The sequence below is a fragment of the Oppia nitens genome, unplaced genomic scaffold (genome assembly GCF_028296485.1).
Source record: "Oppia nitens isolate AA-2021 unplaced genomic scaffold, nextdenovo-longstitch-racon4-pilon3 scaffold34_pilon_pilon_pilon, whole genome shotgun sequence".
NCBI classification, from domain to species: Eukaryota; Metazoa; Arthropoda; class Arachnida; order Sarcoptiformes; family Oppiidae; genus Oppia; species Oppia nitens.
This window is the reverse complement of record NW_026533215.1, coordinates 334,468-449,761: the sequence shown is the minus strand read 5'-3', so window position 1 is coordinate 449,761 and position 115,294 is coordinate 334,468. Positions and strand designations below refer to the sequence as shown.

Genomic DNA, 115,294 nt, shown 5'->3' with positions numbered 1-115,294 from the left:
AACATGTTTGTAATAAAATGTATGACCAATATTTGTATACATTGATTCAATTAGCATTGATATACAGTAGCAAGTATATTTTAATATTTAAATATTTATTTTTCTTATTAATAATAGTAAACCATGTTTTTAAAATAAATATAATTTTTAATATTAATTTAATATAAATTTAATTTTATAGAATTTATATTTTTTTTATAGTTTTACATTATTCTTTTTGTTATTTAAAATCAACAATTAATATAACAATAATTAATTTTTAAAACAATTATATTTTTGCTAAATATATTTTTAAAATAAAATTTTCTAAATATTTGTAAATATTAGTTATAAAAATTATACAGTCAAAATTTAAAAGTTTGTATTTTTCCAACCCTGGTATATATATATATACACTGTACATAGTATACATGTACATACATATAAGTACTTTATATAAGTTGCTATAAATAATATATAAAATAATATTGAAAAAAATTAAATACTTACTGAATATTAAATAAATTAATACTTAATAAATCTAGCCATAGTTACTAATTTATTAAATAGGTTAAATATAACCTAAATAAAAAAATTAAGTAAAATTTATTTTGAATAAAATTTTAATATAACTATTATATTATATCAATATATAATAAAAATATTTAATCAATTAATTTGTTTGTTTGTTTATTTATATAGGTAATAACTATAAAATAAATTATATAAAAACATATGTTTTTATAATAATAATAATAAAATTTATTACTTATAGAATATTCTGTATATTGTTTCTAACCAAATAATTATCAAGTGTTTAAATGATTTAAATTTTGTAAATTGATTGCACAATACATTTTGTATTACATTATTAAATACTATAATAATACAGTAGTAATAACTATGATATACACTGTGTGGCTATCATCCCATGAGATGTGAATACAGTATATATTAAAAAAATATTTTTATATATAATATTGTGTAATAACTATATACAAACATTGTCTATAAAGTGTGTATATTTAAAATTATTATTCATATTAATGTCAAAATCTGTATTAAAAATGTGTAATAATACTAATACTATATTATTATTATTAGATAACAATTTAAATGATCAATCAATAAAATTTTTTAGTAGTAATATTATAATGTATGATAAAACTAGTGTATTATAAAGAATTTTTATGGATATAAGCCATCAAATAAATACTATTTTTTATATATTACTTTAAACAACAAATATATTTATATATTTTTAATTAATTACTTTTTTTGAAATGAAAAATAAAATGATTTTTAGTTTTTTTTCTATACAAACAATTTAATAAATGTAACAAAAAATATTCTGTAAATACTTATAATAATAATAAAAGAATATAAAAAATTCATGAATAGTTGATAAAACACATTATATTCAAAAAAAACATTTTTTTGGTATTAAAAATCATTTATATGAACAGAAAAAAAATATTTATAAATACTAGCTATGGTTAAGTTAGTTTTTTCAATATTATTATTATTATATTTAGTATTTAATAGCAATATGGGATTTAAATAATTTATATAGTAATAGATATTATATATATATATTATATTAAACTCATAAACCGTTTTGTGTGCTGGCCATACATGGCTGAGTTTTTTCATATATATATATATATATATATACAGTATATGATATATATCTATACGCGACTCATAATGATTGTGATCAGTGATATTAATTTTTATGAAACATTTTTGTGGTCATAATTATTTTATACATATAATAGCACACACATAGACACACACACACACACACACACACACACACACACACACACACACACACACACACACACACACACACACACACACACTTATATATATATTGTATAAACATTAATGAATAAAATTATACATAACTATTGTGTAATATACTGTATATATATATATACTGTATATCAGTGCTGAATATTATTCATTGCAAAAACACATATCACTCCCATGTCTTTCTCATATCGTATGTGTTTCATAACTCATCTATAAAATACCAAATATTATTATTATTATTATAAAAATTTTTGTATATGATATAAAAGAGTTGTGACAAATTTTTTTTTGTCACATTTTATTTGCTAAATGTAGTGATTATTATATATATAAATATATATATATTTGTATAATATTTATTAGTAGTCAACAATTCATGTATATATATATACTGTATATAATTCATACCGTATATGATATCCACAAAAAAAACATTTCAAAGTAAAAATTTTTACCTAAAATTTTTCAACCTATCTCTCTGTGTTTAGTCGTATTTAAAATAAATTTTTTACTTAAAATAAATTATTTACTAAGAAACTATTTTCAAAATAAATGAAAATATTCAATCATCAATTGAAGTTTAAGTTTCCAATTAAGTTTATTAATAAAAGTTATAAATTTATTAAATTAATCAACTTTTATATTCAACATAAAAAGTAGTTTACCTAATAATAATAATAATATATGATCAAAAAATTTTGTTAATTAAATATATTTAAAAACTAACATTTCCTAAAAATTTAAAGTACAATAGACACTAAAAATTTAATTTTCCCATAATATATTAAATAACAATAATTTAATTTGTTATTAACATTATATAATATATTATAATACTAATCATAATAATAGACTGTAATAATAATAATAATAATAATAATAATAAAATACTGTACAATACAGTTAGTCCACAAAAAGATAATAATAATAATAAATATTTATAATTAATTTTGTTGTTACAACTCTTATAATCACTAGAATAATAATAATAATATATTTTTCAAGACAGCAAAAAAAATATTTATTAAAATAACTAAAACTTTTAATTGAATTTTTTAAAAACATAAAAATCAATTATGAAATGACTAACTTCTTATTGATAGACAATTCAAACAACAAATATGTCATTTTATTATCTATTGATACTATCGATTGGCATACAATTGCTTAATATAGTAGTTTCAGTGGTCGTCAATGAAAAAAATCAAATCACTATTGAATCGGATGAAAACAAGTGTAACTTAGATACTGGTTGTCAGCACCTGGAGGGTACAGTATGTGATCCAACATTGAAGCGATGTGTCTGCCGACCGGATCGTCCCGTACGGCTCAGTAACGGTGCGTGTCTGGAGTCCCGGGCGCCCAACGAACCCTGTATTACGTCGGCCCAGTGTCTGGTCAAACATAGCGCCTGCTATGCCACCGACGATGCACTCAAGCACTGGGTATGTCAGTGCCGTCCGGACTACTATTCAGTGACGACAACGACCAATTTGACTACCGGTGGCGCCGTCGGTATTGTCGATACACCGGTACAACAACACCGGTGTGAGCCGCGTGTCGACTACGGTCACCGATGTCAGCAAAGCAACCAATGTCGCAATCGGATGCAGTGTTTGACCAGTGATGGTGGACAACAACAACAGTGTGTCTGTGCAGACAAACATGAATACGACAAAGCCGTGGGCGACTGTAGGCCAGTTGGCGCCAAACTGTGTGCTACAGATGTCGACGGCGATCAAGAGTGGAGTACAGCCCACGGCAAATGTATGCCGAAAATCTATTACAGTCATCGAGGGTCGAGTGGCGGCGGTTCGGGTTCGCGGGCCGGTGCCGGCGGAAGGGATAGCGGTTCGAAGGGTTGGTTTGGCAACAATCCGGCCACAAGAGTCCGGTGCTATGCAAACACCTATTTCTCTATAAGTGCACTCATTATTATATTAACAATTTAATATAATATTATTATAACAAAAAATAATTTAAAAAATACATTGAATAGTACCATAAAAATAGTACATTATTTAAATCTAATATTTTTTTTCTTAATAATCAAATAATAATTGATATTTACTTTATTTATTTATTAATTTTTATTATAAGTGTAAATCAATCAGTTAGACTAAAATACTAAACTAAACTAAAAAAACTAAATCAGTTGTAATCCCTCTCCACCCCCTCATCACAAAAAATACATAATAATAATATTTCACTAATTGATATGCAATTTAAATGGTATAAATTATTTTTAAAAATTGTTATTAAAAATAATTTTTTTATAACTAATAATTAATTTAACTAAAAATTTAATATTTATTAATGTAGTATAAATACTGTAATTTCTATATAAAAAACTAATAACAATAACATATCAGATAATAAAAAAATAGTATCACTGATTAGATAAATAAATTTATATAAAAAAATATTATTGTAATATTAAACTACATTTTCTTTTATCATTATATATATATATATAATTAATTTGCAAATTACATTTTAATTTTACAACAAAAAAATTATAAATATTATTATTAATTTCGCTAAGTATCGCATTACATATTAGTAAAACATATAAAAATATAAAACAAAATAACAAAAATTACTAATTTAAATATTCAAAAACAAAAAATATATAGCTATAATATACACATAAATTTTTAATTTACATTGTTATAGTTAATATATTAATAATGTAAATATTATTATTATGGAAACATATTATTAAAATCAATAATCAATTATTATTATCGTTAGTAATACACCATAAAAATAAATATTTACAAGTTTTAAATGTTAAAAATTTTTACAAAAAATAAAATATCATATCATAATCAAGTAAAATACTTACAAATATTACAAACAAAAATAAAAAGCCTTATAATTACTAATGAAAAAATTCCTACATTTTAAATAAATAAATAAATATATTTAATTTATAATGTTTAAATCATAATAAAAAATTGGTCCTAAATAAAAAAAACCCACTAAATTTATTATATTTATTATTATTATATAAAAATAATTCATTAGAAATTGTAAATGTTTTTTTCTAATTAAATTTACTAATATATATACTGTATATCTATAATCAAACTATATATCATTGTACTTAAATAGTGTTAAAATTAATTGATATTTATTTATAAAAAAAAATATAAAATCACTAATGTACATTTAAAATTATTATTATTATTAGTATTATTAAAATGTTCATGATCAAAACAAAACAAAATGTATTTAAAATTGTTGTATAAAATAGTTTTATAATATTATAATATATAGTATTATAAAATATTCTTATCTTTTAATCAATTATATTATATTTATATATTCAATATATAGAGTATATATTGTATGTAATATTTAATAAAATAATTGAAATAAAAATAAATTTTAAAAGTTTAGTAGTTTATTGTTTACTAAATATTGTTTTGTAGAAAAATTGATTATATATTGTTAGCAAAGTATATATAAGTTATTACAAACCATCTAATATTTACTATATTTAAATATATACTATTATTTAGTATTGAATTGTACATTAGTATCATTATATGTAAAATTTATGTGTGAATATTTAATCCCCATATATTTTAATAAAATATTTATTAAATACACAAAATGCATATTTATATATCATTATTATCATTATTATTATTATTTTGACTACAAATATATACATATATATATATATACTTTATGTAATAAAAATTATTTATATATATAAAACAATGGGATAACCGTAATTAAAAAACAAATGAATATTAAACGGCAAGAAATTACATTTTTTTATTGTTAATTACTATTTTGCAAATTGCATATACAGTAATATAGTAAAGTGAAAACATAATAATTTTGATCCGTATATTGTATTAATAATATTGTAATTTTTTTGGGTGACTATACTATGTATGTACAGTATATATCTAAATGTTTTTATCATTTAATGATAGCCACGTGTAATATAAATATATATCTATTGTATATTATATGTATGTATATATATATATAAATAATATGTCTACAAATATCATTGTCTGTATATCGAAATACTATTTTATTTTTGATAATAATAATAATAGTAATAATATTTATATTAGAAATTATTGTATATTATATAATGTGTTTACAAAAATATTATATTATTTTCACTATTATTTTTTTCGGATTAGAAATATATTGTATATATAAATATTAATACTGTATATATATACTGTATTTAGCTAGATTTGATGCAAAATAAAAATCACAGTAAATATTTTATTTATAACACACACACACACACACACACACACACACACACACTAACACTATATAAAAAATGTTGCTTTTATTTTAATTAATTGAGTTTTAAAAAAAACTGTTTGCACGACAATAACTGAATACTAAATATTGACATTTTTCATTAAACAATACTAATAATAATAAAAACTTTTTTTTGTTTTGTTTTTGAAATCATTAGTATAATATTATAATAATAATAATAATAAAAAGTTATTATATAAATAATTAATATGTAATTAATATACTGTATTAGTAGTTTGAAAATTATAAATATTATTATGTTTATTTATTATTATATTATTATGTTATTTGAATTATACATTAATAATTATTAACAGTTTAAAGAAAATAATTATCAGCTTAAATATTTTAACATAATATTTATTAAATAGTAAAATTAATTTTTTACATATACTAAATAAACTAAACAACTATATTTAACTTAATGAAATTTTTTTTACTTGAATTAAATATAAAATATTATAATATTTTATTAAAATGTGTAATATTTTTGTAACTACTATTTTTGTAAATATATATATATAAATATCATATGATAAAATATTTATATAATAAAATACGTATATATTATAGTATATATAATATTGCTACAACAAAAATATCATTTTAGTGATAATAAAAATAATAATAATTGCACACTTATTTTTAGTGCAATATATATATTATTAACAGTATTTTATTATATACTATATATAAAAATTGTCAATTTTAATATAAATTTAGCCCAATTTATTAAATGACATTTTATAACATTAAAAAAGACATTTGGGAACAGTTTTAGATGATATACAATATAAATAGTAGTTTTAATTAAAATCATTTTTATTGTAATAACAGATAAACTCTCTCTCTCTCTCTCTCTTCTCTCTCTCTGTATAGTATACAGTGTATACATATATACAGTATATACTAAATATGCTAATTATAGTTTCAAAATTACTATCAAGTAATTAACAAAAATTTTGTTGTAATTTTAAAGTTTGAATACTAATAATAAAATAGTAACAAGTATATATATATATATATATCTATTAATATATATATATATAATATATTGTTATTATTTATGTTAATTAAAAGTATAATATTCTACTAAATATTAGTTAATAATATAGTTGTATAATATATGATACACTATTGATATTACAAATTGAATAAAAAAAATATTATATACTTTAAAAAATTGTATGTTATTTAACTATTTACTTATAAAAAATGTTACATAAAACTTATTTTCGTATATTATTATTATTATTATTACCGTTATATAGAAAAAAAAGTAAAAGTCAAAAAAATTTTATTTTTATCAATAAAAATGTCAAAATATAATTTAATAAACTTTTCAAATTTACTCAAAGCGAAAAAAATAAATATATATTTATACATAAATAGACACACATTTTAGCTAAATATAATAATAATAATAAATATTCAATTGATACGATAACTAAAAATAGTTTATAAAACTTTCAATTTAATGATTTATTGCTTTATTGTTGCAATAAATATAACAATATTTTATTTATATATATTTTTGAAAACCTATTTTTTTTATTATTATTGATAATATTAATGGCATAAATTGATAGATTTATATAAAAAAAATATTTATCAATACTAAACTCATTACTATTTATAAATAATATTAGTTATGTTTAATACAAACATTTAATTTATATATATATATATATATATATATATATTTAATAAAATTTTAATGATTCAAACATGATAATATTTATTATAAACTACAGTATTTGGTATTATTATTATTATTATTATTATTATTATTATTATTATTATTATTATTATTATTATTAATATTTAAAATTTTTATAATAATAAAAATTGTTATCATATTTATGTAATTGATTTTTTTTTAAAAAGTAACTTTTAAAAAGCACTTTTTTATAACTTTTAATAAAAGATAATAATATTTATTCACTTATAAAAATTTAAACCCTATTTATATGGAAAAAAAATAATAAATTATATTTTCCTAAACGTATTTATCAACTCACCAACAAAATAAAATATAAATACTTTTTAATATCACATTATATTTAATGGATAAAATAGTTTCTGGCATTTGATTCATCTAAAATTAGAGATGGGCAAAAAAAAGGAAAGTTTCTAGAAAATTTCTCAGGAATAAATTTCTATAAATATTTAAATTTATTGTTATTATATGGGATCTCTATATCTAAAGCTATTGTAATACTATATTAATGAGACCATACAATACATATAATATTATACAATACAAAATACTATACCTATATATAAAATAATTATAATTATTTAATAATAATTTAGTTTTGTAAAATTTCACCAATAATTTTATTATATATATCATAGTTTAATATAATTAAATAAATTAATTATTTACTTTAATTAATAACAATAAAAAATAATAATAAATAAAATAAATATATAGAGAACAAAATTAACATGGTGATCACATAAATAAAAAAATCTCGTTTAGAAACTTTCTATAAATTTCTCTATTATTTTATAAATTTCTTTTTTTTTGCCAACACTATATATAATTTAAATTATTAGAAATATTAGAATTTATTTTTAGCCTTCAGATGATATTTATTTAGTTAAAAGGGTATAAAGAAATAAATAAAAATAATTTTTTTATTTATTTATATCTAAATAGTTTGTAATTTGTTAATACTAACTATAAAAGTTTAATGTAAATCTAATGTTAAAAAATATGTTTAATAAATTAACATTAATATTACAAATAAAATTAATAAAAATATTTAACACAACATAGAAACATAATTATATTATTTATAAATACATAATTTAATATTTTTTTATTATTATTTAATATAGTAATTTATAATAAAGAATCCTAATTATTATTTAATTTCCTAAAAATAACAAATAAAGATTATTATTATTTTATAATAAATTATAGTTTATTTTTAAAAAATAGTAAACTCATTAAAATATACATAAATATTAAATATATAATATATATCTATATAATATTATATAATTTAGTATTTATCTAAAGTTATTAGTATTATTATAAAAATGATAATGATTTAGTATAAACAAAAAATATCATATTATAATATTAAAGTATTTATAGCAAACAAAACAATTATACAATATATAATAATATTATAGTAAAATTACTATGGTTACAAAAATATTAAAAATTTAATACTGTTTATGCTTTTAAGATAATTGTAAATATATATTATATTATATAATTATATATATTAAAATACAAAAATATACACTATATAGTATTTACAATAGATATTTTAAAAACTAATATTTATTATTATTATAAATATAAAATACGCACACAATTTTAATAAAGATATTAAAATTTATTGATTTATAAATTTTTAGTAAAAATAACATATTTATTTATAATTTAAAAAATAAAATAGGTTAATAATAGATATTGATATTTTTATTATTATTATTACAATAATAATATAATATTAATATTTTATGATATTTTCAATAAAAAAATAATACTATATTAATACATTATGCAAATATATTTAGACATTAAATATACAAATATTAATACATTATATCTCAATATAAATAATATTTTAATTTTGTGCATTTAAATAGATATTATAATATATTGCGAATTAATATAGAATATATATAATAGAATATATATATATATATATATATAATATTTAGTAGAAATATATATAAGAAAATAGTTTCTAAATAAAATACATACTAGTAATCAATCAATTTTGATTGCAATACCCAAATAAAAGACTACTTTATTATATATATAAATTTTTATATATAATATCATAGTTTATGAGTAAATCAATAAATAATAATAATAATATAATAAATATGTATTAATATGATATTCATTGATCATCGTCTATATCTGTGTATAATATAATATATTTTTTTTGATGACAATATCATCATAACTTAAAGTTTAAGGTCGCTTCCTAAGGGGGGACAGTTATATCACTAATACATAAATATATATATATATATATATATATATATATACATACACACACATACATAAATACATAGATACAAACATCAGTGAAATGTGATGTCTAGTAAATTACACATACATTTAGCTAACGGCGCAACATGTTATCTACAGTATTGTATAATAATTTTTTTTTCTCTCTCTCTATTTTAATAAATTGCCAATTTGGGTGCAAATATAATATAACTTATATTATATTATATTATATAAGCTAAATATAAATATATATATATTAAATAAATGTAGAATTTAAATTGATATTTTGCTATTTTTAGACACTTTCGTAATAAACAAATCTATCGATTGATTTACAGTAGAAAACTTTAATATATTTTTTAGTATACAGTATACATATATTTATATATTTTTATATTATACTAAATGCGGTATATAATTTTTTAAAAATAATAATGTAAATAACAACATAGTAACAACTAAATTGAAAATATATTGATTAAAAAAATTATATACACTACTATATAATGTATATCTTATATAATATAATGCAAACCATATTTATATGATATCATATAAAAAAATTAGAAAATTTATAATAAAAGTACAAATTATGTGTAGTTATATTTGATAAAAATATAAAGTAATTTTTTTAAAAAATAAAAATGTTAACCAAATTAAATTTCAATAGAATTGATTAAATAATATATAATTTTTGTACGCCTACTAAATATTTTCATTTTTTTTAAATGAAAACATTTTATTTATTGCTAAGTAAACAAATTTATTAAACACATAATATAACCATTTTTGAGTTCAATTTGATTTTTTTATATATTTTTATAGATAGATTTATAAAATTAATTAATTAATTTTTAGTAAAATGTCACCAAATTTTTTGTTTGTTTTGTTTTTATTTGTAACACCTATTGTTATGCATAAAATAACAAAGTTCAATTACAATATATAACTTTATATATATAATATATGTGTGTGTATTATATTTAGTTAATTTTTTAACAAAAATAAATTTAAATATACTGTACAGTATAAATATATATTATAATAATATGCTAATATATATATATATATACTGTATATACAGAATATTCTGTATATATTTACATACATATATACAGTATATGCCTTAAAGAGATTTATTTGAATTACATGTATTTACACAACTAATATCAATTGCATTAATTTTATATAACAATACAAATCTAGTCTAACAACTAAACCATACATCTCTCTCTCTCTCTCTCTCTCTCTCTCTCTCTCTCTCTCTCTCTCTCTCTTTCTCTTTGTCTTATAATATTTAATTTTGTATATAAAATGAGCAATAATACAATTATCTATTTTTAGTCATACTTTTGCACACTTTATCTTGCACAGTGTATTGAATATATTTATACGCATATTAAACACTAACATTACTATACAGTCCAATAGAGTTGTAGAGTATTGAACTAGCATTTGATTGCTTAAAACATACCGTTACTGACACACACACATAACTGGCTTTCCCTATGACACTGAAATAAAATCTTATATTAAAATAGAAACGTTAGCATTGAAAATAATAATATTTAATAATAAAAAAAATTTCATATATAAATCAAGTACATCAAAAAATAAATAGATGATATTGTGTGTGTGTGAGTGTGTGTGAGTGAGTGTGTGTATGTATGTGTGTGTATGAATTGTTAGGATATCTTGTTTTTACGTCAATTCCTAAGACACACACACGCTATGGACATATAATTTTTTCATTATTATTATTATTGTGAAATGCCTACCGATTCTCTATTACTATTATTATTATTATTACTACTACTACTACTACTACTGGGAAATTTTGATGTCATATAAATATATTAGATATAACATAGTATTCTGTATGGATATTATTATATAATACATGTAGAATATTCTGTATGCAATCAAATGCATTGACTGTCTATATCTAAGTACATCATAACTAACGAGTATAATAGTGTGTGTGTGTGTATTGTATAAGCGCTTCTGTCAATTGCATACTCTCTCTCTCTCTCTCTCTCTCTCTCTCTCTCTCTCTCTCTCTCTCTCTCTCTCTCTCTCTCTCTCTCTCTCTGTATGTGTGGGTGAAATGACTCAAGTAGTATACATTGAGACACGGATGCTGTGCTCATATATATATGTGTTGGCACAGCTCATGTATGTATTTATGAAGTGTCTGTATGTGTGTGTGTGTGTGTGTGTGTGCTCTATGTCTGCAAACTTACGCAATATGTGGTATGACTGGTCTTTTTCACAATCAGACACAATGCACACGTAATCTATAAGATTATCTCAATTATGAAATACTATGATATATATATATATACTAATACTGTATATAAGAGTCTAATAAAATTAAAAATGTTTTTTTTAAATAAAAAATTTAATAATAAATTTTAAATATGTGTTTAAGTTTTTAAATATATAATACATTGAATATATTTTGAATACTAAAATAAACAATAAGTAATTCAATGTTTCAATAATAAATTTTTTGTTATAAAATTATATTATAAATAATTTTAATATTAATCAATATATTATAAAATCCATATTATATGCTAAGTAAATATAAAATTATTATATAAATAATACAATATATTAGATATATATATTTATAGCTTGTAAACAATTATTAATATCTAAAAATATAAAAACAAATAATTTTTATAAATATATTTATAAAAATTAAAAAAACTACTTAAAAAATTATTGAATTTAATATTACTACTAATAATAACTTAACAAATAATAATAATAATAATACTATTTTATTTGTAATCCTCAAGACTGGGTGTGTTTGTATTGTATATAAAGTATATATATACTGTATATAATATACAATATAAATAAATTTTTATCTATTTGTTATAAATGTTTTTAAACATTAATTTCGATGTAATAATAATAAATGTATTATTTTTTGTGTGTGTTTTATTAGACACTATAACAACTTAAACTTTTACACAACTATTAATAATATCATTAATAATAATAATAACAATAATAGTGCCATTTATTATTGTTTGTCAAAATATAATATATGTTTTACTTATTATTATTTTTTTGTATCATTAGTTTTGTTGTTGTTGTTGTTGGTTTTGTAACCATGATTTTGTGAACAATTATACTATATATTATTTTTGTATTATAATAATTTATTATAGATAACAAAAAAATATATTAATCAATCAATAATAGAAATCAATATTATTTTTTAAAAAATATCAAATTTTTTAAAATGTAAGACAACTATTATTCTAATGTATACTAATGTATAATATTTATATATAAATATAAAAAAAAACTTATAATATATTAATAAATTACTACTGTATTATTGCTGACAATTTAAAATAATAATTATAATAACATTTCTACTATAAATATAGATTATAATTATACAGTAATAATATAAATTATTTTTTTTATTATTAAGAGTAATATTATAATATTTATAATTAAAATGTTTATTAATGTTTTTTTTAGGAAATGTTTTGTTGATGAATGTGATAAATTAAAAATATGTTTACAACAAATTATGATATATAGTATAAAAATAAATATATTTATATTTATATCAATGAAAAAGTAATAATCTTTTATTTAATTGGTGTATTATTGAAAATTATTATTATTATTATTATTATTGTTATTATTATTATTATATATAGAAGATATATAAATGAAATTATTTTCTCAACTCTAATAATTTATAATATATATATAAATATATTATCTCTACGGTACTAATACTTTATAAGCAATTAATAAATAATTAAATAGTTTATTAGTTAGTAATAATAGAAATTTAATTGTAAAACAATTACATGAAAATATTATAAATATTTAATATAATAGTTTTTAAAGATATATATATATATATATATTTAAATATCATTAAAAATAATATTACAATTAATAATAATAATAATAATAATAATAATAATTCAATTATTATAAAAACAACAAAAATAAAAGCTATATATATATATAACTCAGTTCAATTTCTATTAATATTTAAAATTATGATAGTTATTTATAAAGTAGTTTTAATATAAATATAACTATTTATAATAATAATAATAATAATATATTATTATTATTCGTGTTGTCGTTTTTATGGCTACTATTTAAATCACTTAATGACGTCTATAATATACGTATGTTATTAAATAATTTTTTAATTATTAGTAATATATAGTAAATTTATTGCAATTTATATGTTTATCAATTTATCATCGTATATATATATATATATATATATATATATATATTGCAAGTTAATGTCTATTGAATTTCCTATTGAATTAAATCATTGCCTTATTGGAAATATCTATTAAAAATCTTGTTTTATTTGTGGATATATACTGTATATCATATACTATTAATTGATTTGTTTTAATACAATACAACAAAACCATATAAAGACATCCATTATAAGCCGGTAAATAAATATATTATTAATAAATATATTTTTATTTATTTTATATATATAAAAATATTTTATATCAACAATATTAATAAAATAAAAACAATTTACTTTCTCTCTCTCTCTCTCTCTCTCTCTCTCTCTCTCTAAATATTATTAACTAAAACACACAGAATATTCTCTAATTTCATGTGTTTTTTTAATAAATACCAAATGTCAACAAATTTGTTGTGTAATTATTATTATTATCTGTGATTTAATAATACAGTATTTTTATTACAGTATATACAGTATATACGGTATATATAGTTTATTTATCTACAGTATACGTAGAAAGTTACTGTAGGCTAAAATGTCAACATTTTTTTATATTGTGGACTAACTGTCCAAACAGATTTTTTTCATTGCTAGCTATTATTAATGCATTTAATATTATTATATATAAAAAAATATTTAATACATTTAATAGCGACATTTCGTGCATTTAGCTATATATATATATACTGTATATATATACGATATAAGTGACTGACCTTAACATTTACAGTATTATATGTCAGCAGTTTATTGCTAAAACTAACAATTAATTATAATAAAAAAATACTAATAATTAATTAATTATACTATAATAATAATAATAATAATAATAACATTTTAATCACACAGTGTAGCACAAAAACAATCATATATATATATTTATTTAATAGTTATTATTTTGTGTGCAACAAAAATTTTAATTTTAAATTATTTAAAAAAAATACAGTATATTTATACTTATATATAGAATAATTAACAAATTAATGTGTTATATATAATGACATTATAATACAGTTTTATATTTTTAAAAATAAATAAATACAGTATTACTATAAATACATATAGATTATATTTATATATATAGCATTTAATGGGTGTACTATTATTGTGTGATTCTGTAATCAAAACATAAAATAAAAATCTAATATAAAATTGATGTTTTATTGTAGCAAATCATGCGATTCATGCAATTACTTATTAGTGATTTTTTTTTCTCTCTCTCTCTCTTTCACTTATTTATTTACTCACCCACTCACTAGCCATATATATATATATAATATGCCAACTAATTGGTGACATTGAATGTATATAATAGTAATAAAACAAAAATTTATCCAATTTCTAGACAAATATATATATATACAGTATATACTAATATTATCATCAAATTCGGACAAAACAACAATAAATTGACATTTATATTAAATAGAAATTATATATTAATATATATATATATATATTATTAATAATATACCCACATATAAAAAATAATAAATATTTAATCATTAAATGTTATGAAAGTTATGAGAGTAAAGATTCATATATATATATATATATATATATATATATAATTGACATAAAATAAAAATTATTAAATTATAGATATAAATTAAAAGTAAAATATAAATACTAATATAATACAGTATATAATAATTACATGTCATTTTCAAATAATTATATTTTATAACAGTAACAACAAAAATAATAAATAAATAACTTAATATAAATATTATATATATATATATACAGTATATAAACTATAAATACAGTTTTTACTGTATGTTACATTGATGTCCATGCATTTTTTTTGATCATTACTATAATACTAAAAAAAGCATTAATCTTTTTTTTATCTCCCAGTGCTAAGAGAGAGAGAGAGAGAGAGAGAGAGAGAGAGAGAGAGAGAGAGACTTACAAATAAAAAGCATACACACCTATGCTTATCTATTTTGAAATTTATTTTAACTGAAATATATATATATATACATACAGTATATATAGAATATTCTGTTAGATATGTAATAATAATGAGAAAAAACTTAACATTAATTTTTTACATAAATTATTTTATTTTCTCTTGTTATGATATTGACCATCAAATATTGATTATCCTTGAAAATTATATATACTATATATATATACATACACACAGTTGCAAATACACACAAATATGTATATATATTGGTGAATATGTAAATTAACATTTTTTTTGCTAGATGCTAATCATAAATTTAAAAAAAATATATTTGTATTATTATTATTTTCCTATAGGGTGTGTCACGCATCACACATATAAAATTTTTTTAAATATTTATATGCATTAATATATCTATATATTAATATATACCGTATATATAATAGTTAGTACATAATATATATATATATTAAAATATATTTATCTTTTTTTCAATATGTATTATATTGTACAGTATGTATATAAAATATTCACGGCAAATGTCAAGGCTTATTGTATTTTATTTTTATTTTGTTGTACATTACTATACTTTTTTATGATATGATGTGCTTTTAAGCTAACGGTGCTATCAGTGTTTATGAAGTTCATACACACACAGACACACACACACACACACACACACACACACACACACACAATACACACATACATATACACACACACACATACAGTACATACACACAAACACACTTGTGCAATGGTATATAACTTAAATTAACAGTATATAAGTGCTGTATGTATGTGTTTGTGTGTATGTATGTGTGTGTGTATGTGTTGATCATTATGATGATGAAACAGACACCCAACACACTGATGGCTATTATCCAAACTTGAATGTCTATCTATGTGTGTGTTTGTGTGTGTCTGTCTGTAAAGTATATGTGCTATAAAACTAAATAATAACTGTTTTTTTGTTTTGTTTTTGTTTTTTAGTAAATGCCAATACAATACTTTTTAAAAAATCCAATACAACAAAACTGCTTAAAACAATGGGAGAGACATAATAATAATAATAATAATAGTCAACGAGATTTTTTTTGGTGGCTATTTAGTAGCTGTATATGCAATGTGTGAACACAACGAAAAGTTTTAAAGGCCAGGGCGGCGTGTTATCAACTAAGATTCGTAACTTGCGTGCACTTAACTCCTCACTTAAGTGAAATCCTGTGTTATAAAACATTTTAGCAAGTTAGGTTTACGGGTAAGTTAGGAGAGGACTTAAGTATACAAAACTGGTTTTTAGGTGAAAAGTGTGTTAAGAAAACAAGTTAGTGCTAGAGTTAGGTGTAAAGTTAGGATAGCTTTAACCCAACTTTAGCTATACTTTAACATTGATAGTAATGTTTATTTTATAGTTTAAACTATTTATACTTATAAATTTAATAAAACACTGTATTATTATCACTACAAAAAGAGTTACGTTTGCGTAAAACAAAATATTTTGTAGTAACGCTACTCTATACTTAACTTAAGGAAATCGCAAACGTAAACCTAAGTGTATTCCTTATGATAACACTCACCCCAGACACATACAAACAGTATAGACAGACACACATACACACCAAATAAACTACCAGTGCTTGATATATGTAATAATAATAATAATAATAATAATAATAAAAACTACACTACACTTATATGTTTACAGAATATTGATGTGTGAATAAATAAATAAATAAATAACTAAATAATAAAAATGAATAAAAGGACTAAATTGGACTAAAATTTTTATCAAAAAAAAATATGTGCTTAAAATAATAATAATAATAATAATAACGATATTAATAAATTTTATGTAAAAATCAACTTTAAAAGTGAAATTAAACAACTATTTTATTTTATAGTAATGTTGTTTTTTTAAAAAAAAATAATAATATTGTGAATAATTATTAGTATCATAGTATTAAACAGTATCTAACTAATTATTAATTATTTAATACAATGTATATTATTGCTGCATATTAATAAATAAATAATTGTTTTAAATATCAACAATAATAATAATAATCAGAAAATGTATAATTTAAAAAATTCGTAAAAATATTAATTAATTATAAATTAAATTATAAAATGTATTCATATAAGTGAAGCTCATTTTTCAAACTAAAAAATTTAATACAAAATTTATATATATATAATTAATATTTAATTAACTTAATAAATGATAACCAACTGTCCACTGGTAGAGCTAATGGACTATATTCAGCGTTTATGTGCCTGCAATTGGCTGACCAATGGCCTACTGTGCGATAATAGCCGTCGCATCGATGGTGGTAGTGGTCATGGCCGGAATAGCCGCCATCGACGGCATCACCGAAAACACAGTACACTAACTACTAGTTCCAGTGTTTCTAGTATTGTTAGCACCGGGATCATCGGGAACAGTAGCAGCAGCAGTAGCCGTGAAGAGGCCACCAATAGTCGTGGACTTTGTCGGTCGCCGTCAAACTACTGTCGGGTGGCCACCTGTGAACTGTTTCACATACACGACACTACCCCTAAGTGTCTGGAAACATATGCACCGTCGTCGACCTACAGTTCCTGTCAATATTGCGATCGCCTGCACATCGGACCCAATCATTCCCAGGTGATGGCCGTAGCGGCGGCAACACAATTAGCCAACAATGCCTGGCTATCGACTGGCGGCGGTATTGGCGGTTATTTTGCTGCTCCTGCGGCTGCTAGCGGTAGTACCAGTAGAGCCGGCAGTGGTCAGTCGTATCGTTATCATAGCGTCAGTTCAGGTCGTTGTAGTACCGGTGCCGATGATGTCGATGATAATAATGAACATCAAGTTAATAATAATAATAAAAAGGATAACGATAGTATAGGTGCCAATCATAGTAGTCATAGTAGTATTATTAGTGATATGGATTTAGTGCCTGACTATTGTCCACAACAGTCACCTATTAATACATATAGATTTGATTTCTAGATTTTTCAACAACAATAATAAAAAATGTACTAGTTAAAATAGCAAATATATTAAAAAATATTTTAAAAGATACTAATTATAATTATATATTAACTTTATAGATTATGGATAAAAGTTATTTTTTAAATTTTCAATTATAAAAAACAAATAGAAATAATATATAAATAAATATATATATATTTGTTTGTTAATAATGCTTATTTTTAAATACAGTGATTAAGCTAGATTATTAATTAAATTAATTAATTAAAAAATTAAATGAAAGTTTACTTCAAACGAAAGTAATTAATATAAAACTAGTAATTAAACTAATGTTTTAATTTAATTTATTTTTATAAAAAAAATTAAATTAATATTATAAGTATTATTATTAGTAGTACTGTATAAACAAGAAACCATTTACGAGCTTTTATTAATAAATAAAAAATATATCGTATACTACTATATTAAAAACATATAAATATTAATAAATAACTTTATTTATAAGTTATATATATATAAATAAAATTATATATTTATTAATAAATATAACTACAATACATTAATATTTATTTTTATGTATAATATATTGTATAAAAAATAAAATAAATGTAAATATAATTTATTTACTTAGATATTATTACTGAATACTACTGTATTTTATTAAAAATAAAATAATGATAACAAAACAATAATACTATTTTATTGAATTATTTATATAATAATGATATTATTAATAATTTTAAATATTAACTATAAAGTTATTATAAAAACTATATATTTTTGTTATTAACCTAATAAATATTTTATATAAAATTGTATTATATATTGATTAATCAATTTTATATTTAAATTTATTAGAGAGTAATAAATTATTAATTGAATTGAGAAATAATATCTAATTTTTTTTGTTATTAATCTATAGTTTATATCGATTAATTATACGGTCAATTTAATGCAATTATTTATATATATATACATATTTAATTATATTGTATAAAATTGATACTAAAAATAATTCAACTATAATAATGATAATTATATCTATTTAAAAAATAATATAACAATTTATTAGATAAAACAATTTATTATTAGTTTATTAAACATATAAAAACAAACAAAATGTTTACAAATAAAATAAATAATTATAAATATTAATAATAATAATTATTATTATTGTAAAAAATATTATTCAATAAACATTTTAAGTAAATTATATATATATTTAATTAAAATGTTTATTGGAAGAATATTTTACACAAAAAAACAATAATTATAAATATCAATAATAATAATAATTTTTATAGAAAAATATTATTCTCATAAACATTTCAATTAAAATAAATAATTAAAATATTAAAATATTAAATTATTTAGTTAATTTTTTTTTTGTTTTTAGTTATTAATAGGCCAGTAATGGCAAATGTAAATTATATATATATATTAATAAAATCATAATTTTTTGCACACATCAATGAAAACCTCCCGGCGCTATCAAATTCGGGGAATTCATATATCATACATATATTCAATCTAATAATCCAGTGGTTTATTCATTGTTTTTCAGCCATTGGTTCTGGCATTCAGTGAACCGGTAATCGGGTGTCAATTCAATATATAAATTATTATTAGTATTACAATTAGTATTATATAAATTTATTATTAAAAAAAATTATTAATTAATAATTGTAATATATAATAATAATAAATTATTAAAAAGAGTATAGATTTTTTACTTATTAAATATTTTTTTAAAAATTTGTATTATAATCAATAATTATATATTTTTAAATAATAGTAAATTTACATTAAACACTTGTAAAGATTTTTAAAAAATAAATTATTGTAAAAATTATAAAATATTGTATTGTAAATAATAGAAACTATAATTTATTTTATTGATATATTTATAAATTGTTAAACTTAAAATTAATTATAAATTAATTAAAAATACAAATAACTAAACTAGTTGAAATTTGAATATTTTATTTAATAAAAATTGATATTTATAAAATTATCAATGATATTTTTTATTGTTTTGTATCTAATATTAAAAAAATTATCTCTATAATGAATCTAATTTTTAAAGGTTTTTATTTTTATAATTAATATATATATATATATATAATATTATTTTAACTTTAAAAAAAAATAAAAATAAATAAATTTTTTTTATATTAATTAATAATTTTTTAAAAATTTTCTATTACTATTAATAATACTGTATTAATAAAGTTATCAATGTAGTTTTTTGAAAAAATTAATTTGAATATTTGAAGCGTCATTTATTGTATATATTATATTTGGGTTTATATAAAATAATATTATAATAATAGTCAATGACATCATCGATACCCGGCTTATCGTAATGTACTGTAAAGAGAGAGAGAGCGCTGGTATTTATTTCACATCTACTGGTGCTCTCTATAGACACAAACGTTTAGCACAACTAAGAGCACAACACCCGCCCATCGCGTGGTTTGGGTTATAAAGCGCTATCAATGCTATACAGTGTATGCATGTATAGTATACACTGTGTTATGCTTATTGAATGTCATGTCATGTATAGAGAGAAAGAGAGAGAAAGAGAGAGAGAGAGAGGGATGAGTTGTCATCTAATACTAGAGTATGTAAACTACAGTACAATATTTTATTAGAACCAAACCGTAATATAGTAAAAAACGATTAGTATTGTAGGAAAATAAAGTAAAATCAGATAATTAAAACATTTTTTTTTTTAAAATTCAAACCCAAATCATTACAATAACCACAAAATTATAATTTATTTAATGTTTTTTATATATTATTATTTTTTTTTGTCTAAAAAACAAACTAAAAATGTAACAAAATTACAACAAATTATGTGTAAATTATCCGTAAAACACAATTTTTCCTATTTTACAGTATATACTATCGGTATATATATATATATTGGTATTACCCGTCAAACCGCCAAAGAAACTGCTGCTTAAACTAGTCGTACAGCACTAGTATCTCCTCCTCTAATCTCTACTAAACATTGTACCTAAAGTATCTGTGTGTGTGTAAAGCACAGGGAGGGTATGCAAGTGTGTGAGAGAGAGAGAGAGAGAGAGAGCACATTGCTATTTATCCATACAAAACACATACACAAGTGTTTAAATAGCGCACACAATAAACGCATAGACAGACAGATAGACAGTCAGTCCTATTTAATCGGTTAAACGCATACATAAAAACAGTCGTCTATTTAAACGGTTCGGTATTTTTTGTTAAATTTAATATTAATAGTAGAGTTGGAAGTGTTGTCCAAATCAATCAATCAATCGGTTTGTAAAAAAAAAAAAACTTTTTTATAAAATTTTTTGTTTGATTGAAAATAATTTTTCATAAATAATAATTTTGATTTTTGTTTATTTGTTGGATCATCCGTTCCCTGTTGAATACCCCACCCACCCCGACCTCCACCTACAGGTGCCCAAACCACAATTACCGCCAACAAACAAATCGCAAGAAAATGACCGACTTTACCGGCAAATTCAAACTGACCTCAAGCGACAATTTCGATGAGTTTCTCAAAGAGTTAGGTATGTGTTTGTGTCATACAGGAGGGGGGGTATCAATATCTAACCTACACCTAAATTAACAACAATAACCCCCCCCCCCCCTATACACCCTCTTATTAAAATTTTTGTGGCATTTAACTAACACACACACACACACTGTATGTATGTTAGCCCACACTCTAGTATACAAATGTGTGCGAAAACTTATGGGTGTAATGAAAATTAATTTTATTGACCACATAATTCAAATGTATAATATTTAACCTCCTCTACCCCCTCCCCCCATAACCTAACTATTACCCAGACCAATTAATTTTTTTTAAAAATGTTAAAAAACAATTTTATTATTTGTTAATATTATTAACATATTTGTTATTATAGTTAACACATCAATACTATTTTTTTAAAAAAATATGATATATTATGATATGCTGTATATATATATAAAACACATGTTTAAGTTATTACAAAAATATTATAAATTATTATTATTAGTAGTAATAGTAGTAATAATAATAGTCTATTACTAGAGAGAGTGAAATAATAATTTTCAAAAGTTTTTTCATAACATTTAATATTTTATTATTTTTTTTTTGGTTAAATTATTTCATTTGTCATTCAATTTGTAAATTTTTTATTAGTTGTATTTAATTTGTATTTTGATTGATGATGACTTACATCCGTACCCCCTCTCCCCTCACAAAATTTTTTTTTTATTATTAATAATCATAATCATAGTAATCATTATTGGGGCTTAAATTTTATATTATTAATAATAATCTTGTATTTACTTTTAATTTTTTATAGACAATATTATTACCAAATTAAACACAAAGTTATTATATGTTTAAATATAGTTTGCTTTAATAATATTAGTAGTAATTTATAATTATATCGTATACATAATGAGAAAATTATTTGCACACAATAAATATCATACATTTGATTGATTTGATAATACTTACCAAAAAAAATATCAAATTTCAGATATTATTTTATCAAAAAAAAATATTAATTTTCACAAACCTTGAATTATTGTTTATGTGTGTAATATTTGATGATTTTTTTTTTGTTATTTATTTATTAAATATTCATATATTTTATCAAATGTTTTTTTAATATTTCTAAGAAAATATTTAATACATTATTAATAATTTATTTAATAATTTATTTAAATAAATATCATATTATTTATACAGATATACAGTAAAAAAAATTTTTGAAATATCTGTTTGAATCATACATAGTGTGTGATAAGTGTGACATGTGTTTAATAATACACATAAAAAATAATTTTAATTATTTAAAATAAATATATTATTATAACTAGAAATAGAAATTACCGGTAAAATGTTTTGTGAATTTTTAAAAAAAAAACTACTAATTGAAAATTACACATTTATTGAAATTAATTAATTAATTTCAATACATGTTTTACCAATTGGTATACTACTACTACTACTACTAATTGGCAATATATATATATATATATATATATAGTAATTGTATTGTATTTGTTTAAATAGATTCAAATTAAAAAATTATTTTGTTGGAGTATTTCAAATAATAGTTATTTTCAAAATTTAGTATTTAGTTTGTTTTGCATTTAAATTATAATTTAATAAGATAATAATAATAAACTATCATGTTTTAATTTTGATAGGTTAATTTTAATTCACCTAAAATAAATATCATTAAAAATTTACATTAAAACAAATAATTAGTAGAAATTAAATAAAAAAATATATTTCAATATATTCTCTCTTTTTCTTTGAAACAATATTTTTATTTTCTATGCTAAATGATATGCAAATATTTTAATGGGTTTAAACAAAACATATATATACAGTATATATCATATTTAAAACATACACACATTATATTTTCATCATAATTATAAATGAATCATCTAGCAGAAAATACATCATGTATGAAAATATAACTAACAATAATGATGTTAATGTTTATTATTATTATTATTATTTGCTTGATAATTAACTTTTGTTGTTATATAATAATAATATTTATATTGAGGAAATAGATAAATAGATATATATATATATATATAGACTTTAGACCGGTTTCTCATAGCTTTTTAAATACAGTACACAACAAATCCCATTATAAAAATAAATTATATTATATATATATATAATGAAACTTTGGATTCAATATAACTATAATATTTTTAGTGGTAGTAGTTGTTAGTTGACATTGAAATAAAAATTTTGAGTACATTTTTTTGAGTATTATTATTTCCATGTACTTTAAAACATGTATTATTATTATTATTATTATTATTATTATTATTATTAGTAGTAGTAGTAGTAGTCCCCAAACATATCGCGGACCACAACTAGTATTTGCTATTATTATTATATCAGACCATTAAATACTGTATATAAAAACTGGTTGGGACTACACTGGGTGTATTTTATGGCACCGGTATTTCAATTTCATAGACTAAAAAAAATTTAGTAGTAATAGAGATTATAAACAAATAAGTTTTATTTTCTCAGCATTTTTTGTTAAGTCAAAATGATAGATAAATAAAAATTTACATCAAATTTTATTAATTTTCTATTATAAATAAATATATATATATATATGTGTGTGTGTGTGTGTGTGTGTGTGTGTGTGTGTGTGTGTGTTATGTAATACATAATATGTAAACTAAAAGATACAATATACAATGATTTATTTGTAATATAACAGTATATTTATTATTTTAATGTAATTTAAATTATCAATTGATTACATAATCAATTGGGTGTTTTTTATCTTTAAGGTTAATAACTGTTTGTTTTAGTACTGATGATAATAATACAGTATATTACTGTAAATTATGATAATTTTTTATATATTGTATATTATATTAATGTTGGACTTTGAAAACATAATTATCTCATTTTTTCTATAGATATAACATTGAATTTGTACTGTAGTTTATAATTGGTGGGTAGGGGTGGGTGTGAATTTGTTTGTTTGTTGAGCTACCAGTGCTGTACTTTGTATATATATACTGTATATTTTTTTAGGACATAACGTACTAATTGCTAATTAGAAATATGTACTAATAGTTTAGGAAAAAATTATATATCAATATAATATTAATAATATTATAGTCATTTTAATATCAAATAATAGAAAAATAATTTATCGGTATTTACAATAATTTTAATTGTTTTTCTAATATTTATATATATTTAATAAACGTTCAAAAACATCTATAAAGTGTCTAAAAAAATAATTTTTAATTTTATTTTTTGATAATAATATAATTATTAATCAAAAAATAAAATACTATATCTTTTCATAGACTATAAACTATGAACTTTGAATAAGAAAAATATATTAAAAATTTTATAAATGATTTTAATTATTAGTAGTTTTATTTTTGATTTATTAGCCAAAAAAAATAATAATAAATTGATTACAAATACAGTTGAAAACTTTATGCACACATATAATACAGTATTTGATTAATAATAAATTATATTTATTGATAATAATAATAATAATAAGTACATTAAAATCCGTTAAATTAGTTTTAGTTTATCGTATCTTTTTTTATTTTTAATTTATTTATTAATTTACGGTTTTTTTTACTAAACTACTAGACAGTGATATCTATGACTGAGGGATAAAATTTATCATCAAATAATAAAAAAATAAATTACAATTATAATCTATGCTTAGTTTTAATTTATATAGCGATATAAAGTAATATTTGATACTTTAATAGTTATTGAATAGTTATTATAATTAATACTTATTTTTTAAATTGAAATTAATTTTAATTTACATATTCAGTTGATAATTATATTATAAAAAAAAATATTTAATTTTTATGGGTTTATTACTATTAAAGAATAGTTACTATAATATTGTAATAACAGTAATAAAATAAAATTTTATTGCATTCACCAAAAAAACATACATAAATAAAAATAAGAAAATAACCAAAAAAAAATAATATTCATTAATACAAAAAAAATACAATATTATTGCCGGTAGTATTAAACATATTTTGTTTGTTTTATTTTTTATTTTCCTAAATCAATTACACAAAAATAGGTGTGAATTTTGTATTGAGAAATCTGGCAAAAACATCGACACCGGTCGTCGAGATTAGCAAAGATGGCGATACCTATTCGCTGAAGACATTGACGGCCATCAAGAACTCGGAGATCAAGTTTGAATTGGGAAAGGAGTTTGAAGAGGCCCGTATGGATGGCAAAAATATCAAGGTTTGTAGGCCTACCTGGGAGTGGATGGGTAGGGTTGGGTTGGGTTGGGTTACAACACCTAGAGGCTTAGATAGATGTATACTATTTCAATGAGAAATAGACTGATAGATAGATAGATAGATACCGATAAATATAAATTAAAAAATAATTTAGGAATTGATTGAATAAAACAAAAATTAAATTAAAAAATTTTAGGGATAAAAAACATTATTTATCGGTAATAACCTTATAATTAGTTTATTTAAATATATAAAAAAAATAAATGAAAATTATGTAAATTATTATTGATATTATTAAGATAACTAATCTATTATTTATTGTCACAATTATATATATATATATATATAGACTGTAGTGGTGGCCGACGGCAACAAACTGATCCAAACCCAGTACGGCGACAAAGAGGTTAAGATTGTCCGCGAGTTTACTGGACCCGAACTGGTGGTTACGGCTACCGTCGGCAGTGTGTCATCTGTCCGTAAATACGCCCGACAATAGACATGTGGTTGTGGTGGGGGTGATGGTAGCGGACGCGCGCAAACACACACACAAACATATATATGAATGGCGTCTCAATATATTATTATTATTATATTTTTTTTTTGATTGATTAGTTATCTATTTTTATTATTATATAAATCTACAATTAATTAAAAAATTTGATATAAAAATTATTGTTTTTTTCTCAATTATAATTGTTTGATTACCTAATTGATTGATTCATTGAAATCTGATTTACTATCATATAAATTGTTTTTAATTTCATTATTATTATTTGTTTTTTTTGTGCCACTCCTCCCATAGATTGATATTATTATTATTACAGTAATAACAATATCTGATTAATAGTTAGTTTTTTTCTGAAAACAATACCAAAAAAATACTAAATCTAAACTATTGTCTCCTATTTATATATATTAATATAAACAGTAATATTGATTGAATGATTGATTAAAGTATACGTTAAAGTATATAACAATTTCCATATAAAAATGTTTTTTGATATATATTTATATATAATTTTTTTATTGTGTGTTTTCTTTCATTTTTAAGAATTTTTTTGGTGACATAAATAAATAAAAAATTAATTTTTAAATTTTAACAAGATTATTTTTTATGATATTTTTTTTAATTAATTGACATTTTTTTGTTAACTAAATCTAAAAATTTACCATAATTACAGTATCATATATATTGAATATATATATTTTTAAAAATAATTTTTTTTTAAATTTATATTATTTTTTCTCATTTGAGTTAATTTGTCTAATTTTGTAAAATTAAACTTAATTAGTTAAAAAATAATTTTACAATTAGTAAAGTACTTATAATAATTTAAGTTTATTATTATTACTGATACTTATAAATAAATATATTTAATTAATTAATTATTAAATTATTATATACATTATAATCATTATACATTATTATTATTAATTAAATTTACTATTACCGGTACATTTATTTTTTTTGTGAATCAATTTACTTATAAAATTATAATACAACTAACTTTTAATACTATTTATATGCTATAAATATTTTTTATTATTAATTTATTTTTTAAGAAAATAGATAAAGTAATTTTAATTTATATAAAAAATTTGAAACTATTATTTTAAATAAATAACATTTTTGCAATTATTTAAAAACATTAATCTAAACTACCGTTAATATATTATTTATAAAATAGTATTAGATAGTATTTCAAATTATATAATTTAAAAAAAATATTTTTACAATATATTTGTCATTGTTTATTAATTTTGATTAACTAGAAATGTGCAGGGGTATAAAATGTTTGTAATTATTAATACTATGATAATGGTTTTTTTGCACATTATATTGAAATAATACCGGTAATAACAATAGTATAGATAATACAGTAATAATAATACTAATAATAGTAATAGTAGTAGTGATTTCTTATTAAAAATGTAAATGTAGTTAACTATAAATTATAATAATAGATAAAAAAAATTGCAAACATTTTAGAAATAAAATTATTTAAAATTATTTATTTAAATAAATCAATCAATCAATGTTTAAAACAATTATAATAATAGTTATAATTTGAGTATTTTTGCTTTTTAAAAATATTTTATTCTATTAATATTTTGTATGAATTTAATTGTTTTTTTATTTTTATTATTGAGACAAAAAATTATTATTATTTAATCAATATAACGGTTAATTATTTATAGTAATATGAATAATTTTTTTTTTATATTAATCAATAAATATTCAATATTTATATCTGTGTTTCATATAATATAAGTGTATATATATTAAATATACCGGTATTATTACAGTAATATACATGTATATTATTATGCAGTAAATCTATAGTATGAATATTATATTTTTATCTATGATAACTTATATACTATAGTTGATATAATTGTAATTATTATTTTTTGTCACATTTTATTATCATTTGTAAAGATCATAGTTTACTAAATGTCTAATTTTATTTTTGTCATATAATTATAAAATACAACGTTTCAAGTTTATCAAAATTTTAATTATCAATTATAAAACCGTTTTTTGTACTCTTAAAAAAAATTAATAGATATCTAATAATTTTATAACTACTTGTTATATACTATAAACAGTATATATTAATTAAATAAAAACAAATTTCAATTGAAACAAATTACTTGACCTATAATCTCATTAAATATATATATGTATAAACATTGGCGCCAATGCTTATGCAATAATATTAATAATAATAAAAAATAAAGTTAATTTAACTAATTATTTAAAATAAAAAATACTTTATATAAATATTTAAAAAATATATAATTTTTACTGAATTTTAAATATAATAAAATAAAAAAATAAAAAATAAAAGCTTTTCTATTGATATAATACACCTGTATATAAATAGTTTTATTAAAAAAAAATATTTTACTATAATATAAATGATAAATGTATGTATATATGTAATAATAAATCTGAAATATCTAGAAAACAATTAACATAGATTTGCAAATAACTGTTGCAATAGACTTATAAAATCAATAAATGCATTAAACAGTATACATGTATGGGTAAAAAAAACTACCGGTGCAATATACATAATAATAATAGGAATAATAATAATAATAATGACAAAACTATTAGCATAGCATAGCAAAAAAAACAAAAAAAAATGTTTATTATATTACTATATAATGTACTAGTTTGTACTATACTATACAACCATGAATCAATTATACTGTACTATAGTGTAGTAGTGTATAAATTTTATTACTTGTATTTAATCAATATACAGTACCAATTCATTATATTATACAAGTTATATTGTATAATCATATATACAGTACAATTCAATATATTATTTGTTTTTTTGTTTTACCCGATAAATACAGTACTTGTATTGTAGTCTAGATATATACAGTTATATACTATATATATATATATATATAACTGTATTAGTCATACATAATATTTGCGGTATATATATAATATTATATCAGGAGTCTAGTCATCATATAATATAAAGTACTGTTAGAAAAATAGTTTTTTTTAATAATAATAATAATAATTTTAATTATATACCGGTAATAGTTATTGTATTATCAGTATAGTAGTAGTTGTAGTACTAGTTGTAATAGTTTTAGTATTATTATTATTATTACAAATTTTTATGACAGTATATAAGTCACGGCATAAATATACAACTGTTTAAATAATTTGTACGTTTAATACAAAAAAAAAATAAAATAAACGAAAAGTTTATTCAGTTGTTATAACAATAATTTTGTTTTAACTATTGTGTTAACACATATACTCAATATATATATATATATATAATATTTATACAACTATTTAAAAAGTAATTATATTAGTAATAGATTGTCTATAAAATTTTTTATTAGTATTATATTTTTGCAATTTGTTGTTTGAGTTGCATAGATATAAAATTATAATAAAGTTTTTTTTTTAAAAATCAATTAATTAATTAATTTTGTTGTTTAAATTTTTTTTCGCTAGCTTAATTTATTTAATTAATTCATCATGTCTGATTTTACTGGTAAATATAAACTACAATCGGCCACCAATACCGAGGCATTTTTGAAGGAGCTTGGTAAGTTATTAATTATTAATTATATATCATAAATTAGATAAAAATATTATTTAATTTTCTATTAATATATTATTTAATACTAATAATAAAACTATGATAATATAAAAATATATAGATAATTATTTAATTTTAATATTTTTATGGGCGGTTGTAAAATAATTTTTAAAAATATTAGATATATTGTGATAATAATATATGATAACAATGACTATACAATATATCATATCTTTCATACAATTAAAACAGTTTGATATGATTTTGAATTAATAATTTAAACAATTTAAAAGTTTACAACAAACTTACTAAATAGTATTAATACAGTATTATTTAATCAATTAAATAATAAATAGTAATAATTATCATTATTTATATAATAAAAAAAAATATAATCTTTAGTTAGTCATAATTTATACTATAGTAATTTGAATATCATTAATTAATTTTTTAAAAATTAATTGAATCAATACTATTACAGTAAATGATAAATAGATTTATTTAAATAAACTTAATATTTATTTATTCAATAATTTAAAGATTTGATAAAAAAAACTTAGAATAAAATAAAACAATCAATAAATCATTAAACAAAATAAATATTTCTAATTTTTTATTAGATTTATAATGATTTTAATTAATTAATTTATATGAAAGGCTTGCCCGACGAGTTTGTCGCTAAGGCCAAGGATGTTAAGCCGGAACTGGAGATTAGCCTAACCGGTGACGAGTATACCATCAAAACTGTGACACCTAACCGAACCCATGAAATCAAGTTCAAATTGGGCGAAGAGTTTGATGACCAGTTGCCCGACGGACGCAAGTTTAAGGTATAGTTACTGATACATACCGGTGCTATCAGTTGATAGTTGTTATATATAGATATGTTTGTTTATATACTGTTTATATTTATATATAGACTACAGTGACCATCGAGGGTAACAAGTTGACCCAGGTCAATCGTGGCGATACCAAAACGGTTACATTTGTACGGGAGCTCAATGGCGATGAACTCAATGTTACCGGAACGGTAGGTTCGGTTACCACTGTTGGTGTCTATGCCAGACAATAGACAACCATTTTTTTGGGATATATACACATAGTATATACCTATATACTATATATATATACTAAATATATATATAGCGGTATATACAGTATATATTAATCAATAATAATATTATTTGAAAATAAAACCATAATATAAAAACACAATTTTGATTTGAAATAATTTAATTAAAATAAAACACATTTGAAATTTTGATTTGATTTTTTTAATTAATTTTTTTAATAAGTTATTAAGTTTGTATTAAGTTTATGAATACAGTGACACTAATACTAAAATTAATTAATACATAATCACACAATCTTAACTCAACAAGATAAATTTTAGTTAATTATTATTATTATTGTTGTTTTTTTAATTATTGCAATGATATAACTTTAACTGTAATTAACTTTATTAAACACTTATTATTAATAATAAAAAATAATGATATTTAAAAATAAATGTTTATTAATTTATTTTATCCTATTAATATATACGGGATCAAATTAATATTTAATATATATATAATGTTTTTACTTAATAAGTTATAACTTATTAAAAACAGTGTCATCAAATATTTTAAAAACTAAAAATAAACTAATTGTAATACAGTATTTTGATTTATCATATATTAATTAGTTTATAGTTTTACATAACATTATAAAACAACTAAAAATAACATATTATTAATTATTTTGAAATCTAAATTATTTGATTAATACAACAACAAAAAATAGTAAATTTAATTAATATATATTAAAGTTTTTTATTTCCATTAATTTATTTTTTTATATAGTAAATCAACAATTATAGTTGATAAATTATTTTTTTTAGTTATATAGATATATATATTGGTTTACCGGACATATCAATAGATAGTTGTAGAAACATATTTCTACATAAAATTAATTATTTAAATGTTTATCAAAATTCAATATTTTTAATATGAATTTTAAAATATATTTATATTGTTTATAGATATCTAATATTAATTGTTAATGATTTCCTGTAAATGATTTCATATAATATGTATTTTTAGATTAATTACATTTCTAGAAATATCTAATAGTTTTTACACTCATATATAAACTGTAACTTTAATTTAATTATTATGGTTGTGTTGTCTATAATAATGTGATCACTTGTCCCATAGTTTTTAAATAAATGTTTTTTAACAGTAAATTTAAATTTTTTATTTTTTATCCCTTCATAGTAATGGATCCAAAAAAAAGTGTAATTATTAATATAAAAAAATAAAATTGTAGACAATGATACCGGAACTCAAATTTTTTTTGTTGTTAATTACTTATATGACTAAAATATGATTTATAATTATTAGACAATTATATACTTTAAATATGATATAAAAAATGCATTTTTGCTCTGAAAAAATCATAAGTATAATTTATTTTGGTTATCTATTATTATGTTAATTAAATTGATTGTGTTGATGAAGTATTTTTTTTTATCAATTTATAGTAATTTTAATAAAATCTAATATTTATAATAAAAATAAAATTTTATTACTAGTTTATAAATAAATTAAATAATATTATTAATTATTAAATTCAAAATAAATTAACAAACTAATAAACTAACAGTTTATGAATATTTATTTTTAAAAAATAATTATTAAAAAATGGCATTTTTTTAATTTTTTTATTGTTATTATTATTTATTGTTAAATAATAATTTAAAAATTGTTATATATTATTATAATTAATAATATAATACTTTAACAATTATGTGTGATGTTAGACAATAATAATACACAAATATATTAGTATATTATATCTCAATTCAAAAAAAAAATATTGTATAATATAAAGATATATTTAAAGTATGACACATACCAGTGCCTTATATCATATATACAGTAACTAATTATAACATATCAAATATATGGCTAAACTCATAGTTTTGTTGGGGTACACCCGAACATTTATCGGACGGTGCATTTGTCTGGGACTCACTGCCGTGACACTGGTGATCCCGATTGACTGACCAGAACCCGATATGACCCAATCCTTTTTGTTTGGCCCATTGCAACAATTGGCGGGCGTGATCGGTAGTAAACTTGGCATTACAACAATCGTTTTCACCGATCATCGGTGTTACACCCAATCGTGAGTACAGTTCCGCGTCCGACTTGCCCGGCCATAGTTCTTGTTTCATTTGTCGGTGAACGGCCTCAACGCACCCGATAACCGAATCACCCCATGTCCTGTATTTCGATGACTTGTTGTAGTCCATGGCCATCGGGTTGACAATGTCGACGTCGACACCGTGTTTGATGGCCGCCCGGACAACGTTCATCTGTGTGCCTCCCAGTCCATTTTCATCGGCCTATACGGGTGCGGGCATATATAGTTTGATAATAGTTAATAGACTTATTTTTTGTTGTTGTTGTTGTGGATTAATGTTTATGATTAGATTTTTTTATATGTATGTACAGTATTTATGTTTGTATGTGTGAGTATGTATATGTATATGTTTGTATGTGTGAGTATGTATGTGTGATTATGTATGTGTGATTATGTATGTGTGAGTATGTATGTGTGAGTATGTATGTGTGAGTATGTGTGTGTGTGAGTATGTGTATGTGAGTATGTGTGTGTGTGTGTGAGTATGTATGTGTGTGTGTTTGAGTATGTATGTGTGATTATGTATGTGTGATTATGTATGTGTGATTATGTATGTGTGAGTATGTATGTGTGAGTATGTGTGTGTGTGAGTATGTATGTGTGTGTGTGTTTGAGTATGTTTGACAAACAAAAATACCAATTGTTTTATACACTTACCCCAAGTGTTAGACTAACGGTAACACCGGTTTGCTGTTGGACAATCTTGACGGCAGCCATAACCATATCCAAATTGACAGTTTCCTCAAAGTCCAAATCCAAGCCGACAGCTCCGGTAACTTCGATAACACGTTTGTAGGCCGCGGCCAATCGATTGCTGTCACCGCCGCACGAATTTTCAATATACTTGCCGTCGGCACCGCCCGATGATACGATGATCTGACCGCCGGCCTGTTTGAATGCGTGAAACTGTTTGACCAGATCTTTGTCGTCGATTGAACCGGCATCCCAGTGCGGTACACAATTACTACCACCCAGGGCAAATGCTAATGATATACCAGTTAGGTGGGCATCGTTTTTTAGTTTAACAAAATCGATGCCATGCTCCAGGTATATGTAGGGCGCAAATTTTACCTCTATAAAAATTGGGGGGGGGGTGGGAGATAGAGGCGTTAAAGTAAAATAATAATAGTAATAATATTATTAATAATAAGTTGATAATAATAATAATAATATATTCTTTGATTTCTATAGTAATATTTACATTTTTAATTAATTTATAAAATTAATTAATTATAATTTTTAAAAAACAATAATTTAAAATTAATCTACCTCGTTTAGATTCAATTAATGCCACCAGGCACAATATTGTCGATACTAATATAAACTTGTTCATTTAAAAAAATTTTTTTTAACAATATACTGTATATAATGTGTATCTGGGTAAAAATAATATATATTTTTTTAAAAAATCAGTTTCACTTTTGCTATTTATAGTAAATTTCAACATAGAAACAATAATAATACTATATAAATATTAATAACAATAAGATAAATTACTTAATGGCTTATCAAATTAGTAATTATCAAATATTATATTTTTTTAAATATATATATATAATACAACATGTACAATTAAATCAATAGTTTATTATATTGATAGTATTTTTCACAATAATTTTGAGCGATAATTAATTAAACAGGACACATTTATTTTGTTGTTGTTGTTGTTGATAATCAAATATAGATATTTGCTCAAGCACATAAAAAATATTGAAAAACAACTATATAATAATAATAATAATTATTATTATTTTTTAACGATATGATTATTTCTGCGTACAATTAGCATCAAGTACAGTTGCTATTTTAACAATTTGATTAATTTATCTAGCACACATTTGTGATGATAATAATAATTAATAAACAATATAACTGTTAAATTAAAAATATTTTTACAAAAATAAAGTTCTAATTTATCAATAGTACTTTTAAGCTAGACATTTTTTTTGGGTTTAAAATGTAAAAAATTTATTTAAATATATTTTATTTAATAATAATATTTATATTATTCTTGTATAATTTATCTAGCATAATTATAAATTGTTTTTTTCAAATTATTTATTTACTTATTAGAAAAATAATAATATATTGATAATATAATATTTATTTCTATTGCAGTGGCGATAAACAAATAAACTAGTTTATTTACTATAAATTGATAGTAGATTTTTTTAAATAATTATATATATACATATTTGTTATTACAATAGTATTTCATGTATAAAAACAATGTTTAATTGAATTATAAATTTTGTCAATAATATTATTGACACATTTCATATACATTACTATTTATATATAGATATTAAATTTAGACAATTTTATTTTTTACAGTATATTTCTATTAATAGCATATTAGTATAGATATATAAAGTTATTTAATAAAAATAACTATTTATTTATTAAAAAATAATAAAAATATTTAAAATATTCTAATTAAGTAATTATTAATATTGCAAATGATAAAAAATAATTTATTTATAGACGAAACAATATAATTTAATCACAAAAACAACAACAATAATAAAAACTGAAACAATTGATTAGTAATAAATTAATTATATGAAAAAATTGTTTTCATAAAATAAATAGTAATTACATTATATTACTATTATTGATATTATTTACTGTAACTACTATTTGACAAACTCGTAGGCGAACTATTGAATACCTGAACAGTTAAAAGCCAATTGATTGCTATATTTGTATTTATTTAAACTGTCCTAAAATTTTGGCAAATTCATAGTTTGATTGTTGGATACCGGAACAGGTAGGCGACAATTGTCGACTACCGCCCGGACACTGTTTGTCGCGATTCAGGCTCCATAAGCTTAGGCGACCTATACGATTAGTGCGGGCATATTGTAGCAGTAGTTGGCTATCGTTGAGTGTGAACAGTGCACCGTCGCAGCAATCGTTGACACCGATCATTGGTGTAACGCCTAACATGCCATACAATTGACCGGAAGATTTCTGTGGCCAATATTGTTGAAGTTGATGTTTGACTGATTCGGCACAATTGACAACTGCTTGGCCATAGGTCGGAGTCAGCGGCGATTTCGGGAAATCCATGGCCATCGTATTGACCAGATCGATTGTAGTACCTGAACGCTGTGCTGCTTGTATGACCAGTTTGGCTCGGGCTCCCAGGCCATTTTCATTAGACTATATAATAATAATATTATTAATAATTATTATTTGAGCACAAGTACAGTATGTCCTGTATATACAGTATACTGTATATGTATTTATGTTTAGTATTTAAGTATATATATATGTGTGTGTGTTGATAATTGTTAGACCTGTATAAAGCTGTATATAAATGTATAGAAATATATAGTTTATGATAAAGTTATTTATAATTAAATATATATTTTGATTAGCAGGTATGTTAGGTTAGTTAAAAAGTATAGGTAGTCTATATATATATATATATATATATATATATATATATATATATATATATATATATATATATATATATATATATATATAAAACTTACGGCAACAGTGATGCTGACGGTAAGACCAATTAGCTGTTGTTGAACCATTTTTACCGCTTGCATCACCATATCGTAGGGTATGTCCTGTTCGATATCGAGATCCAGACCAACAGCACCGGTAGCCTGAATAGCCTTGATGTAGGCATCGGCCAAATTGTCTGAATTACTGCAAACGTTGTCCAAATAGGTACCGATAGCTCCGCCAGTTGACAGTATGATCTGACCGTTTGAGTTACGAAAATTGTTGAATTGTTGGACAAGCACTGGACTATCAACTGGAACCGTATTAAAGCTGGGGGTACACGAGCCGCCTACCTGTGCCAATGCAAAGGCCACTGTCAGGGCCTGTATGCCAGTCTGTTGCTTAATGTTAAGCAAATCGATGCCAGTTTGCACATAAAAATATGATACAAATTTTACATCTAAGTCAAAAAACAAAACAAGGGACAGGTAGGTTTAATTTTTGGGAAGGAAAGGGATGATGAAAGTCATATACAGGGTATAATAATAATAATAATAAATATATACAAACCAACTTTATTGCATTCAATTAGGTTAACTGCAAACAATGTCGAACTAATTGATAGAAATGTCAACATTTGGTTTAGTTTTTATTAAATATAAATAAAATAAATATTTAATTATTAGTTGTATACATAAATAAATTTGTACTTGGTAAGTTTGTAGACTAAATTATCTAAATTATGTGTGTGTGTGTGTAAATTTAATTATTGTATATTATTTTTTATATTTTGATAACTAAATATGATTTTATTTTATTTTATTAAAACTTCAATCATCACGTAGACATATAACTTATACATATACAATATACGATATATATATATATAAATTTTATACATTGAATTAATATAAGTTTGTTTTATGGAAATTTTTAAAAGTATTTTATTTCTATATTTAAATTAAAAAAAAGGTTTTAAAATAGCTATAAATTTAGCAATAGCAATTCAATTTGTTTAGTAATTAATTATAATAAGTTAATTAATTTATAATTAATAATTATGTTATTTAGTTAGTTAATTAATTTTTTTTTAATACAGTATAATAATATTATATTACATTTTAATTTATAACAACTAGTATTATTGATATATCATTATTTTCTAATAATATAATTAGTTTAACAAACAATAATATTTTTATTTATTTATTTAAACTGCGCTAAAGTTTTGGCAAATTGATAGCTAGATTGTTGTACACCGGAACAGGTAGCCGATAATTGTTGACTACCGCCCGGACACTGTTGGTCACGATTCAGGCTCCAGAAGCCTATACGACCAATACGATTGGTACGGGCATACTGTAGCAGTTGTTGGGCATCGTTGAGTGTGAACAGTGCACCGCAACAATCATTGACACCGATCATTGGTGTAACGCCTAACATGCCATACAATTGGGCCGACGATTTCTGGGGCCAATATTGTTGAAGTTGACGTTTGACTGCTTCGGCACAGTTGACCACTGCCTGGCCATAGGTCGGAGAGTTTGGCGATTTCGGGAAATCCATGGCCATCGGGTTGACCAGATCGATAGTAGTGCCGGCACGTTTTGCTGCCTCTATGGCCAATTTGGCTCGGGCTCCCAGACCATTTTCATCGGACTATATAATAATATTATTATTAATAATACTTAATATTTATTATATTTGCTGAGCACAAGTATGTGAGTGAGTGAGTGAGTGAGTGAGTGAGTGAGTGAGTGAGTGAGTGAGTGAGTGAGTGAGTGAGTGAGTGAGTGAGTGAGTGAGTGAGTGAGTGAGTGAGTGAGTGAGTGAGTGAGTGAGTGAGTGAGTGAGTGAGTGAGTGAGTGAGTGAGTGAGTGAGTGAGTGAGTGAGAGAGAGAGTGAGTGAGTGAGTGAGTGAGTGTGTATGTATGTGTGTGTTACTGTTATATTACAAGTACAGTTATTCAAAAATGTTAGAATATTAATATAGTTAAAAGTATTAGAAACAATAGCTTATATTTACTATTAATTAATTAAAAATATATTTTTTATGGACAGGTATGTTAATAGCTAATGAAAATGGTATAGTAGTCTACATAATGTATATATACAGTAAACTTACGGCAACAGTGATGCTGACGGTAACGCCGGTCTGTTGTTGAACTTTTTTTACCGCTTGCATCACTATATCGTAGGGTATGTCCTCTTCAATATCGAGATCCAGACCAACGGCACCGGTCGACTTGATAGCCTTGATGTAGGCATTGGCCAAATTATCGGCATTACCGCACACATTGTCCAAATAGGTACCGGCAGCTCCTCCGGTGGACAGTATAATCTGACCGCCTGAGTTGCGAAAATTGTTGAACTGTTGGACTAGGGCCGGGCTGTCAACTGGACCGGCATCAAAGCTTGGGGTACATGAGCCCCACTGTGCCAATGCAAAGGCCAGTGTCAGGCCCTGTATGCCTGTCTGTTGTTTAACATTAGCCAAATCGATGCCATTTTGTACGTAGAAATAGGGTGCAAATTTTACATCTAATTATATATAATGGGACAGTTAGGTTTTTTTTAAAAAAAATAATTTGATTAGATAAGGGTGAGTGAGTTGGTGGGGACAGTCATATTAAAAAATAATAATAAAAAATTAAATAATTTTATACATACCAACTTTGCATTCAATAATGCTAACTGTTAGCAATGCAATTGCAATTGATACAAATTTGGACATGTTAATTAATTTAAAGTGATTTTTAATTTTTAAAAAAATTTTTACAAAGTTAATTTAATACCAACTTGATTAGTTTATGTGAAAAAAATCTAACTGGGTTTATATATATAGACACACACAGTGTACAATATAACCCCCTTTAGATAATTAATAACCCTTCAATTTGTACAAATGTACAGTATATGTAGTAAAATATTTATAAAGTTTATTAATTTGTTTTTTTATGTTTGTTTTTTACAATATTTATTGTGTATGTGATGTCAGCAAAAATAATAATAATAATAAAAAATGTTATTTTTCGGGCAAAAATATTTTAGTTAACTTTTGTTGTTGTTGAGATAATTAATTATTAGTTGACATTAAAACTGTTAAATAAATATGGTTTAATTGACATTTGAATGTTATAATGATTTACTTAATTAATTGATGTGTGTAAAAATATATAAAAAAGTTTTTTTTTAAATTTATTTATTTAAGTTAACAATTCAGTTTTATCTATTTCATATATTTTATTTATTTAAGTTAAAATTTAATTGTATACAGGTAATATTTTTTTAATTTTTATCTTATTTATAAAGTATTGAAAATTATTAACCCATAATAACCTTAAATAATAATAATAATAAATTGAATGTATAAAAAAATAATTATTACAGTACTATGACATTAAAATATAATTTTATTGACACTTTGATGACATCATAATAATAATCTAATAAATACTGTAATTAAAAAAAATAAAATCATAGTCTTCTAATTTATTTAATTATATTATATTTATTAATAATAAATTACAATGACACAAATAATTAAAAAAAATTGATTTATTTGTTATTCATCTAAAAAAATTTCACTGTAAACTAAAATATAAATTATTTGATAAACCATTAGTTTAAAAAATATGTGTTTGATTATCAATAGATTAATGGTATTGTTATTGTATTTTATACACATTTATGTATATCACATTTATTTTCACAAATAATCATATCATGTATAATCAAATAACATATAGGTAAATATTTAGCATTGATTTATAAAAAATAATAATAATAAACATTTGTTGACGATATTATGTATTTATATCATTTATATTAAGAGATCTATCGTATATATCTTATATTAAAAACTATGCAAATCATTTAAAACTAATATTAAAAAAATAATTTTGGGTATAATAATAACATCAAACTTTAAAATATATTTTTTTTATTTTTATTTATTTATATTTTATCTATATATTACTAATTATTTCTAATTAGTAATATATATTATACAGTATTATATGTATTATTTTGAAAGATGTCCCTGTATAATTTAGTAATTAACAAACTAATTAATATATATATATAATAACATTTAACATTATAACTTTAGTTTGTAAATTTGGTAACTTGTTTGTAAGTTTAAAAAAAAAACTATTAATATTGAAAAATTAACTACTCTACTAAATTAACTATCAAATTATTTTTAATAAAATATAAAAAATTAATTTAAACATTTAGTTTATTAAAAAAATAGTTAACAAAAGTTAAAACATATATAATAAATAATTTGTTTGAATAATAATAATAATTGAAACAATGGACAGTATGGTTGGCTGAGCTAACAATTATTTGTTTACTATCTGTACCATCAATATCATGGACACCGATATACGAATTGATACCAAAAGAGCCCAAATATTCACCAGTGATTGGCATAACTATCTGGTAGTCGTCAACTACTTGTGCCGTCTGATTGATGGTTGCATTGAACAGTGCGGCCACTAGTCGGGCACTCAGTGACCGTAATCCCCGAAACATGGGTCCATTGGCTCTGATAAATAGTTTTGCGGTGTACGGCAATTGCATGTTTTCAATAGTTTCGACATAAGCCATCACCCGAACAGATGTCCGGCCTCTAACATGTATGGACTGTTCAAAACTATAGGTTTCCTCACGTGTTTGGCTAACCGTTTCAGTTATATAACTACCCCATCGATACTCGTATTCACTGTCGACACCTAAACTTGCCATGAATTGTGTTTTAGTAGCCAAGGGTATGCCTGCCTGTGCTTTGAACTCCAGTTTCATTCGTACCTGTAATCCGGCTAAATGTTGCCAATGGTTGGCCATTGATATCTGACTTTTATAAACTTTTTTCACCGACTGTTCAAACGATTGGGTGATTTCAGCATTGCTTGGATTTTCAATTGTCATTGATTTTACTGTATTTACATGTTTTAGTGTCGTATTGTTGCCTAAAATATCCTAAATATTATAATACAGTAAAATTTATTTATATATAATTAAAATAATTTAATTAATAAAAAAAATTTTTCGATTACATGTAATGATTGTTTGAATTGAATATCTTTGACAACAAAATTCACATCAAATTTATCAATTGGTATCATATCTTCAATAGTTTGAGCTTTGGTTTTGTTTATTAACAAAAAAAATAAATAAAAATATAATTAATTACAAAATATAATTAATTTTTTTAAATAATTATACTTACTATATGAACTGCTATTTATTTTATATCTATAAATATTTTCAATAGGTATTATCAAATTATAGGACAGTTGGTCATCATAGCTAATCAAGTAATGACTTGAATTAAATTTGTTTAAATAAAATATTTTTTCCAAACTTAGTGGAAAATGTTTTAGCTTTAATTGACCATGATAATATCTATATTCAAATAAGCCAGTTGGTTTTCCATGTTTATCAAGTATTGATAGTGATGATGATGATGATAATGATTGACAATTACCCGATAATATTAACGGGTATTTACTGAATGTAGATAATAATAATAATAAATATAACATTAACAACTTAATCTATAGCATAGTTTAGTTTAATATTTAATTTTGATTAAAAAATATTTCAAACAAATTATAAAATATTTTTCACAAAATTATTAGTAAATTATTAAAACAAATAAATTATATAATATTAATAATGAAAAATATAAATTGATTTAATATAATTTACTATAAATTATCTTATATGTAGTTTACTCTATGTTAAATACTATTTTAAGCATTAATTATTATTAATTATTAATATAAAAATTATTGAATTATTTAATTTAAATTTCAATCATTTATAAAAATTTTTATTATTGATATTACAACATTTTTAATTGATAATTAAACAATGTTACTTATTATGTAACTATAAAAATAATGTAAATTAATTTTGCATAATTAACATATAATACTATATCATATAAATAAAAGATAGCTATATTTGGTATATATCTGTGTATTTAAAAAATAAAATTTAATTAAAAACCTGTTTTTTCATTATCTATTAGATTGGTAGAAAAGAAATTAGCCTCGGTAGCTTAAGACAATTTTATTCAAATTTTTTTCAAATATTATTTAAATATAGTCTCCGTTAGCCCTTATGACACGTTTCATACGGTCGACCCACTTCTCATAGACCCCGCGCCAGTCGGCTGGACTTAGGTCTCCCAAAAATGACTCAATAGCGATGTCAATCTCAATTTCGCTATTAAATACCGTTCCTCTCAGGTGTTTCTTGAGGTTTTTGAAAAGCCAAAAATCAGCCGGAGCCAGATCAGGACTGTACGGTGGGTGTGCCAGAAGTCGAATACCATTGTCTTTGAGATACTTGGTTGTTACCAATGCTTTGTGAGGACGGGCATTATCGTGATGCAAAAAAATACCAGTTAGTCCCGACTTCGGGCGGTCCTCACAAACAGATTCAAAGACTTGAGGCAAACATTTCTTCACATACCAGTCGGCGGTAACCTTCTCTCCCTTTCCTAACTTAACGATTTTCACAATACCGGTTGAGCGAAAAAAATGGCGTACATTATCTTTTTTACATGCACTTCACGTTTGGCTAACTTCGGGATCTCTTCATCTTCTATGACCCATAACTTTGCTTCTTTACTGTTTAAATTGTCATAAAAGTACACATATGTTTCATCACCAGTCACTAATCGATAAATAAAGTGATCTCCGCCATCCGAAAATATCTTTAGGTTTTCCCGGCAGATCTTAACACGAGTGGCCATTTGGTCGGCTGACAGCACGTGGGGTACCCATTTGACACAAACATGTCTTGCATTAAGATAATTGTGTAGAATATGATGGACTCTCTCGGTTGAAATATTCAATGTATATGCCATCTGTATTAGTGTCATTCGTGGATCTACTTGAAGTAGTTCCCGAATTCTGGCCACATTTTCATCGGTGGTCACTTCCCGAGGTCGACCTGACTTCGGCATGTCCTCAAGTGATGTACGACCAAATTTGAACTCTCGATACCAATGCGTTACTGTAGAGTAAATAACAGTATTTGATCCCAATGTGTCATTAATTTCATCTGTCGCCTCCTGTGCCGTCAGCGCGCGCCGATAACAATAGGCAATTATTGCCCGAAAATCACGAGAAGCAAAATTTATGGTTTTTTCAGACATTGAACACTTTAAGAAGTCACCAAAACTGAACCAAATGAGCAAATGTTGTGAAAATTTGTATTTATGACTAAAAATAAGTGTACTTTTGTTTAATAATAAAAGTTTTGTCATAATTTACAGTTTTGATGCTTATACTAATTATATATCTACTGTCCTAATATAATTTATATTTTAAACAAAATCTAACTTAATTGAAATAAAAATTGTTTTTATATGTTTGAAAAGTGTTATATTAATTTATATTATTATAATGCTATTTATTATATTATATATGCAATATAATTGATAAATTATTGTATATTAAGTTAAACTAATATAATATAGTAGTAGTTACGACATAAGGGTGACTGTGGGGGAAAGCAATGTGCTTTCCCCTGTTATACATTACTGTGATATGGCAGGGTTTTAAAAATGGCAGGCATAAACAATAGATGTCAATTTTGCCAAATGCCTGCCCTGCCTCTGCCATGCCCTGGGCATCTATTTTCAGGTGGTGACACCTATTATTTTAATTTTATATTATTAATTTATTTATAAAACATTGTTTTTATAATATATTTGCTTGTATTTTTGTTTTGATACCTTTATTGAAAGGTAATATATTGGAAATAAGTAAATTAATTGTATAAATAATATGGATGGATTTGCCATGAATCCATTTCCAAAAAATCTTCCATATTTTCAACCCCTTTTGCATCTATTTTACCTCCATCTCTAATCCATTTCTATGGAGTCCACGGTATTCCCGACGGTATTATTACTTCGGGTGGTATACAATGTGGTAATTGACGCCATTTCCAAACCACAGTACTTGTATCCATTAAATACTCGTTATTATCTTCTTCTTGAAATAGTCCTCTTCTTAAGGATCCTAAATATAAAATAAAAATCACAGAAATTGATTAAACGAGAAAAAGAAACACAAAACACAAGAAAAAGATGAAAAAGATGTTGAACATAAAAGATGATTACTACAAAACTCCGTAAGTGATCGACAATCATATAGTAGAAGAGTCAGTAGTCAACAATCCTGAAACCGATAACAATTTCCCCGATCGGTACTATGTTTGCTTCGACAACATGAAGACTCCAGAAGAGCCAGTTATAAGACCGCTTCCTGCAGTTGCAATGTTATTCTTCATTATCTATCTCTGGTTACAATGTTTAATCGATCGGAGTACGCCTGTACCGACCGATGTACAGTATGCAAACGTTTCAATGTCAATGGATTATTGTCTTCTTACATCTTAAGTCTTGGATATCACGTGTTTTCCCAGTTTTTGATAAATCAATATAAAAATAAAAACAATTACTTACTTTTAGTTGACTCCATATTAAGTTTACTTAATTATATAGAACTATAAGTAATGAACTATTTATATTAAACAAAGTATAGTAAACCACTTGAATGTACAAAAATATTCTTATAACTAATAAACTAGTAAACACATATACATATACATATACATATACATATACATATACATATACATATACATATACATATACATATACATATACATATACATATACATATACATATACATATACATATACATATACATATACATATACATATACATATACATATACATATACATATACATATACATATACATATACATATACATATACATATACATATACATATACATATACATATACATATACATATACATATACATATACATATACATATACATATACATATACATATACATATACATATACATATACATATACATATACATATACATATACATATACATATACATATACATATACATATACATATACATATACATATACATATACATATACATATACATATACATATACATATACATATATGAAATGTTAAAACATTTCAATCATTTAATCATTTTTTTTAATTATTTAACCATTGATTATAATATAACTTTTTGTTTATAAGTTTAAAAACTATTTTGTACTCTAATATTCAATATTATAACTTTATGTTAATCATTAATGTTTTTGATATTTTTGTATTGTTTTAGTGTTTAGTTTTTGTATTATTTTATGTTCAGTCTTGTGTTACACTCGAGAGAGGAAAGTCGTGTTTTTAGACGGCCTTCAATTAACACATGTTTTTGGTGTAATTTTAAGTCCCACTCTTAGGGCATTTAATTATTATATGTTTTGTCTTAATTGATTTAATAATTTAATTAACTATTTAGTTAATCAATAATAATATACTTAATGATCTCAATTATAATTCAWTTATAAGTTTAATTAATAAATAATAATAAAGTTTTGTATTTAAAGTTATWTAAGTAATACATATTTTGTTGGTATACACAGTATATGTCTATAAGCCGAGTATTGGCTTAGAGTTTATGTTATATAGTGTTATTGATATTCTGACGGTAATTGTGGTTCGATTCTGTTCGACGTTAGTTAAAGTTATTGCCGTTCGAACAGTGGCTTCCGGTTCCGTTCGGATTGATGTGAATACGAACACGTATTTATTAGTTGACTATTAGTTTGTACTGTTTACCCCCCGTGTGTTTATAACCCCCGTTGTATCGTTTATCACCCCCGTGTTATCGTGTYCAGTAAATATATTTGTGAGCTACACCTAGCCATAGTAACGGAGCGCTTACCCATTTGGTCTATTGGTTGATCTACGGGTGCAATCCCCTCTCCGTTGCATAACTGGTGGAGGTTGCGTTTCGGTTCCCCTTTGTTTAGCCCCACTGCAGTTGCATAACTGGTGGATGGTTGCGTTTCGGTTCCCCTGTGTTAAGCCCCACAGCAGTTACATAACTGGTGGAGGTTGCGTTTCGGTTCCCCTGTGTTAAGTTCCCACTGCTGTTACTTAAGTGGCGGATAATTTAAACTTAATTAACTGTAAAACAAGTCATTGATTAGTTCAATGAGTAGAGACAATGAAAGTATTAAAAGATTATTCACAGACCGAGAATTGAGATACAAAAACCGTAATATTATTAAAGCTACAGTTTCTACACCTGATCTAAACAAACACATAGACAAGGATCAGATAACTTTTACACCAATCAAGGAGATCAAAGATAAACTATCACTCAATATGGATGAGAAGTTAAAACAAGATTTTAAGGAATTGAGCGAAAAGTTCGCTAAAATACAGTTAGAGTTGTCAGAAGCGTTGAAAGACAAAGAGTTAGCGATTCTTGATCTCAAAGACGTTGAGGAGAATGCAAATAATCAGAGGACAACTCTTGAAAAACAAAACACATTACTTCAACAACAGTTACTTCAAGAGAAAAGTAATAAACTAAAAGAAATTGAAAATTTGAAGATTCAGTTACAAATGAATACTAACAGTGATTCAGAAAGACCAAAGTTGCCAAATGTAGTAACAATTAATGACAATACAGAAGTAGATCCTCATATAATGGCCTTACAAGAAGTCATGTTAACAATGTTTGACGAATTCAAGACAATGAAAACAAAGATGACAAACCTTGAGTCCGGTAGAGATAGTCGTCATACCGTTGGTGACAGACTTATAGGACAGACAAACAATTATTCAACAGATTTGTTGTCTAATTCAAGGTCTGATTCAAACATATTTGCAGAAGTAATCGACAGAAATACAAATGTCTTCGAGTCGTTGAAGAAAACTAAATTAGATATGAAGAATATTACGAAGTTTTCTGGAGATGATGTGGTAGCACAACAATGGTTAGCACACTATAACACTATTACAGATAGTCGTGGTTTGGATGAAGCGTCAAAACTCAGAGGTGTTGCCGAATGTTTTAAAGGATCAGCTTTTGACTGGTTTCACGCCAATATTTATGGCAATGTATGGATCAACTCTTGGGATAGTTTTGAAAGAGCTTTCCGAAAGAGATACGATTTAGGAGAAGCTAACGATATAACAGCGTTGACAGACGCTTATCGACGACCAGATGAAAGACCATCAAGTTTTGCGCAAAGAGTTCAAAGTTTGGGCAAAATTGTTGGAAATGTATCTCAAGGATCAATGGTTGGCATAATCAAGAAGAATATGAATGATATTAGCTTTGTTTTAGCTATCGAAAACATGAATACCGTCGAGGAATGCATCAGTGCATTACAAAGACGTGAAAAGACAATCAATTGGCGACCGAATACATCGCAAAATTACAGCCAATTCAAGCCAAAAGGTGACAACAGAAATCAATTTCCATCAGTAGGTCACATGAAGTTCGCTAAACAAGACATTAAGTGTTACAATTGTAATGGTAATCATTTTAAGACGAATTGTCCTCTTCTAAAGAATCAGAAGGATTTATGGAACAGATGTTACAATTGTGAAAATATTGGACATTTCGCAAAAGATTGTAATCAACAGATCAACAGACAGGTAGTTGCAAACAATCGACAAAATCACAGAAAATCTTTAGGTGACAATAAACACACAATCCCTGAAGCGAAGATACAAAAGTCATATTTTAGACCACAGAGTAATCAACAGAAACCTGGATTAGGGTTTCAACAACATATGCCACAACAGTATCAACATTATGGATACGTTAATCAATTTCAACCACAACAAGTCCAGCAATATCCTCAATCGTTTACTCCATTAAATTACCTAAACATGAATACATCTCAAGTACCAAATTATCCGATGGTTGCATACAATCAATCAACGCCGCAACCAATCATCAGTTTTCCTGAAACAGGACAACAACAACAACCGAAAGAAATTCAGAAGAAGCAGAAACCAGTATTGAATCAGTTAACAGCTGATCAAGTGTTCGATATTGGATCTAATTCTTATGATATTAGTGGTCCAAGAGGTGGGTTATGCAAATTGGTGTTTAACCCAAGGATGTCCAAAGTTACTAAAGTTATATACAGTCTTAAACATGTTGAAGACCCGATGAAACACATTAACTTCAACGCGATACCAGTATTACCGATACTATTAGGTGGTGTACCGGTGATGGCTCTCATAGACACTGGAAGTTGTGTCACATTTATTAATATAGAGTTCGCAAGAATGTTAAGTTGTGAGACCCGTGAATGGACTCATGAAGAGCTAGAAATAGCTGATGGCTCGTGGGTTATGCCATCAGGAGTGGCCATCAATTTACGTTTGGTTATGTGTGATAGAGCTTTGAATATCAACTGTGCGATTATGGGCACATCCGAACCAGCAGTTATATTAGGTAATGATGTGATTTCTTCACTTCATTTAGTTCCCGATATGTTGGCCGGAAAAATACATTTCCGTGAAAATGCTTTGAAAGACGAGATTTTAAGTCAGAAGGTCAGATGGAGACCTCCATATGCTCTCGAATGGGCAACAGATCAAGAAGACAAGTTATCGATGAGAGTAGAGGCCAAACAAATTGATTGTTGGCCTGAAAACACCGATTACTGCCCGAAGAGATTTCACAAAATAAAATCTACGACAAATAAAAGATTAAATATCGATCCGTTTGGACCAGAGTTTAAAGCTTTGATTGACTATGGAATTAGTGGCAAAGTAGAAGACTTTGATGACAACATGGCTCTCGTTGAAGACATTGAGGACAGTGATAATGAAGGTATGGAAATCAATACCTCAGTGAAGAAAACCGCTGCAACACAACAAAAGACTAATAACAAGAAGATTAGATACACCGCAAAGTGTTTATTCGGTGGAATCAAGTATTTAAAAACATCAACAAAGAAGACTTTATTGCCAAGAAGTGATACTTGGGTTACATGTGATGGTATCACATCTTCAGCTCGTGAGGTGATAGTTGAACCACGAGAACAACTAAGATCTAAGAACTTACAGTTAGGGATGGGTTTAGTACCGACAAACACCCGTCACTGTGAAGTTTTGGTCAGGAATTGGGGCAATGAATCGATTGTTTTGTGTGAAAATACAAACATTGGTAGAGTCGTTCCCATTTCCAGAGATTCCTATAAAATATATCCCGATATTTCACCGTTAAAACCAACTAATAGAGTGCGTGCGCGGATCAGTTGTGTTAAAGACAAAACATTACATAAAATGTCTAATTCAGAGAAAAGTGAATTTTTGAAACATTTTGAATTTGGAGACCAGTTATCTCCCGAAGATAGACAACGATTTGAACAATTGTTATGTGAATATCGAGACCGTTTCGCTATCGGTGACGACGAGTTAGGTCGTATCGATAAACTACCGCATTGTATAGATATCGGTGACGCGAAACCGATACGACAACAACCATACCGTACATCTGATTTCGAGAAGAAAGTCTTGGATGAGATGATCACCGATATGTTGAAGAGAAACATCATATCGAAATCCAAGAGTGCTTGGGGTTCGCCAGTTGTTTTGGTGGACAAAAAAGACGGGAAAATAAGGTTTTGTGTTAACTATAAAAAAGTTAATCAACTGATACGTCGAGATAGTTACCCGTTTCCCGAATTGGATCAGTTTATGGTATGTTTGGCAGAAACAGACACCTATAGTACATTGGACTGCGCATCGTTCTTCTGGCAGATCCCGTTGGATCCGTCAACAAAAGAAGTAACAGCTTTTGTCACGTATAGAGGTCTGTTTGAGTTTAATTATTTGCCGTTTGGTCTACATCTAAGTCCGGCTGTTTGTGCCCGAGTTATGGATGAAATACTTGGAGATATGAACCGATTGGGTTTATATTATTATGTTGACGATGTTTTAGTCTATTCAAAAGGTATTGATGAACACATCCATCGATTAGAAGAATCTTTGAAACGAATGCGAGAGTTTGATCTCAAACTCAAACCATCAAAATGTAAAATCGGTTTACAAAAAGTTAAATTTTTGGGTCATTCAATAACAAGTGAAGGTGTAAGACCTGATGACGACAGAGTCAAGACGTGGTTAGCAATACCTGAACCGATAAACTTACGAGAGTTAAGAGGTTTTCTCGGTTACGTCGGTTTCTTTCGTCGTTTCATAAAATGTTTCGCCGAAAAGGCATCACCTTTAACAAGACTTTTAAAGAAAGACGTGCCGTATGTGTGGTCCGATCAACAACAGAAAGCATGGGAACAGTTACGCGAAGAGATCACAAAAGAACCTGTTCTCACATTTTATAATCCGAAATATGATTTAATTTTACGATCAGACGCATCAAAGAACGGATTGGCCGCACATTTACTACAACGTGAACCCGACGGCGAAAAATTGTTACATTGTGTTAGTCGCGCAACAACTGACATCGAGAAGAGGAAACATTGCGCTACAGATCTCGAGTGCCTATCGATAGTGTTTGCGCTAAGAAAGTTAAGACATTATGTCCACAAAAGAAAAGTGGAAGTGATTACAGACTGTCATAGTTTGTGTCATTTGTTGAAATGCAAAGACCCGAATGGTTACCTTAGTTTCTGGAGTCTTACTTTACAGTCATATGAGTTGGACATCAAGTATAATAGCGGCATTAGTCATGTCGATGCTGACTATCTAAGTCGTAATGGATGTCCATTAGTGGAAGTCAATCCCGAAGACGAAGTAGACGTCAGTCTTCTGGACACGAGATTGAATGTCAAAAGGACTAATCAATTGAATAAAAAGATTAAAAGAGATTACGATTATAGAGTCGAAACAGTGACAATCACTGATACAATTGAGGCACAAAAAGAAGATCCAAAACTTGTAAGAATATGCCTTATTCTTGATGGTGAAGACTTAGGTCGAAAATCTGAACAACAAGAGATCAAACAGAAACATATTATAATAAAAGATGTTTTACACCGTATATTGAAACCAAATGATGACAACGATCCGGAATATCGACTATACGTTCCCGAAAAGATGATTAAACTCGTAGTTACCACCGCTCATGATGGAGCCATTCATTTAGGCCGTAAGAAAACGTTAGATCGGATCAAACGAAAGTATTACTGGCCGACAATGAACAGGGATGTAGTGACACATGTGAAGACATGTCATGAATGCCAGATAAGGAAGTTTGAGACGAAGAAAGAGAGAGGACTTGCAGTTCCGATGCATGTGTCAGACGAACCGTTTGAATCGATATCAATGGATATCGTCGGTCCTCTAATGAAGTCCAAAACTGGATTCAATTACATCCTTACCGTAAATGACAGATTGTCAAAGTTTGCGCTGGCGTTTCCCTTACGTCGGGCGAGAGACAAGGATGTCATGAAATGGCTTAAAACGATAGTTTTTTGTTTGTTTGGTACTCCTCGGGAGGTCATTACAGACAGAGGGACTTGTTTTTTAAGTCATGCAATCAGAAAATTTTATTACAACAATGGTATACACCATATCCGCACTACAAGTTATAATCCCAGAGCCAATGGACAGACAGAATGTTTTAATAAAGTTGTTGGCGTGTCTTTGGCTATACTAAGTGGTCTCAAAGGAGATTGGGATCAATATTTACCACACATTATGTATAGTTATAATACTGCAATCCATGAGACGACTAAACAAACGCCGTTTTATCTTCTGTTTGGACGTGAAGCCGTGGATCCATTGGAACTCAAGTTAGGAGCTTCAAGATATCGGAAGGACGGAAAAACACGCGAAGAATCAATCGCTAAATGGAGAGAATCTGTTGAGTTGGCTAAAATGGCTATCAAAGAGTCTCAACAGAGAAACAAAGATACGGTCGACAAGACGAGAGACGACTATATCTTTGGTATCGGAGACCTGGTTCTCGTGAGACGTCCTCAACTGGAGACGACTATTCACAGCAAGTTATTGCCCCGTTATGTTGGTCCATATTATGTCATACGACAAGTCGGTCCCGTCAACTATATCATCGGTGAGACGACACCGGGAATGCCAAGGTTTGATGTCGTCCACGTAAACAAACTAAAGCCATATCAGCGTAGAAATCATGAACCGGCAGTTGAACTACCGTTTAAACTGCGAAAAGACATACCACGAGATTTTGCAGACACAGATGAAGTGTTAAAACTAGACAAAGAAATCGATAAAATGTTTCCTTATGTATTAGACACCGAAGATGAGGCCAGAGAAGAGCCGATGAAAGACATTATAGACGACGATGAACCCGAAAATTCTGATATTGACGACGAAGTCATCGGCAGTGAACCACAGCCGACGAGACGATCAAAACGAATTAAGAGACGTCCAGATAGACTGGGAATCAATTAAACTGATCCCACTTTATCTCAAATTATTTATAGTTTTTATTTTTATGTGATTTTTTTTGTGTTCTGTTTTTCGTTTATGTGATATTTTAAACTTTGTGTTAAAAACATTTAAACCAATAATCCGTTTAATTGCTTAAAGTTTTTTAGCAATTAATACAGTATATACAGTACTATGTGATATGTAAGCTATAAATGAAACCATATGTTCAAGAAAATTGGTATTTTTATTGCCTTATATGTGATATTTAAGACAGAGTTTATACGGTCAACAGTTAACAAACTGACCCTATGTTTCAATAACCGTTAAAACAGTATATTATTTGTCAAAATTAATGGTTTTTATGGGTTGTTGAGTAATTAATATAAGTTTCTGTGATATTATACACATTATTCTCTATATATATTTACAAGAAATTTATTTGAATTTTTTATGTTTTATGTGAGTCTGAAGTACAAAATTAGTTAACAGTTTTTTTTGGTTTTAGTGATATATACAGTCATTATAAGCTAATTCTATGTGAATATAAGCTTAATTGCAATTATTTTTGTATAAGTTTATACTGTAGTTAACTATTTAGTTAATAAACTGAATATTTAAGGGTATATAAAGTGGTAGCAAACAAGTGATATAAACACTTGCGTTTTGAATGCGTTGAGGTTGTCATACAATGGCTAGTAGTGCACCAAATACACCAACAAATATAGGTACGGGTTGTGGTAATTGGTTACCCTCTGACAGATATTATGCCCATTTCTGGAGTTGCATTGAGTGTCAATTGGTCTCTAGTATAGGTATATTACAACATAGAGACACCATTATTGAGACTGAAGATTATGAAGAAAAAGTTAAGAATTTAACAGCCGATGTCGTATTACCCGAGTATGCGGTAACTAATATCGACAGAATATTAAAATTATCAGAAGCCGGAAGACAGCTTATTAAACAACATGAGGCCGGGGGCGGCCTTATTGAGAAAGGGGGGGAAGGTCTATTTTACCAAACGGTAAAAATAGATGACTTAGATAATAACCCAGGTGCCATGTATTTGAAAATGCTACCGATTAGATTTGGATATTCAAATCTGAAAACTTTGGAGGATTTTATATTATTCGCCTGTAAAAATATAATACATATACGCGATTTGGTCAAACATTATCGGTCATGTGATCAGTGTCGGGAGTTTGCGGGGAAAATACCTCCGTATTATACCGGAAATTAAACCCTCAATCTCTGTCTTATGTTTGTTTGTTTTAAGTAAAGCTATGTGAAAGTTATATAACTATTATATATTACAAAAGTTTTGTTTTTTTTTTTTTTTTTTTGTTTAATTAGCACCTGTATGCGTAAACTATGACTCAGTGGCCAGTTGACCACTACCCTAATATATGTGTTTTATTGTGAACTTTAGCCCAAATATGTTATAATTTGTTTGATTTATTTGAGTGGCAATCATACGACTTGTTTTTAGTTTTTACTGACAATTTTGTTTTCGACAAGTGTTCAACAAATTTTGGTTCCCGAAGTGCATATCAACTATGGATGACAATGACAACAATCAACAGTGGAATCAACAGATGGTGGATCAGGTTTGGAGCCAACTCAGCGGTCAGTTTGGTCGTGCAATTCAGGAAACGTTTTCCCGAGAATTCGAGGACCAGGATTTGGGACTTCCGTTCCCATGGAGAGAACCGCCCGCTGATGTGTTTGTAGTCGAGGGTGTTATCTATGTTAGCCCTGAGCGAGACCTAAGCGTCGGTAATAATCCGCCGCTCGAGGAATCGATAACCGAACGACAATCAATTCAGGAGGAGGTCGCCGAAGAGGGACCCATTCAAAGGGATGTCACTCCTGTATCAACTGATAGTAATGGTTTGGCCGCAGTCAGACCGCCTCAACAAAGGGATGGCAGAGGTCACGGACGTCCCGTGAACCCAACCGTTCAACGTGTTATACGGGATCAGACCCGCACTCAGGGTGTGGCCAGAGGTCGCGGTATTCACCCGAGAGGTCAATGATCGCCGGTTTTGTCGGGGGCGACAAAAGTCGAGTATAGGGGAATGAAATGTTAAAACATTTCAATCATTTAATCATTTTTTTTAATTATTTAACCATTGATTATAATATAACTTTTTGTTTATAAGTTTAAAAACTATTTTGTACTCTAATATTCAATATTATAACTTTATGTTAATCATTAATGTTTTTGATATTTTTGTATTGTTTTAGTGTTTAGTTTTTGTATTATTTTATGTTCAGTCTTGTGTTACACTCGAGAGAGGAAAGTCGTGTTTTTAGACGGCCTTCAATTAACACATGTTTTTGGTGTAATTTTAAGTCCCACTCTTAGGGCATTTAATTATTATATGTTTTGTCTTAATTGATTTAATAATTTAATTAACTATTTAGTTAATCAATAATAATATACTTAATGATCTCAATTATAATTCAATTATAAGTTTAATTAATAAATAATAATAAAGTTTTGTATTTAAAGTTATTTAAGTAATACATATTTTGTTGGTATACACAGTATATGTCTATAAGCCGAGTATTGGCTTAGAGTTTATGTTATATAGTATTATTGATATTCTGACGGTAATTGTGGTTCGATTCTGTTCGACGTTAGTTAAAGTTATTGCCGTTCGAACAGTGGCTTCCGGTTCCGTTCGGATTGATGTGAATACGAACACGTATTTATTATTTGACAATTAGTTTGTACTGTTTACCCCCCCCGTGTGTTTGTAACCCCCGTTGTATTGTTTATCACCCCCGTGTTATCGTGTTCAGTAAATATATTTGTGAGCTACACCTAGCCATAGTAACGGAGCGCTTACCCATTTGGTCTATTGGTTGATCTACGGGTGCAATCCCCTCTCCGTTGCATATACATATACATATACATATACATATACATATACATATACATATACATATACATATACATATACATATACATATACATATACATATACATATACATATACATATACATATACATATACATATACATATACATATACATATACATATACATATACATATACATATACATATACATATACATATACATATACAATTAAATAATCAATAAACGGGGATTAAAAATTTATATAAATTTATTTATTTAAAAAAATTTATACCAAAAATAATGTATGAAAATTATAATGATTTTTAAAAAATTGTTTAATAATTATTATTATTTATGTATGTGTGTGTATATTTATATATAACTAACTAAAAATAGTACATACATTTATATTGACACTGAAAATTATTTTTTTTATAAAATATTTATTTATATATATATACTATTTATTTTTTAAGCAATATTTACTGTATATAATAATAATAATAAAATAACTATTAACATGTCAATCATTGGTAATTTTACTAAAATCTATACATTTAAATCATCCGATAATGTGTTGGCATTTCTAATGATGCGAGGTTAGTTATATATAAATATATAATAATATTAATTAATTAAACAAAAAAAATGTAAAAATTGTAAAAAATAGGAGTTCCCAATGATAAAGCTGTCAAATGGTCTAAACTTAAATCGGGAATAGATATCATCAAAGAGGGTAACCTGTTTACCATTAGACGGTACCGGGATATTGATGAACAGTCACATGATATTAGTTTCGAGTTGGACAAGGAGTTTGATGAAACCCGACCCAATGGACAGACAGTTAGGGTAAGACACTTACTACATAAGCGCTAGTAATTTTTTTTAAAAATATTACAATTTAGAAATAAACAATTTATTTAATTCTATAAATATAATTATAAAAAACAAATGTTTATTTTTTTTAATAATAATATATATTAATATAATAGTTAAGATAATATGTATTATATATAGATATAGGTATATAAGTATAATTTATTTTATTATATTGTAGTCATAATTATAAATTATAAAAAAATAATATTATTAACATAGAGTGATTACACACCTACTCTATATTTTTATACTAATAAAGTTAAAAATTTTATATACATTATAAATGTTGTATTTATAAAMTCTCTYTCTCTCTCTCTCTCTCTCTATGTATGTATGTATTAATAGAGTATTGTTGTCGCCGGTGGTAATGATGGCAATCAATTAATTAAGACCCAATTGGGCGACAATGAGACAAAATTTGTCTATGATTTTAATGATAATAAATTGGTGATTACCGGCACCTATACTAGCAATGGACTACAGGCCCAGTGGATATACACCTCTACTAAACAATTAGATAACTAACTAACTAAATAATAACTAATTTTTATAATACCAGTTCCATGAGGTATCCTAAACTAAAAATTAAATTAAAAAAAATAATATATAACATTATTTTTATATAAAAATTAACTAATTCATTCAATGTATTAATTAATTAAAATAAATAGTTTCAATAAAACTAATAATAATTATCGCATTTAATAAAATTAATAATAAATATTGAGTAATAAATAAATAAAAATTTAATATTGTGATATAATTGAAACTGTTTAATAAAATAAAATTCAATTAATATTTATAAAATTAATTGTTTCGTTGTTTATTTATTAATAAATATTTTTTTAAAGAAATTTTTAGTAATACATTAAAAAATGTTTAAACAAAAAAACATAAATCTGATTAACTATAATCATATTTAATAACAATAAACAGTAGTTAGAAAATATGTTTATAAAAAATATATATTTTGGTAATATTAAACATTTCATTAATAATTGTTGATAATTTTGTTGGCGCCTAATTGACAGTTAACTAACCAAACCTATGATAAAATTAAGATTTTTTTTATTAAACTATTTTAAGATAATAAAAAATATTATATTTGCAGTATTACGTATATTGATAATAATTATAAAAATATAAAACATTATATAGTAGTAGTAGTAGTAGTAGTAGTAGTAGTAGTAGTAGTAGTAGTAGTAATAGTAGTATAAAATAAAATAAAATAAACAAGAAATATAATCATTGTCAATGTTCAAGGTCAAATTTTGTTATACCTACAATAGATAATAATTTTTGTTTATTGTTGTTTATTATGTTAAAAATAAAGTTATTAAAAAAAATTATACAATATTTTGTTGTGATAGCAATTTTATGCAATTTTAAAAATTAAATTACAAATTTATAAAATAAAAAATCTAATTGTATAACAAATTTATTTTTGTAATATCATTATTGATTTTTTTCAAAATTTATGTATGATTTTAATTTAAATAATCATAAAAACAAAAAAAACTAAATATTTATACTATTATTTATTACTTAGCGTTATATTGTCTATATATAATATAATTTTTTGTTAACAATATTAATATTAATAGTAAATGAAATATTAAAAATAAATAAATAAATCTTTTATTTTTTGATTACTCATTATATTTGTAATGGATATTTGAAAATTAGAGGTTATTTTTAATATGAATGAGTCAAATGCTATTCAAAGAGATTATTCAATATTCAAATAGCAATCAATATTCATATTTCAGTTAAAATTAAGAGTTTATAATATATTTTATATGATTTATAAGTCTAATAATTCAATATTCAGTTATAATTAGTACTCAATATTCAGAGAATCAACTATTCATATGATATAAGTTTAATATCGAGTAATTCAATGAAAAAGTTATGATAATTAGTATTATTTAAAATATTTTATATATTGAATCAGATTTCTAATATTTATTGTAAATTTCCTAATCTAATGATTAATGCAATTATGAATTTATGTCTATATAAGCACTTGATTATTGAAATGTAAATTCAGTCCTAGAGTTAGTCCTAAGAGAGAAGTCATAAAAGATAAGTCTAAGAGAGTGAGGACTCAGAGAAGGCGGCCTAAGGAGGTCCGACCTAAGAGAGAGGGACAGAGAGCCCATATATATACAGAAAACATCATTATCTATATTTATATTCATTTTGTATACTTTTATAAATTTAATTTATTATAAATAAAGTGGTTTATTGTTAACAAAATGTGATGTGATTTAGATATTGATTGTGAATAGAGTTAAGATATAGAACGCCTATCAAGTGATAGTGTGATTACGAGTAGTGCTACAGAAGAGATCGGAATCGTGAGGACGCGTGACTTATATTGAAAGTGATTATTCGACTGCGATATTGCGAGACCAGACATACTGTCTGAATTAGATCTAAGAGTACCTGAGCTTTGAGCTATAGTTCCTTGTTTATGGTCGGCGTAAAATACCGTCCATTACATATTTATCTAATTTATTAAATCTCACAGTTATTTAACATACTATAGGATGACCATATATATAGGTAGTTATAGTACAAGATATATATATCTAACTAGTAAACAGTAATTATAATAAATTTTTATAAAATATAATAATTTATAAAATTTAATTATAAAAATTAATTAAAATTTCTCCTATACAAAATGATTAATTTTATTGAAATTAGTATACATCAAAATTTTTTTATTTGTTATCTTATTTACCAGTTTTATACGAATAAAATAATTAGAATAAATAATTTTATTTTATTATTTTAATAATTATAAATATATTTTAATTATAAAATTAACACATTAAATATAGTTATGAAAAAATAATAGTTTAGTCACTATATAAATAAAATTATATATATGCTGAATAGTATATAGTTTTTGAAAAAAAAATTATATAAACTTGTTCAATTTTTAGTTTTTGTTAAAAATAAATAATGCGAAAAAAAAATTAATTTCTATTAATATTAATTTCTTAAAAATATTATTGAAAAAATTTAAAAAAAATAGACTGTGGTGATTTTACTTGTACCTACATTAAAAAATCATCGGATAATGCACTGGCATTTTTCAAGGCTCGGGGTATATTTATTAAAAAACATATTTTTTCAAAAAAAAACTGTCCTAGATATAAAACTATTAAAAAACTATTTTATTTATTTTAATTTGTTTCTTCTTAATCTTATAATATTAACTCAAATTATTATTAATAGTACAATAATAGCAATTAAATGTTTGTTATTTTTTCCTCTAAATTCAATTTTTTTTGCTATTGATTATTCATTAAACTAATAATTTTGTTTTCATAAAACCGAAATTATTTTATAATATAGATTAATCAAATTTATAGGTATTATTTTTTATTAGTATACATATATATATACATATATTATATAGTAATTAAATTAGATTTTATAAAAAAAAATTGTTTCTTTGTTTATTTATTAATAAATTATTTTTTCAAGAAATTTTTAGTAATGCAAACTAACATAAACTATAATCATATATAATAACAATAAACAGTAATACAAATTTATAAAATAAAAAATCTAATTATATAATATATTTATTTTTGAATTATAATTGTTTTTTTTCAAAAATTTATTTACGATTTTAATTTAAATAATCATGAAAAAACCAAAAATAAATATTTATACTATTGTTTATTACTTAGTGTTATATTAACTATATAATATTTTTTTATTAGCAATATTAATATTAAATGACTTATTAATAAAAACAAAATTTTTTTGAATTTTTGATTACTCATTATATTTGTCTATTTTATAAAATCACAAAATCATTTAATATGCTGACCATATATACAGGTAGTTATAGTACTAGATATACTTAAATATTATACAGTAATTATTTTTAAAAAAATTATACAATATAATAATTTTTTTTAGATTTAATTATAAAATTAATTAAAATTTCTTTTATACAAAATGTTATTTTATTGAAATTAGTATACATTAAAAAAATTATTTGTTTCTAACCATTATATTATTTATCTGTTTTCATACACATAAAATAATTAGGATAAATAATTAAATAAAAAAATATATAAAATATATTTTGATTATAAAATTAATACTTAAATATAGTTATGAAAAAATAATAGTTAGTCACTATATATACTGTATATATATATATAATATAGTTTTTGAAAATAAAATTATATACACGTATTCAATTTTTAGTTTAAGAAAAATTATATAAACATGTTCAATTTTTAGTTTTTTTTAAATAAATAATACTAAAAAATCTAATTTCTATTAATATTTTTTTTTGAAAAATGGACTGTAGTGATTTTACTGATACCTACATTAAAAAATCATCCGATAATGCACTGGCATTTTTTAAGGCCAAAGGTATATTGATTAAAAATATAAAATATATTTTTTTTTTGGTTAAAATAAAGTCCTAGATATAAAACTATTAAAAAAAACTTATTTTATTTATTTTAATTTGTTGTCTCTAATTTACACCCAAATTTAAGGACATTCCGATAAAATGGCCGCTGAAATTATGGCCTACAAATTAAGATTGATTATAAGCAAATCGGGTAACGAGTGGACACTTAGCCGGATAAATAGTAACGGTAAACAGCATACACTTAAATTTGAATTGGACAAGGAGTTTGACGAAATTCTACCCAATGGCCATATAGCCAAGGTAATATAAATATTATATATTGTTTATATATATATATATATATATATATATATATATATATAATGCCAATTAAAAGTTTAAATTTGAGTAATATCCTAAACAATTATTAACAAGGTAATTACGCTTAGCAAGGTAATTTAGTATACAGTTACCTAATATATGGTAAGTTATATAAAGTACCTTGCTAAAACATTATACAAATATAACTCAAATTTAAACTTTTAAGTGGCACAAACTGTATATATAATTTAACATGTACAATTTGTGATATTTAGCATGATAAATTTATTTTATTTCAATTATTAATTTAATAAATCTAATTTAATTCAGAGTATTGTGTCGGCTGGCAATGGATGCAAACAATTCATACATAAACAATTAGATGGGGAACTGGAGATAAAATTTATCTACGATTTCAATAATAGCGAACCAGTAGTGACGGGAATCATTGGCGGAGTGACCGCCAAATGGTTTTTTGCTAAAGATTGAAAACAAATCATTTTTTAATTATTTTAATTATTAATTACATTGAATGTTAAAATTAAATTAAAATATAATTTACAAACAATTTAATAAAAAAAATAATAATTAATTTCAATTTATTTAATTTATTTAAGTATATTCTAAGTTATACATTAGATATAAATATTTTATTTTAGATTTAATTTAATAATATTAAATCAAATTATTAATACAATAATAGCAATTATTTTTATAATAATATTATATTCATTAAACTTCAAGTCATATATTTAGAAAAGAATAGCTAAAAATTAATGACACTTTAGATTTTTTTAAGGTTTTAAGTAAATGTTTGTTATTTGTTTCCCTCTAAATTCATTTTTTTTACTGTTTATAACTCATTAAAATAATAATTTTGTTTTCATAAAAGCGAAATCATTTTATAATATAGATTATAACCATATTTATAGGTATTATTTTTTAATAGTATAATTATATACCTATATTATTATACAGTAAATAAATTTTTAAAAATTTAAACAAAATTAAATTAACATTATTTGATTTACATACTGTATTTCATTATATAATTTACTAATTAATTTAATGGCTAGCTATGATGGCAACCAATTGATATTAAAAAAAACAATTAGCAGGGAACGGGATGTCATAATAAACTACAATTTTATGAGTTAGTTAGTTAATTATTATTTTATTTGGCAAAAATTAATATTACATGAAATATTAATAAAAACAAAATTTTTTGATATTTTGATTACTCATTAGTTTTTTTAGCAATTTTATAAAATCACAAAATCATTTAACATACTGTAGACTGACCATATATACAGGTAGTTATAGTAATATTATATATATATATATATATATTATACAGTAATTATAGCAAATTTTTATGCAATATAATAATTTTTAAAATTAAATTATAAAATTAATTAAAAATTTATTGTATATAAAATATTTTTTTATTGAAATTAGTATACATTAAAAAATATATATATTATTTACCAGTTTTTATACACATAAAATAATTTGGATAAATAATTAAATAAAAAAAATTTATAAATATATTTTAATTATAAAAATTAACACTTAAATATAGTTATGAAAAAATAATAGTTAGTCATTATATATATATACTTAATAATATACATTGTATATATTATAGCACTTCATATAAATATTAATTCAACTAAATTATTAATTTTTTTTATTTGTTTAGTTAAGACATTGAAATTATAATCTTTATTGTAATATATAGTTTTTGAGAAAAAAAAATTATATACACGTATTAAATTTTTAGATTAAAAAAATAATACTAAAAAAAATTTAATTAATAATTAAATTAACATTTTTTTTGAAAAGATTAAAAAAATTATATAAACTTTGTTCAATTTTTAGGTTTTTTAAATAAATAATACTAAAAAAATCAAATTTATATTTATATATTTTATTGAAAAATATTATTGAAAAAATATTGAAAATGGACTGTGGTGATTTTACAGCTACCTACATTATAAAATCATCTGATAATACGCTGGCATTTTTCAAGACCCGGGGTATATTAATTAATTATTTTTTTGTTTGTTTAAAAAAAATATCCTAAATATAAAACTATTAAAAACTATTAAAATTTTATTTATTTTTTTCTCTAATTTACCAATTAAGGACTACCCGATAAAATGACCGCTAATGTTGCGGCCTGCAAATTTAGATTGGTTATAAGCAAATTGGGTAGCCAGTGGACAATTAGCCGGGTGCTTATTAACGTTATAAAGCATACAATAAAATTTGAATTGGACAAGGAGTTTGATGAAATTAAACCCGATGGCCATGTATCCAGGGTAATATATATATATATATATATATATAATTTATAATTTAGCATGCACATTTTGTGATATTAGCATGATAAATTAATTTTATTATTATCATTATTCAGTGTATTATGTTGGCTGGCAATGGAGGCAAACAATTGATACAAAAAATATTTGCGGAACGGGAGGTAAAAGTTATCTACGATTTCAATGATAGCGAAGCAGTAATGACTGCAACCGTTGACGGAGTGACCGGCAAATGGTTTTTGGTTAAAGATTAATAAAAAAATTATTATTAATTATTTTAATTATTAATTGCATTAATATTAAAAGCAATAAAAATAAAATTTAAAAATAATTTAGTAAAAAAAATAAAAATAAATTTCAATTTATTTAATATACATAATATATCTATCTAAGTTATACATTAGATATAAATATTTTATTTTATATTTAGTTAATAATATTAAATAAAATTATTAGTACAATTATTTTTATTATAATATTATAGCCATTAAACTTCAAGTCATATATTGAGAAAATAATAGCTAAAAATTAATGACACTTTAGTTTTTTAAGCTATAAGTAAATGTTTGTTATTATTATTCCTATATTTATTTTTTCCTCTAAATTCAATTTTCTTACTATTGATTACTTATTAAAATAATAATTTGTTTAATAAAATCAAAATCATTTTATAATATAGATTAACCATATTTATATGTATTATTTTTTATTAGTATACCTATATTATTATACAGTAATTAAATTAGATTTAATAAAATTAAATTTACATTATATAATTTACATAATGTATTTATTAAATAATTTACTAATTAATTTAATGGCTGGCAATGGTGGCAACCAATTGATACAAAAAAAACAATTAACGGGGGAACGGGATATCATAGTAGACTACAATTTTATTGGTGTAATCGCTAATTGGGGTTTTCTGTTAAATATTAATTAATTATTATTTTATTTACTTATAAGTTTATAAAAATAATGTATTGTTTATTTTTTAAAATGCTACTAAAAACATTTAACTAATACTATAATTTTTTGTTTATATTTATTAATTAATTATATTTTATAATTATATTGTATTGTATTAAGTTTAATGATTGTAAACAATTTATAAAATTATTTATTTTTATATTAGTTAATGAAAATAAATATTAATAATAATTTATATTATTATACATAGTATAAATACTTTATTATTATTATTATTATTATTATAGTTCAACTTAAGTGCACTTTATTTTTTACAATAAGTTTTGCAAAGTAAATGCTAATAAGTATTTAGTACTTAAAATTAAATATCATTTAATTATATAGTAATTGATTAATTGATTAGAAATTTTGAATAATAATCAAGAAAAAGTAAAACAATAATCGTATTAATATATATTAATAATTATTAAACTGTACTTATAGTATGTATTAATTGTCATAACATTTTTTTGTAGTGATAATAGTGTCTATAAATATAAAATAAAAATCTGTAATAGAAAAATCAATTGTTTTTAAAACAAGTTAAATTAAATATTATTAATTATAATATTAATATTATAAATAATTATATATATATATAATAATAATAATAATAATAATTGTAATGGCTAACACTGGTGATTTTAGTAATACATATACACTAACATCATCGGATAATTTGTTTGAATTTTTAAAAGCTAGAGGTTTTTATATTTAATACAATAATAATAATAATTAATTAATTAATTATTATAATAATAAACTAATTAATTATTTTAATAATAAACTAATTAATTATTATACTAATAAACACACTAATCATAATAATAATTATTAATTAATTAATTATTAGGCCTTCCCGATGATATGGCCGCTGATTATGCGTCCGCTAAGCCGACAATGATTTTAAGCAAAAAGGGCGACCAGTTTTCAATGAGACGTGTGTTTGTTGACGATCCCAATAAGTCACACGACGTTAGATTTGAATTGAATAAACCGTTTGAAGAGATCCGACCCAATGGTCCAACTATTAAGGTATGTCTAAATAAATATCTATTTACTGTATTATTACTATCACAACAAGTTTTTTTTAAATATTGAAAATATTAGATAAATAAATAAATAATAATAAATTTTTTATAGAATAATAATGTTAAAAGTTTATTAAATATATAATTATTATAATAATTATTTAATAATTATATATAAATATATATTTAAAAATATATCTAGAGTATAGTGGTTGCTGGTGATGGCAAACAATTGATTCAGACACAAACAGGGGACAGGGATGTGGTTAGAATTGTCTATGATTTCAATGGTAAAGATCTACTAAGCAATGCTACCATCATTGGCACCGGTATTTCAACTAAAGGTGTTTTCACACGAGTTGAATAAATATTTAAAAAATAAATAAACTAAAACATTTGATATAAATAATATTTAATATGTAATTTTAAAAAAGATATATTTAATTTAATAAAAACTTTTTGAACTATTTTTTTAAATTGAAAAAATAAATTTATTATTAATATTCAACAACAACAACAAGAAAAATAATAATTATATACTAATTATAATATAAATGTATTTATTTTGTTTACTTCTATTGTTTTTTTTAAATTATAAAAAAGTATTAAAAATTATATGCATTATGTGTTTATTAAAATAATTTTTTTATTATAATAAATTTATTAAAGAATTTATGTTTAAATAAAATTTATTTATTTTTGTTTATCTAAATTAACTAATATTTGAAGTATACAAAAATTTATATTATTATTTTAATAGTTATATATAAAAATAAATCATTAATATTAATAATTAAAAATATTTATTAGATATAATGTATTAATTTAGCATAATGTATAGCATAATATTAATTTACAAACAAAAATACATAGTTTAATAGTTGTATAAGTAACTTAAATATTAATACTATGTTATAAAGTTACAAAAAAAAATTAAATTAAATATTATACCAATGTTCAATAAAAACAATATTTTTAAAATTGATATTAAATTTAATTTAGATATTAATAGCAAAAAATTGTTATATACAATTGTATATATAATAATTGATAGACATATGAAAAAAATAATAATTTATTAAATAGTTATTAATATCAATTATGTCTGAAAATTTTTGAAATACTATATACAGAGTATCTATAACTAAATTTAGTGTAAAATTGGTAAATAAATAAAAAATTAACTTGATTATTAACATACTGGGGGGCTAATAGTGTATTAGACGGTAGGGGTAACTGTAGACAACTAACCTGTCAATTATTATGAGAGTTTAATGAACTTTATCTTTTGAAAAAAATGATTGTCAAGGTTATTTTCTAAATTTATTTTTTTTAATTATTAATTAAACTATTAATAGATATAAAAATCAGTTTAGGCAGGGTCTAAGTTTAACATTTTAACAGTTAGTTATGTTTTTACTAGTCTAATGATAATAATTTATATATAAAAAATTATGAGTCAAAAAAATTTGTTAATTTATAAACAATTAGAGGAACTGAATGTCTAAATAGATAACAATTTTCGTATCAATCATCAAATGAGTGTTTTTTTTTGCAAAAAAAATTAATATTAATTAACTAAAATTCATGTATAATTTACTAATTATTTTGCAAATATTAACAAAATAGATTTTTAAAAAAATGTTAATAAACAATCTTTAGTTTAATTTTATTTAATATTAATTATTTAATAATAATATTATAGTAATATTAAAAAAATTGATATAAATATTATAATATTGTATAACTTTAGTACAATTTATGTTAAATATTGTTTATTCATTTAATTTTTTTTAAATAACTCAAATATGAGATAATAAATAAAAAAATAAGTTTTTTCATCAATTTTTTGGCTCCAAGATTATTATTAATTTTTTTAGATAATTAATTAATTAATTATTTCAATCATTCAAAATAATTTGTACTTAAATATTCAGTTATTTTACATTCAAAAAAATTTTTCTATACAAATGAATAATTATTATTTATCATAAAAAAATTAACTAATATTTTAGACATTCAAAAAAAAATTCTCATATTATTCATATCATAGATATTAAAATAAATTATTATAAATATATATATATATTTATAATAAAGTACTAAACTATTAAGTTATAAACAAATACATATAATAAGATAGTATAATATAATTTAATAATTATAATATTGTATAAATAAGTTTTACTACACTAATAAAAAATGCAATAAAAAATGAAATATTATAAAATACATATACATTTAGTAGACATACTATTAGATATTAAAAAACAATGATAATACTGTTTTATGTAATAGCAGTTTTATTTTTATCAAAAAAATTTTAGTTATTATTATTATTATTATTATTATTATTACTACTATTACTACTATTACTACTATTACTACTACTATTACTAAAAAAACATTTTTCAATAGTGTTGGCAATAATGTTGGAAATTTCTAAATAATATTTCAAATAAAATTTACTTAATATTTATTTATATTAATAACAAACTAAAAATTTTTTATTAAATGAGAAATTTTCGGATAAAAATTTATAACAAAAAAATTTGTTTTATTTGTTTATATCTTTATATTTAGTTAGTGTAGGCACAGACTGTGATAATAAATTAAAAAAAAAGATAAAATAAATAAATATCATATCATATAATTGATTGATTAAGTTATATCATAAATTTTGTAATTTCATAGATAAGGCAATAATTAAAAAAAAATTGTATATAAATAATCAAACTGTACTCACACTGGTAGGTAGTAGTTGTTTGCTAATAAACTTTTTTTAGGTGTCAAATTGGTTTGCCCACTAAATCAAATGTAATTATTTGTTTTATTATAATTATATATTAATATTATACATATATTATAATTTAATATTAAAAAAATAATATTTTTATATAACTATTTAGCCATATCACACACAAAAATGGCCACTGGTGACTTTAATAAAACTTATACCTATAAATCATCGGATAATGTTTTGGGATTTTTGAAAGCTAGAGGTAACTAAAAATTTTTTTTTTTTTTGATTAATAATAATAATAATTAACTATTTATATACAATATATTAAAATACAGCTTATTTTGAATCTAACCTTTTAATGATAATTAAAAAAATAAATAGGAGTTCCCGATGATCTGGCTGCTCAGTATGCAGCGGCTAAGCCGACACTTGAATTGAGCAAAAAGGGTGACCAGTATACTATTAAGCGGGTGTTTGCCGACGGCCGATCCCATGAGGTTAGCTTCGAGTTGGGCAAAGAGTTTGATGAGACCCGACCTAATGGTACCACCATTAAGGTATGTCTAGACTATAGTCTAGTATTATATATATAAATCAACTCAAAATAACAAAATAAAACTAATAGTATATAAAAAATATTAAAAATATACAGTATTTTTTATAAACAAAAACAAAAAGTTTTATATGTATTAAAATAGCCTATTTAAAAAAAAAATCTAAAAAATAAGTTTATCAATAATTTTATTTTAGCGCATTTAAAAAAGATTATATTATATCTTTAATAAAAAATTAAAACAATAATTATTATTAGTATATTATAAATAGTTAATAATAAAATTTGAATTGTAAATAGTTTACTAATTTAACCAGTAGCCATACATTTTAGTATTTATATTAATTTTTGTTATATACTATTAGTTTTGTTTATTACATGAAAATTTTTTATGAAATATAATTAAATGGGTATAAATATTAATAAATATTATTTTTTTAAATTATTATAATTCATTAATAATTAATATATTATTTATATTTATTTTTAGAGTGTAGTGGTTGCCGGTGAGGGTAAACAATTGATTCAAACACAAAAGGGAGACAAAGAGGTCAAAATTGTATACGATTTCAATGGCGATGATGTGGTCAGTACTGCTACCATCACCGGTGAAGGTGTGTCCGCTAAATGGGTTTTCTCCAGAAATCAATAAATCAAAAAAAACAAAACATCATTTTTCTCTAGAAAATAAATAACAACTGATTTTTTAAAAAAATATGTTTTTTGTAATATTTGCAATAAACTAATTGATTGAATAAAAATAAAAAGTTTTTTTTATAGAAAAAACAAATATTGTTTTAATTTATTTGTTACATAAAATAAATTTTTTTTAACTAGTTAACTATTATATAAACTTAATAGATAAACTAAATTTAAAAATCAGTAGGGTAAAAATTAAAAATATTTTAACAATTTATATATATATAATTTATAAAAATTTAACAATGTTGCATAAATAAAACTTGATAAAAATTATTATATAACTAATCAAATATAATATTGTACATTTACGTTAGTGATTTATAGACATATAAACAAGATAAAAAAATATTAAATTTTTTATTAATTCAACTAATAAAATTACACAAAATAATAATAATAATAACTAAATGGTATGATAAGTATTTTAATTAATTTTTTAAAGTTAACTAAATTAATTATTTATTATATAGTCACGTAACTAATTATATATTTTTTTGATAATATTATTTTAAGTATATTAATAAAAAAAAACTAAAAAATTTTATTATAATTTATTAATGAAATTTCTGATATATATTCATCAAACAATTTATCAACAATTGTAGGCAAATACAATACTAATATACTGTATATAAAAAATAGATTTAAAAATTAATAATCATATAAAATATACAGTATATACATAATATAATTGACTGATATATCATAAATTTTAGTTTTATAGATAAGCCAAACATATATAAAAAAAATTGTATATAAATTATCAAACTGTACTGACACTCACCCATATATATTTTAATAGGTGTCTATTACCCTTACCATCAACCAGTCAATTGTCAAGTATAGCAAAATTAAATTAAATGTAATAATTTGTTTATTTTTATAGATTTATAATTTATTATTTTTTTTGTTGAAAAATATATAACTATTTAGCCGACAATACTAACAAAAAAATGGCCACTGGTGACTTTAGTAAAACTTATACATTTAAATCATCGGATAATGTATTGGCATTTGCGAAAGCTAGAGGTTATTTAAATTTTTGATTATTAATTAATTAATTAATTAACTATTTATTATATATATATATATATATATATAATATTAAAATACATTTTTTTAAAAACTAACTTTTTATTTTTACGTTTTTTTTACAAATAAATTAGGAGTTCCCGATGATGGGGCCGCAATATATGCAGCGGCTAAACCTACGCTAGAAGTTAGCAAAAAGGGCGACCAGTTTACTATTAGGCGGGTGTTTTCGGAAGGCCGGGCACATGATATTAGCTTCGAGTTGGGCAAAGAGTTTGATGAGACCCGACCTAATGGCCAGACAGTTAAGGTGACTAACAATTTGATTAATAAAAAAAAATATTAATATATAAAATAAATATCCATAAAGTAGTAGTTGTAGTAGTAGTAGTTTATAAATTATTATATATTTTCTTTTATTATAACTAAACATTTTTAAAAATTATAATTACCGGTAATACATTTTTTTTGATAAAATAATAAATATTGCATATTATTATTATTATTATTAATAGTAGTAGTATTATTAAATATTGTTAAAATTTTACTGTATTATACAATTAGTATATATTATAATATATTTAATAGTTAAATATTTTCAATACTTTATATTTATTATTAGAGTGTAGTGGTTGCCGGTGAGGGTAAACAATTGATTCAAACACAAAAGGGAGACAAAGAGGTCAAAATTGTATACGATTTCAATGGCGATGATGTGGTCAGTACTGCTACCATCACCGGTGAAGGTGTGTCCGCTAAATGGGTTTTCTCAAGAAATCAATAAATCAAAAAAAAACATTTTTCCAACAAAATAAATAACAACTGATTTTTAATGTTTTTTGTTGTTGTTATTGAAACAATAAACTATTTGATTAAATAATAAAAATGTTTTATTTATAGACAAAATAATATTGTCTTAATTTATTATTCAAAAAAACCAACTAGCTAACTATTATATAAACTTAATAAATTAATTAGAGAAAATAATACTAGAAATTAAATATACTTTATTAATTTATAATTTATAAATATTTAAAAATGTTGTACAAATAAAACTTAATAAAAATTTATATAACTAACAATTAAAACAATTATAAAAGTAATAATTGTACATATACAATATTAATTTTTAGACATAAAAACGAGATAAAACAGTATAAAAATTTATTAATTCAAATAATAAAATTAATAATAATAATAAAATTTATTAATTAATTAAATCTGGATTTTTATAATAATTAGTAAATTTAATTTTAATAATTTTTTAAAAAAATTAGATAAATTTAATTTTAATAATTTTTTAAAAAAATTAGATAAATTTAATTTTAATAATTTTTAAAAAATTTGATAAATTTGATTGATAGTATTAAAATAATATAAAATCTATATCCATCAAATTAATTTAAGCTGATTAAAAATATATTTTAAATAAATTTTTTTTTTGGTAATTAAATAATAAAAATTATTATAAACTAGCAACTTCCTTAAATTATATTACTTTTTTAAAATCATGCTTATTTAACCTAGCTAAAAATATTTAACTATACATAAACAAATTTTAATATGTAAACAATAGTACATATTATATGTATAACATATTAACTATTGTTGCAATAAACTTAGTTAAGTTTGACTGCAATTCATATATTTAAAATAAATTTTAATAAATTATGTTATTTTTTTTAATTTTTATATTGTATATTTGTAAATAAAAAATTTAGCTATAATAACTTAAAAACTATTTATTATTAAATTAAGTAATTTTTTGCTTTATATATATATGTGTTTTTTATTAACCTTATTTACTTAAACAAATTTTTCAAATAATATAAATAATTAAAAAAAAATATTGTAAAATTAGTATTTTTATTATTGCTTGACAAAAAAGTACAATAAAAATATATTATAAAATTATTTTATAATAGTATTATTATATTAAATAATATTTATTAGATTATTATAGATATACAGAGACATGTGATTTTTTTAATTACAACAATTATTATATAATTTTTTTTAAATATAAATTATAAATGATATTTAATTTTGACTTAGTTTTTTGATAACATACATATATATATTGTATTTATTACTATAAAATTTACTATTATTGCAAAAAGTTATCATATTTTATCTGAATTTTATGTTATAAAAAAACTACAAATTGCACTAAAATGATGTTTTTTATATACAGTATAATATTATAAATAGTGGCACCAAATAAATAAAAAAAACTAAATAATAAACAATTAGTAAATTCAATATAATATAATAAAAATTAGCACCAAATAAAAAAATAATGTCTAAATCATCAATAGTGATAAATACGTGAGAAAATTAATTAATATTACAATTAATTAACCTTGATAACAGTAATTTTAACATAAAATAACATACATACAAAAAAATATACAATAGTTTTATTGTTTTTTAATATATATATATATATTTGCTTATCACACTGTAAGTAATTTGTATGCAATTAATATATATATATATATATATAAATATTTAAAAATATCAATGTTTTGCACTAAATTATTATCGCACACAACATATTAATTAATAAATAAAAATAATTAAAACAATATAATGTATTATATATTCAACTATTTTTTATATATGAATTTTTTCAATTAAAAAAATAAATAAATAAAAATAAATAATTACATTTAAGCTGTACAAAGATATCTATAGTATTATTATTATTATTATTATTATTATTATTATTATTATTATTATTATTATTATTATTATTATTATTATTATTATTATTATTATTATTATTATTATTATTATTATTATTATTATTATTATTATTATTATTATTATTATTATTATTATTATTATTATTATTATTATTATTATTATTATTATTATTATTATTATTATTATTATTATTATTATTATTAACTACTGTATATTAGTTATATTTAAAGTTGTATATAAAAAAACTTAATCTAATATTATCATTGATTTTTTTATTAGTAGTAATACAAGTAAACAATTTTCAAGTTCATTACGTACAATGTATAGTACAATATTTAGATATAATATATAATAATATAATACAATATTATTATACAGTAATAATAAAAATAATAATAATAAAATTTACTAATAAAATAATTATACAGTAGTACATATATATATATATAGTACACATACAGTATAGTATCAGTACACTATTATTTGGCACACTTTTACAAGCTATATAAACTAAGTGGAAAATTAATTTTAATATTAAAATAGTAACAATTTATATAAACTACTAAATTGTAAGTTTCAATTATTATTATTATTATTATTAATTAGGGATATATATAATAAGTTAATGAAAAGTTTATATTTTAATTATTAATATATTTTTTTTAATTTTTTTTATTTAATATTAGTTTTAACTTATAGCCTCAGTCGCTCGCACCCACTCACCCATCAACAACAAAAAAATGGCCGAAAATTTTACTAAAACTTATACATTTAAATCATCGGAAAATGTCGATGCATTTCTCAAAGAGCTTGGTAATTTTAATTATTATTTTAATTTATTATTATTCAATTAATTTTTTTAAAAGATAATTATAAGTCTCAATTTAAATTAATTGTATTTGTAAATAATTTATTTATGTAACTTATTAATTTTTTTTTTGACCTAGGTGTACCCGATGATAAAATTGCCCAATATCAATCAGCTAAGCCTAACCTAGAAATAAGCAAACAGGGAGACAACTATACAATCAAAACAGTTATGCCCGACCGTACCCATGAAATTAGCTTTGAATTGGGAAAGGAGTTTGAAGAGAAACGACCCAATGGTACTACAGTTAAGGTAACCATAAATTAATTAATTAATTATTATTTATAATTATTATTTTGTAATGTAATAATTAATTAATAGTTTTTAAAAAAAAAAATAAATTTATTAGTAGTTATTTTTATTATTATATTCAATATTATTATTATTAGAGTAGAATATCCATAATAAAAGTTATACAGTATATATACTGTATAGTAGGTTTAAGTTTCAAGTTAAGTTTAATTACAAATATTATTATTAATATATAATTAATTAATATCTTATAATTTTATACAGTTTATAATTTGCAATATAATAGTTTTAATATCAAATTTATATAATCAAAGAAAAAAATATGTTAAGACTCATGTCATAACTAATTTTAAACTATTTATTAGTTATAGAAATTATTAAATAAAAAGTTTATCCATTATATATTTTTTTACATATATAATTATAAAGTTGTTATTGTTAGTAAAATATGAAAAATGAATTATTATTTATTATATTTTTGTTTAATTTATTTGCAAAAAAAAATTTTTTTATTAAAATATTTAATTATTTTTTGTTTGTTTGTTTTTAGTCGACAGTAGTTAAAGGTGAGGGCAGACAACTGATTCAAACCCAAAAAGATGGCGATAAAGTGATTACTATTGTCCGCGACGGTAATGGACCCGAATTGATAACTACGGCCACTATCGGTTCAATTCAGGCCAAATGGGTTTACACTAAAGATGAATAAAATATTATTATTAATAATAATTAATTAATTAATTACTATTATGTTTTATGTTTTTATTTTTATATATTAAATTTAATTAGTGTTTTGAAATGTGATTTTTTTGAAATTGTTGTTTTGTTTTATTAAAAAAAATAAATAAAATCAAAATTTTCTTTTTAAAAAAAAATAATAATAAAATTAAATTAAAATAATATTTAATTTTAAACTAAATCTAAAAATACTATATCATAAACTTAATATTTAAAACTAAATATTATTATAGTATTACTGTATTTTTTATTTTATCGTTAAGTAATTTTTTTAATTATGCTAACTATTATATGATAGTATATTATATTTTATTTGAGTATCAGTATATTATTACTTAAAAATATATATAATAGTGTTTAAGTACTAATAATTTTTTATTATTTTAAATTGTTTTAATTACTCTTTAAAAATACTTATAGATATGATTAATAAAAAATTATAATTTATTTCTCCTTTATTTTGTAATGTAATTTCTAATTGTAATGATTATATTGCAAATAATTAAATAATTAAATAAACAATAATTTAAACTTGTACAGTTTAGTTATTATTTTATTATTTTATTATTTTGAATTAAAATTGAATTTAATTGAAAAATGAATTAATTTAAAATATAAATTGTTTTTGTTGTTGTGGTATTTAAGTTATAATTTATTTTTTTATATAATTTATTAATTATTTAATAAAATTACATTTTTAAAAAAAAATATATGGAAACTATTGAAAATTTTTCCAAACTATACAAACTATATAAAACAGGAGAAAATGTTGAAAAATTTCTCAATAAACTAGGTAAATTAATTAATTAATTATTATTAATTAAAATATGAATTTAAAAAAAACTAATTAAAAATCTTAATGTTATATTTTTTAAAATAAAATTATAAATTTGTTTTTATTTATTTAGTATATAATAACAACTAAAAAACAATTAAATCCTAGAAATGTGCTAAAACTAAAAATTTTATTTTAATATATATATATATATATCAAATAAAATAATACTGTCAACAAATACTATTGAGTTATTAATAGAAATATAATAATTAAAAAAAATTATTTAAATTAAAAATATAGACAATTTATGTTTATGTTTGTGTTACAAAAAACGCGGACTCTTGTATTAAATATTGCCATATCTTTAGATCTATAAAAATATTCTTAAAAACATTAATTAATATTAATAAAATAAAATAAACTAAATATTTCCCCAAAAATAACAATTATTTATTATTAACAATAACAAATCTTAAATTACAATTAAATATAAACTCTATTAACTGATTAAAACATTGAAACCCATACTAATGACAATAAGTCTTAATATTACAATTACTTTTATAATAAAATATACAATAATAAAAATATATATGTTGTACATACCATGCGTACAACATTTACAATTGTATTAAAATAATAAATAATATTACAAATAATTATAAAATATAAATTGCGTAACATTTGTATTATCATTATTATTATGTATTAGTTATCATAATAATATACAGTATATACAGTATATATATAATTAATTAGGAGTACCCGCTGAACGTATAGGCATGTTTATTGAGGCTAAGCCACTGCTAATGGTAAGCAAACAGGACTACAAGTGGACTATCAAAACATATTTAGCTGACCGGACACATGAAATACAGTTTGAATTGGGAAAACAGTTTCAAGTCAACCGACCCAATGGTACTATAGTTAAAGTATTGATCAAAAAATATTATCTATTTATTATATTATATATACAAAAAAATAAAACAAAATAATTTTTAATTATTTAGTACAATAACTATTAATACATACAACTAGCTGTAACTATATTTTAAAACAAAATTAAACAATTTACAAACTTTTTTTTAATAATTATAAATTTACAGTTTTTTTTAATTTTTATTTTTTAAAGTAATTGTTTGTTTGTTTGATAACAACAATAATATTTGATTGATAATCATATCGTATATAATATTTTTAAAAAAAATTAATTAATAATAATTTTATTTGAAAATTACAAGTATTTATGAATTCATAGATTGAAACAATTAAAAACTTTGGTTATAATTATAATGTTATAGTTTTGTTGTTAAAATATTAAACATATTATTGTATATACAGTATAATACCTTAATATAGTATATATTTAAATATATGATACATTAGATTATTTATTTTAATTAATTTTATTTAAGTATGTTATTAGGTTTCGTTTAATTTTATTTATAAGTAATCAGTTTATATATTTATTATACTGTATATACAGTAACTATCATATATATATAATAGTAGATTATAATTGATATAAAATTTTTAAAAATTTATTAACTAATATAGTTTTATAATTTATTATTAAAAAATTTATAGTCAACTATTGTTAGCGGCACCGGTAGACAACTGATCCAAACACAGATTGACGGCTCAATGGAGATGACAATTGTACGCGACTTTAACGGTCCCGATCTGGTGACCACTGCTACCGTCGGCGACACAGTTCAGGCCAAATGGTTTTATACGGAAAATTTTGTTTTAGATTTTCATAATGATTGAGATCAGTAGTAATAGACAAATTGATTATCAAAATAATATATAATATAAATATTATTAATAAACTATAATATAACTAAATGTTTAAATTCAACAAAAATAAAATAAATAAATTTAAAGCACATTTAAGTACAAAATTACATAATACTATAATAATAATAATTAAAAATACAGTATATACACGAAAAAACATAATATTAATCAGTATTAATTTTTTATAATTATTATGCAATATTTTTGCAATGTTTTTTTTGTGAATAAAATTTTAAGTTTAATTTTTATTATTTTTATGATTTCAAAATAATAGGATATTAGTATCATTAGTATAATAATTATAATAATTATTTGTTTTTTTGTATTAAAAATATTTTAATTATGACTCATAGTTACTAATAAAATAATTAATAATTATAGGCTATACAATATTAATTTTTTTAATACTAATAATATTATTTATTTATAGTATTTATTAATAGTTTTTTTTTAAAAAAATAATTAATTAAATTATTTGTTGCACTAAACTATTAAAAATATAAATATATTGTATTACATATAAAAATGAACTAAACTTGTAATAATTAATACTTTGATACCTATTATTATGATATTATAGTTTGTTTTTATTTTTATTATTACATATTTTAATATATATATATATATAGATATCAATTAAAACTAATAATTAATACTATTATATTCAATAACAAAATTTTTATTTTTTGATTAACTATGTTAACATAACATTAAAAATAATTTCCATTTAATATTAATTACAAACAATAACTAGTATTATATTTATTTTTTTAAAAAAACGAAATTCATTGAGTATATGAAAACAATAACTTTTATTTATAAAAATAATAAATATAATCATATCTTATAATATATTAGATATCACTGCATACAAGTAATTTTATTATACCCAATAAAATCTATATAAAGTAGAAAACAAAATTAAAATTGTTGTGTAAATTATTTTTATAATAGTTTTGAAAATAAAAAAAAACACAATTTTCTATTAACAACTAACAAATCAATAAATTGTAAGTTATTTTACTTAAATTATTAGTATTAATAATTATTGTTTTTTTTTGTTCAAACATTATTTTAATAATATTTTAATATCTTTATAAAATTAAAATAAATTATATAATTTTTTTTTTAATAAAGTAGATAATGGCTGAAAATTTTACCAGATCATATACTTATAAATCATCGGAAAATGTCGAGGAATTTCTCAAAGTACTCGGTTAGTAATTTATTTACATTTTTTTAAAAAAATAAATAATTAATTATAATTAAAAATTAATAAATTTTAAAAAATCAAATAATACTTGTCTATCTAAATGTTTCTAAAAAAATTATTATAATATTATAATTAATTATATAAAATAATAATAATAATAATAAATTATTCTAATAATATTATTACTAGTAATAATATTAATAGCATTAACAATATAATACTGAATAATTAAATGTTTTAAATTTTCAATTATATTATAATTACTTAAAGTTATATACATGTATATAAATATATAGTATATTTAATTATATGTACAGTAATTCATAATAATATAATTGTTATTAATTATTATTTTAATTATATATTAAACTTTTAGGAGTTCCCGATGACAAGATAGCCCAGTGGTCCAAAGTTCAGCCAAACGGTGAGATTAGCAAACAGGGAGACAAGTGGACCATCAAAACAATTATGGCCGACAAAACACATGAAATTAACTTTGAATTGGGCAAAGAGTTTGATGAGACACAACCCGACGGCACCAAAGTTAAGGTAAAAATTAATAATAAATACAAAAAATACAAATATATCTAAAAAAATGTTTGCTTCAAACAAATTTTTTTTTAAGTTATTGAATTTGCAATTAACTATAAAATAACTATTTAAAAAAAAAATAATTATTGTTATTATTAGAAAAATTAATAATATTTACAACAAACTGTATAATTGTTTGTTATTTTTTTTATTTAACAAAAAAACAATTTCAATAGTTTAGCAAAGATATTAATAATTATAGTAATATATATTTTTAAAAATCTGCTCAAATAAAATATACAAAAAAAATAATTATAATATTTCACACACTGAGACCTACTAATTAAATATAAAAATAATTAATTTTTATAAAGTATTATAATTGAATATAAATTAAATAATTACAGTTTACTATTATAGAAATAGTTATATGACTTATAATTTTTTAATTAATAATATTTATTTATTAATATTTTCACTGAATATTATAGACAACTATAGTTAAAGGCGAAGATAAACAACTAATTCAAACGCAAACTGACGGCAAAATTGAGGTCAAAATTGTTCGCGACTTCAACGGTCCCGAAGTGGTCACTACGGCTACCGTCGGCTCAGTTAAGGCCAAATGGGTTTATACTAAAAACGCATAAATTTCTAACAAATTTTTTTTTTTGAAAAAATAACTAATTATACAAAAAATTGTTATTTAATTTATATACATAAAAATCAATAAATTATTATTTTTTGAAAATAATAAAAATTTTTTAAAAGTTATAAATTTATTATTCAATTCTCACTTAAAAAACAATTAATTTGATTTATATATATAGAGTGTTAGTATAGTTTGAATAGATATCATAAACACTATTATTAATGTCTAAATTAATAGCAATTAGTTTATTGGTATTTATTAATAATAATTTCTAAACAATTATTATACAATTATTATACTTTACTATAAGTAGCAATAAAATAGTATTTTGTGATATATTTTTAAAATTATTTAATTAAAATCTTGATGATTACGTTTAGATTATTAATATTAATTGAATTGTTTTTATAAATATTATTATACAATATTGTAATTTAATTTAAATAATTTATAAAGTAAATATATTAAAGCATAAATAGAAAATTGTTTAATTAAAAAAATTATTATTATTTATTAATAACACAATATATGTTTAAAATGTTGTTGTTTACAAAACTTATCCAGATAATTTAATTGTTTTTTAAACAATATATAAATAAATTTAAAATGTATTGTTATATTTAATTATTATTATTATCATTTATAAAGTACAATATAAATATATATATATATTATAATAAAATAGTATTTACTAATAAATATATCTAACTATTATTATATAAAATTTTTAACTACACTATAAACTTTTATAACTTTATATTTAGGAAATAAACTGATTTTTATGATTTAATTATTTTTAATTGAAAAAAGCTATTAATATTTTTACAGTTTTATAAAATAATTTATTATTAGTTTTTGTTTAATATTTGTTTTTTTAAATAACATATAAATATTATTGTTAGTATTTTTATTAAATGGATATATTTTTTTAATATTAATAATATATTATTTATTGTAAGTTTTTAAATAATTAATTAAATTATATTTTTTCACTAAACTATTAAAAATAAAAATATATTGTATTACATATAAAAATGAACTAAACTTATAATAATTAATACTTTGATACTTATTATTATTATTACTATTTTTTTAAATTTTTATTATTACTTATTTTAATATAAATATATAGATATCAATTAAAATCAATGTTTAATTAAAACTAATAATCAATACTAATATATTCAATGACAAAATTATTATTTTTTTTATTAAAATGACATTAAAAACAATTTCCATTAAAAATAATTACAAACAATAACTAGTATATTATATTGTAGCGGACAGATATGCGTGATGTTATTATTTGCAGTTTAATAGTTACAATAATTATAAATTAAGTCATTTATAGTATAGACGAAAATGATTTGATATGCTATACTAATAAATTAGACTAAATGTTACAATATATAAAATTTATCCTTTTCATAAGTAATATCGCAAGATATAAATATCGAATGCGTAACAATTGTCTTAACGATTGTCGAATTGAGTTGTTGACCAGTGGACGGTGATCGGCTGGTCAATCGATAATCGGGTGAAAACGTTAGTAAAATGAAAAAAACGTTTTACAAAAATAATCGTTTTATTTATTAATTCAAGATTCACTTCTTTCTAGCTATACGTTAGGATATCGACTAATCGAAGGCCGGCAAACATTGCGCACCTATAGGTGCTTTTTAAGCCGTGTGGTGTCGCCTGTCGACACAATTTATTATTTAACTATAACTAACGTCATATATAATTTAATTAAAAATTGGCTCACATGGAATATGAAAAAAAAAATAAAATTTATAGTATTACAAATGTAACGCAAATGCCGATAACACGGAGATCTGCGTCAAACCAATACAATTGCCGATATCGTGTCATTGATACAGCCGTTACCGATGCTATCACTATAGTTACAACAATTAAATCTGTCGCTCCGGTTGTCTCAACTTTGTTCATTCAGAGTTGTGATCTCTACCGAACTGTTTTAGCCAACTGTCAACAAAAATATAAAGTCACTGTTTTCTACTATACTATCTTCGCCGACAACCAACCAATCCAACCGTTTCAATATTTATTCATTAAAACCCCCAATTCATTGAGGAATTCGTAAAGCAATAACTTTTATTTATGAAAATAATTAAAAATATTTTAATTACTTATAATATATTAGATATCATGCTTATAAGTAATTTTTTGTTATAAGCTATATAAAGTATTTAAAAAAAATCAAAAATTGTTGTGTAAATTATTTTTATAATAGTTTTTTCTTTGAAAATAAAAAACACAATTTTCTATTAACAACTATCATATCGATAAATTGTAAGTTTTTTTTGTACAAACATTATTTTATAAATAATATTTTTTTTAATATTATTATATAATTTTTTTATTAAAAAAAAATAAACTAGATAATGTCTGAAAATTTTACCAGTTCATATACTTATAAATCATCGGAAAATGTGGAGGAATTTTTCAAACTATTCGGTTAGTAATTTATTTACATTTTTCAACAAAAATAATAAATAATTAATTAATCTATAATTAAAAATTAATAAATTAAAAATAAAATAAAATAATATTTGATTTTATTTGTTTGTTATATATATACATATTTGTTACATATTATAATTAATTATAGATAAAATAATAATAATAAATTATTCTAATAGTATTATTACTATAGTAATAATATTAATAGTTTTAATAATAACTAAATTTTTTTTATTTTCAATTATCTTATAATTACTTATATAGTTATATACGTGTATATATATATATATATATAGTATATTAAATCTATGCGCAGTCATATCATAATAATATAATTGTTATTAATTATTGTTTAATTTTTTTCTATAATTATATATATATATATATATATATAATTAAATAATAAACTTTTAGGAGCTACCGATGACACGTTAGCCGAGTGGTGCAAATATCAGCCAAACTTTGAGATTAGCAAACAGGGAGACAAGTGGACCATCAAAACAATTATGGCCGACCATACAGACGAAATTAACTTTGAATTGGGCAAACAGTTTGATGAGACACTACCCGACGGCATCAAAGTTAAGGTAAAAATTAATATTATATTAAAATATATATATATATATATATAATTCTCAGAAAAAAAATATTTGCTTCAAACAAACTTTTTTTCCAGTTATTGAATTTGCAATTAACTATAGAATAACTATTTTTTAAAAAAAATATATAATAATTATTATTATTATTAGTAAAATTAGTAATATTTACAACAAACTGTATAATTGTTTGTTATTTTATTTTATTTAACAAACAAACAATTGCAGTAGTTTAGCAAAGATATTAATAATTATAGAAATATATATATTTTTAAATCTGTTCAAATAATATATATATAATTTTTTTTATAAATTATTATAATTGAATATAAATTAAATAATTACAGTTTACTATTTTAGAAATGGTTATATGACTTAATTTTTTTTAATTAAAAAATATTTACTGCAATATTGTAGACAACTATAGTTAAAGGCGAAGGTAGACAACTAATTCAAACGCAAACTGATGGCAAAATTGAGGTTAAAATTGTACGCGACTTCAACGGTCCCGAAGCGGTCAATACGGCTACCGTCGGCTCAGTTCAGGCCAAATGGTTTTATACTAAAAATGCGTAAATTTTTTCAAATTTTTTTTTGAAAAAATAACTAATTATACAAAAAAAATGTTATTTACATAAGAATCAATAAATTATTATTTTTTTGAAAATAATAAAAATTTTAAAAGTTATAAATTTATTATTCAATTCTCACTTAAAAAACAATTAATTTGATTTAAATATAGAATGTTAGTATAGTTTGAATAGATATGATAAACATTATTATTAATGTTTAAAATTAATAGCAATTAGTTTATTGGTATTTAATAATAATATTAATTTCAAAACAATTATTATTTACTTTACACAGTAGTAATAAAATAGTATTTTGTGATATATTTTTAAAATTATTTAATTAAAGTCTTGATAGTTAAGTTTAGATTATTAATATTAATTGAATTATTTTATAAATATTATTATACAATTTTATATTTAATAATTATAATGCTATAAAGTAAATATATTGAAGTATAAATAGAAAATAGTTTATTTAAAAAAATAATATTTTTATTGTTTATTAATCACACAATATATGTTTAAAAATTTTTTGTTTACAAAACTTACCCAGATAATTTAATTGTTTTTTAAAACAACATATATAAATACATTTAAAATGTATTGTTATTTTTAATTATTATTATTGTTATCATTTATAAAGTACAGTATATATATTATGATATAATAGTATTTACTAATAAATATATCTAACTATAATATAAAATTTTTAACTAAACTATAAGCTTTATATTTATTAAATAAACTTATTTTTAATTGGAAAAAAACTATTAATATTATTACATTTTTATTAAATAATTTATTATTTGTTTTTGTTTAAATTTTTTTTAAAAATAACATATAAATGTTATTGTTAGTATTTTTATTAAATAGTAATATATTTTTTATATTAATTGTAAACAATTATTTTTAGTTTACATAAAATAAATAAATACTTCACTAAAGTGTTGCTTAAATACAAGTAATTGTTATCATTTAATAAATCTTAATATATATATATATTTTTGTATTTTTGTAATACAGTTTAGTTTAGCAAAAGAGATTTAAGAACCATTTTTAAGTTATTATTACAATATTTTTTAAGTAAATTATTTTTTTTTTAAATGTAATCATAACTTATAAATAAAAATAATGTAGTTTTTTAATTTTATAATTTTTATGAACTAAACTTGTAATAATAAATACTTTGATTCCTATTAATATTATTATAAGTTTTTATTTTTATTATTACATATTTTAATATATATATATAAATGACAAATCAATGTTTTATTATAATTAATACTATTATTTTCAATAACAAATTTTTATTACAGCATTAAAAATAATTTTCATTTAATAATTACAAACAATAACTAGTATTATATTTATTCAAAAAAAAACGCTATTCATTGAATATATAAAAACAATAAATTTTATTTATAATAATAATTAATATTATCTAAAGCATCAAGCATACAAGTAATTTTATTATAGGCCAAAAAAAAATCTATATAAAGTATAAAACAAAATTAAAATTGTTGTGTAAATTATTTTATTATTTTTCTAATACTTTTGAAAATATAAAACATTATTTTTTTCAATTAACAACTATCAAATTAATAAATTATTATATTACTTAAACTAATAGTATTAGTAATTTTTATTTTTTGTTCAAACATTATTTTATAAATAATATTTTTTTTTAAATTAAAATAAATTATATAATTTTTTAAAAAAAAAATAATCTAGATAATGTCAGAAAATTTTACCAGATCATATACTTATAAATCATCGGAATATGTGGAGGAATTTCTCAAAGCAATCGGTTAGTAATTTATTTAAATTTTTCAAAAATAATTAATTAATTATAATTAAAAAAAATCAATAAATTTAAATAATAAAATAATACTTGTTTTTATATGTTTGTTATATAGATATTTGTTATATTATACTTAATTATAGAAAAAAAACAATATTAAATTATTCTAATAGTATTATTACTATTAATAGTAGTAACAATAATTAAAATTTTTAATTTTCAATTATCTTATAATTATTTAAAGTTATATAAATGTATATATATATATATATATAAATAAATATATATTACAGTATATTAAATCTATGTACAGTAAATCATAACAATATAATTGCTATTAATTATTATTAAAATTTTTTCTATATTATTATATTATATAAATATTAAACTTTTAGGAGTTCCCGATGACGAGATAGTCCAGTGGTCCAAAGTTAAGCCAAACGGTGAGATTAGCAAACAGGGAGACAAGTGGACCATCAAAACAATTATGGCCGACAAAACATATGAGATTAACTTTGAATTGGGCAAAGAGTTTGATGAGACACAACCCGACGGCACCAAAGTTAAGGTAAAAATTAATAATATAATATAATTTAAATTTAAATATATATATATATATATACTGAATATTATCTATAATATCTCCGGAAAAAATGTTTGCTTCAAACTAACTTTTTTCACAGTTATTGAATTTTAAATTAACTATAAAATAATAAATATAATTAGTATTTACAACAAACTGTATAATTGTTTGTTATTTTTTTTTTTTTAATTTAACAAAAAACAATTGCAGTAGTTTAACAAAGATATCAATTTAAATCAAATAAAATATACAAAAAATATATAAAATATTTGCCATACTAACGCCAACTAATTAAATTCATTATAAATTATTATAATTGAATATAAATTAAATAATTGCAGTTTACTATTTCATAGAAATAGTTATATGACTTATAATTTTTTAATAAACAATATTTATTAATATATTTTCACTGAATATTGTAGACAACTATAGTTAAAGGCGAAGATAAACAACTAATTCAAACGCAAACTAACGGCAAAATTGAAGTTAAAACTGTGCGCGACTTCAACGGTCCCGAAGTGGTCACTACGGCTACCGTCGGCTCAGTTAAGGCCAAATGGGTTTATACTAAAAACGCATAAATTTCTCAAATTTTTTTTTTGAAAAACTAACTAATTATACAAAAATAAAATTATTATTTAATTATTATTTTTTTTGAAAAAATGTCGTTTTAAATTAATTGAATTTTTTTAATAAATATTATTATTCTATATTGTATTTATATAAAGTAAATATATTGTAGCATAAATAGAAAATTATTTTTTTTTAAATATTATTATTATTATTTATTTATAGCCCGCTTGGGGTACATGTATTCAATATATTTGCAGTTTAAACAGTAAATGTTTATACCAATGAAAAAGCAATTTGTAATACATTTTAGTTTATATTTTATGACAAACATTAATTTAATTATTAATTATTTAGATATATATTATAAGTTTAATTTAGTATAATATGCAGCGCATTGCCATCTATTACAATATAGTATAGTATACAATACCTTATAGTAAACTAACCCGAAAAAAATATAATCAATAATACGGTATATATATATAACAAACTGTAATTTTTTATTTAGTATAAAATATATTGAAATTTTTAATAAATTTATTAGAAATTTTATTTAGTATACAAAGATTCAACAATCTTTAATTTATTATTATTAAAATATTTTTTAAAGTAAATTTATAAATAAAATTAATGTAGTTTTTTTTAATTATATAATTTTTATATGTTTAAATTAAAACATTACGTTTTTTAAACTGTTAGTTTGTATCACTAATGAAAAATTATTAATACTTATTTTTAAAATAAATATTCATTTTAAGTTAAAAAAATAAAAACAAAATAATATATAACCAGTTGAGAATGCTAGAAAGCATTTCCACACGAATTCCTAATCATAATTAAAAATTAAATTCACTATGATAAAATAAAATCAACTTTAGTTATGTAGGTTATCAAACGATTTAGTATGACAAAATAAACAACTACAGTCATTTGGAGTATCAAATGATTCAGTATTACAAAATAAACTATTTTCCTAAAAAATAAACTTAAAAACGAAAAAAATCAAAAAATATTCAAAAAAAATCAAAAAATACTCAAAAAAATCAAAAAATATTCAAAAAAATCAAAAAATATTCAAAAAAAATCAAAAAATATTCAAAAAAAAAATCAAAAAAAAATTTTAAAAAAAATTCAAAATTTTTTTAATTAATTTTTGGACACCATTTTCTTCAATTTCCTAAAAAATAAACTTAAATAAGAAAAAAAAGCAAAAAAAAAAAAATCAAAAAAAAAATTTGTAGCGGATTCGAACCTATGTCCTCGTGGGACAGACAGACCGACAGACAGACAGACAGACAGACCGACAGACAGACAGACTTATAGAATGCATATACGTATTCCTTTCAGGAATTCGTGAAAATTTATGAATAAAAAAAGATTAAAAAAATGTATTTTATATTATAATTATATTTTTACAATTTACATATTGTTTTGTTAATTATAGATTTTTATTATATAATACTGATCTATTTGTTTCAATAATTATTCAAATATTATTTTTAATAAAAAAAACATATGGACTGTCAATAAAACTTGTTAAAATAATTTTTGCTACCATTTTTAAAAATAATAAATACTAATTAATTACATTAGTTATTATTATTATTATTAATCATTATTTAAAATTGTTATCAAATTAAATTCAAACAATGTATATTCAATTAAATACCTTAATATACATAGCAATAGTTGCCATTATTGTATACATAATTAAATTCTATATGAGCCTGGCCAATTATCCTCCAGGTCCACTACCATTGCCATTGTTGGGAAATTTTTCAAGTAAAATCTATTATCATTATTATTATTATTATTATTATATATAAATAATTTTGATTTTAAAATATAATAATAATAGTTACAAAAAAAATACTGATACTTATTATTATAAATTCAAGTTTATAGTAAACGTAACAATGGGCTCATGGAGTTACGTAAACTATACAAACAGTACGGACCGGTTATGACAGTATGGGTCGGACCGTTTCCTATTGTTATTATATCAGATTATACAGTTAGTAAACTGGCATTCAAGCATACCCAAATGGCCAATAGGCCATTAGTTGAAATTAGTAAGTACTGTATAATTATATACAGTATATATAAAATGAGATGGATAAAAATTATTAAAACAATTAAAAAAATTTTAAAAAAATAATGTTAATAACAATAATTATTAATAATTAAGATAAATATGGTATAATGGCATCAGATTGGGGTCCGGAGCTGACTATTAAGCGAAAAATTACTATATCGGCAATAAGGTATTGACTGATAAATTATATATATTTTTTTGGTGATTATATTGATTGATTGAATTTATTAATTTATTTATGTTTTTATATAAAAAAATTTATGTGTTTATAAATAACACATATAAAAAACAATTATTTTTTAGAAAATATATGACTACCGATCATCTAAACCATACAATTGATAGATATTTGCGTCAAATGTGGTCAGAAATGTTAGCCGATTCGGTGGATAAACAAAACAATCAATCGATAAGTGTTGACAAATATTTCGATAATTTTATGATTAATTTTATGTCACGAGTTGTCTTCTATAACGAGTATTGATTGTAAACTTTTTTTTTCATTATTATAAAAAATATTAATAATAATAGCTAAACAAAATAGTAATTAAAAAAAATAGTTTTAATTATATATATATATATATATATAATTTTAGGACATATAAGGATCGATTTGAATCGTTAAAGTCGGCAATGCATTACATATCAATCGATTTGTTCAACGATATCAATCATTATGTTTATGCGGCAAAATTGATACCCGGTTTGCGGTACATAGTGGCCAACCCGTTGATCAAATATAATACACATTTTGATGAAATAAAACAGTATTTGTACGATGTTTTCAAACTGCGCGACAATAACACCGTCGACAATATCGGTGACGACATGTCGACCGGCGCCGACTTATTTCATATGATATTTGAGACAAAACGTCATATGGAAACCAAAAACGGCGGCCAATTGCTGATCAATGATGAAGGACTGGCCGTATCTATAATCGAAGTATTTCAGGGTTTGTCCACAAAAAAAAATTACTAATATTTTTGTTGTTGGTGTTAGTGGTGATGGTTGTGGTGGTGGGTGGGGGTTGGGATAGCAATGGGTTACATAATTAACGTGTTTTCTTTTAGGTAGCATTGAGACAATGTACCAGACATTTATTTGGTTGATCCTAATGTTGGCCTATTTTGGTGATGAACAACAAAAACTAAGGGACGAAATCAACGAAGTTTTAGGCACCGATAGTGTAGTGCAGGTAACGGCCGACAATGCCCAGCGCCTACACTATCTCCAGGCATTTATTACGGAAACCATGCGCTACCGTACGCTGGCATTTTTCGGACTACCCCATCGGTCTACTGGGTCTACAACAATAATTGGTTAGTATTTTGGTTACTTTTATTTATAGGGATAGAGGGAGGAGGGGTTGTCAGCTGAATAGTTAATTGGTGTATGCGTCTAATAATAATCAGGTGCCAGTGTGGTGGGGTTAGGTTAGGGGATGGTATGTAATTTGTGATAAAACTAGTACTGATAACTATACTTTAAAAATGGGTGGCATAATTTTTATTAAAAAAAATATATTATTTAATTTTGATTATGTTCATTAAGTTATATAATTTATACAATAGTTTTCATAATTAATAATATTGTATATACAGTTAGTTAATTAGATTCAATTTTTTTAATTAAAAAATATAAATAAATATAATATTAACCAGTTATATATAAATGATTGTAACTAAATTATTTGAAATTTTATTTTTAAATTTTAAATTCAATTTTGAATTATTATTTACTTAAAAATAGAAAGTTTCAAATTTATATATATATATATACAATATAATAAAAATAATAATAAAATTAAACACTAGATTAAAAATATTTAAAATAAATAATTATTAACTAATAATTTCTATTATAATAATTAAAAAAACTCTACAAAATAATAATAGACGGCAAATACAAAATCCCGGTCAACTGTTTTATTGCTACCGACACTGAATACATAATGCATGATCCCGTTAATTGGCCCGAACCCGATAAATTTAACCCTGGTCGATTTATCAATCGGCATACTGGTCACTATGAATTGCTAGCCAGTCACGCATGGATGCCCTATGGTGTCGGTGCTCGACAGTGTATCGGCAAATGTTTGTCCATAAGTAATCTATTGGTAATTTTGGCCAGATTTTTACAACTAACCCGCAATTATCGCATACGATTGGATAGTAGACATGAATTCACTGATGATATACTTAAACCGCACCAAACAAATTCATTTATATTTCAAATGCCAGATAAATATCGTATCTATTTTGAAGCTAATTGATAGTTATAAATGATATAAATAATATTAGTTTTTAAAAATATTATAAAATTAAAAAAATAAATAATTAACAAAATATAAACAATAATATAGTAAATTTTTTATTTATGTATATATATATTTTTGAAAATAGTTTTTCAAAAAAAAAATTATTGTATAATAAAAAATTAAAAATTTTATTCAGCAACATTTAATGACATTATTTAAATGTAAACTTATTTATATGTTTTCGATTGTTAATATATGTTAATTTTTTTATAATTAAAATAAATAAATAATTAATCATAAATAAAATAAATGTTTTGTTTATTGTTATTATTTTATATTATTAGAGAGAAAGAGAGAGAGATGACAATTAATATATAAATAATAATGTTTATTAATAATGTTTAATAATTAATAATAATTATAAGATAAACATTGTATACTTATATCAGCTAATAGCCCGGAGCTGACTATTATGCGAAAAATTAGTTTATTAAATTGAATTATTACTAATTTTATTTTGTATACTAAAAGATAAATTTACTTTTCTATGTTAGAAGTATCTCAAAAGTTTCACAAAATAAAACAAACAAAAAAATTATTTATTGAATTTTTTTCTCAGTAAAATTCTGTAACTTTTTTTAAAAAAATAAACTAAAATCAATACAAATGTGTATTTTATTTGATCTTTTGATTTAAACCAAAAAGCACTCAAAAATACAGAGAGAAGAGAGAGAGAGAGAGAGAGAGAGAGAGAGAGAGAGAGAGAGAGAGAGAGAGAGATAGAAGTGAAAGTTATTGACCGAAAGTTCAAATTTATAGTTTAAAACACAGGGTTTGAAATCTATACTTAAACTTATAGATTATATTTGTATAAATAAATTGATGTAAAAAAATTTATATACAGTACAGATAAAAATTGCTTATATTTTAAAATTTAACAATATATATATATATATATTCAATATATCACTTAATGTAAAAATAATTTTTTTTAAGAAAGAGTTTATTTGCTAACATATATATATATATATATATATATATATATATATATATATATACTGATATACTGTATATATAAAAGTAAATTAATTTAATTGCAAATAAATTGTATATTTATATAAATAATATTTTAATTTTAAAATTTTTGTTTATTTAGAAATATTTGCAACAAAAAAACTACTGTGAATTTTTATATTAACCTTGCGCAATCTTTTTATAATTTATATAATCTATATAATTATATTATAAATGTATAATTTAGAAATATTAAAATAAATTTATTTAATATATATTATGCTTACGTAGATAATCACAAAATTATATTAAACAATTATTGAAGTAATTTTATTTTTTTCTATTGAAGTAATTATTAATACATTAATCATATAATATTTTGTTATAGGACTGCGCATAACAAAAAAACTATTATTAAATAATTATTTTTTAAACAATAAATTAAAAAATAATTCCTTAATGTATTAGTTTTTAATTTATTGTTTTTTAAAAATATATCTATGTATAAATTTTATTGGTTTGTTTTTTTTGTTTTTTATATTTTGTATTATATAAAAAAATTATTATAATTATACAAAGATTTTATGTAAAATATTATTTTTAATAAAAAATATTTTTTTATAATGAAAATAAACAAATTATTTAATTTTGTTATCAATATTACAATTATATTTTTGTTGATATTTAAATTTACAAACAGGTATTTATTATTATTATTTTGTGAAATAATTATTTTTAATTATTTTTTTGATCATTAATTCTATTTAATTATATAATAAAAAAATTAATACAAAAAAAAATTATTTCACAATTCAAGTCAATCGTTGGCCGATAATGACGATGAAAACGACTGGTGTTTTAAACCTAACGGTACGGACTGTCAATGGTATCGCCAGTGTCTAGAGCAGAGACATCCCTGTGCTGGTAGTAATCATGGCTATGCCATAGAGTTTGCCGACTATTATTGCCGACAATTTCATACGGTTTATCACTTATACTCGGAAAGTGGTCAACAATGGGCCGATACTGTACGCAAATGTCTACAGGTTAGTCTAGTACCGGTGCTGATGCTGCTCAGGGATGCTGTCAACCATACTGCCAACAATTGTGCCCATATTAGACGTATCGGTTTCGATAGCCATATACCATGTTATACTGATGAAAATTTTGTAGCATGCACATTTTGTCAAATTGGCTACGGTGATTGGCTATTAACTAGTTGGGCATTGAGATCAATGTTACTGGATGATATTCTAGAATTTATCCTAACTGGCTTCCAGGTTATGTTGATTTGTTTGAAAAATTATCTAGATAATTTTTTTCTAAATGATTTTAAAATATTTAATAATATTAGCCAGCTAATAGCGTCTATATGTTTGCAAATTTCATCGTTTATTTTTTAAAAATAATTTGTTTTTTGTTGATTTGTATTTATTAATAATTTATTTTTATTATTAATGTATTATTTTATTAATTTTTATCATGATTTTTATGTGTAAACAATTTAAATGTTTTTATAATAAAAAAAATTTAAGATAATATAACTATTTGTGTGATAATACCTGTATATATATATATATATTAATTAACATATCAATCAAATAAAATAACATTCAATAATAATAATTATTTCAAATTATAGTAAAATTATTATTAATTATTATTATAATAAAATATAATAACGATTTGTTGATCTAACTATTACCCCTCAACCCACCCCCGCTGATAGATAAGCACAGTATAAGTTTAAAACTTTAGTTTAGTTTAGCAACTATCAGATGACACTACTATTAGAAAAATTAAAATATTTTTGTAAAATAAAACTAATTAAATAAAATAAAATAACTTTAATTTTGTTGTTGTTTATTAACATTGCTACTTACATTGATAACATTAACAGTTAATTAATAATAATATAATTAAAAAAAATTATATATAAATATATAAATATAAAATTATTAAATTTAATTGACAATAAAAAATACTAATAAAATAATGTAAAAAATAATTAGATTAAAAAACACTATTATTAAAAAATAATAACTTTTTGTTTGTTTGTATTTTCATTATATTTTAAATATTTAAAAAATTGTATAATTAAAATAAAAATTTAATTTAACTTCATAAAAAATATTACTAATATGTAAATAATTTATTAGCATTTTTTAATTATTTGAAAATATTTAATTCAAATAATATTTTATGTGAAAAATTATAGTTTATAGCAAATAAAATAATACAAAATTAAGTGTTTAGTTAAATTAATAATGTTTATTTTATAATATAAATATTTTTATTTAACAAATTGTAAATATAAACTTATTTAACAAATATGCGTTTTTAAATTTTTTCAAATAATAATTTATTTTTAGAAATTAAGTTATATTATATATTATATATTTTATATTTAAATTTATTATTAAATTTTACTAGTTAATTTATTATACTAATTATTTTAAATATTATAGATTATTTTAATTATCTGTATTGTTTGTATACAATTGATCTATTCAAATTTAAATAATATATATACATGTATATATATATATACTATTTGTTATTGTTAGATTAATAATTGAAAATTATTTTGAAATTCATAATATTATTATTTTATATTATAAATTAAAATTGAAATTTTAATTGATTTGATGTCTAAATGTTATTAAAATAAAACTTGTTATGTTGTATGGATTGACTACTGAATTCAATTTTAATAGTATTTATACAAAACACACAAAAAAAACTAATTTTATCAAAATTGTTTACATGTTTTTTTTATTATAAATAAAAAAAGTAAACTATATTTAAAAAACATTATATTCAAACAAATAAAATCTCTTAACGTGATTACTGATAAAATAAAATACACTGTATTTACTATTTTTTTTAATACATCACTTGTAAATTATAAATATATATAATAAAAATTATAATTATATTTAATACATAAGTTTCTATACATACAGTATATATACATTAAATAAAAAGTCTATTTTCAATGATAATAGAGATGAATGAAATACAAAAAAAAATCTAAAGCATAAAAATAATAGGAAAATAACTTTATTTTTCTGTATATAAAAAAAATATAGAAAATCTTTTAAACATTTTAATTGTCTAATCCTATTGAATGACTGACTGACTGAATGAATCATTTATTCAAAATCATTCAAAAAAAACTAACAATTTTTTTCTCTACTCTACTCTATTGTGTAAATAGTTTTTTTTTCACTGAAAACAAACTGATTAAAACTGACTAAAAATATTTATATATATTTTTTGGTTAAACAATTCAGTAGTAGTAGTAGTAGTAGTAATGGTAAAAGAATACCGATTACAATATGCCTGTCCTCTAACTTACAGTACAATACATGCAAACTGTCTGTCTATCTATCTGTCCCTTACTCTAACAGTTCTCTCTTTCTTTCTCTCTCTCTCTCTCTCTCTCTCTCTCTCTCTAAACAATAACTTTGTGTGTGTTTGAGATTCATTTTATCCAAACCCTTATATATAGATATATTCTGTATATATATATATATATATATATATGGAGATGACTTTCAGCCAAAATATTTAAAATTTTAACAAAAAAAATAAAAGAGTTTTCTTTGAATATAAACGAAAAAAGAAAACTAAAATTCAAACTCTCTCTCTCTCTCTCTCTCTCTCTCTCTCTCTCTCTCTCTCTCTCTCTCTCTCTCTCTCTCTCTCTCTATTGTCGCACACAATGAATGAATGAATGACTTATTATCATTTGATACAACAATCAGGGATACAAAAAAAATAAAAGGGATATAAACTCAATGAGAGAGACGATATGTACAGTATATAAACTCAGTATATAAAGTATTTATAGAGCACTAGTAGTTAAACAGGGGGTGACGGGGAGGGGAGATGGAAAAAGGGTGTCTCAAAAAATAGGTGAATCTAACCGTATTGTAATCATTATATTGTATTATATAATATATGAAATATTTTATATAAAGTAAATGTAAGTCAAGTTTCTCTCTCTCTCTCTCTCTCTCTCTCTCTCTCTCTCTCTCTCTCTCTCTCTCTCTCTCTCTCTCTCTCTCACTCACTCACTCACTCACTCACTCACTCACTCTCTCTTTATTTCTCTCTTATATATTATTTTATCGCTGTTTTGCACACAAATAAAGTAGTTGTCATTACATTTAATATATATAATATATTATCTAATATTATACAATAATATATTAGCTATCGTTGCAAATGAATTTAACAATTTAAAAAAAATAAAATTACAAATATAAAACTAATTTAAATATATTAAATTTAAGTGTGATTAAAATATTTTAATAAATAATTATAAATTTATTTTAATTTATAACTTAATATCTTCCAAATAATAATAACTACTATATATAAAAAAAATTAAATAAAGTACTTAAAGTTATTATATCTAAACTAAATTATATATATTTTTACATTAGTAATACTGTTTGCTAATATAAATACTAAACATAAAAAATTATTATTATTATTACTATACATTAAAATATTTTATTAGTGACTATTTTGAAAATTTAAAAAACTAAAATAAAATAATAATAATAATAATAAAAAGCATACACTTTACAAAATTAAATAATTTAAACTACATATGAATATTAAAAAACAACAAAAAAATCACACATTATTATTATTATTATTGGGCAATAATTTATTTTTTTATATAAAAAAATATACTACAATTGTTAACAAAATTTTTAGTTTATATATATAAAAAAATAAACTAAATAAAAAAAGATTGAATTTTAATATTTGAAGATAAAATATAATATTACTATAAATTACTATACATTATCATCAGCACAATAGCAAATGTCTAAAAATAAGTATTATTATTATTATTACTGTATTACTGTATTACTGTATTACTGTATTATAATAAATGTCGATAAATAATGTTTCATATTTTTGTCAAAAAAAAATTAACTTTTATTATACTATACTATATTAGACAACAATAGCAAACATTTAATAGCAGCAAATATGATAATTTAACAAATAATAACAACAAAATAACATATACTGTATAAATGAGTGTCAATTTATTTAATAGACAACAAATTTATTCAATTTTTATATTATAGCGTTTCTTACAATATATATACTATATTTATTATAAAATTATTTTCCCCAACATATATGATAGTATAACAACAAAATAAAATATCTATATATTATCACAAATAATACTAACAACAACAACAACAATAATAATATAAGCTTTTAGTAAATTATTTTTACAAAACTTTTAGATAATTTATTACGTAATGATGATGCACTTTATATTATTGTATATTTAGTTATTGTTGTTGTTGTTGTTATATTACATAAGTCAATAAATAATATTATTGTATAATAGCTGTAGAAAATAGTATATTAAATATATCACACATTTATTTATTTTTTAAATATAGAAATTTATATTAATTTATTAATTTTTGTTAATTAAAAGTTGAATAAAACAATTATACTCTATTTTTTATTAAATAAATTATTAATTTATTTAATATTTTAGACTATTTTTCAATATGTTTTAATTTTATAGCTGTACTAAATATATAAATATCTAATACTGTAATAAATATATATATACTTTAATATAAGTTATATAAATATAATACTATAATATAGTTTATAATATTATAGTTATTAACCTATGTATCATAAACAGGTAAAATATAAATTACATCATAATTGTATACAAAGTTATAAAAAAATTATTTCAAATATTATTATAAATTTTATTAAAAAAAAGAAACAAATAGTCGTTTAATAATAATATTACTATATATATTGTATAAATTAATAGTGTGTATATATATATTATATAAATAATGTAAAATATATAGATAATAATTATTAGAAAAAAATCTGTAAATATTTTTTTTTTAAAAAAGAAATTTAGTTTAATAGTAACCAAAACAAACAAACAAAAAAAACTATTGATAGATACTGTTCATAAAATTATTTAGTTTTTCATCCTATGATTGATCGACTTAACATAAAAAAAACTATACACTACTACTATATACTGTATATTATTGATAGATAATTAAAGTAACGTTAAAACTTTTTATTTTTGGAGATAATGTTAAACCTAAATAACAACAACAACAAAAAACATGATATATGATATTGTGTTTATATAGTACAGTAGATTTTTTTTGTAATGTAAAAATCAAAAATGTGTTTTCATAAAAAAAACTAACTAAATGTTATTATAGATTGATTTACATTTTTGCAATCGATAAATGAAACTTTTTTATTTTTTTTTTAATTTTGTTGTTGTTGTTAACAATTACCACTCATAGACATATACATACATACATACATGCAGTACATACAGGATATTATCAATATTATTGATGAGAGAGAAAGTAAACGCTATTATGAAATGTTAGGACTAAAAGATTAGCAAATATTAGAGTGAATGAGTGCTAAATGGGATCTCATATTGACATTAAAACATTGAGAGAGAGAGAGAGAGAGAGAGAGTTTACTCTTAAATGATGTACAAATAAATATATGACATATGGGTGACAGTGTAGTGGGTGAGAGAGAGAGAGAGAGAGAGAGAGAGAGAGAGAGAGAGAGAGAGAGAGGATATAAAATAGGGATAAAGTTAGCTCATCAACAAAAAACTGGGCTTTATTTATGGCAAACTACAGTATTGTATGGTTTTGTATACCAAATATATATAAATTATAAGTAAAAGGAAAGTCCTCTCTCTCTCTCTCTCTCTCTCTCTCTCTCTCTCTCTCTCTCTCTCTCTCTCTCTCTCTATCATCAACTCACTCACTCACTCACTCACTGAGCAATCACTCATTAATGGGTGGACTCCTTATGTATATATATACTGTACTATAAAGTTATATAGGACTGACACAGCACCGGGAGTTTGGTGTGAGAAACATGAGATTGAATGGCGAGGAGAAAGAAAAAGTTTTTTTTTTCATTTTCTCGTCTCTACTATTAATTACAACATATATTTATAATACGTTTTAACGGATCCAATATTAGAGAGAAAGAGAGAAAGAAAGAGAGAGACTGTATACTAGTGATGGATATATAATATAACACTGAGAGAGAATACCCTTACCATTGATTCCGGGGCTCGCATTGAATGTCAATACAGAATAGAGAGTTGTTAGACATTAGGAAAGGGAGATAGAGTAGTGTCACTAATGGGAAGGGGGGTTATAACTATGGGATGCTATATGAAAGCATCCCAAGTGTTCTCATATATCTAAATACTAACTAACTATCCCTGTGTGATGTGCTTCTACAGTATCTCCCGTTCCCAGCCATAACACACACACACACACACACACACACACCAAATACTAATCAAACTAATGTGCTCTCATTTGTGAACAAATTATTATTAATATTGTGTGTGTGTGTGTGTCTCAGTAACACACTCACTCACTCACTCACCCACTTTTGTATCACATATATATATTTAAAACTTAATACTTATATATAGACTGTTACAGTATATTACGATATATTAGCAATGATTGAATGTGAATGCATTGATTTGATTGTGGAAAGAGAGAGAGAGAGAGAGAGAGAGAGAGAGAGAGAGAGAGAGAGAGAGAGAGAGAGAGAGAGAGAAAATCATTTTTCATTTACAAAAATAAAAAATTATAACAACAAAAAACTTTATTATAACACACAGTTTTGTTATTACTACTACTACTAATAGATACAAAGCTGACTACACCCACCCTTTCGCAGCCATTAATGCCATAATAATAATGATAATAAATTCAAATAAATTTTATTTTTTTTAAAAAAATCTAATCTAAAGTTTGATATAATATGATATAACTGTAACAGTAATTCATTAGATATTACAATAAAACTATAAATTAGTAAAAAACAATTTTCAAGTTTTCAATTCCAACAAATATATACAATAGTATACCAAATGTATTACAAAAAAAACAAAACATAATAATAATATTAATTTAAAATACGGGTTAAATAACATTAGTTTTTTTGTGGAAATTTTTTTTCGTCGATATTTATTTGCTGTTTTCGTTTATTTTTTATTTATTTTGTTAAACAATATTATTTTTAACAAACAAATTGTCGTTACGTATCATTAGTCAAAAAATAAAACTTTTTACTTATTTTTTTTTTATTAACCGATTATTTGAACACAAAAACTATAATATATAATATATATATATATATAGAAAAATATCATTTTTTACAGTTATTTTAACATTAATTTTAAAATGATTTTTATTTCAATTTTAGAAAAAAAAATCTTATTTTCTATATATTATTATTTTTTTTGCTAATAAATCTTTTAGTTATTTTATTTTGCAAACAAAAAAATATGACTATTATTTTTTGTTTGTTATTAATGTGTATGACATTAGTTGCCTATAAAAATTAGTGACCAAAACATTAAATGTCATAAAAACAAAAAATGTTTTTTTTAAAACTAATTTAATATCATTAAAATTTTTAGTGATTAATAAAGTTATATAACATAAAAAAATTGTAAATATTTTGTTTTAAATATTATTAAAATTAAATTAAATTAAAATATTATTAAATATATATTAAAGTTTATATTGAATATTATTTTTATAATAATTAATATCAAATAAATGTTTTATTAATTTTATTATTGATTTATTAATTTTATAAAATTTAACTTTGTTTCTATAGATAAAAATATTATATAAAAATTATAATACATTTCAGTACTCAATATTGTTATAATAAAAATAATACAAACATAATAATGAAAAATAAAATAAAATAAATTATTGTGAGAAAAAATTGTAGAAAAAAAAATCTCATTTTTATTTATTTTGAAAAATAAAGGATTCAATTGATTGATTCAAAATGACAATACATTTGAAATTTATAAACTTTTACTATATATATATATATATCAGGGTTAAGCAAGGTTTTGGATTTTAGGGGGGTAGACCGGGGTAAAATTTACAAAATTCTCAAAAAATCTTGGGGGGGGGGTATTGGGTGGGGTAAGATTTTTATTGCATTTTTAAACGGCAATTTTTTCAAAAATCCAAAATCAAGGGGGGGGGGTCTAGAGAAAATTCCCTAAAAATTCCTTAAGTTCCCGAATATTCCCATGTAAATTCAATAAAATTCCCACAAGTTCCCGTATAAATTCCCGGGAAAATAGGTAAAATTTCCAAAAATATAAAAAAAAACTTAAAAAACTTAAAAATTAACAAAAATTTAAATTTTAATAAAAAATAAATATTTTTTAAAAAATTTTTTTTAAATTAATAAAAACTTAAATTTTAACAAAAAAAATAAAATAATGTATTTAAGATTTAAAAATAGTTGATAAAAGCATTAATGATACACTATGAGTTTTTTTTAGAATTTTAATAATTTTTAACTTTTAACATAATTAATTTTTTAAACAATACTTAATGTTTATAGTTTGTTATATATTTTTATTTTTATACAAATACTGACTGAATACTACTTATTTAACTCAAATTTCGTTAAAGTTTAATTATATTAAGTACAAAATTGAAAATATTTTTAAATTTTTTATTTAAAATTTAAAAATTATTAATAAAAACATAAGTATTTATTGTTTTATTAACTTCTTAAACTTATATTTAAATTGTAATATGATTACTCTTTTCAACAAATAGGTAATTTTTAATTTTTTAGTTTATTTTAATTAAAATAATGTTATTTTTTGATGACTTTTAACGTTATTTTAACTATTTTTAATCAATAATTAGATTTTTATAAATATTAAAAACATAAAAACACTTACTAAAATAGTATCAACTAAAATTAAAATTTTTATAAATTTCAAAAAAATTTTCGGCGCCTTCGGCGCCGAAATTTTAGGGGGGGGGGTCATTTCTCCTCGTTTTTAAGCGACAATTTTTTCAATTTGGTCAAAAAGTCTGGGGGGGTAAAATCCCAATTTCTCGATCTTAGGGGGGGGTATTTTGGCCTTACCCCCCCTACCCCCCCCTTACTTAACCCTGATATATATATACTATATATAAATTTGAGATAATTTTTAGTGATACTGTTTGACCTAAAATTTATTTTATTTCTGAGTTATTTGTTACCAGAAAAAAATCAAATAAATAAATTTACAACAAAAAAAGTAATTTATTTATTTTATTTTTTTTAAACTAAAACTAGACAACATTTTGTAAGCAACAATAATATCAAAAAATAACATGGTCCAATAAATTTCAATTTTATAGTTTTTATTTGAAAAATATACTAGCACAAAACAGTTATCATACAGTATATACAAAATATAAAAATTGATTTATAAATAAAGTTAAATTTTATAAACAATATTATGTTATATAACATAATATAATTTATATAATTTAATTAAATATATATAAAATTTTTAACTCAAATAATTTGTAGGTTTGTTTTTTTTGATATATGTTTTAATTATTAATAATTTAATTAAATAAAATTTATATTTTATATATAAATAACAATAATAATAATAATTACTATTTTTATTTTAATAATTACTTTATTAAGTACAGTAAGTATACTTAAAATTTAATTTATTTGACGTTAAATATAAAATATTATATATAATATTTATTATTATTATAGTATTGTTTTTAGACAACAACAATAATAACTGTGCTATGATTTATACATCAAACTAATTGCCATATAAAGAGCACCGGTATAAATAATGGACGACACATACATACATACATACATACACACACACACACACACACACACACACACACACACACACACACACACACACACACACACACACACACACACACACATACACACACACAAACTTATATAATATATTTGCTAAATGTTTCGCATGTAATGTGATTTTAATGTATGGCCAACACATTAGACTCATACTACTACTACTACTACTACTACTACTACTACTACTACTACTACTACTACTACTACTACTACTACTACTACTACTACTACTACTACTACTACTACTATTATTATTATTACTACTACTACTACTACTACTACTACTACTACTACTACTACTACTACTACTACTACTACTACTACTACTACTACTACTACTACTACTATTATTATTACTACTACTACTACTACTACTACTACTACTACTACTACTACTACTACCGGAGCCTAGAAAACAATGTCTAAGAAATTTATTGTCGATACGGGAAACAAAACTTTTTTTCTATTTTATTTTTGTTTTTTTCGGAGACTTTTTTTCTGGGAAATAGAGTTTTGGTTTCCGTTTAGATCACATATAAAACGTTATATAAAACAATACAACAAAAATAAAACAAAAACACAAAAATTTATAATAAAATAGACTAAAAAAAACTTTTGTTTTGTGTGTATGTTTTGTTTTGAAAAACTATAGATATTTCTCTCTATTTTATAAACTTTTTTTTCTCTCTCTCTCTTTCTTGCAAACCGTCTCTCTTGAGATTTACGATAAAATACAAAAACATACAAAATATATATATATACTGTATATATATATATTTGAAGATTGAAATTGTATTATAAAAATAGCTCTCTCTCTCTCTCTCTCTCTCTCTCTCTCTCTCTCTCTCTCTCTCTCACTCTCACTCACTCACTCTCTCTTAATGTATAAAAAATCAGGTATTTTAACTAAAATAAAAGTTATTTAAGAAACAAACAAACAAAAAATAAAATACAGTTTGAAAACTGTAAAACTAAGATAAATTTTTAAAAATAAATTTTTAGAAACTACTATAACTTACTTTAATATAAACTGGTATTTAAACTAAAAATTATCATTAAATTGAAAATTAAATTTATTTATTACAATATTGTAGTCAATATTTTGACCAACAAAAAACAACAAATTTTTATTTCCAAATAATTATATACAGTGTATATAATCGCTGTATATATATATATATATATAATCAATCAATTGATGGACAACCAGATATACCACTATATAATATACTGATATACAGTATATAATAAATTAGGAGTGTTTTCTCTTAAACATTGATTGATAAATGCATTTTTGGCTTTAATCGGTAAGCTATGTGTCAAATATATATATATATATATATATATATATATATAATATTATATACATTGTGTGTATATATTGATATATCAAAACAACACACATATATACTACATATATACTGTATATATAAAATATATGACACTAATATCTATTTTATCCATAGTTAATATATGCTTGAAAACATACATGTATTATATTACTATACATTGACACACACAGACACATATTGACTAACATATATTTTATGTATAAAAATGTGAGATAAATAAATAGGTATTAATTTTGAAGGACCGCAACATAAGGATAGTGAGTGAGAGTATGAATGTATGTATGTATGAGAGAGAGAGAGAGAGAGAGAGAGAGAGAGAGAGAGAGAGAGAGAGAGTTGAGAGACCACTCGTGTTTGAAGTCATCGATATTGAGACCAATGGCTTATCTCATATGCCTATCAATGATATATAAGATTTATACACACATTGAATAAATCTTAAACTATAGTATATAAGAGATACAGTGCCCTAAATATATATATACCGTATATACTGTATATATATTGAGAGATAGAGTACAAACTGAAACTTTTATTTTTTTTTGATACTTTTGTATGCCTTATATAACTGAAAACCCATACATACTGTACAACTACTACACATACAGACCAACCAACATACCCGTGCTTTTCCTATCACTGAATGTTTCATACGATATAAATCATGATTGAAGTGAAACGCAAACACAAATCGATATGTGTTTTGGGTTTTTCTCTCTTTCTTTATATATATATATATATATATATATATGACTCGTCGATAGTCTCTATAAATCAAGTGTTGTTTGTATGGATTTTTGCAGACATTTCTCAAATACAACTTTCACTTGACTTTAATCTCTATTCTCTCTCTCTCTCTCTCTCTCTCTCTCTCTCTCTCTCTCTCTCTCTGACTCTTTCTTTCTTTCTTTCTTTTATAATAAAATAGTCGTCTCTTTTATACAACTATTGTCTAACTTTTATAGTCTCGTCTCTTATGTGTTAAATCGATCGCATTATTATAATTGAAGTTAATTTTTAGAGTAGAGTAGAGCAGAGAGAGAGAGAGAGAGAGAGAGAGAGAGAGAGAGAGAGAGAGAGAGAGAGAGAAGAGAGAGAGAGAGAGAGAGAGAGAGAGAGAGAGAGAGAGAGAGAGAGAGAGAGAGAGAGAGAGAGAGAGAGAGAGAGAGAGAGAGAGAGAGAGAGAGAGAGAGAGAGAGAGAGACCAATAACTTCAACATAGATAAGCCATTTCACTGGTTTGGCATACAATTTCATACTTAAAGTTTTTAATTAGAAAATTAGATAAAAGATTGCGATAACAATGTGTGTGATATATACACACAGTATATATCATATATATATATATAATAAAGTTTAGGATATTTATATTATAATATATACTGTAATTTATAGTGTATTGTATAATACAGTAATACTCTGTATATTATAGATTAATTTTTTTTGTGACTTTTATTTTCACTCTAACACTGTATGACAAAACTGTGTATTTTTTTTATATAAATTATATATGGATTACATAACAAATTTCTGATGACATATAGTTTGATAATAAATAAGAAAAAAAATTAACTAAAAATGCAATTTTCATTACTCTCTCTCTCTCTCTCTTTCTTTTTTCTCTAACTAACTAACTATTTATTTATTCATACATTAAATAATCTATTAATTTACTTATAGTAATACAATAAAGTTTATTTGAAACTATTTTTTTTATTCACCAATTTTTATGTTTAAAAATTTTTTTAAGTTTGTTATCCTCTATGACATACACACACATCGATAATGATATGTCTCTCTATATTACTATGAACTGTGCATTTCTTAAGGGCTTAAAAATGTGTCTATAAATTGATTAATTTTCTCTCTTTGCTCTCTCTCTCTCTCTCTCTCTCTCTCTCTCTCTCTCTCTCTCTCTATCACTCACTCACTCGCTTTATCTCTATATTTGCCAAAAATAAATAACTCATTCATTCATTTGGATTAATGTGTACTCTATTGTTAAATATAGTGTATATTTTTATATACTATCAGATATTTAGATAGTATAGCATATATAATATAAATTGCATAATAAATATATAACTTCTAGTAGTATATACTGTATATATAGATATCTGATTTTATTATAACACACACATACACACACACACACACTATAACATTATATTATGTGAATATCAATAGTGTTTTTAGGGCACTTGTGAACAACTTGCGATATAATCAACAATATATACAGTATATTATAAATACAAGTATATATATAAATTATATATAGTTATAAATTCATAAACTATAAAATAATATGATAGATAGTATAATCTAATTTATTTTTCGGACACATATAATTAATCATAAATTTTGTTTAACACACACACACACACACACATATATATATATATATATATACACTATCATATGCACACATAGTTTACTATAAATAATACTATGTATGGATAACTAAAAATATACAAATATTATATATACATTATATAAACACTATATATCAGTAACATTAATGCCTTAAAACACACAATAAATAATCATACAGTTGACTAAATAATAATAATAATAATAATATGATATTTTATTAAAAATAATAATAAAAATGCTTTTAAACCACAAATAAATAGATATTCACTGCATTTTATAGACATATATATATATTTCATTGAATGTATCAAAAATAAAAAAAAAACAAATCTCAAATTTACAGAATATTCTGTAAACTAAAATAATAACAATAATAACTATACGAAAAATAGCAGTCAATAAATATCTCCATATATTTGTGTTGTTTAGTTCGTTAACCCCATCATCGACTCTATAGTCGATAGTTTTGTACCAAAATATATATACATTACTACAGTACTACTGTATTGTTGTTTTAAAAAAAGGGGAAATGTATGTTAAAAATATGAATTGCATTGACTTTATTGTTTAGTCAGTCATTCAGTGAGAGAGTGAGAGTGAGTGAGTGAGTGAGTGAGTGAGAGAGAGAGAGAGAGAGAGAGAGAGAGAGAGAGAGAGAGAGAGAGAGAGTACTGTAGTATTACTGAGGATTTTAAATGAACTGCGAATTGAAAAATCAATTGTTTAGTTGTTTAGTATATATATATATACTGTATATTATATTATATATGTTTTTCTCATGTCTACAGTATATTTAACACAACTAATGTATATAACTGTGTATAACATCTACACAAAAAAAATTTAGTTATTCATAAAAAGCTTTATTGTTTTACTGAAGATATTTTTTGGGTACCAAAAAAAACTATAACTAACAGATAATTTAAATAATACAGTAAAACAAAAAAAAAATTGTTTAAAAGATATTTGTTTCAAACAAAATACTAGTATTATTTGTATTATGTTTTTTGCAGTATATATACAGTATATATATATAAAATTGCTGATGAGATACAAATTAGGTATCAAATTTTTTTTGATCGTTTTTTTAACTATATTTTTGTTGCTGAGCACTTAAGATAAAATTATTTTCAACATAAAAAAACTAATTTTTTAATTTAAAACTAATTGATTTTAACTTTACAATATTCACTTAATGTATACTTAGATTAGTATTAATTATTTATAAATTAATTAAAACTATTTTTTTAATTTTATTTTTGACAAGATCCTTTTTGAAATTAACTTTTTTTTAAGAATATAATATAAATTAATGATATAATTAATTAAATTTTTTTTAATTAGTTTGTCTATTATATAATTTTTATTGTTAATTTAATTATCTAGCTAAACTTTTATTTTTAGTTTTATAAATTTATTTTTTAAATGTTTAATATTATTATTAAATAAAATGTATCTATATAATAGTTTATTATTATTTTTTTGAAGTTAACAATATAACAAACAAAAAAAACAAATAATTATAATAATAATAATATTTATTTATTTATTTTTAAAGTAAAGGTTTCATATAATAATTATTTATTTACATTATTATAAACATAACTTCATAATTATTTAATAATATATTATTATTATTATTTAATTAATTATAAAAACCCTGACTTATCCCAACTATACTATTACTCTCAATATAACTGTTTTAAAATTATAATTTAATAATTATATACATTTATATAAATATTTATAATAATTATAATATAAATATAGCACTTAATTATTTACATACAGTATACAAATATGTTAATAATAATTATCAATAAATAAAATATAAAGAAATTAAAAAATTAATATTTAAATAAAACAATTTTTTTTAAAAATGTAATGAAAAACAATGTGTTTGTCTTAAAATTTTCACACATTTATAATAATAATAATAATTAAAAATTTTACAAATATTTTTATTTATTTAATATAATCAATCATTCATTAGTTTTATATTTATATATAAATATATTTACAGTACAATCAATATGATAGCGAGGTTTACAAAATAAATATAACCTAACAAATAGTTTAAGCAAATTATACACAAAAAACACATAAAAAACTTTATATATATATATATTATTTTATTATTATTAAATAAAAACATTTAATTATCAGAAAATTTTATCATTACTTTTAAACAACAACAACAACAACAATAAAAATCATTTAATTTTTTTTTGTAAATTTCAGTTATCTATAGCCGTAATCGTAATCAAAATTATCTCTCGAGTTGTTTATATAGCTATAGTGGTGTTGTTGTGGTTGTTGATAGGGTTGCTGTCGTTGTTGGCGATTGTGATGGCTATGATGTAGCCGATGATGTGGTAGGCTATTGCTAGTGACCATCATTGCCGATGTTGGCGGCGGCGGCGGTCTCGGCGGTGGTATGTTATAGTGATGTATCACCGATTGTTGGTTACGATTGTTGTTGTTGTTGTGATGGTTGACTGTATTGTAATGTATGGGCCGATCATAGAAATGATGTATCATTGGTGCAGTTGTAGTGGTAGTGTTGGCGGTGTTGTCCGGCGATGAACTGCCGGCTGTCGGTACCGATAGCTGATCGTCATCGATGTCGTCGTCGATGTCATCGTCGATATAGCTCCGGTAGTCGTCACTACATAATAGTGGACTACCATCGAGTTGTTGGCTGGAAGTGTTGGACGACAGTTGGACGCACTGAGACATTGCCGACGATATTAGCGGCGATTTTTGAGGGGTATAGATGTTGGCACTGTTGTTGTTGTTGTTGTTTTGGTGGTGATGTTGTCGATTATGTTGATTATTAATACCATAGTCCATGTCGTTGATGGACAGTGCAGTTATGCACCGGCCATTGCGTCTATATATATATATCATATGTATTAATTTATATATTAATTTTTTGTTTTATATATAATATATAAAAATTAGCAATTATTATACAAATAATATTTCTAGAAAATTACGGTAAATAATCAGTCACTAAATTTTTTATCATTAATTAATTTCTAACTAATATTATAAATATATGCAAATAATAAAAAATTTAATATAATATTACTAGAAATTTACGATAAATAATCAATCACTAAACTATTTACTACTAATTAATTTATAACTATTATTATTATTGTTGTTAATATATTTAATAAAAAAATTTTAGGTATAACTAAATTATATTTAAAAATATATTAATAAATTACAAATTAATAAATTTTTATTTTTACCAACAAATAAAACACTAACAGAAATTTATTGAATATATTATATTAATTACTGTTATAATCACATTAAAAATAAAACTTAATATTTAATATATACTGTATATATTTATATAATTAATAGACACTGTTAAAAACCATATATATATCAAAATATATATATATACATATATTGATAGGTATACTAGTTAATATTGATTGTATAAATCAATGATATTTTTACTGATAAGCATAACCTAAACTAATAGCTGTTTGTATTGTTTCAGTGGTACAGTATTTTCACAATTAATGAAACTAAAAGTCATGGGAAAACACATACACACAATGTTTCCACATTTGTGTCGTTGTTGTTCAATACCTCCCTGTGCTATACTATACAATATATATATATACAGTATATATTGATATATTTATATAATTAGATACTAGTCTAACGGTTATATAAATAGAAAGAGTAAATTCCATATTAAATAAATGCATGTATGGATGAAAATGTATAGTTAGGATAGAGAGCACTGGTAGATATTGAGCACTGGTAGGTAATATATTGAGCACACTTACATCATCGATCGTTGTTCATCAATAATCGGCAACTGATTAATTAAGGCAAACGATGCCGACTTTTGCTTATGACTGTCCATCGACTGTATGGACGGACTGTTGGCCACTGAGGACGAGAAACGGGTTGTAAAGGCTGTTTGTCCGTAGGTTTGTCCACCACTACCGATACCACTGCTGATCAATGGATTAGCGGCACCTATACTACCGGCACCACCGCATCCACCGATACCTCCCTGTGCGTCGACCAGATGTGCCCGTCGAGCACTCAGACCATTGACTCCGTGTATGCCTTTAAGCTTACGTTTGGCCGCACAGATGACAACAATGACTAGACTGGAGGCCAACAAAAATACGACAGCACCGGCACTGATGGCCACTATTATAAGATTTTCATCAGACAATAGTGTCTGTACCCAACCTGAAGGAGCTATAAGTGTATATCAAAAATAATAATTAATAAATAGTCTAATAAAATAATATTATAAATAATTAGAAATAAAAATATTAATTAATATAAATTTATTATTAGATATTTTTTTGTGTATACTATTAATATATAAAACGTGTTTTAAATTATATGATTTTAAGACTATTGATTTAATTCATTACAATAATTATTTTATACATATATATATAAATTTTTTGAAATAATTTTTTTAAAATAAACTGTAATAAAAAATTAAGTTTTTTTTATTACAATAATATATATTTTGTTAGCAAATAAATAATTGGGTAAAACATATACCATGGGTATTTACAATCAATATTATTATTATTATAAATTTTTTTAGTTAGATATTTAATTTTAATATCTAATTAAAATAACTAATATTTTTAAATTTCTAACTCATTGACTCACTCACTCACTCTCATTAAAATAAAATAATTAAAACTAATATATTTGAATAATTTTTAAATACAAATTACTTTATAATAATATTTTAATTATTAATAGTGGACTGACTATGAATATGTGTCGGTAGAGTACAGTTTATATTAAAAAGGATTAGTAGTCTATTAACAACAAAAAATTATAATGATTTCCGGCCAATAAATTTATATCATAATATATTATATATATATATATATTATATGAATCAACTAAACTGTATGTGCCGGACATGTATATGCCGACCAACTAACTAACTAACTGTGCCCTATCTATGTGTGTATATGTATTCAATGGGTTGCCATCAACACATCATCATAATTATTATGTGTGTGACAACTAGTGATGTGTAAACCAAAAAATTGGACATTAAAAGTATGACTGAATCGGAGAGAGAGAGAGAGAGAGAGAGAGAGAGAGAGAGAGAGATGAGAGGAAAGTAAGATTGAGATCCCGGAGTCTCCGGAAAATATATATAACATTATTGTTGTGTCAAAAAGTCCAGTCATTAGTCATACAATTAAATCTTTTTGAAACACATAAATGTGTGTGAATTATAAGTGAAACATAAATTTATTTTATTTTACAAAAAATAAAATAAAATCTCTTTAACACCAAAATGTATTGTAATAATAATAGTTAGAAATTATTATTATTATTATTATTGTAATAAAATTTAATGTGCCGTTAATAATATGGTCATAAAATATTCAAAATTAGTAGCATTTTCTACATATAAAACAATTGTCACATAAAAAAGTTAGTTTTTTATATATATATTTTAATAATTATATTATATATATAGAATAATTAAAGTTTAATAATACTATTATATAATAGTTATCAAAATTTTTTTTATATGTTTTAAAAATTACAAATTAAAAAAATTTATTATTATTTTGATTTATAATATATATTTAATAATTGAAAATTTGAATTAATTATTTTTTTAAAAAAAACTATAACAGAATAATAATTTAAATTTTTTTCTCAAAACTGTATTTTTATATTTTAATATTTTATATAAATATATATATATTTTTAAAAAATATAAATTTAGGTAATAGGATATGAAACGTTATTATTTTGTATAATTGTACTAAAATAGTATTATAATGTTAAAATATAGACTAATTACATATTTTATGTATAATTAAATGTAAATAAACTAATATGTTTGATAACAGTTTATTATTATTATTTTTATAAAATAAAAACATTTTACAACTAATATATAATATATATATATTTAAAATAAAATATAAATAATACACATAAAACACACATACATAGACACACATACACACACACACACACACACACATACATATACACAATGTATTACACATATACACATAGTACATACCACTTGCGATTTGTTGGACATGCAGTTTGCACGGCTGGGACGACCCTATCGTATTAGTGGCTATACAATAGTAGGCATCGACATCATTGTCGGCCAGTACAAGCACTGTCGACTGTTTGCTGCCAACCATCGATGCCGAACTACCTGTGCCACCGATGCCCAGTTCACTATCGCTGCCGCCACCACCACCACCACCACCTCCCGGTCCCAGACCGGCCGGGTTGTTGTCGGGCATTGAACTTTGGACTTCCGATATTGTTTTGTTGCCCTTAAACCAGGTAAAGTTGATCACAGACGGATTGGACTGGGCCTCACACGACAGTATGGGTCGACCCTCGAAACTGTACTCCCGTTTCATTTGGCATTCGGGACGATCTAAATGGATGAGTTCATTGAAAAATAAAAAATAAATAAATATCAGTAAAATAAAATATAAGTAAATAAATAATAATTATTAATATGAATTTGAATTAACTATTAAATATGTATTATATATAAATAGTTTTATTTAATTAAATTTATTTAATTATTTCTAAAAATTTTCATTTACTGTATATTTAAACTAATAACTTTATGTTAATTATTTTTCTATATTTTCTAACTATAATTATAAAAACATTTTAATGAATTAAGTATTTAATATATATTGAGTAATTAAAAAGTCACAGTTTTTTTTAAAAAATAAGTATTATTTTTAAAATTAAAATACATTATTATACTTATAATCAACAAATTAATTAAATTTAAAACAAATATTTAAAAACTATTAAAAATTATTAAATAAAAAAATAATTTATCTTAATTAATAAAATAAAATTTACAAAAAATAAATAAAATCGTTGAATAATTGAAAATAAATAAAGTAAACAAACAATAACAAACAAAACAACAAAAAATCTATTAACTTGACAAATAAGCTAGCATATTTATTTTAATTATATCCAATCATTTATTTTTTAGACTAAATAAAACATTTATAACTTTCATTGACTCTCTCTCTCTCTCATTGTTTGCTAATTTATTGCCACTAATGAGGTTCACATAATAATGTTATGTTTTAGCTTTTATTTTTGTTATTTAGTTTAGTTTGGTTTTCGTATCTTAACAATAATAATATTGTATTTTAGTTTAGTTTATTTTGAGGCCAAACACACACACACATAGACAGTGTAGACACAAATCACACAAATGGACTCTCGTTTTTTGATTGCATTTAATTTAATTAAATTAAAATCTATTTGTTTTGTTTTGTATTGTATTTTTTTGGTGTCATCTTTTAGATAGTGAATATTTAGCAGACAAACAACGTATAGTAAAATATATAGTTTAATATTACTT

General features: G+C 22.2%; 20 protein-coding genes across 22 annotated transcripts in view; 15 read left to right on the top strand and 5 right to left on the bottom strand.

Annotated features, from left to right (window-relative positions):
• The first annotated feature begins 2,918 nt into the window (after positions 1–2,918).
• LOC128956963 (uncharacterized) lies at positions 2,919–3,749 on the top strand. The gene has a single exon (XM_054302677.1). The coding sequence runs from the start codon at positions 2,919–2,921 to the stop codon at positions 3,747–3,749; it is 831 nt and encodes a 276-aa protein (XP_054158652.1).
• An 18,589-nt stretch (positions 3,750–22,338) lies between these two features.
• Positions 22,339–27,960, top strand: LOC128957001 (fatty acid-binding protein-like). The gene is made up of 4 exons (XM_054302719.1): positions 22,339–22,554; positions 22,700–22,812; positions 26,869–27,041; positions 27,390–27,960. The coding sequence occupies exons 2-4, from the start codon at positions 22,743–22,745 to the stop codon at positions 27,537–27,539; spliced, it is 393 nt and encodes a 130-aa protein (XP_054158694.1). The 5' UTR covers positions 22,339–22,554; positions 22,700–22,742; the 3' UTR covers positions 27,540–27,960.
• Positions 27,961–31,040: 3,080 nt separating this feature from the next.
• On the top strand, positions 31,041–32,370 carry LOC128957000 (fatty acid-binding protein-like). Its single transcript, XM_054302718.1, has 3 exons — positions 31,041–31,134; positions 31,786–31,958; positions 32,048–32,370. Exons 1-3 carry the CDS (start codon positions 31,065–31,067, stop codon positions 32,198–32,200), a joined length of 396 nt encoding a protein of 131 aa, XP_054158693.1. The 5' UTR covers positions 31,041–31,064; the 3' UTR covers positions 32,201–32,370.
• Positions 32,371–33,960: 1,590 nt separating this feature from the next.
• Positions 33,961–35,714, bottom strand: LOC128956974 (chitinase-like). Its single transcript, XM_054302688.1, has 3 exons — positions 35,590–35,714; positions 34,978–35,393; positions 33,961–34,522 (listed from the first exon to the last, which is right to left on the bottom strand). Exons 1-3 carry the CDS (start codon positions 35,651–35,653, stop codon positions 34,061–34,063), a joined length of 942 nt encoding a protein of 313 aa, XP_054158663.1. The 5' UTR covers positions 35,654–35,714; the 3' UTR covers positions 33,961–34,060.
• Positions 35,715–36,976: 1,262 nt separating this feature from the next.
• Positions 36,977–38,422, bottom strand: LOC128956962 (chitinase-like). The gene is made up of 3 exons (XM_054302676.1): positions 38,356–38,422; positions 37,824–38,245; positions 36,977–37,485 (listed from the first exon to the last, which is right to left on the bottom strand). Exons 1-3 carry the CDS (start codon positions 38,420–38,422, stop codon positions 37,030–37,032), a joined length of 945 nt encoding a protein of 314 aa, XP_054158651.1. The 3' UTR covers positions 36,977–37,029.
• Positions 38,423–38,913: 491 nt separating this feature from the next.
• Positions 38,914–40,593, bottom strand: LOC128956980 (chitinase-like). The gene is made up of 3 exons (XM_054302695.1): positions 40,456–40,593; positions 39,911–40,326; positions 38,914–39,444 (listed from the first exon to the last, which is right to left on the bottom strand). Exons 1-3 carry the CDS (start codon positions 40,517–40,519, stop codon positions 38,992–38,994), a joined length of 933 nt encoding a protein of 310 aa, XP_054158670.1. The 5' UTR covers positions 40,520–40,593; the 3' UTR covers positions 38,914–38,991.
• A 3,302-nt stretch (positions 40,594–43,895) lies between these two features.
• LOC128956961 (histone-lysine N-methyltransferase SETMAR-like) lies at positions 43,896–44,962 on the bottom strand. Its single transcript, XM_054302675.1, has 2 exons — positions 44,366–44,962; positions 43,896–44,306 (listed from the first exon to the last, which is right to left on the bottom strand). The coding sequence occupies exons 1-2, from the start codon at positions 44,960–44,962 to the stop codon at positions 43,896–43,898; spliced, it is 1,008 nt and encodes a 335-aa protein (XP_054158650.1).
• A 12,477-nt stretch (positions 44,963–57,439) lies between these two features.
• LOC128956960 (fatty acid-binding protein, brain-like) lies at positions 57,440–58,323 on the top strand. Its single transcript, XM_054302674.1, has 3 exons — positions 57,440–57,518; positions 57,590–57,768; positions 58,144–58,323. The coding sequence occupies exons 1-3, from the start codon at positions 57,440–57,442 to the stop codon at positions 58,321–58,323; spliced, it is 438 nt and encodes a 145-aa protein (XP_054158649.1).
• Positions 58,324–62,071: 3,748 nt separating this feature from the next.
• Positions 62,072–63,001, top strand: LOC128956959 (uncharacterized). Its single transcript, XM_054302673.1, has 3 exons — positions 62,072–62,208; positions 62,337–62,512; positions 62,843–63,001. The coding sequence occupies exons 1-3, from the start codon at positions 62,133–62,135 to the stop codon at positions 62,999–63,001; spliced, it is 411 nt and encodes a 136-aa protein (XP_054158648.1). The 5' UTR covers positions 62,072–62,132.
• Positions 63,002–64,475: 1,474 nt separating this feature from the next.
• Positions 64,476–65,090, top strand: LOC128956958 (fatty acid-binding protein-like). Its single transcript, XM_054302671.1, has 3 exons — positions 64,476–64,551; positions 64,661–64,836; positions 64,935–65,090. The coding sequence occupies exons 1-3, from the start codon at positions 64,476–64,478 to the stop codon at positions 65,088–65,090; spliced, it is 408 nt and encodes a 135-aa protein (XP_054158646.1).
• Positions 65,091–66,430: 1,340 nt separating this feature from the next.
• On the top strand, positions 66,431–67,203 carry LOC128956957 (fatty acid-binding protein-like). The gene is made up of 3 exons (XM_054302670.1): positions 66,431–66,509; positions 66,659–66,840; positions 67,039–67,203. The coding sequence occupies exons 1-3, from the start codon at positions 66,431–66,433 to the stop codon at positions 67,201–67,203; spliced, it is 426 nt and encodes a 141-aa protein (XP_054158645.1).
• Positions 67,204–69,574: 2,371 nt separating this feature from the next.
• Positions 69,575–70,912, top strand: LOC128956982 (fatty acid-binding protein-like). The gene is made up of 4 exons (XM_054302697.1): positions 69,575–69,653; positions 69,746–69,838; positions 69,961–70,136; positions 70,623–70,912. The coding sequence occupies exons 2-4, from the start codon at positions 69,763–69,765 to the stop codon at positions 70,782–70,784; spliced, it is 414 nt and encodes a 137-aa protein (XP_054158672.1). The 5' UTR covers positions 69,575–69,653; positions 69,746–69,762; the 3' UTR covers positions 70,785–70,912.
• A 693-nt stretch (positions 70,913–71,605) lies between these two features.
• LOC128956989 (fatty acid-binding protein-like) lies at positions 71,606–72,767 on the top strand. Of its 2 annotated transcripts, none has more exons than XM_054302705.1 (4): positions 71,606–71,674; positions 71,768–71,863; positions 72,001–72,176; positions 72,489–72,767. In XM_054302705.1, exons 2-4 carry the CDS (start codon positions 71,788–71,790, stop codon positions 72,648–72,650), a joined length of 414 nt encoding a protein of 137 aa, XP_054158680.1. In that variant the 5' UTR covers positions 71,606–71,674; positions 71,768–71,787; the 3' UTR covers positions 72,651–72,767. The 2 variants fall into 2 exon arrangements, with proteins under 2 accessions (XP_054158680.1, XP_054158679.1); XM_054302704.1 differs by having other exon boundaries at positions 71,606–71,696.
• A 2,291-nt stretch (positions 72,768–75,058) lies between these two features.
• LOC128956978 (fatty acid-binding protein-like) lies at positions 75,059–76,493 on the top strand. Its single transcript, XM_054302693.1, has 4 exons — positions 75,059–75,144; positions 75,262–75,388; positions 75,523–75,695; positions 76,246–76,493. Exons 2-4 carry the CDS (start codon positions 75,316–75,318, stop codon positions 76,402–76,404), a joined length of 405 nt encoding a protein of 134 aa, XP_054158668.1. The 5' UTR covers positions 75,059–75,144; positions 75,262–75,315; the 3' UTR covers positions 76,405–76,493.
• Positions 76,494–77,976: 1,483 nt separating this feature from the next.
• Positions 77,977–78,984, top strand: LOC128956994 (fatty acid-binding protein-like). Its single transcript, XM_054302711.1, has 2 exons — positions 77,977–78,143; positions 78,799–78,984. The coding sequence occupies exons 1-2, from the start codon at positions 77,994–77,996 to the stop codon at positions 78,979–78,981; spliced, it is 333 nt and encodes a 110-aa protein (XP_054158686.1). The 5' UTR covers positions 77,977–77,993; the 3' UTR covers positions 78,982–78,984.
• A 962-nt stretch (positions 78,985–79,946) lies between these two features.
• LOC128956976 (fatty acid-binding protein-like) lies at positions 79,947–81,551 on the top strand. 2 transcript variants are annotated; one of them, XM_054302690.1, is made up of 4 exons: positions 79,947–80,021; positions 80,152–80,227; positions 80,601–80,773; positions 81,247–81,551. In XM_054302690.1, exons 2-4 carry the CDS (start codon positions 80,155–80,157, stop codon positions 81,403–81,405), a joined length of 405 nt encoding a protein of 134 aa, XP_054158665.1. In that variant the 5' UTR covers positions 79,947–80,021; positions 80,152–80,154; the 3' UTR covers positions 81,406–81,551. The 2 variants fall into 2 exon arrangements, with proteins under 2 accessions (XP_054158665.1, XP_054158664.1); XM_054302689.1 differs by having other exon boundaries at positions 80,149–80,227.
• Positions 81,552–83,647: 2,096 nt separating this feature from the next.
• On the top strand, positions 83,648–85,063 carry LOC128956956 (fatty acid-binding protein Fh15-like). Its single transcript, XM_054302669.1, has 4 exons — positions 83,648–83,720; positions 83,810–83,885; positions 84,306–84,478; positions 84,905–85,063. The coding sequence occupies exons 2-4, from the start codon at positions 83,813–83,815 to the stop codon at positions 85,061–85,063; spliced, it is 405 nt and encodes a 134-aa protein (XP_054158644.1). The 5' UTR covers positions 83,648–83,720; positions 83,810–83,812.
• Positions 85,064–86,793: 1,730 nt separating this feature from the next.
• LOC128956954 (fatty acid-binding protein-like) lies at positions 86,794–88,027 on the top strand. The gene is made up of 3 exons (XM_054302668.1): positions 86,794–86,866; positions 87,256–87,428; positions 87,869–88,027. Exons 1-3 carry the CDS (start codon positions 86,794–86,796, stop codon positions 88,025–88,027), a joined length of 405 nt encoding a protein of 134 aa, XP_054158643.1.
• Positions 88,028–89,681: 1,654 nt separating this feature from the next.
• Positions 89,682–92,389, top strand: LOC128956953 (cytochrome P450 1A1-like). Its single transcript, XM_054302667.1, has 7 exons — positions 89,682–89,801; positions 89,918–90,091; positions 90,208–90,283; positions 90,418–90,591; positions 90,711–91,069; positions 91,188–91,436; positions 92,013–92,389. Exons 1-7 carry the CDS (start codon positions 89,741–89,743, stop codon positions 92,387–92,389), a joined length of 1,470 nt encoding a protein of 489 aa, XP_054158642.1. The 5' UTR covers positions 89,682–89,740.
• Positions 92,390–110,127: 17,738 nt separating this feature from the next.
• Positions 110,128–115,294, bottom strand: part of LOC128956952 (uncharacterized) — a 101,677-nt gene continuing 96,510 nt past the window's right edge. Inside the window, exons 13-15 of the mRNA XM_054302666.1 lie at positions 113,957–114,331; positions 111,702–112,128; positions 110,128–110,779 (exon numbers count right to left, since the gene is read on the bottom strand). Of these exons, the coding sequence (XP_054158641.1) occupies positions 110,128–110,779; positions 111,702–112,128; positions 113,957–114,331 (1,454 nt within the window). The remainder of the gene's footprint in view (positions 110,780–111,701; positions 112,129–113,956; positions 114,332–115,294) is intronic.

Bases quoted from the DNA above. Each gene is read 5' to 3' on its own strand.
- LOC128956958 (XM_054302671.1), top strand. From the start codon at position 64,476: ATGGACTGTGGTGATTTTACAGCTACCTACATTATAAAATCATCTGAT. The intron at 64,552-64,660 runs GTATATTAATTA...TTACCAATTAAG, and splicing joins GGCATTTTTCAAGACCCGGG to GACTACCCGATAAAATGACC. The intron at 64,837-64,934 runs GTAATATATATA...ATCATTATTCAG, and splicing joins CCGATGGCCATGTATCCAGG to TGTATTATGTTGGCTGGCAA.
- LOC128956961 (XM_054302675.1), bottom strand. From the start codon at position 44,962: ATGTCTGAAAAAACCATAAATTTTGCTTCTCGTGATTTTCGGGCAATA. The intron at 44,307-44,365 runs GTAAAAAAGATA...AAAATCGTTAAG, and splicing joins TAGCCAAACGTGAAGTGCAT to TTAGGAAAGGGAGAGAAGGT.
- LOC128956982 (XM_054302697.1), top strand. From the start codon at position 69,763: ATGGCCACTGGTGACTTTAATAAAACTTATACCTATAAATCATCGGAT. The intron at 69,839-69,960 runs GTAACTAAAAAT...AAAAATAAATAG, and splicing joins GGGATTTTTGAAAGCTAGAG to GAGTTCCCGATGATCTGGCT. The intron at 70,137-70,622 runs GTATGTCTAGAC...ATTTATTTTTAG, and splicing joins CTAATGGTACCACCATTAAG to AGTGTAGTGGTTGCCGGTGA.
- LOC128956974 (XM_054302688.1), bottom strand. From the start codon at position 35,653: ATGAACAAGTTTATATTAGTATCGACAATATTGTGCCTGGTGGCATTA. The intron at 35,394-35,589 runs GTAGATTAATTT...CAATTTTTATAG, and splicing joins ATTAATTGAATCTAAACGAG to AGGTAAAATTTGCGCCCTAC. The intron at 34,523-34,977 runs GTAAGTGTATAA...GCACCCGTATAG, and splicing joins CCGTTAGTCTAACACTTGGG to GCCGATGAAAATGGACTGGG.
- LOC128957001 (XM_054302719.1), top strand. From the start codon at position 22,743: ATGACCGACTTTACCGGCAAATTCAAACTGACCTCAAGCGACAATTTC. The intron at 22,813-26,868 runs GTATGTGTTTGT...ACACAAAAATAG, and splicing joins TGAGTTTCTCAAAGAGTTAG to GTGTGAATTTTGTATTGAGA. The intron at 27,042-27,389 runs GTTTGTAGGCCT...ATATATATATAG, and splicing joins TGGATGGCAAAAATATCAAG to ACTGTAGTGGTGGCCGACGG.
- LOC128956953 (XM_054302667.1), top strand. From the start codon at position 89,741: ATGAGCCTGGCCAATTATCCTCCAGGTCCACTACCATTGCCATTGTTG. The intron at 90,092-90,207 runs GTAAGTACTGTA...TTAATAATTAAG, and splicing joins TAGGCCATTAGTTGAAATTA to ATAAATATGGTATAATGGCA. The intron at 90,592-90,710 runs GTATTGATTGTA...ATATAATTTTAG, and splicing joins CGAGTTGTCTTCTATAACGA to GACATATAAGGATCGATTTG.
- LOC128956962 (XM_054302676.1), bottom strand. From the start codon at position 38,422: ATGTTGACATTTCTATCAATTAGTTCGACATTGTTTGCAGTTAACCTA. The intron at 38,246-38,355 runs GTTTGTATATAT...TTTTTGACTTAG, and splicing joins AATTGAATGCAATAAAGTTG to ATGTAAAATTTGTATCATAT. The intron at 37,486-37,823 runs GTAAGTTTTATA...ATTATTATATAG, and splicing joins CCGTCAGCATCACTGTTGCC to TCTAATGAAAATGGCCTGGG.
- LOC128956963 (XM_054302677.1), top strand. From the start codon at position 2,919: ATGTCATTTTATTATCTATTGATACTATCGATTGGCATACAATTGCTT.
- LOC128957000 (XM_054302718.1), top strand. From the start codon at position 31,065: ATGTCTGATTTTACTGGTAAATATAAACTACAATCGGCCACCAATACC. The intron at 31,135-31,785 runs GTAAGTTATTAA...TTTATATGAAAG, and splicing joins GGCATTTTTGAAGGAGCTTG to GCTTGCCCGACGAGTTTGTC. The intron at 31,959-32,047 runs GTATAGTTACTG...ATTTATATATAG, and splicing joins CCGACGGACGCAAGTTTAAG to ACTACAGTGACCATCGAGGG.
- LOC128956989 (XM_054302705.1), top strand. From the start codon at position 71,788: ATGGCCACTGGTGACTTTAGTAAAACTTATACATTTAAATCATCGGAT. The intron at 71,864-72,000 runs GTTATTTAAATT...CAAATAAATTAG, and splicing joins GGCATTTGCGAAAGCTAGAG to GAGTTCCCGATGATGGGGCC. The intron at 72,177-72,488 runs GTGACTAACAAT...ATTTATTATTAG, and splicing joins CTAATGGCCAGACAGTTAAG to AGTGTAGTGGTTGCCGGTGA.
- LOC128956956 (XM_054302669.1), top strand. From the start codon at position 83,813: ATGTCTGAAAATTTTACCAGTTCATATACTTATAAATCATCGGAAAAT. The intron at 83,886-84,305 runs GTTAGTAATTTA...ATAAACTTTTAG, and splicing joins GGAATTTTTCAAACTATTCG to GAGCTACCGATGACACGTTA. The intron at 84,479-84,904 runs GTAAAAATTAAT...GCAATATTGTAG, and splicing joins CCGACGGCATCAAAGTTAAG to ACAACTATAGTTAAAGGCGA.
- LOC128956980 (XM_054302695.1), bottom strand. From the start codon at position 40,519: ATGTCCAAATTTGTATCAATTGCAATTGCATTGCTAACAGTTAGCATT. The intron at 40,327-40,455 runs GTATGTATAAAA...ATATATAATTAG, and splicing joins CATTATTGAATGCAAAGTTG to ATGTAAAATTTGCACCCTAT. The intron at 39,445-39,910 runs GTAAGTTTACTG...ATTATTATATAG, and splicing joins CCGTCAGCATCACTGTTGCC to TCCGATGAAAATGGTCTGGG.
- LOC128956954 (XM_054302668.1), top strand. From the start codon at position 86,794: ATGTCAGAAAATTTTACCAGATCATATACTTATAAATCATCGGAATAT. The intron at 86,867-87,255 runs GTTAGTAATTTA...TTAAACTTTTAG, and splicing joins GGAATTTCTCAAAGCAATCG to GAGTTCCCGATGACGAGATA. The intron at 87,429-87,868 runs GTAAAAATTAAT...TGAATATTGTAG, and splicing joins CCGACGGCACCAAAGTTAAG to ACAACTATAGTTAAAGGCGA.
- LOC128956978 (XM_054302693.1), top strand. From the start codon at position 75,316: ATGGCCGAAAATTTTACTAAAACTTATACATTTAAATCATCGGAAAAT. The intron at 75,389-75,522 runs GTAATTTTAATT...TTTTTGACCTAG, and splicing joins TGCATTTCTCAAAGAGCTTG to GTGTACCCGATGATAAAATT. The intron at 75,696-76,245 runs GTAACCATAAAT...GTTTGTTTTTAG, and splicing joins CCAATGGTACTACAGTTAAG to TCGACAGTAGTTAAAGGTGA.
- LOC128956960 (XM_054302674.1), top strand. From the start codon at position 57,440: ATGTCAATCATTGGTAATTTTACTAAAATCTATACATTTAAATCATCC. The intron at 57,519-57,589 runs GTTAGTTATATA...TGTAAAAAATAG, and splicing joins GGCATTTCTAATGATGCGAG to GAGTTCCCAATGATAAAGCT. The intron at 57,769-58,143 runs GTAAGACACTTA...ATGTATTAATAG, and splicing joins CCAATGGACAGACAGTTAGG to AGTATTGTTGTCGCCGGTGG.
- LOC128956994 (XM_054302711.1), top strand. From the start codon at position 77,994: ATGTTTATTGAGGCTAAGCCACTGCTAATGGTAAGCAAACAGGACTAC. The intron at 78,144-78,798 runs GTATTGATCAAA...AAAAATTTATAG, and splicing joins CCAATGGTACTATAGTTAAA to TCAACTATTGTTAGCGGCAC.
- LOC128956976 (XM_054302690.1), top strand. From the start codon at position 80,155: ATGGCTGAAAATTTTACCAGATCATATACTTATAAATCATCGGAAAAT. The intron at 80,228-80,600 runs GTTAGTAATTTA...TTAAACTTTTAG, and splicing joins GGAATTTCTCAAAGTACTCG to GAGTTCCCGATGACAAGATA. The intron at 80,774-81,246 runs GTAAAAATTAAT...TGAATATTATAG, and splicing joins CCGACGGCACCAAAGTTAAG to ACAACTATAGTTAAAGGCGA.
- LOC128956957 (XM_054302670.1), top strand. From the start codon at position 66,431: ATGGCTAACACTGGTGATTTTAGTAATACATATACACTAACATCATCG. The intron at 66,510-66,658 runs GTTTTTATATTT...ATTAATTATTAG, and splicing joins TGAATTTTTAAAAGCTAGAG to GCCTTCCCGATGATATGGCC. The intron at 66,841-67,038 runs GTATGTCTAAAT...AAATATATCTAG, and splicing joins CCAATGGTCCAACTATTAAG to AGTATAGTGGTTGCTGGTGA.
- LOC128956959 (XM_054302673.1), top strand. From the start codon at position 62,133: ATGGACTGTAGTGATTTTACTGATACCTACATTAAAAAATCATCCGAT. The intron at 62,209-62,336 runs GTATATTGATTA...CCCAAATTTAAG, and splicing joins GGCATTTTTTAAGGCCAAAG to GACATTCCGATAAAATGGCC. The intron at 62,513-62,842 runs GTAATATAAATA...AATTTAATTCAG, and splicing joins CCAATGGCCATATAGCCAAG to AGTATTGTGTCGGCTGGCAA.